The sequence below is a fragment of the Pipistrellus hanaki genome, assembly GCF_964339955.1.
Source record: "Pipistrellus hanaki genome assembly, chromosome: X".
NCBI lineage: Eukaryota > Metazoa > Chordata > Mammalia > Chiroptera > Vespertilionidae > Pipistrellus > Pipistrellus hanaki.
This window is the reverse complement of record NC_140524.1, coordinates 1,656,524-1,800,702: the sequence shown is the minus strand read 5'-3', so window position 1 is coordinate 1,800,702 and position 144,179 is coordinate 1,656,524. Positions and strand designations below refer to the sequence as shown.

The 144,179-nt window shown below is 45.0% G+C and overlaps 2 protein-coding genes across 5 annotated transcripts; both read left to right on the top strand.

The window, feature by feature from the left end:
* Positions 1-61,863: 61,863 nt before the first annotated feature.
* Positions 61,864-122,125, top strand: MED14 (mediator complex subunit 14). Of its 2 annotated transcripts, XM_084870105.1 has the most exons (31): positions 61,864-62,386; positions 66,967-66,993; positions 69,625-69,730; positions 75,038-75,211; positions 75,837-75,966; positions 76,395-76,523; positions 76,850-76,957; positions 77,489-77,621; positions 78,415-78,565; positions 79,037-79,148; positions 84,704-84,829; positions 86,657-86,735; positions 89,347-89,506; positions 90,836-91,030; positions 91,405-91,539; positions 94,165-94,241; positions 98,180-98,340; positions 98,427-98,573; positions 100,089-100,180; positions 101,302-101,454; positions 101,710-101,979; positions 103,655-103,792; positions 105,858-105,969; positions 108,701-108,832; positions 110,538-110,720; positions 111,642-111,877; positions 114,186-114,369; positions 114,462-114,565; positions 115,877-116,002; positions 116,573-116,765; positions 119,389-122,125. In XM_084870105.1, the coding sequence occupies exons 1-31, from the start codon at positions 62,172-62,174 to the stop codon at positions 119,460-119,462; spliced, it is 4,362 nt and encodes a 1,453-aa protein (XP_084726231.1). In that variant the 5' UTR covers positions 61,864-62,171; the 3' UTR covers positions 119,463-122,125. The 2 variants fall into 2 exon arrangements, with proteins under 2 accessions (XP_084726231.1, XP_084726232.1); XM_084870106.1 differs by lacking the exon at positions 108,701-108,832.
* Positions 122,126-123,760: 1,635 nt separating this feature from the next.
* Positions 123,761-136,933, top strand: LOC311614999 (uncharacterized protein CXorf38). Of its 3 annotated transcripts, none has more exons than XM_084870121.1 (7): positions 123,763-124,019; positions 124,181-124,315; positions 128,510-128,629; positions 129,866-130,015; positions 130,634-130,813; positions 134,844-135,006; positions 136,441-136,933. In XM_084870121.1, the coding sequence occupies exons 1-6, from the start codon at positions 123,810-123,812 to the stop codon at positions 135,003-135,005; spliced, it is 957 nt and encodes a 318-aa protein (XP_084726247.1). In that variant the 5' UTR covers positions 123,763-123,809; the 3' UTR covers position 135,006; positions 136,441-136,933. The 3 variants fall into 3 exon arrangements, with proteins under 3 accessions (XP_084726248.1, XP_084726247.1, XP_084726246.1); XM_084870120.1 differs by having other exon boundaries at positions 135,353-136,933; XM_084870122.1 differs by lacking the exon at positions 124,181-124,315 and having other exon boundaries at positions 123,761-124,019; positions 135,353-136,933.
* The last annotated feature ends 7,246 nt before the right edge of the window (positions 136,934-144,179 follow it).

The following is a 144,179-nucleotide window of genomic DNA, read 5'->3' as shown; positions in this document are numbered from 1 at the left end:
CCCTGATTGGTTTGGTTCAGTGGATAGAGCATTGGCCTGCGGACTGAAGGGTCCCAGGTTCGATTCCGGTCAAGGGCATGTACCTTGGTTGCGGACACATCCCCGGTGGGGGTGTGCAGGAGGCAGCTGACCGATGTTTCTCATCAATGTTTCTAGCTCTCTACCCCTCTCCCTTCCTCTCTATAAAAAAATCAATAAAATATATATTTTTTAAAATGCATGTTTATTATCACGGTTGTATGTATCAGTTAGGGTCCTAGCACACTCAACTTGAGTAATCTGAGAAGCATTTAATAAGGGACCATTTGTCAAAGTGGGCAGGGTACAGGGAAACCAGCAGAGATAGGGCCAGTGAAATGTGGGGCTGCGTTACCACTCGGAGGCCCCAAACAGCCTGGAGCCCGAGCTCCCAGGCAGAGCATCCTGAGGCAGCCGGACCTGTTGTGAAGACGCGTAGCCAGCCTGAAACGACCACACACTGCCAACGTCCTCCTCCTGCACCCTCCTCCCCACTGGGCCTCGCCACAGGCGAGCCACCTGGCAGCCTGAGGGCCCAGGACTGTGGGCAGAGCCCATCGGGGCCTGCCCCGGGCACCGAGCTGCTGGGGACAGGTAGGTGGATGTGCAAGGCCGAGAGAACACAGCTGTACATTCTGTGACTCGGGGTCACAGCTGAGCACATGCCTTGTTCTTTCCCTTCTTGACTAACTCGTATTAGCCGTGGAGTTAATAATTGGCTCTTTTTCTTAAAAACTGTGTTGGCTTCTTGTGCTTTCAGTGTGGTGTTTATGATTGCTGCTAATAAAGGCTGGTAATGGAAGAACGTGCCTCTATTTGCTTCTCTCCTGTTTCTTCTGGCGTTCCCCTTCCTCTCCCCACATAGCGTGCCTGGAGGAACAGCTCTCACTGTGTGCAGTGTAGGGAGGCGTTATCAGTTGATGGCTCAATTTGAAAAATAAAGACTTTTGCTCTTTCACCAATTTCCCTTCTCCTTGCTTACCACATACAGCCCCATGTTCCATTCCCCGAGCCTCCCAATACAGTATAGATATATCATAATTTGGCTAAACCAATATTGTATTACCATGATTATATAAATACCATAGGCCTGGTGCATGACATTTATGAACTGAGGGCAGGGGGGTCACTCAGCCCAGCTGGTGCCCTCTCCCAGTCCGGGGGATCAGGCCTAAGCCGGCAGTAAGACATCCCTCTCACAGTCTGGGGCTCTTGCGATAGGGGACCCCTTGCTCCTTCCCACCCACCTGCAGCTGAGGCGGGAGAGGCTCCAGCCACCACTACTGTGCTCGCCAGCCTTGAGCCTGGCTTCTGGCTGAGCATATACCGTGGTTGCAGGCATATCCCCAGTGGGAGGTGTGCAGGAGGCTCCCACAGGGGGAGCACACTGACCACCTGGGGGCAGCTCCTGCATTGAGTGCCGGCCACCTGGTGGTCAGTGCACATCATAGTGACCGGTCGTTCCACTGTTCGGCTGATTTGCATATTAGCCTTTTATTATATAGAATAATTCATCACTAAGTTTTACCCCATGATTACTTTTCCTTGCTCACTCAAGTTTTTCTTTTGCCTGGAATTAAATTTTAAATGAAAATTTCTTGGTTTTCTCATTTGTGTCATTTCCTATATACTTAATCCCCCAATCTTCCTTTATTGTCTGAATCTCCTTTCAATATGTTCCAATTCATCAAGGATCCCATCAATTTCACCTCCTGGAATAATCCCCTCCCGCAGATGTCTGACCTGTTCCGATCTCTATTCTCGCTGCTCCTGGTTCAGCTAATGTCTTGGGCTTTCCTTTCACTGCGTTAGTAATCCTGGGAGCTTCTGTCCCCTTTCTCTTGAGTGACATCCTCCATTTCTCGGTGTCCATGTCTTCCTCTTTCTTGATTCTATCCCTTGTTCTGATGCAACAGTTCCAGTAGCTTCTGAAAATTGGGTACATCAGAGATACATTTTTTGAGACTTTGCATATCTGAAAACGTGTTTATTTTTTATTCTTGTAAGTGCCCTGACCAAGGATCGAACCCACAACCTTGGTGTATGGGGATGATGCTATAACCAACGGAGCTACCTGGCCCGGGCAAAATGAATTGATGCTCACATTCATTGATTGTTTTGAAGGTACAGAATCCTTGGCATTTTGAATGCCCCATTGTCTTCTAGGTTCCAAATATTGCTGTTGAGAAGTTCGGACCCATTCTGATACATGACCCTCTGGAACTAATTTTTTTTTCTGTCTCCCCTCAGGATCATAAGATGGCTGCCACATTTCCAGGCATCGCACCCACACACTACAGTATGTAGTAGCAGAAGAGTTGTCTCTTTCTTTTGTGTCGTTTTAAAAGAAAACCTTTCCCAGAAATTCCTCACCGACTTCCTTTCCCACATCTTTGGCCAGAGCTGGGTCACAGCCTGCGTTTAACTCAATCACTGACAAAAGGGAACAGGGTCACTCTGATTGCCTGGTGCAATCATGCTCGAGATAAGGTCCCTTTTCCTGAGGAACAGATATCTGAACAGAAGTAGGATTCTGTTAGCAGGTGAGATGTGGGATGGCTGTTGGCTAGGCAACCAAAAATGTGTTATAGCATGGGGCATCTGACATATGGTAAGCATTTAATATATATTAGATACTGTTATTAATTATTTTAAAAAATATTTTTATTGATTTCAGAGAGGAAGAGAGAGGGAGAGAGAGGCGGAAATATCAATGATGGGAGAGAATCATGGATCAGCTGCCTCCTGCACGCCCTGTACTGGGGATGGAGCCTGCAACTTGGGCATGTGCCCTGACCAGGAATTGAACCATGACCTGCTGGTTCATAGGTCAACACTCAACCGCTGAGCCACACTGGCTGGGCTACTGTTATTAACTATTAATAGCTATGTGAACTTATTCAAGTCACATACCGTCTAGAGTTCCAATCTCCTCATTTTTAATATGTGGACAGGATTATCTGATTTGTTGGATGGTTATAAAATTAAAAGAGATGACAAATATAAATGATAGCCATTTATTATAGCTGATAGCGATTTATTATAGTTGCATTTAATTATTTCCAGAGCACTTGGGCAGCAAGTTGAGGTCTCTAACAAAGTTTCCTGAGGTTGGCCCCAGCCCGGGGTAACTCATTTTCTCCCTGCAGCTCACAGACACTTTCCTTTGTCCCTTGCATTCTAGAACTTCATAATTATGTGCCTTGTTCTATTTTTTTTTTTCTCCTCAGCTCATGCACAGTGAACCCTCTCAATCTGGAAACGTATCCTTCAAGGCAGAGACATCTTCTTGATCATTTCTTTGATGATTTCCCCCTTCCATTTTCTATATGCTCTTACTCTAAAACTCATTATTCACATGTTGGACTTCCTGACTGACCCGTGGTTTTATATCTTTTATCTCCCATTTTCTTTTTGCTCCATATTCTGGAAGATTTCCTCAATCTAGCTTCTACTCCTCTTACTGAGTTTTTCACGTTTGCTATCCTATTTGTAATTCTTTTCTATTCTCTAACTATTTTTAAAATTTGGTTGCAATGTCTTCTTATTCTCAGATAATTAAAATTCCAAAGATATCTCTTGGCATAGTTTCCTCCAAGATCTTTTTTCCCAATGTTTTAGCCTCTGTCTTGGACCTTAGTTTTCTATGATGGCTGGTAGTCCTAGGCTACTTGCTTACTTTTAATATTATAACCTGAAACCTGATTGGAAGAGAGCTTGGTGGGGGTTACTGATGGTAGATGTCACTGTACTATAGCTAGCCTTATCTTAAATAATAAGAGTCCAGCAACTGAATGGCGGAATGACCAGAATGACCAATCAACCAGTCGCTATGACACACACTGACCACAAGGGGGCAAATGCTCAATGCAGGAGCTGCCCCCTGGTGGTCAGTGTGCTCCCACAGTGGGAGAGCTGCTCGGCTGACCGGGATGAGCGGTGCTCCCCAGGGGCTGATTCCCGCAGGCCACACCGCCCACCAGTGCACGAATCCCGTGCACTGGGCCTCCAGTATTGCTGTAAGGGCTGTCAGATAATCAGATACCTTCCAACAACCTGCCTGGAGAATATACATCTGATTTGAAGTGGAGGTCATTTGGGAGAAGATGGCTGAGGTCTTGATGTTTAGCAAGCCTTCACTTAATCCCTATTTTCAGTATGGGATCCCCTCTCAACAGTGCTGAACGCCCGCAGTCCAGAGACATCCTGCCCCCCAGAGAACACACCCGGCACTCAGGTGCCCGGAGGGAGCAGCATTGCCTCCTGCGGTTGGAGAGCTGGGCTGCACAGCTTCTGAGACCAGTGCTGCCAGTGACTCTGCTATTGTCTCCCAGCTCTAGGCCCCCTCTTCTGCGCTCGGCTTTGCAACACTGTGGCTGGGATCCTGAAAAGCATCCTTTTGCCAGCTGTTCCCTGGCAGGCTCTGCCCATAGAGGGCAACAGAGGGAAACTGGCAGGGGGGGGGGGGACAAGAAGAGCAAGCTACTTCCTGTTTTCATCCCACTGCGGTGAGCAGCACCCGCCGAGGCGTCACTGCAGCAGCACGGCCTTTCTGCAGCAACAGCTGAGGTCCGTTTGCCGCGTTTCCAACACGCACAGCACTGGCCTGGCCACGGCCCCGTGCCGGCCACAGGAGCAGCCCCTTCTCAGAGGCCTGGGTCCCAGCCCACAGGCCCCTCCTCCAAGCTCCTGGGTTCTAATCATTTCCCTGCAGCCCTGGGGGCGATACCTCTCAGTCCTCTTTCTACCCTTTCCGTTACCCAGTTAACAACTTTATGCCTACTTAGCAATTCTGTATATTAAATTCCTTCTGTTGAAATGATTGCTGTGGTTTCTGTCTCCTGACAGATCCTGGCCCATACACCCACTTTCAATGAAACCTCTCATTTTTTCCAGCCCCATTCGTCCTCCCCTTTCAGAGGTGTGGGTCGCTTCCAAATCCCGAGTCTTCCTGGAGTTTCACACCAGAAAGTAGCTTGCTTCTCGGCCTCCTGCCCTCCTGAGAAACTTAAGACTCAGCCTCATCTGGTTGGCTGGGTAATTGCTTGTCCATCTGCTTTCTTGCTTCTAAAATTTTGTTGCTGTTTTCTCTGCCAACCTCTTTGTCCCTTTAGAGTTTTTTATTTTATTTTTTTTAAATCTTGTTTATTGTCATAATGTAATTTGGGGAGGAAACTCATTGCTTTAAAAAAATGAGCAAAAGCCCTAACCGGTTTGGCTCAGTGGATAGAGCGTCTGCCTGCGGACTGAAAGGTCCCAGGTTCGATTCTGGTCAAGGGCATGTACCTTGGTTGCAGGCACATCCCCAGTAGGGAGTGTGCAGGAGGCAGCTGATGGGTGTTTCTCTCTCATCGATGTTTCTGACTCTCTGTCCCTCTCCCTTCCTCTCTGTAAAAGATCAATAAGATATATTTTAAAATAATAAGAACGAGAGACTAACATTTAAAGGGAATGGCAACAAACGTGGAGGAAATATTGCCACGGGAAGTCGGTGGCCGTCTGTCCTGGGGAAGGAGTGCAATGGGGTTCCGGAGCGGGAGGCTGGGCGCTTCTTTTACTCTTTCTGAGTCCTACTTGCGAGTCTCAATCATCCTGCGCATGACCAATTTCCCAATTGTTGAGCAGGTAAACTGCAGCGTACACTCTTATCAGTTGCTGTATGTTCAGCTGCATAAAACTGAAACTTGACCACAGAGGTTCAACCAACAGGAGTGTAGTTTTCTCCCATAATACAGTTGAGGGGAAGGCAGAATTAGTACACTATCTCCTTAGTTGCCATGCGCATCTAGGCTCCTCTTAGCTTTGGGTAAGATCCCGCTTGGCTTTTGTCTTTATGCTTCACCTCCGAGTATCACATCCATATTCCAGGGAGATGGCAAAGGACAAAGGGCAAAAAGCCAGAGACAAGCTAATTGGTCGGCCCCTTTAAAAAGTGTTCCTTGTACACCTGAAACTAATATTATATGTTTACTAGAGGCCCGATGCATGAAATTTGTGCACCAGTAGGCCTTCCTTTCCCTGGCTGCCGGCACCACTTCCCTCCAACCCCAACTTTATCCTGAAGGACATCAGGTCTAGTTAGCATATTACGCTTTTATTATTATATATATGTCAATTAGAGGCCCAGTGCATGGAATTTGTGCACAGGTAGAGTCCCTAGGCCTGTCTGGCAATCAGATTTGATCAGGTTGACCTCCTCCCTGCCTCCTCCTTCCCTTGCTCCCTCAGCACCCCACTGCCATTGCTGGTCACCTGCCATGTTCTGTGTCACCCCCTGGTGGTCAGTGCACGTCATAGCACGCGATCGAACTCCCGGTCTCCCAGTCAAACTCCCGAGGGGACAATTTGCACATTAGCCTTTTATTATATAGGATTATATCTCAATTTAAAATAAATCAATAAGGAAATTAAAAACAAAAGTGAGCCCTGCTGACGTGGCTTAGTGGTTGAGCGTTGACCTATGAACCAGGAGGTCATGTGTGTGAGCAACTGTCTCACAAACAAACCATGCTTGGCCCCTTGCATACTGGCACTGCTATGACCAATATTAAGTCGCAATATTAAGCCAGAATTTGATCTCGCCTATTTATTGTCAGATTAAAAAATTATCTTATAAGTACTTGCAAAATTTGCATAAGTGAGTCTGCCTAAAGGTATGCCCATGACAATTGGGTAATAGAGTTGCAAGTGGTCCAATTTTTTCTTAGAAACCCAGATCTATGTAGGACATACCCTCTCTCTGAACATGACTAGGAGGCATATGCAAACGTCACATATTTTGTTGCTCTGATTTGTTTGTAATAATTTTTTTTAAAAAATGCTTCCCTGAGTGGCCCAAGCAGCAACTTGGCTTACTCCTCATTGTCCAAGACTGTCGCAGGTCACCCCAACAAAGCAGTGTGGGTGATACTTTCCCCTGGGCACCTTGTCACCCTGCACGAAAGCAGGGCGCCCCCCCCCCCCCTCGTGTGGGCAGGGGAAGAGAGAGGCAGAGCATGGCTATCTCCTCCCTGCCCACGCGAGGGAGGGAGCTGCGTCTGGGCAAATGGACAGTATGTAGCCAACTAACAGCATCTGCCACCGTTGCCATTAGGATTGAAATAGATATTTATAGAGCCCTTACCCAGTGTCTGGCACAGAATGACCACCCAATAAATCCAAACCTCTTTAAAATCTCCTCATCTGGCCACTACGGAGGGGAAAATGAACAAGAGGAGCAAACAGAGAGTTCCAGCAATCCTATATAATAAGAGGGGAATATGCTAATTATCTGTCATGCCTTGAGGCGTAACGACCAACCATGTAAAGACCACATCACGGGTCTGCAGGAGGGTGGGGCAGTAAACTACAAGGGGGCAGGGGAAAGCTACAGGAGGGGGCAGGGCAGCATGCTATGGGGGGAGGGCGGAGAGGAGTGGGGAACAGGACGAGGTATAGGAGGGCAGGGCAGGGCAGTGGGCAGACAGCTTCAGGAGGGTGGCAGAGAGCTACTGGCGCACGAATTCATGCACAGGGCTACTAGTCTTACATAGGAGAAACTGCTGAAACCACACTTAGTGCTGTGGTTTTTCCCTTAGTTTGTGGTTGCACATTGAAAGTATAATTTCTTCCATGAAGGAAGTCTAATGCATACGATGTACCTGCAACTTGGTAGGTGAGGGGAAACATGGCGCACGTGGCTTGTGGCCGCATACTTATAGCTCCATCTCCAAAAGGGAACTCCCTCCAACTTCCCATCCTTTTTTGGTCACCTGCTCACTTTCCTCAGAGCGGTGCCTCATCTGTCTCTTCCCGCACTGGAAGCCTGTGTTCTCTCCCACTGGTATTTGTTTGGCTGCATCACCTAATGAATGAGGATTCATAACGTTACAAAGAACAATGTGGCACTGAAATGTGTGTTGTGTTAGTGAGAATGCTTCTGGTTGCAAGGAGAGAATACTTGGCTAACACTGGCTTGAAAAGAATGGCATTGATTAACTCATGTACCATGTCTAGAGGCAGGTGGTTCCAGGGTTCTTCCTGTTCCACCATCTTTAGTATGGTGGGTGTTATCTTCACAGTTTTGCCTCCTGATCACAAGATGGCTGCAGCTTCAAGCATCACATCCTCACAAAAAAGCAATGTCTTGTGTTCCTTTCTAAGGTTGACCTCCTCCCTGCCTCCTCCTTACCGAGTGTCTGGCACAGAATGACCACCCAATAAATCCAAGAATTTATTGGGCAATGTCTTGAGTTCCTTTCTAAGACTGAGGAAAACTTTCCCAAATACTCTGCAGCGGGCTTCCCCTCAGATTTTTTTTCTGTATTCTTTTAAAAAATTGAATGTATTGAGGTGACATCCCATATAATAAAGATGTAATATGTAAATGGTCATTATGCCTTGACGCCTTGACTCATAATGACTGACCACGTAACAATTGGATCACAAATTAGTAGGAGGGTGGGGCAGCGAGCTACTAGCGGCCAGTGGAGAGCTACAGGAGGGGGCAGGGCAGCAAGCTTTGAGGGAGGGCGGGGGGAGCTACAGGAGGGCGGGGCAGTGGTCAGAGAGCTACTGGAGGGCAGCAGTGAGCTATTGGCCCACATATTCGTGCACAGGACTCCTAGTTGGCTAATACAATCATATAGGTTTCAGGGGTACAATTCTACTATATGTCATCTGTCTACTGCATTGTGTGTTCATCACCCCAGTCAGGTCTCCCTTCCATCACCATTTGTCCCCCCTTTACCCTCCTCTATCCCCCTACCCCCTTTCCCTCTGGTAATCACCACACTGCTGTCTGAGTCTGAGTTTTTTTCATTGCTTAATCCCTTTACTTTCTCACCAAGTTCCCCAAACCCTCTCCCCTCTGACAGCTGTCAGTCTTTTGTCTGTATCTATGGGCCTGTTTCTATTTTGTTGGTCAGTTTATGTCATTCATTAGATTCCACATATGAGTGAAATCATGTGGTGTTTGTCTTTCTCTGAGTGGCTTGTTTCACTTAGCACAATAATCCCCAGGTCCCTTCATGCTGTAGAAAAAGATTTCCTTCTTTCTTACAGCGGAGGAGTATTCCATTGTGCAAATGTGCCCTCATCCACTGAGGGCCCCTCAGATTTCAATGGCCAAGTTTGGACCCATGCCTACCACACCAGGAATTACCCTGATTGTCTGGGAGTGAGGGGAACACTTGCCCTGAGCACATAGCCATGGAGGCGTCTAGGAGGAGAGATGGTGTGGGTGGGTAACTAACGGGGGTCTGCTCTCCTTGGCGATTCCAAACCACAAAAACCAAACAGCTGCTGGAAATGCTTGAGAGGAGGTAAAGGTGGGGACGAACCCTGGGCTGGTTTTCCTGGTTCCTTCATGGAATAATTTCCAACTCCTGACACGGAAAACCTTATGTGCGCTTTTAAGTTCTTTCAACTTCCCTCCCTTACTCTGGAGCTACAACTTGGACTAGAGCCTACTTCTGCAGTTTGGGTTAGATTGTTCATTCCTAATACTGAACAGACTCAGCAGTGTGATGGCGGGACAGATTCTGCCTTGACTCGGTGAGGGGCATGTTTCAGCATCTCGCTCTGCCCAGGGTGCCCCCACAATCCTCACCAGCTATACAGAACCTCTCTGCAGTCCAGGTTCTCTCCCTTAGACCAGGGGGCTTCTCCAAAGGGGAAGAACCCAGTGCCCTCTGAAACCCTGTGCTATTTTGTCAGATTTCCACCAAGAATGAGATGCCATCCAAGTCCAGGGAGATGAAAGAAGCTAAGTAGCAGATTGCGACTCAAACCCAAGCCTGTCTCCTTCAAAGCTCACCTCCCTGACCAGCAGGTAGAAGTGTTTTTTCTCCTTCTGCGCTGCTACATCCTCACCTCGGCCTTCCCTTGATGGGAGGGAGAAGAATAAATCTGGGATCGGGACCCCTGGCCGGGGGTCTCAGTGTCCTCATGTAATCCACCTGTGTGACCTCATCAACTCTATTTGGTTTAGAGTGTGGTCATTTCCCCTCTCATCTTCCTGGTGTCTGGCTCCTTGCTATTCCGAACACCCAAGAATGGCCTGTGGCCCTGGCCGGTTTGGCTCAGTGAGTAGAGAGTTGGCCTGCAGACTCAAGGGTCCCGGGTTCAATTCCGGTCAAGGGCATGTACCTTGGTTGGGGGCACATCCCTGGTGGGGGGTGTGCAGGAGGCAGCTGGTCGATGTTTCTTTCTCATCGATGCTTCTTTCTCATCGATGTTTCTAACATTCTCCCTCTCCTTCCCTCTCTGTAAAAAATCAATTAAAAATATATTTTAAAAAGAATGACCTGTGTTTTAAACTCCTTGAGAACAGGAACCATGTCTTCCCTTTCTTCTGTATCCCTAGAGAGCATCTGATGCTCTGCGCATCCATAGGCACGGAGGTCACGGGCTGACAAATGTGCAATTCCATTTTCGAAAGAGAGCCTGCTTTTACGGCTCTGGTGACGCCCATAATGAGGAGTAAATTGGTGCATTAAAACTAACAACATGGTCTGTGTGCCTGTTCAGATACAGATGCTATACTGCACACCAGCTTTATTATGGAAAAATCCATTTCCATGCTTGTCACACAGCTGATCTTCTCTAAGGGAACAGAGCAAAGACTGCGCATTGTAGATTTATTGACTCACTATTTTATCCAAGGACATTGGGTAATTAGAAGCTTCGAACACAGACCCAAAGAATTCTCTTCATCTGGGAACATGTTTTATCACTTGCTACTGCCTTGTTCCTAATGCTTAGCATTTAAAGGTTATATTTTTTTAAAAAAGACTCCAGACATTATGTAGTCACTGTCTGGAACAGCATTATATTTCAACAGAGTATTATCACTCAGGCGGAGAAGTCATTTTTCCTGGGTAGGAAACTGTTCCGTTGTGCGGCAGGACTCTGGCAATTAGAAATCGCATTGTGTGGGAACGATGACACCTTCCGCCGGAGTTCATTATCATCACGGTTCGCGTTCGCCATGGGAGGCCGCAGAGAAAGGCTTTGGGATGGAAGCGGCCGCCCCAAGGACCGCAGGCAGCGGGCAGGGGAGCCTGGTGTCTCCTGGCCTCTCAGGAAATCCTTCCTTCTGGACTCCCCTTTCTCCCTTCACCCGCCACCACCCCGGCCTTGGATCCGCTGCCTGTCGCCCAGGAGAGCGGAGCGCGGGTCTGGGCTTCGTAGGGAGCTGAACTTAGGTGTGCGTCCCAGGCTGTTGGAACTCCGTGTTGGGATTCAGAACAGATTTCCCCAGTTCCTATGGACGCCTCTGGTTCCAAGCAGGCCCCAGGCCGTGTCCCCATACGAAGTGAGGCCGCAGTGTTCACGGTGATGGGGAAACCAGTTGCTGGGCGGGGTGCCGCTTCCCGGGAAAACCCGCTGAGTGCCAGCCTGTTGAAGGGACACCAGCTGCGGCGCCGCTCCTCTGCGGGCAGAAGTGGGCGCTGCTGCCTCGGGGCGCAGGAAAGGGGTGGGAGGCGGCCAGGGCCGAGCAGAGGCAGGGGCTTCCCGGCAGTGACAGCGGAGAGGGGAAAGCAGCCGGCGGCCGCAGTGACGCGGTGTGGGGGCGGGATATTTATAGCTTCGGCTCCGATCCTGAGGAAAGTCCCGGCTCAGCCCGCGGGACGCTGGTAACTTGGGTGATCATACCTGAGCGACTGCCCCAGTCAACGTACAAGCCAGTGGTTTGACTTAATAACTCAGCCCCTGGAAACATAACCTTTCTTTCTGCTTTAAAAAAATCATCCTGGGGTATTTCAGAGACACAAAGGGTACACAGAACCGTCCCCCATCTACCCCTTCTCACTCCTATTCTCTCTACTCTGAGACAACCACAAATTTATGTTATAACTTCCAACTTTAATATTTTCAGTACATACATGGCACATATGTACATATTATAAATCCTATAATTTAGGGATATATAGGCTGTCCCAAAACATGTATACATGTACTTTAAATAATTATAGAGGCGTTGTTTATTAAAATACATTTCATTTTCAAAATGGAGCTGTCTGCTGTTCAAGTATGTGTACATTTTTGGAACACCCTGTATATTTAAACTAAATGAGTTACACATTTTTGCATATCTTAACATTTTAGAAATTGTAGTACACTCTATGTATCCTTCGGCAACATGCTTTTTCCTTCCAACGTTATATTCTAAAAATTAGCCTTTGTTGATAATGTGGCTCTGGGTCAGCCACCTTACCTGCCGTATAGTATTCCATCTTACAAAGAGACACACCTCTCCTACCCGCCCGACTCAGGACCCACCCGTGCACGCACCCCCTGTCCTGCCTCACATGGGACATCAGAGTCTGAATTCACAGCCAGAGCAACACGCTAAGGGCCAACCGTCCGGGTTCCTCCTCTAAGTGCTCCCTCCTGGGCCGAAGGGCAGGCTGCCTGGTGAGTCTGCTCCAGAACACTGACCTTGAGAGAGAGTCTGTCCTTTCCACGGGCTGCGGACCGGAGACCTGCCTCCAGCCCCGGTGGCGGGATGACTCATGTACCTGGAATTACCTACCTCCTTCCTCGGGATGGAGGCCAACTCATGCAATCAGCATGTAATTAACTCACCCTTTAAAGGGGAAAGGACTCCTCAGGATTAAAAATAATAGATCACACAATGCAGGCGCTGGGAGGGTGACGTGTCCATGCCTCCTTCCCCAACACCTCGATAAGGACAAGACATATTTGGGCATAAGCCAGACCAGCCGTCTGAGGAAATTTCAAGGCAGCGATTGTCTGAGGTCTTTCTAGAAGGGGCAGAGGGGTGAACTTGACAAGAGAAGCAGCGGCGTGCTGGAATGGCTGAGCATCACCCTTGGTGATGAATCAGTAGCATTCAGAGTCGCCTCTCTCTCCGCTCAGCTCGATGGGTCAGAGGCCTCCTGGCAAAGGCGCCGTCCCGGGGTTCCTGGCACTCCTTTCCTGGCCCGGGTCAAGCATTCCTTGAGAATTGTCTGGCCAGCCCAATGCTGGCGCCGGCCACGCTGTTCTCAGCGGGCAGGACCTGCGAAGCAGGAAAAGGGCTTCTTCACGTTCTCACCCCGGCTTAGCCTGCGCGGAGGCTGCCATTCCACCCAGCTGGCTGCTCTCCCGTCCCCCGGGAGGCCCAGATAGGGCCTCAGAGGCATGGCTGAGAGGTTCGAGCAGACATGAACACTAGCGACGTTGAGCTCAACACCTGATTTACCAAGTTAGGTGTCAAATGCCTGGGTTGTGCCAGACTCCGTTCTGGGAATACAGTGATGACTGAAATCAGGCACAGCCTCTGGCTTCTGGATGATCACATTATAGTGGGTGAGTGGGCGGGGTGGCCAATGTTCATCAAGTGATCATCCATCCAAGTGTAACCTACGCCGTGCTATGAGCCAGGCTTAGGGAGAACTGCGAGGACTTCCTGGAGGAGGTGGTGCTTGGGCTGAGATGGAAACATGAGTAGATGTCAACAAGGCGAAGAAGGAGAGAGCGTCACAGGGAGAAGCAACAGCGGGGAATAGATGGTACATAGCAGAGGAGGCTGTGTGACTGCTGACAGCAAACAGAGATGGGGATGAAGCAGGAGTTCGGGGGCCATATCACACGGAGCCCTGGAACCCACGTTCAATGTTTGGTCTTTATCCTGAAAGCAAGGGGAAGCCATTGAAGGGCTTCGGCTGGGGCGTGGATGTGATGGAAAGTGAATTTCCAAAAACTGACCTTTGTGACCATTGTGTGGAGAACCAGCTGGAGAGGGACTAGCTGGGAGCTCACTCTGGGTGAGAGACATTGATGGCTTGGGCTAGGGTGCTGCTGGTGGTAAGAGAAGGGGACAGATGTGAGAGAGGTTTAGGGGGTTCAATCAACATGACTTGGCCATGGTTTGAACCCAGGGGCGACAGGGAGGGGAATTCACAGGTTTCCTCCATGGGCAGTGCTATTAAGTGCGATGGAACCATTGACAGAGGACCAGGTTTGTAACAGAGGATTGAGGGTTGAGTTTCAGGTACTTTTGCGCTATCCGAGAGGAAATATCTAGCCCTAGCTGGTTTGGCTCAGTGGATAGAGTGTCGGCCTGAGGACTAAAGAGTCCCAAGTTTGATTCCAGGCAAGGGCACGTGCCTCGGTTGCAGGTTCCTCTGCCGCCCAGGCCCTGGTCGGGATGAGTGCAGGAGGCAACCCATCGATGTGTTTCTCTCATATCGACATTTCTCTCTGCCTCTCCCTCTCCCTTCCACTCTCTCTAAAAATTAGTGGAAAAAATATCCCCAGGTGAGGGTCTATAATAATAAAAGCGTAATATGCTAATTAGACCAGATGTCCTTCTAGACGTCCTTCCAGATGGCCTTCTGGATGGAGCTGGGGCTGCGCGGGAAGCCTGGGTGCCGGAGGGAAGCCGGTGCCAGCAGCTGGGGGAGGGAAGGCCTGCTCTTGCACGAATTTCGTGCACCGGGCCTCCAGTAAGTAAGTAAGTGAGTAAGTAAGTAGGAAGAGATACCTAGCAGACCACTATCTATGGGTTTGGGGCTGAGGGCAGAGATCCGAGCTGGAGACCTATGTATCCTTGCATCATCTCCAAAAGAAAGCAGATGGTACCATCAAAGCAGTGTCATTCAGCACGGGGAGGATTAATGAAAGGACGATGCTAGGTTTCTGCTCAGTAACAAACAGCACCATACCTCAATGGCTTACAGAGCAAACATTTCATTCCTGGCTCACCGTTCTATGGTGGTTGCAGTTCAGCTCACTTAGACTGGGCTCAGCGAGCCAGGCCAACTCCACGCTTCCCGGCCCGTTCATGTCTGCTCCCCCAGCCGGACCTCAGGGTCCATGTCAAGCACTCAGGTGGCCTGTGCCGTTGGCTGTCAGGCCCACAGCGGTGGCTGGGGGAGGGAAGCCTGAGCTGTGGATGCTCTGCCTGAGGTCACCCGATCACAGGAGCACCGGGGAGCTGGTGGAAGAGGCTGACTGACACCCAGGGAGGAGCTCAGTCCACCTAATGAATGGAGCCTCGCTGCCGTGGCTGCCCTGGCGGACACGGACACGGACAGGAACACGTTCGTGTTCCAGGTTAGTCTCAGAGGTCCGCCCACATGTATTTTCCAACCTTGTTCTTTCCAAGGCCCCAACCGACTGAATAATCCCTTAGTCACTGCTACACGGCAGCGTGTTTCCGGCAGCCTGGCCATCACGGTCCCCGCAAAGTATTAACCACATTGGCTGCCTCCTCGGAGAGCTGTTCTTCGTCATCGTTTTCAGGGGCTGCTGAGTGGGCTGGTGCCGCACACCGTGCAGACCCCCAGGGCAGCAGGCTCTGTCCTCCTCTGTAACATCCTGGGGGAGGGAGGCCGGGAGGCCCGGGCACAGCGGAGTGAGAGGCAGAGCAGCAGTAAGCAGTAGGCGCCATGGGAATCCGAGCCACCTGCTTGTGCATTTTCTCTTGTTTTGCTGACAGGCGTGGCCTGGCTGCATATATTCCACTCCGGTTTCATGATGGGAAGTTGGTATGCATGTACATGTCCGGGTTCAGGTGTGGGAGAAGAGGCAACACGCAGCGCATGATAATGGCCAATTGTGAGGAGCTTCACAGAGGCTCCTGTGCTTTTCACCCTTCCCGCATCTTTCATCCTTCATTCATTTCATCATCCTCATCTCGGAAGCGATGGGCGGGCGGTGCCATTGTCGCCATTTTCCAGGCGGAAAAGAGAATTTCAGAGAAGTTGCGATAGCTTGCTCAGGTCACAGCCCTCAGAAGCAGCACAGAGGCAAGACTGCACACAGAGGTTTCTGCCCCCAGAATTCCTCTGAGGACAGACAGACAGACACACAGGTGGGTGGCACTCAGTGGTCGAGGGGGTTGCAGACTGAAACCAGAAACTCTCACATGGTCGTCCTGCCTCCCAGAGCACAGAGTCGCATGGAGAAGCCGGGGTCAGCCTGGCCAGGGAGCCTCTTGCGCCCCCACTGCTTAGAGGCGTTTCTAGAGGCAACAAACAAGACATGCTTCCCAAGTCCTTTGAATGAGAATTTTAAAATCCTCACCCAAGGATACACTTTTATTTATTTTAAGGAGAGAGGAAGAGAGAGAGAGAGAGAGAGAGAGAGAGAGAGAGAGAGAGAGAGAGAGAGAGAGAGAGAGAAGTGAGAAACAGTAATTGGGTGTCTCCCATATATGCCCCAACTGGAGATGGAACCCACAACCTAGGGAACTGAATCTGTTTGGTGTGTGGGATGATGCTCCAAGCAACTGAGCCACCAGCTGGATCCCTGGAGCAATGTTTAAAATCCAGAGTTGCATGTTGAATGATAAGAAGTTGAAACAGTAATATTTTGGATGTACAGTACCGGGTTAAAGAAAATATATTATTAAAATCTATTTCACCGCTTTTTAGTTTAAAAATGTGACTGCCAGAAAATCGAGAACTGCCTTGGTGGCTCAAACTATGCTTTATAGATAGAGCTGGGCCGAGAGCAGGCCCCCTGAGGTCCGTTCCGAAGGGACAGAAGCAGGGAGAGGGCACGGCAGGAGCTTTGCGGGGTGCCTTCTCTTCTCCTTCCTCCGGCCCGTCACCTCCTCAGAGCGGCAGGGGCAGTTTGTCCTGGGAGTTCAGAGAGCCCAAGAATAAGACAGCGGGATTGGGGCTGGGGCCGGATGCCTTCTGTCGCTTGCTTCTACTTCTTCCTTCTCTTTGCCTCTGCTCCGTTCTCATTCTCAGGCCAACTCTCCATCTCTGCTTCCAGTCCACGTGGCAGGAATGGCCCCCACCGAGGGTCCCATGCTGCCATTTCTTTAGCAGATAAAGGAGCCCCAGTGAGTTTCCAGATTAAGAGTTACAACTCCCAGAGTAGGATTGTGATTGGCTCAGCTTGCCTCTAGTCCCTTTCCTGGACTAGTCACCTGTGCCCAGGGCACTATGGGCACGTTGTACTGAGTCAGCAGTTCCGAGGGTAAGAACCCCATCACCGGAGCAGGAGGGCAGGGTGATTCCAGGAGAAGCAGAGAGGGGAGGGGGACAGGAACCCGCTAAGCGGACAGGCAGGGACTACTGGCATTCGCTCAGTGGGACTTCTGAAACCGGGCTGTGGAACACCGGTGCTCACACAGATGCTGGCCAGGACAGCAGCGCAGGTGGGCCCTTCTGGATGTTTGTTACAGAACGAGCTGTGCCATTCCTCATCCCCCCTTCCCAAATGCACGTGTTGAAGCCCTACCAGGGGTCTTCAAACTACGGCCCGCGGGCCACATGCGGCCCGCAGAGGAGTCTGATCCGGCCCGCCAGGTTTTTTGGGCAGTGAGCGCAGCCGAGGTGTTACAGTAGGAATTAGTAGTTCATATAGTCCGGCCCTCCAGCTCTCTGAGGGACCGTGATCTGGCCCCCACTTTAAAAAGTTTGAGGACCCCTGCACCTAACCCATCAAGTGGCTGTCACTGAACATAGGACGGTAATGAAGGTTCAACGAGGTCATTGGGCGGGACCTCGCCGATTGGACTGGTGTTCTTACAAGAAGAGGAAGAGACAGCAGAGAGCACCCTCTCCACACGCACAGGCCAAAGGCTGTGAAGAACACAGCAAGAAGAGGACTTCTCCAGCGAGGAGGAGATGGCTCACAGACATCAACAACGATGGCGCCTTGATCTCGGACTTGCAACCTCCCAAACTGCGAGAAAACAAATTCCCGTTGTCTAAGCACCCCGTCTGCGGTGTTCTGTTACGGCAGCTGAGCACACTCATAGAGCGTGCTTATTAAATTCTAATGCACTGCCTGCTGCCATTAAGCCCAGTGCGAGTTCTCTGAAATCAGTAAGAGGCTTTGTGAAGTGCACTTTTGGAAAAGAACATGGGGTAAGATCTTCGCGATCCAGGGCTAGGCAGAGTTCTTAGGTTTGACACCAAAAGCATGATCAATAAAAACAAATATTGGGCCTCATCAACATGAAAAACTTTTGTTCTTTGAAAATCTACATGAAGAGGATGAAAAGACAAGTTATAGCCAAGGAGAACGTATTTGCAAACCATGTATCTGACAAAGTACTACCATCTAGACTATTTTGTAAAAGTCTCAAACCCCAACAATAAGAAACAAGCAATCCAATTAGAAAATGGACAAAAGGCAGGAAGAGACCCTTCACTGAGGAGGCTGTACCGATGACGAGTAGGCACATGGGAAGATGCTGAACATTATTAGCCATCAGGGGACTCAAATTAAGGCCACAAGGACATAACACCACAAACACGCCCATCTGAATGGCTACAAATCAAGAAGAATGACCATTTCAAATGCTGAAGAAGACACAGAGAAACGGGCTTACTCCTATATTGCTGGTGGGACTGGAAAATGGTTTCTTTCTTTTAAAATTAAACATGTGACTACCATGAAGCTCAGCGATTGCCCTCCTGGGCATTTATCCCGGAGGCATGAAAACTATGTCCACGTGAAAATCTGTCCGTGAATGTTCACAGCAGATGAATGATTAAGCACTACGGCCTTCCATACCATGTAGTATGCCCACACCACGGAATACCACTTAGCAAGAAACAGAAATGAATTATTGACACACAAAACAACCTGAATGAAGCTCTAGAAAATTATGCTGAGTGAAAAAAAGCCAATCCCAAAAGGTTCCATGGTGTGTGATCCCATTTACATAACACTTTGAAATGAGGAAGTGTGGAAATGTGGAACAAATTAATGCTGCGCGTTCGGGGGAGAGTGGGAGGGAGCTGAGTGTGTCTAACAGGACAGCAGGAAGGCACGGTGGTGATGAGACTGTCCATGTCTTGGCTGTGGTGTGGATAGATGGGCCTCTACAGGTGATAATATCGTATAGGACTTCACATGCGTGCACACACACTCACACACACACACACACACACACACACGAGTACAAGTGAAACTAGGGGAATCTGAGTAATGTCAGTGGATTGTGTCTATATCAATATCTTAGTTGTGATATTATAATACAGTTCTCCAAAATATTACCATGGGTGGGAACTTGGAAAAGCATACACACAATCTATGTTATTTTTTATAACTGCATGTGAATCTACAATTATGTCAATGAAAATGTCAAGTACCAACATGTATTTCTTACCTGCAAAACAAAGCAAAGGGTTTGAAAGCTGCCACATGCTCTGGAAGGAACTCAGTTCCATTTCCCACACGGAATGCTGGTTTCCGCCTCTGAGCTCACACTGCAGTGGGCCATGCTGTTCTATAATGCCTGTCGCCTGCCCCCCCCCCCCCAATCTCCCTGACAAACGTGGGGCCGAAGCTTCCCCCTGGAGCCTCAGTGCCGCCTCGGAGTGCTTCGGTGGAACTCAGCTCCTCAGCTCCACACCGGGCTGTGCATAGGCTAATCTCCGGGACTCGGGTGGGCTGGAACTGGTTAGTGTAGCGAGTGGAACTCTGTGCTTTACTCTCAGCAGTGATGGGGAGGACTCCTAGTCCGAGCACTCAGCAGGCGGAGGGAGTGACAAAGGGCATTTCTGGGGAGCACCTAGGAGCTGACCATCCGTTTAACAAGAGCTCTTGGGGGCTGGGAGAATGAGGTAGGGCATTGGATTTCAGAAATGTTAAGACCTGAGGCCACTGTGTCCCTTTGACTCAGAATATAATGGCAATGGGGGGGGGGGGGGCAGTGACTTACACCCTGAAAACCTGCCTTTTTGTCCTGGGAAGCCTTCATTCGTTTCCCAAATTGGATACTGTATTGGGAAAAATAAACAGAAAGGAAGGAAGGAAGGGAGAAGGAGAGGGAGAGGGAGAGAGAGAGGGAGAGGGAGAGGGAGAGGGAGAGGGAGAGGGGAGGGGAGGAGAGGGGAGAGGAAGAAAGAGAGAGGGAGAGGGAGAGGGACAGGGACAGGGGAAAGGGGAGAGGGAGAGGGAGAGGGAGAGGGAGAGGGAGAGGGACAGAGACAGGGGAAAGGGGAGAGGGAGAGGGAGAGGGAGAGGGACAGGGACAGGGACAGGGACAGGGACAGGGACAAGGGAAGAGGGAGAGGGAGAGGAGAGGGGGGAGAGAGGAGAGGGGAGAAGGAGAGGAGACGGGGGAGAGGGGAGGGGGGAAGGGGAGAGGGGAGGGGGGAAGGGGAGAGGGAAAGGGAGAGGAAGAGGGAGAGGGGATAGGGGAGAGGGAGAGGGAAGAGAGGGAGAGGGGAAAGGGGAAAGGAAGAGGGGATAGGGGAGAGGGGGGGAGAAGTAGAGGGAGGGGAGAGGGAAAAGGGAGGGGAGAGGAGAGGGAGAGGTAAAGGGAGAGAAGGAAGGGGAGGGAAGGGGGGAGGGAAGGGAGAAGGAAGGGAAAGGGGGGAGAGAAGAGGGGATAGGGAGGGGGAGAGGTAGAGGGAAAGGTAGAGAGGGAGATAGAGGGGGAGATGGAAGGGGAGGAGAAGAGAGGGGGAGGGAGAGGAAAGGGGGAGAGGAGATGGGACAGGGGACGGGGAGGGGAGGGGAAGGAGAGGGGGAGGGGGAGGGGAAAGGAGGGGAAAGGGGGGAGAGGAGAGGGGACAGGTGAGAAGGGGCGGAGGGGGACAGGGAGAGGGAGAACCATTGGAGAAAGGAGCATGTCTGGAGTGAGCCACAGCATATGAACACCAAAAACCCGGAGTGTTTTCTCAGCTAATATTACCCACTGAAAGCGTAGGGTGGGAGATTATGCGTTCCTGCTGGCTGACGCTGCTGACAGCGCACTGTTTGGACCGAATCCCAGATGCTGCTGGCGGAGGCACCATTTCTCTTTAACTCTTTAACTGCTGGTGCCTGCATTCTCCTGGTCCCTCCAAGTTCAGGCCCCCGGAAGGACTCTGTGCAAGCCTTCTGGATAGTTCCCTCTAGTTGTGACTAAAATAAAATCACTTCCTTCTATGGGATGATTTGGTCGCTGTTCCCCAAAACAGTATCTGGCCCCTTCAAAAAAATTCCCCTCATTGGGCCAGGAACAGATGCTTGGGATTCCTCTTTGACAAAAGGAATTCTCCTTCCCAGCCTTCACTTTCAAATGCAAATCATCTCTGAGTGGGGATGCAATATAAATCAGTCTGTCAGAGATTAGCTATGAATTCTTGCTCACACAAATGCGGTACAAATTGAAAACAGTACGAATAAGACTGTATGCGGGACCATGGCCTGTAGATCCTGCCAGGGAACCATTTTCTTTGGACACTCATGTTCCGGCACTGGTGGGCCAAGAGTGAAGGGCAATAATTTGAAACTGAAGTTTAATTCAGCATAGACTGTTTCAGACATGGAAGTAGGTACTAGAGATACTTCCTGTCCTTGCGGACCTCAGGATGACGTGCAGGGAATAAAACACGTGAAGGGCAATTGTGATTTAAACACTAAGCAAACTAGCAGAACACGCCATTGTGGCATAAGAATAACTTAAATGAAAGGCAACTGAGCTGAAGCAAACACAAGAGCTCTCTGCCCTCCGCCATTTGCCTAAGAGCGGGACATACATCTGTACCTGAGTGTCCCCACCCCTCAGTCACTGGAGACAACTCTAGATCCTGATCAGCCCAGACACATGGCCAAGGAATCTACACAGCAAACTACACTGAGTGGCCAGATTATGATGGCCTCTGAACGCATAATAATCTGGCCACTCAGTGTGTGTGTGTGTGTGTGTGTGTGTGTGTGTGTGTGTGTGTGTTAGAAGCCCGGTGCATGAATTCGTGCATGGGTGGGGTCTGGCCAGCCTGGCCGACGGGAGAGGACATGGGCGGTCAGCCTGCCTGCTGGTCAAACTCCTGGTCAAGGGGACAATTGGATATTAGCCTTTTATTATATAGGACCATGGTCGGCAAACTGCATGCAGCTCTTGGCCCCTTGAGTGTGGCTCTTCCACAAAATACCACAGCCTGGGAGAGTCTATTTTGAAGACATGGCGTTTAGAAGAAGTTTAAAAAATTTGGCTCTCAAAAGAAATTTCAGCCGAAACCGGTTTGGCTCAATGGATAGAGCGTTGGCTTGGGGACTGAAAGGTCCCGGGTTCGATTCCGGTCAAGGGCATGTACCTTGGTTGCGGGCATATCCCCAGTAGGGGGTGTGCAAGAGGCAGCTGATCGATGACTCTTTCTCATTGATGTTTCTAACTCTCTATCTCTCTCCCTTCCTCTCTGTACAAAATCAATAAAATATATTTTTTAAAAAAAAGAAAGAAAGAAATTTCAGTCATTGTACTGTTGATATTTGGCTCTGTTGACTAATGAGTTTCCTGACCATTGATATAGGATATACACTGAGTGGCCAGATTATTATGCCTTTAGAGATCAATATCATCTGGCCACTCAGTGTATACTAACTAGATGTTCTCTTCCCATATAAGTTGCCCCCATATATTTGCCTTCCCACAATTTGCCACCCTAGAAACTCAAAGTCCTTTGCCTTCATTTCGTTGCTTCTCTTAAAACTGTACTGTTCTTTGTTAAGATGCTATACAAGCACAAGTTTTAACCACCCTTTTGAGTTACTTATCTGAGTGCTCCCATGTGTATGCGTAGTACAATGCTAACAAATGTCTGCTTGCTTTTTCTCTTCTTCATCTGTCTTTGGTTAATCTAATTTCCAGGGTTTCAGCCAATGAACCTAAGAAGGGTAGAGGGTAAGGAGATAGGTGGGAAAAGGTGAACCTTCACCTTTAGTTGCTATCATACACAAAAATTACCTTGAAACAGCTCAGAGACTTTAACATTAAAGCTTAAACTTCAGGAAAAAGAATTAGAGAAAATCTTCTCAATTTTAAGATAAACAAATATTTCTCAGCAAACAAAGAACACCAGCCACAATGGAAAATCGTTGAAAAAAATGGACATAATAAAAATTAAAACTTCTGCTTTTCAAAAGACAGTATTAAGAAAAAAAAGCCACAGACCAAGAGAAAATGCTCATAATATATCTGGGTAACAAAGGACATGCATGCTGGCCATACAGCTGACCTTCAAACAACATGGCGGTTAGGGGTACCAACTGCCTGCACAGCTGAAAATCCAAGTATAACTTTTAGTCAAAATACTCTTTTTGAAACTTACTTAGAACTAAAAGGCAGAGATTATCAGCTCTAGATCTATGTAAGAATTCCAAATGTGTGGTTAAAAAAATAAACTATAGATGCATACTACAGCATAGATGAATCTCAAAAATAGCCCATATGGAATAATTAAATTTATGTAAAACCTAAATAATGCAAACTAATCTATAGTTACAATAAGTAGAACTGGTTCCTTGGAGATTTGAGGGGTAGAGGTTGGAATTACAAATGTACTAGAGAAACTTTTTGGGGATGAAATCTTGTTATTTGTTATTGTGGTGATAGTTTCAAATATGTATTCAAATGCCAAAACTTCTACCCTTAAATTTCTACCCTTAAATATGTGAAGTTTATTGTATTTTAACTTTATCTAAACGAAACTGTTTTTTTAAAAAGTTACTTAGGTATGTGCTATTCTAGCAGTAGGATTCTTGATTCTGGAAGCTTCTTCAAGCAACTCGCATTCCTCCTCACATTCTTGATACCCATTTTATCCACATGCAAATGACCATAGCGGACTGGGTTTAACATCATGACCCCTTTTCTTCTAGAGTATGGGCATTTTTAAGGTCTTACTTTTATTTATTTATTTACGTTTATAAAATTTATTTCAAGTCATAGAACTAAATTTGCCTCTGTCAGGCTTGGTCTTATTTCATATTCCTAGAATTCAATTTTTCATGTTTACCAGAGGTGACATTTATAATAGCCATTTGCTCAATAAACCTAAACCAGATTCATTTTTAAAAAATGACAAATGTTTGTAAAAGACTGACCGGTGTGGCTTAGCAGTTGAGTGTCGACCTATGAACTCAGAGGTCATGGTTCAATTTTGGTTCGATTCCTGCTCAGGGCACAGGCCCAGGTTGTGGACTCTATCCCCAGTGAGGGGCGTGCAGGAGGCAGCCGATCAGTGATTCTCTCTCATCATGGATGTTTCTGTCTCTCCCTGTCTCTCTTCCTTTCTGAAGAAGATCCATGAGAATCTGGATCAGGCATATGGATTTGGCTGGTAGGACAACAAAGCCCAGATTGATCCATATGGTTTATTCCTCACACAGCCAGGAAAAGAAAGTCCATCCTGGTCTCAGCTCCCTGAGTCCCTCATCCTGTAGGACATTAAGACAAAAGAGGCCAAAAGACAGGCATCATGAGTCATGGAGCCATTTCTGGACTGCACCCAAGCAGTGTTATAGCCTGCAGCTCTGCCCTGAGGGGGAGGAGGCAAGGTGGAAGGAACCATACTACACTGGAGCCAGGGAGGCGATAAGAAACTGTCTCACTGGTAGCCTCCATCAAGATAGAGAGGCAGTGAGAGCTGGCCCTGGGCCAGCTCCTCCTAAGACTGCTTATCCTCCCATGTTCTGGAGGATCACAGGGCCTTCCACCAAGGCAGCTCCCCCTGCAGCTGAAGGAGTCTCTGGGACATCTTTATCACATGGCTGCCAGAGGAGAAGAGAATGAAAAATCCTATTTGAAAAAAACAAAATAAAATAAAATAAAAATAAATAAAATAAAAATAAAAAACCTATTTGAAGTAATAATGACAGAAAACTCCCCTAACTTGGTAAAGGGAATAGACATACAAGCCCAGGAAGCACAGAGTCTTAAACAAGGTGAACCCAAAGAGGCCCACACCAAGACACATCATAATTAAGATGCCAAAGTAAAGACAAAGAGAGAATGTGAAAAGCAGCAAGAGAAAAGCAGTTCGTTACTTAAAAGGCTGTTCTGATTTGACTTTCAGCTGATTTCTCAACAGAAACTTTGCAGGTAGAAGGAATTGGCACAAAATATTCAGAGATGGAAAGCAAGGACCTACAACCAAGATTACTCTACCCAGCAAGGCTATCATTTAGACTCATGACTCCATGACTCCAGCTCTGGCTGGTGTGGCTCAGTTGATTGAGAGTTGTCCCCATGCACTGAAAGGTCACCAGTTCAATTCCTGGTCAGGGTACATGCCCAGGTTGCAGTCAAGGTGCATGCAGGAGGCAGTCAATAAATGTTTCTCACATCGACGTTTCTCTCTCTCTCCCTCTCAAATCAATAAAAACATATTTAAAAAACAAACAAAAATTCTATGACTCCATGACTGCCAGTGAGTTGAGCCCAATAAGCTGCACTTGTCAAGAGTAAATGGTACATAAGAAAGCAGTACCTCAGTTTCATATGGAAAAGTGACAGCTATCCATGCCTTTGGGGGAACAATTTATCCCCCACTCTGTTGCCTGAAGCAAAGCCACTGGCTCCAGGGGACCCTTGATTGATAGAAGCTCCCTCATGGCTGGGCCTGCTTCACTGATGGTTCTCATGGAAGCCCAATGATGCCCATGCTATGCCGTAGCTCTTCAGCCTCACCACCAAAATGACATGACTCCCCTCAGTGGGCAGAGCTCCACGCCATCCTCATATCTCTGACCAATATGCCCGTGGACAGCCCTTGTTATTTTTCTTGACTGACTTATTGGCTATTGCCGATGGCCAAGCTGCTTCTCCTGCCGCTTGGAAAACTATAAGGGCGCCCTCCTGGGGGCCATGTGCTATGGAAACCAATGATGACTCCTGATCAGACTGTCTGGATTACTCATGCAAATGCTCATGGGAAGGCCAATTCTCTGAGGACAGCATCTGAAAATAAAGCTGCAGATCGAGCCTGTACTGCCCAGATTACCAACATTGCTGCGTGGATCAGACAGGCAGCACTTCTACCCTCACATACTAGGCACAAAACAAAGAACTTCATGTTTCTGACGTGGAGGCCACCGCTGCCTGCAGACTCGTGTCTCCCAGGGAGGGGACTTACATGACAAGGGCACTGGCTCCACCTGTTCCTGGAAGATGGACCATATTGGACCTTTGGGCCCCTTGTGGGCCCACCCCTGGGGCCTCACTGCTGTTGACATTTTTTCAGGTGACCGTCCTGCTGCTCCAGTCTGATCAGCTGAGTCCAAACAAATCAGTTTGGCCCTTGAAGCTAATCTGTCATGTGATCCGCTTCCCAGACCATTTGCAGACTGACAATAAGGCCTCTTTTGTGGCAAAAGCCACATACAATGGGCTTATTGTCAGGGTGTTCAATCAGTTTTTCCATTCACCTACCATCCACGGGCATCTAGTATTGTGGGGTTTGACCAGCCTCCTCAAAAATCGACTTTAAAAGACTCCTGACTCTATTTCCCTGTCCTCCTCCTGGTCCACACAACTTCATAAGGCAGTTTGGTCACTGAACGCAGTTGTCCCCGCAAAAGAATCCTCCCTCCTCAGCTACCTCCTGGGCGAGGTCAGGACAAAAGAGATGGGGTTACTACAGACCTATTTTGAAAATGCAGGACTCCACTCTGACCATTTCTAGGCATGACGCTTCTTTCTTCCCCTGATAGCAACTGCAAGGCAGTGGTCGGTACGGTGGGGGGGAGGGCGTTTAGTCCTAAAAGGGCCCAGGCAGGGGTCTTCAAACTACGGCCCGCGGGCCACATGTGGCCCGCAGAGGAGTCTGATCCGGCCCGCCAGGTTTTTTGGGCAGTGAGCGCAGCTGAGGTGTTACAGTAGGAATTAGTAGTTCATATAGTCCGGCCCTCCAGCTCTCTGAGGGACCGTGATCTGGCCCCCACTTTAAAAAGTTTGAGGACCCCTGGGCCCAGAGGATTGAAACTTCATTCTGGTTCAGCCCTCTGGATTCTCTTGTCGGACTGCCATGATCTGTAATGGTTCCAAGATTCTTTTCTTTTTTAAAATCTATATGAGATGACAGCCATTAACTTACTATGTCAATCACTTCACAATATATGACACATCATTATGCTACACACCTTAAACTTACACAGTGCTGTATGCCAACTGTATCTCGATGAAATGGAAATGAAAAGGAATTGACGAACTATGAAAGTAGGCATCTATTTAGTTTGCTTCCGGTCACTTCCACATGCCGGTACCTACAACCAAGTTCATTTTCTGGGCACAGTTCTCAGGCCTGCTTTATTCTCTCCTTCCTTATTGTTTCCATGCCCTTCCTCTCTTAATGGCAGCTAGCTTGTTGTCGTCTGAAACAACAGAGGGATGATTACCAGAATCTGATCTATGTCTCCGCGCCGGCTCTATTGTTCATCTTAATGTTCCATAAAGGATTGAATAAGAAATTTCTCTCTTGGGCCGAAACCAGTTTGGCTCAGTGGTAGAGCGTCGGTCTGCGGACTGAAAGGTCCCAGGTTTGATTCCGGTCAAGGGCATGTACATTGGGTTGCAAGAGGCAGCTGGTCGATGTTGCTCTCTCATCGACATTTCTAGCTCTCTATCTCTCTCCCTTCCTCTCTGTAAAATATCAATAAAATATATATTTTTTTAAAGAAATTTCTCTCTTGGGTCCAGAAGCAGTTGGATTTTCCAGCCCTGTAAGGCTGTTGTGGCTTTAAATATGATTCTATTTCCTTCCACCTCTGCTTGCACACTGGCTGCTTCTTGCTTGAGCTCATCTTTTTCTTATAATACCTGCTGCAGCAGCCAGGAGAAGCCACTGCACATTCGTTTTCTGGCTTTGGCCCTGTGCTGGGGGCTTGGTCGGCAGATGGTCTGCCTTCAAGTTAACACAGGTAACATTTGTACCAGCTGTTTCGGAGTCCTCAGATTTCTAGCTTGCACTATTTATTCTTCATCGTATGCTGCCTCGGCATTGAGCAAATGTTTAAAAAGTTAGATTTTTATCATAGCAGTACTCCACTTCTATGGCACCAGTTCCTGTATTAGTCAAGGACGGCCTAGATGCTAAAGTAAAGGGGCATCCTAGAATTCACAGGCTTAAAACACAGCCTTTGTTTCTATCATGTCACCTTCTGAACTGAGGGTCCTATGTCTCTACACAGATCTGCCATCTTTGATGGGAGATTTTATTTTCCTTAGCATATGTTTATTGCTTTCAGAGAGGAAGGGGGAGAGAGAGAGAGAGAGAAAGAGAACGAGAGAGACAGAGAGAGAGAGACAGAGAGAGAGAGACAGAGAGAGAGAGAGAGAGAGAGAGAGAGAGAGAGAGAGAGAGAAGGAGAGAGAGAGAGGAGAGAGAGAGAGGGGAAAAAAATCAATGATGAGAATCATAGATTGGCTGCCTCCTGCACGCCCCACACTGGAGGTCGAGCCTGCAACCCTGACTGGGAGTCAAACTGTGACCTCCTGGTTCATAAGTCTATGCTCAACCACTGAGCCACACTGGGTGGGCTGATAGGAGATTTTCAAGGTCGCTGTAGTCATATCCATTTCCACCAGGGGGACAGGAGAAAGAGGGATCATCCAGAGTCAGGAAATGTCTCTTAAGCAATAGCTTGTACTCATTTTTTTGCTCAAGTTGCAATGATCAGAGTTCAGTCATATGGTCACATTTGGTTTCAAGGGAAATTAGCTGGGTGTCCATATCTAGAACTCAGTATTGGTTTACTATGCTTTCAAGTCCACTTGTCTCCACCATAAGTGTGGCTGTTTGAGCCTCCGTGTCCATGACAAAGGGGATGCTGCTTTGCTGGAAGAAGGCAGCCAGCCATGCCAGGGTGCCACCATCCCACACGTGCTGCCTGATAAGCGCTGGGCAGTCCAGCCTGAGGGCCCGCTGGGGGCCGGCTGATAAGACACGTGAAGAAGCAGCCGGGACCAGGGGCGTTTCCACAGGAAATGCTGACAGTCCGGGGCCACTGGAGAGGTCTGGTTCGGGCGAGGCGGCTCTTCTCAAACCTAAAAACCCTCCGAAGCCCCTGGAGACGCCGCCCCTCCCCGGCCAGGTGGCTCTGGGTGGGCGGTGGCCTCAGACTTGCAGCGTCTCTGGAGGAAGAGCCTGGAGCAGCTCAGCCTGCCCACGGACACTGGTGAATCGGTTCCCTAGCAACCAAGCCAGCAGAGGGGACGTTGACTTTGGCTCTGGCAGCTGGGAGTCAGCGCCAGGTTGGCCACATCTTTCCAGAACGCCTCCTTGTATAAAAAAGTACATCTCATATTAAACTTGAACTTTACTCCATCTCCCCTTGCCTGAAACAATAGTGTTTCAGGCAAGGGGAGATGTTTGCAATATGATATTTTTTATTTGGCTTAGTAAGAGATATTATCCTGTATACTATTGGCTTGTGAAACTATTATAAATTCCCACAGTGAACCTGTGCTAAATAAATTGCTGGCAAATGCCCAGCCGGTATGGCTCAATGATTGAACATCGACCTATGAACCAGGAGGTCATGGTTCAATTCCCTGTCAAGGCACAGGCCAGGGTTGTGGGCTTGATCCCTAGGGTGGGGCATGCAGGAGGAAGCCAATCCATGGTTCTCTCTCATCATTGACATTTCTATCTCTCCCTCTTACTTCCTTCTGAAATCAATAAAAACATTTTTTAATTAAAATAAATTGCTGGCAAAGATAGACTCTGACTCTGAGTATAACTTTTGGTACCTCCCAAAACAAAACACTATTATCTCAGTTACAATAATAGAGAGAATGGATTTTGGTGAAAAACCAGCAATTTCCATCCAGAATATAATTCCCAACATATTTAAATTGACATTTTAAAATAAAATTTACATCATTTTTTTGAATGCATCCAATGGACTCTAAATTCTTTAGTGTTTTAATATCCACCATTGTCTTTTTCTAAACAAACCTGAACAGGTTCTGTAACAGCTGGATATACTGCAATGTTTCTGACTCCTAGATGCCACCATTCCATTTTACTCTCCCTGCAAAATGTTATACTAATGGAATCTATTTTAGGGTTAAAAAATCTTTTATTAATCATCCTACCATACTTAGCAGAAACAAATATATATATGTCAAAAAAGCTGGAAAAACTATATATATATATATATATATATATATATATATATATATATATATTGCACACCAATATACAAATATTTAAATGTTTCTGTGACCAAAAGGTTCTAGATATTAAATAAGTGTTCTAGATGAAATTATCCTTACAGTAAATAGTATCAACCGATCAAAATAACATAATTTATTATAGATTTTTAAATTAAACCTTTATTTAATATACATCACTTATTAAGTTGGATGGGCTTTTTCTTAACAGTCTATGTATCCATGGTTGACTAGTACTTATGCAAGAAATGAGAGCAGTTCAACAGCAATTACATTCCTATTTTTAAATTTTATAGATGTAGACATTGAGAAAATGTATTAATATGTAGAGTAATAATAGAAGAGTTCGTTATGGTAACATTCGTTAATTCTTTGAACTCCTTGTCTCACGGAGTATAGGGAAGAGGAGATTGTTCAGGAATCTTCAAGGTAGAAATCCCTCCTGCTATAATACTGGGGCCTGGGCTGCCCCTCCCTAGAGCAAACAGCTTACAGGGCAGACTTCACTGGTAATAATAAAAAAGCCAAGAAACAAAGACACTTACAGATGTGAACGCGCGTTCTCCGGGGAAGATGGAGACAGTCGCCTTGGGAGAGTCTGGAGAAGGGGAGTTGACAAGCAAAGCCAGCTCTCAGTTCGGTCAGGACTGACCCCGGCAGCTGGGTGCGGTACCATGCTCATGGCCCCAGGAGCAGCCCCAGTCACTGAGGGAAGGGAATTGGATTCTAAGTCCTCATGTGCACACCCACCTGTGCCATCTCCATCACCCCGGGAGACACGGCGGGTCCCTGGTGTGCCAGGAGCGGTGCCTTCCTTCGCCTCTAAGCCAGGAGTCTCCCATCTTCTGCCAGAATCGATGGATCTGTGGCAGGCTTACTTGTTAGTTTGCAAGGCCAAACCTCAGACCCTTCACAGTTCCTTTTTAAATATATCTTATTGATTTTTTACAGAGAGGAAGGGAGAGGGATAGAGAACCAGAAACGTCAATGAGAGAGAAACATCGACCAGCCGCCTCCTGCACTCCCCACTGGGGATGTGCCCGCAACCAAGGTACATGCCCTTGACCGGAATCGAACCTGGGACCCTTCAGTCCGCAGGCTGAAGCTCTATCCACTGAGCCAAACCGGTTTCGGCCCCTTCACAGTTCTTGACATTTATATCATAAAATACTATATAAGTACATAATCTCTATGCATATAAATCTTTTCTGGAATTTCTCCAATTAGGATTTCTTTTTAATATTTTAAATGAGTGAATGACCCTGTCCACTTCTTGAAAATAACACACTCTTCGTTGGTTTCCTCCCTTCTTGTCCCAGGACCCCAGTCTTCCACCGGTGCTTTCTATACTCACCTCCCAAATAAACAACGGGCAGGTAAACTCTGGACTCAAGGTCTTCTTAGCCAACACAACCGAAGACAGTATGTTCCATAGGTGTTTGCTCAGTCACCCTCCACACTCCAGTCTGAAAGAGGGGTAACACCCTTTCTATTAGGGTTAGTGGACTGGGGGGCAGAGCAGGGAGGGGAAGGGGGAAGCCTGAGGACTTTTATGGACTTCCTGCCGCTGAGAAAGAGCTGCTCCTCATAAGCCTCATCACTGAGCTCTTACCTCCTACCACCTACCCTTCCCTTTTCTTTCCATTGATTTAATTCCCAAATAACACCCTCACTTAATGACTGAAGTGGTTTACACCCCACGGAGAACGGAGTGCAATGATTGAGGTGGGACTGGTACGGTACGTTTTCCTGAACAATGAATTACAGTAATAAACATTCATCAACTACTGAATAGGAAACACCAAAAACTATTTAGTTTAAAAAAGCATTCCAGCAATAAGTGCAAATAAATAAAAGGCAGAGCCAAATTAAAATGCAAAATAGCAACTAGACAAATAACTCTGAAGAAAGGATAAACCAGAGGGGGCCCTAAAGATAGAGAGCATGGAATTTGATTTGAAATGTTTTTCTTTCATATGCATAATAAAACACGCTATTCATATTCAAGTATTCTGCAAAATGTAATGAGTAGAGCAAATCAAATTTGCAATAAGGATGCTTCTAAAAGGCAGTCGGACCTTTTTAAAAATACAAATTAAAATCAAAATCAACTACACTTTGGGGATGACCTTTTAAATTTTAAAGATCTTTTCCCTCCTACCTGCAAAGTCCTCTTTCCCCCTCAACCTCTGTCTATTCAAAACCTCTACAGCACTCCAAAAACCGACTTAAGTGCCCCTGTCCTCCAGAGGTGCCTCACAGCACTTATTATCTTTACTACTCATTTTGGCACTTAATAATAATAGCTACCATTTAGTGAGCATTTCTTATGTGCCGAGTCCTGAACTAAATCTTCTGGGGGAAATGATCTCACTAAACACAACAATTCTTAATGCAGCTACTCTCAAGATAGCTATTTACATGAAAGAAAACGGAGGTACTGAGTAACTTCTTCAAGAGCACAAAGTGAGCTGCAGAGTTAGGATTCAACCTGTTTGTTTTTCATCTCGGGACCCACTATAGTCATATACTAATGACAGGGACACATTCTGAGACATGTGTTGTTCTGTGATGCTGTCATTGTGCAAACATCATAGGGTGTGTATACACAAACCAAGACGGCAGAGCCTACAGCCACACTCGAGCTAAGTGGGAATGGAGGCGGTGGTGTCCAGTTAGATGCCAAGGCTGGAGGAACTGCAGTGCCTAACAGGTACTCCCATTCCATCAGTAGGAACTGCAGCTTTATAAAAATGAAACATTGTTCCCGCCCCCCCATTAGTATGTATTATTTTTTCAAAAGGCTAGTAAACTGTTAGGACACAAATACCTATTAAGTTGTTTGGATTCACCTACTTAATAGATGTTACTCGTAGGTATTTATTTTGGCCTACGAGCTCCATGGAAAATTACTGAGATGCTAAGGGGTCTATGAACTCTGGGAGCCAACAAAATTTGGGAAGTTCAAGCATTTCTTGGCCTCCAGCTAGTGTTGCTAACTGATGCAAGGAAGTGGGCAAACGGGGAAAGGAGGTTGGATGAGAGTATGTGTGGTCTACAACTGATCTTTTCAGGGAGTTTCTGGGCCATTCTTTCTCAGATCCAGTGAGACAGTGGAGAAAACTGTAAGGTGATAGATATGTTACTTAGCTTGATTATGGCAATTATTTCAAAATGTATACATATATCAAACCGAGTCATACACCTTACATAGATGTGAGTTTTATTTGTCAAGTACACCTCAATAAATATGGCAAACAGTTTTCCTGTGTAATATCAACAGAACCCTCCTTTGGAATTAAAAAAATATTTTATTAAAAATTAAATTGCTGGCCCTGGCTGGATAGCTCAGTTGATTAGAGCAGTGGTCAGCAAACTCATTAGTCAACAGAGCCAAATATTAACAGTACAACTATTGAAATCTCTTTTGAGAGCTGAAAACAGACTTCTGTACATGGGCCATGAAGTTTCAATCGCACTGTACGTACGCATCCGCATGTGGTATTTTGTGGAAGAGCCAAACTCAAGAGGCCAAAGAGCCAAATGTGGCTTGAGAGCCGCAGTTTGCCGACCACTGTATTAGAGCAACATCCTGATCCACCAAGATTGTGGGTTCAGTCCCCTTTCAGGGCACATACAAGAAGCAACCAAGAAATGCATAAAAAAGTGGAACAACAAATCAATGTTTCTCTCTCTCTCTCTCAACCAATAAATAAATAAATTTTTAAAAATAAAATTGCTTTTGAAATTATTTCTTGAATATTGAACTTCTTTGAAAACAGCACTATGTTAAGACTGGATCGTGGTATAGCTCAGGTTTATGTAGGTTATATATGCAACCATTATTTCTTTTCTGTTTAAAATATCTGTAGAGTCGGGACCGGTTTGGCTCAATGGATAGAGCGTCGGCTTGGGGACTGAAGGGTCCCAGGTTTGATTCCGGTCAAGGGCATGTACCTTGGTTGTGGGCATATCCCCAGTAGGGGGTGTGCAAGAGGCAGCTGATCGATGACTCTCATCGATGTTTCTAACTCTCTATCTCTCTCCTTCCTTTCTGTATAAAATCAATAAAATATATTTAAAAAAATATATCTGTAGATAACACTTTTTGTTGTTGTTGTTGTTAATCCTCACCTGGGGATATTTTCCAACAATTTTTAGGGACAGTGGAAGAGAGAGGGAAAGACAGAGAGAAACATCGATGTGAGAGAGACACATCAATTGGTTACTTCTTACACAAGACCAGGGCTTGGACAAGGGAGGAGCCTGCAACCAAGGTATGTGTCCTTGACCAGAATTGAACTTGGGACCCTTTGGTCAGCAGGCCGAACACTCTATCCACTGAGCCACACCGGCTAGGGCTGTGGATAACACTTTAATAGCAATAAGCACACCTAGTGCCCAGAACTTTGTAGAGATACATCCCACTAAAAAGAACCTGGGCTCCTGGGGACGTGCATGACTCTAATTCTAGGCTGGAGTAGGGAGAGTAAAATGAGGGTTTAGGATATTTTGCGCCAGAAAATATGGGCGTACTCAAAAATTGAGGGGATCATGTAAAAGAAATACAGAAGCCAGTTTGAGAGGGCGCCCATTTGCTAAATATGGGACAATTTGAGTATCAAAATGAATAATGATTGGAATACATTATAACACATTGAGTAAAAAGAAATTCAAACCAACACTAGTCTTAAAAATATAAAATCACCGAGTGAAAGACTGTTAGGGAAGAATATATTCACACATCTCAAAGTATCACTAATTACCAAGAATAAAAAAAAATGGTACCTTTGTAAGTGCAAAGGTCTGGTAGATGCCACTTGAACAAAATGATCAAACTTAATGTCACCATAATGATATCAGGTGCTCTCTGATATGATGTACTCAGGACACAAATCACACTGAAGTATTCCTGTGGGGGGAGAAAAGGTTCTAATCACAAGGAAATAATAAGACCAAAAATTCAGGAGCATTATGCAAAATAGTTGACCTGGACTCTTCAAAAATGTCAATGTCATGAAAGGTAAAAACAAGTTCAGGGATTCTCCTTAAAAGAAAGAAGAGACATTCCAGCTAAATACAATGTGTGATCTTTAATGGGATCGTAGGAAAACAGTATAAAGGACACTATTGTTATTGTACAATTGAAGAAATATGAATACGGACTGCATATTAAATAACGGTATTGTATCAGTGTTTCATTTACTGAGTGTGATCATTTTCCTGGCTGTGCTAAATGTATGATAGTTACATAAGAATCTCTTTTTCTTAAGAAAAACATGTTGAAATATCAAGATGCCTGAAACTTAGGTTTAAAGCTCTTGGATCTTTCACAAAAAGGTGTGTGTGTGTGTGTGTGTGTACGTGTGCATGCACGCACCTATTTCCACAAAAACATATTGAAATAGAAAACAAATTTGGCAAAATGTTAACAACTAGTGAACTTAGATAAAGGGTATTTGGGTGTCCGTTATACTATTTTTATAACTTTTCTGTAAGATGAAAAATGTTCAAATTAAACAAGTTTTTAAAATAACATGTAAAAATAAAATTAAAAATATGCTGAGCCAAAGATAAAAGGCTGGAGGCAGAGTTATGATGGGCAAGGTTAGGAATAGAGTGAGGACAGAAAGTCTGAACTATGACTCCTCTTGGCTCTATTGCTAGGCGTCCCCCTGCCACCTATGACTACCCTCTCATATACCACAGCTCCCTCACATTAGGATGGGAAGCTCTTGACCTTGTGCCACAAGGAAAAGATAGATGAGAAATTCAAACACTATCACTGAAACCCTTTCCTACAGACATGCTCTCCAGCCCTTCTTGTTCGAGGGGCTGGCTGAACTGGATTTTCCTTGGCTGTAGGTTCGTCATGGGGAAAACACAGTTCCCACGGCCTAAAAGGAGAGCTTGGTGCCAGCGAGTCCATCATTTTGAAATGCACTTTGGAAAGTTGAAGACCATGTCTTATCCAGTTTGCAAGGATTCCTTCCTCCAGTCTTTACAGAGATCTCTCCTGGACATATTGCATCTGACTCCTCTCTCATCCCTCGTGGGTTTCCCTTGTCCTGGGGACCTAGCAGAGCGCCACTGATGATTTTTTATGTGTCACCTGTGAGCATGACTGTGTCCTCCTTCCTCCTGCTTCTGTTCATTATTTATTCATCCATGATCATTACTTATTCATGAAGGTCACTTTATTTTCAATGATGGTTTTACAAATGTTTAAGCAGGTGAGCACTTGTATTCTAAAGGGCATGAGAGATGAACAACAGATACAAAATGGACCGCAGAGAGCTGGACTAACGGAAAGATGAACGCAGACCTGGCATCTCTCCTTGTGCCTCCATCACCTATCTGTTTCCATTGGCCTGATCTGTTTTCAATGGCTGTTTGCTACTTTAAATACCCTCCTGCTTGTTTTGGACTCTAATGCTTTGAAAGTGAAACAAGGTTTGCTTGCTGCTGCTGCTGCTGCTGCTGCTGCTTCTTCTTCTTCTTCTTCTTCTTTTTTTTTTTTTAAAATCAGGAACCACAATGGCCTCAGAACGTGGCTAGACTGACCAAATTGGAGACGGGAGTCAAAGAGTTATAAATCCAGTCTGAGCCAGGCCCCTGACTGGCCACTCAGTTTTTACTGAGCACCTGCTTTTGGTCAGGCACTGTGTTTGGAAGTGGAGGGAAACACCAACTGAGACACCATCCAAACAGTACCCATCAGGTTCACACTGGTCTCCTCTAAAGAAGAGTGACGGGAGAACATGGCTGCCACCACATGGATGTGAGCGCATCACTGAGGAATTGTGTTCGTCTGATAGCAGCGGGCACTCCATAAGGAATGGTCTAAAGAGACTGCCAGGTAATGTTCCTCTTTCGCAGGAAGAGGCAGGCAATTCAGTGGTGGCCTGACAAGCCCATGGAGTCACCCAAATCTCTGCTCCTAACCCTGCCCATCCAACTCTGCCTCCAGCGTTCTCTCTTTGGCTCTGCCATCTGGCTGCTTTGCCTTTCTTAGTACACAACTTCCACCCAAAGTTTTCTCCTGGTTACAACATGGCCAATGCAACTCTAGCCGCTGTGTCTGCATGCTAGTCTGGAGAAGAGGGAGAGAGAAAAGAGAAGGGGCAACAAAGGCACTTCCGGGTAAGTTAAGTCTCTCTTTAAAAAAAATATATTTTTATTGATGTCAGAGAGGAAGAGAGAAGGAGAGAGAGAGAAACATCAACAATGAGAATCATTGATCGGCTGCCTCCTGCATGCCCCACACTGGGGATGAAGCCCACAATCTGAGCATGTGCCCTGACCAGGAATCGAACCATGACCTGGCTCATAGGTTGACAATCAACCACTGAGCAACACCGGCTGGGCAAGTCCCTTTTTTTTTTTTTTTTTTTTTCGTGGCTTAGTTACTTTTTTCTTAAAATTAAATTCACTGGGGTGACATTGGTTAATAAGATTATATAGGCTTCAAGTGTGCATTTCCATAATACATAATGTGTATATTGAATTATGTGCCTACCACCCAAAGTCAGATCATCCTCCATCACCATAAATTTATCAGCCTTCTTTTAAAAGAGCTTCCCTAAAATCCCCACCAAAATTTCTGTTTCCGTCTCTTTAGCCAGAAGTTAGTAGTGAGACAAGGATTTCTTAGATATGACACTAAAAGTATGATCCATTAAAAAACACACACACAAAAGGACTTGTATTCAGGATATACACTGAGTGGCCAGATTATGATGATCTCTGAATGCATAATAATCTGGCCTCTCTCTCTCTCTCTCTCTCTCTCTCTCTCTCTCTCTCTCTCTCTCTCTCTCTCTCTCTCTCTCTCTCTCTCTCTCTCTCTCTCTCTCTCTATATATATATATATATATATATATATATATATATATATATATATATATATATATAAAAGAGGCCTGGTGCATGAATTTGTGCATGGTGGGGTCCAGCCAGCCTGGCCAGGGGGAGGGGACATGAGCGGTTGGCCGGCCTGCCTGCTGGTTGAACTCCTGGTCGAGGGGGCAATTTGTATATTAGCCTTTTATTCTATAGGATATACACTGAGTGGGCAGATTATTATGCATTCAGAGATCATAATAATCTGGCCACTCAGTGTATAAAGAACTCTCAAAACTAAACAATAAGAAAACAAACAGCCCATTTTTTAAGTGGGCAAAAACTTAAACTATAACCCAGTAATCACATTCCTGGATATTTATCAGAGAAATTAAAATTTGTACCCACACAAACCTGTACACAAATGATCATTCCAATGTTATTTGCATACAGCCAAAACGTTCCTCAATAGTTGAATGGTTAAACACAGTGTAGTATGTTTACACCACTCAGCAATATAAAGCATGAACTATGGACACATGCAACAACATGGCTGGATCATGAGAGCATTATTCTAAATGAAAGAAAAGCAATCTCTAACTGTCGCATACTATACACTGAGTGGCCAGGTTATGTGATTATTATGTTTGCCGCAAAGGGCCAACAGGATATGTTTTAGGTTTTGTGGGCCATATATGGTCTCTGCTGCATATTTTTCCTTATTTTTGTTTGTTGCTTTTGCTCTTTTCCCAACACTTTCAATAAGTAAAATCCATTTTTAGTTTCTGGGCGCTCAGAAAGCAGGCCATGGGTCAGATTTGTCTTGGGGGCAGGTTGCTGACCACTGCCATAATGAGATAGCACAAGGGAGTCCAGGTGGAGCATGTGATGTCATTGTTCTGGATCCTGTGGTGATGGTCGCACACATCTATAGACTTTAGAACTCACGGACACGTATGCACACAGAATGTCAATAATGCTGTATATTAAATTGACAAAAAACAGTAACTTATCTGACCAGTTCATCTCTGTCACAAAAGAGATCCAAGATTGATTTTTTCCTTCAGATATAGAGATCAAGAAATCGCTTAAAAAATATGGCTTCACCTAGCCCTCTTCCAAATTATTTACTGCAGTAATTCCCTCAATTAAAATGGCACCCTTGTGTGGATGAAATAAAGAATTCAGTTGTGACTTATGGCGTTATAACGATGACAACTATTTCTTTGAGAACAGGAAAGGCACGTGCTTTTCTCTGTTACCGCGAGATAAATGTATTTATTTATCACTTACAATAATGTTCCGTTTATTAGCAGAGCAATGAACATTCAAGCTCAGTGCAGTGTGTTTCAGTCTTTAAACAGCCATGTAAGCTGGATTGTTTTAGAATAAGGTGCTCTTGTGTCAGAAATTATGACTTGCGCTCTGGAGAGTATGGTCTTTCTTAAGTTTTCCCAAGGAGAGAAGAGAACCTTGCATTTACTTGACTGCTCTGGACAAGAGGGTCACTATCACCACATGGCCCGCTCCCCGGGCCCGTCACTGTTACAGGGAGCACTCGGCAGGCAGCAGTTGAAAGCGGAGAGCACTGACTTCTGTGGCGGGCCAAATGAATACATTTTTAATCTTCTCTAAAAATAGTCTTTAAGAGAATAAAAATATTTAATCTTTAGTAGTGATTCTCACATGGTGGGCGTGGGTACCTCAGGGGGGGGGGGGTGCTTTAGAGCAGTGGTTCTCAACCTCCCTAATGCAGCACCCTTTAATACAAGTTCCTCATGCTGTGGTGACCCCCAACCATAAAATTATTGTCATTGCTACTGCATCACTGTAATTTTGCTACTGCTATGAATCGTAATGTAAATATCTGTGTTTTCCGATGGGATTAGGCGACCACAGGTTGAGAACCACTGCTGTAAGCCTAAGACTGTCGGAAAACATAGATATTTACATTACAATTAATTAACAGTAGTAAAATTACAGTGATGCAGTAGCAACGAAAATAATGTTATGGTTGGGGGTCACCACAACATGAGGAACTGTATTAAAGGGTCGTGGCATTAGGAAGGTTGAGAACCACTGCTTTAGAAAATTACATGGCCTGATACCAGAATACCGTCATCCCTTGGAAAAATAGTATAGCCTGGCTAGTGTGGCTCAGCAGTTGAATGTTGACCCAGGAACCAAGAACTCACTGGTTTGGTTAATGGTCCTGGCACATTTCCAGGTTGTGAGCTTGATCCCTGGTAGTGGGCATGCAGGAAGCAGCCGATCAGTGATGTTCCTCTCTCATCTATGTTTCTCTATATATATTCTTTTCCCTTCCTCTCTCTAAAAATCAAAACATATTTAAAAAAAGAAAAATGGTATAAAACCTTTCATCTAGTCGAAACTGGTTTGGCTCAGTGGTAGAGCGTCGGTCTGCAGACTGAAAGGTCCCAGGTTCGATTCCGGTCAAGGGCATGTACATCGGTTGCGGGCACATCCCCAGTAGGGGGTGCGCAGGAGGCAGCTGGTCAATGTTTCTCATCGACGTTTCTAGCTCTCTGTCTCCCTTCCTCTCTGTAAGAAATCAATAAAATATATTAAAAAAATAAAAATAATGTAAATATTGGTGTTTCTTAAAAAAAAATAATAAAACCTTTCATCTAGATAGTCCTTCAAACTATATTCTCAGGTATATACGTTAGGTAATCATGTGACAAAGAACGGAAAGCTTTCCCTGAATTTTACTCTGGATACAAAAGGATTTAAAAACTAAGTGTAATACATGAAGCAAAAGCGGACAATGTATTTCTGTGTCCCCACAGGATAGTGTCATAGCTAATGATTGGCTTGCCATGTCTCTCTGCATCTCATTAGGCGCCATCTCTTCCCATCATCTCCAAGTGCTGCCCCACACTCCAAACCAAGTGCTTATGCTTATGCAACAGACTTTTTATTTCTTTATGGCCATAAAAAAGTGTTTATGCAGCAAAAATGTATTGAGTACCTATATGTTCCAGTAATAGTCCGTGCTTGGCATACATACATAAGCAAAAATAAGTCTCTGCCTTCATCCTAGCATTTCAGTGATGGGAGATAGAGCACAAACAATAAATATAAAAAATAAGTAAAATATAATTTACTTATTTTTTATATTTATTGTTTGGGGTTTGACCACCAGGGGCCCAGTGCATGGTTTCATGCACCGGTGGGGTCCCTCAGCCTTGTCTGTGCCTCTTGCAATCCGGGACCCCTCCAGGGATGTTAGAGAGCCAGTTTCGGCCCAATCCCTGCAGGCCAGGCCGAGGGACCTCACCAGTGCATGGATGGGACTCTAGTATGCATATAAGATCTTTAATCTCTTCCTGCCCTCCCTACTCCTCCCTTCCCTCTGAGATTCATCAGATTCATGTTTCTATGCTTGTGGTTTCCACTCCTGCGTTGAGCATCTGCCCCCTGGTGGTCAGTGTGTATCATAGCTACCGGTCTGTTGGCCAGTTGCTTAGGTTTTTAAAAATATATATATTTTATTATTATTTTTTTTAACAGAGAGGAAGGGAGAGGGATAGAGAGTCAGAAACACTGATGAGAGAGAAACATTGATCAGCTGCCTCCTGCACCCCTCCACTGGGGATGTGCCTGCAACCAAGGTACATGTCCTTGATTGGAATCGAACCTGGGACCCCTCAGTCTGCAGGCCAACGCTCTATCCACTGAGCCAAACAGGTTAGGCTAGGCCTTTATTTATATAGAGGCTCAATGCATGAAATTTGTGCAAGGGGCTCAACCCTCACAAGCGTGGCAGCTGCCTCGGCCCTTGTAGCCCTGGCTTTGTCCAGAAGGATGTCTAGAAGATTGTTTGGCTATCTGGTCTAATTAGCATATTATGCTTTTATTATTATAGACTGGAGGCCTGGTGAACAACATTCATGCACTGGCGGGAGGTCCCTCAGGCTGGCCTGTGCCCTCTCGCAGTCTAGGACCCCCTAGAGGGATGTCTGTCTGCTGGCTTAGGCTCACAGGAAGGGGGCCTAAGCTGGCAATCAGACATCCCCTGAGGGTTTCCCAGCGCTGCCACAGAGGCACGTGAGGCTCCCACAACCACTGCTGCACTTGCCAGCCGTGAGCCAGGCCCTCTAAGATGTGTTCTAGAAAGAGTGCAAGGCGCTGGCATAGGTCGATGGCAAGAGGGTTTGTGACTGTGGATCCCCCGGGGAGGCTGTCCTGATGGCTGAATCCTGGAGGACAGCTGCCTGAACATCCCTGATGGTGTCACTGACCTGGCATCACACATCAAGGACATTCACCGAGTGGCTTCGGGGTGCAAAGCTCTCTGCCAGGTTCCTCTAGGACACAGAATATGCCTTTACCCAAGCCATTACCCCGAAATATCAGCTCAGACTAATTTCCTCCTTCGGCAGCCGCTCAGAGGGTAGGCCCACAGCTGCTCAGGTGAACGGGATGTGCAGTGCTCCCACAGCAGGCCAGTCCCTGCAGGCCACACCCCCACCAATGCACGAACCCGTGCACTGGGCCTCTAGATTTGAAATCATTTTAGATGCACAGGAAGTTGCAGTGATAGTACAGAGAGCTCCCAGGTACTCCTCACTCATTCTCCCCGCCCCCCAGTTACGTCTTCCCTAACTATAGAACAACATCGAAACCAGTAAACTGACATTGGCACAACGTGTGTGTGTGGTTCTGACATTTTATCACGTGTGGATTAGTGTAACCACCACTACAATCAAGATACAGAACATTTCTTTTAGCATAAAGAACTCCCTTTACTACCTCTTTACTGACACACCCATCTCTTCTCCCCAGCCTACCCCCACAAACTCGAATCCCTGGCAACCACTAATTTGTTCTCCATCTCTATAATTTTGTCACTAGAGAATGTTATATGACTAGAAGCATGCGGTCCGTAAGCTTTTGAAATTGGCTCTGTTTTACTCAGTATAATGCCTTTAGAATTCACCCAAGCTGTTGCATATATCATTCGTCACCTCATTTTATTGCTGAGTAGCATTCCATGGCACGGATGCACCCACTTGTTTAGCCATTCACCTGTGAAAGACCTCTGAGCTGTTTCCAATTTTAGGTTATTACAAAGAAAACTGCCACGAACAATCATGTACAGGTTTTGGTGTGGACATCAGCTTTTATTTCTCTGGGATAAATGCCCAGGAGTGCAACTGCTGGGCCATATGGTAGGAATATGGTCTGTTTTTAAAGAACCGCAGAACTGTTTTCCACAGGAGCAGTGCCATTTTACATTCTACCAGCACTGCACAAGAGAGGCAGTTTCGCCACATCTTTGCTAGGTGTTGTCATTGTTTTTTCCAGTTTTGGTGAGATGAAATTGACATATAACACCGTATACATTTAAGATGTTTAACATAATCGTTTGATATATGTATATATTGCAACATGATTACCACAATGAGTTCAGTTAACATCCATCATTTATCCACTTGAGCAGGCCACAGAAGTCAGTTCTGTGTATACTGTATTCTATATACTGTATGATCCCACTTATATTTGGGATCTAAAAAAAACCAAACTAATATAAACAGAGATCAGATCTGTGGTTGCCAGAGGCAGGGGATGGAGGGTAGAATTGAGTAAAGGTGGTAAGAAGGTACAAACTCCCAGTTAGATGATAAATTCTGGGAATGCAATGTACAACATGATGACTACAGTTTATAACACTGTATTGTATATTTGAAAGTTGCTATGAAAATCCATCTTAAAAGTTCTCATCAGGAGAACAAACTGTAATTATAAGAGGTGACCTCATCTCTTCTTTCTCTTCCCTTCGCTCACTCTGCTCCAGCCACGCCGGCCTTGTAATTCACCTAACACATCAACTTCCTGTCTCAACTGCTCGGCAGTTGCTCTTCCCTTTGGAATGCTCTTTCCGCAGATAACCTGACTTCCTCTGGATATTACTTAATTTCATCTTCTTATTCATCTCCACACCACCACCATCACCTCTGCCCAAGTCATCTTATCTCCCCGCCTGGCTTCATTTTTCCCCTGTAGCACTGTCGATATATGGTAGCTCTTTTTATATCTACAGTAAATCTGTATCGGTACCTGTATCTATATCTATATCTTTACCTATGCTATCTTTAATGCTTTATTGATTTTAGAGAGAGGGGAAGGGAGGAGAGAGAAACACTGATGAAAGAAACACCAATCAGATGCCTCCTGCACGCCCCTACTGGGGATCAACCTGGGCGTGTGCCCTGAGCAGGAATCAAACTGGTGACCTCTTGGTGATGGGACCACGCTCAACCACCTGAGCCACGGTGGCCAAGGCTCATCCTATTTTTAAATCCTCACATGAAGATATGTTTATTGATTTTAGAGAGAGAGGAAGGGAGGGGGGAGAGAGAGAGACTGATCAGTTGCCTCCTGTATCTAACCCAAAAGCCAGGTATATGCCCTGACTAAGAATAGAATCTGCAACCTAACACACAACCTTTTGGCACAACCAACTGAGCCACCCAGCCAGGGCCATTCTTCATCCTATTTTTATGCTTTTCCCACCAGAATACAATCTTATAAAGTATGAATTTTTATCTGTTTCCTTTTCACTTTAGTCTCAGAACCATCCTGGTACACGGTAAGTGCTCAATAAGTATTTTAAGTGAATCATGATGCCTACTCTAATTAAGTACATTCCAACAGGGAGTAATTGGCTGAATATTATGCTTTACAAACTATAATACGCGTCATTGGACAAATGTTTTCTACAAGCTATTTCTTCCACATCCTTTATTTTGACTATATCAATAGTTATAGCTCTAAACAACAAAAGATAGTCCTGCCTATCAGGTCCTCACTCATTGTATTTATGAGTTGTGAATACAGACTTCTCCTTCAGACTGGCCAGGGTTTTGTGTGTGTGTGTGTGTGTGTGTGGCGCTTAGGGATGTTTGCGATTTCTTTCCTTCCTTGTGTCATTCATCTTCTCCCCCCACCGTCCCTGCTGGGGAGAGTGGTTTATAGTCAGGAAAAACTTTCACCTTTCACCTTAATATTTTTCAGTGTTATCTCAATTTTAAACAGTCTTAAATGAAAGCATTTCTTAGATGCAGATATTATTAGACACACAGTTGTATTCATCAAGCTCTGCTTACTATAAATGTCTCTCCACTGGCAACACATATCTGCTTAATGAGGCACTTGCCCGTTGATTTTAAGTTGGATTTTCAAATTATTTGGAAAGTATTATATTTCAAATTATAACCATCACTCTGCAATGCATTTTTAATTTTCCTGAGTAAAACCTTTAATTATTCTTTCTAAATTTTAAAAACAGCCAATTATTATGGCATTTAGTTGGAATATACTAGGCAATTTAAAAAATACTTGAAACTAGATTGATTTAAAAATTAAGATTTGGTACACAGCAGAGGGAAATAGTTAGTAATACAACTTGGTATAGAGACATGGTTACTAGACTTATCATGATCACACTGGAAGGTATAGAAATGTAGAATCACTATGTTGTACATCTGAAACTACTATAATATTGTATGTCAACTATACTTTAATAAAAATAAAATAAAAATTAAGATTTGCTTTCAAACGTTTGTTTATTAAAAAATATTTTGCTAGTATGTATATTTCCTTTGATGGCTCCAAATAAAGTATAATAACTAGAAAAGTATACCTTCTACTTTTTATTATAAAGGCTCAATATTCAAGATAATCATTACTGTTTTGATTTGTAATTTTTTAAAAGTTACTCTTGCCCAGCTGGTGTGGCTCAATGGTTGAGTGTGGGCCTATGAACCAGGGGGTCACAGTTCTATTCCCTGTCAAGGCACATGTCTGGGGTTGTAGGCTCAATCTCCTTTAGAGGGCATGCAGGAGGCAGCCAATCAATGATTCTCTCTTATCATTGATGTTTCTATCTCTCCCTCTCCCTTCCTCTCTGAAATCAAATATATATATATATATATATATATATATATATATATATATATATATATATTTTTTTTTTTTTTAAGATACCCCCAACTAATAAATAGAGCTATACTTCCTCACTTGGGCATCATTAAATTACTAAGTGTACTAGGGATATTTTTAAGGTTCAAAATGCATGATTTTAATTATTTGAGGAATTTAAGACAAAAATAAAAAGTTACTTGTGGATAACTTCTAAATGTTACGTAATGGCTGAAATAAAATTCTTAGGATAAGAATAGTGTATGTGGAGGTGTGTTTGAAATAGCCCAAAGACCAACATTTTACTTTTTAAAAATGGAAATGCCCTGTTTTAATAACTGAGAATTCTAATCATACAGCATGTCAGATTTTTAAATATTTATTTTTAAAATTGAATCTATATGTTTAACTTCTTATAAATCATTTTATTGTGCAATCGAAGTTATTTGGCTTAAAAGTACCCACCCAGAACCTCTAGAATTTTTTTTTTTACTAATTTCAAATTTGTTGGGCTTTAACTTTACTGTATTTAAGTCACTTGCCTTTAAATCCTGGTATTGCTTGTTTTGCTTGTCAAATGATAGCAGTCGGGAGTCAATCCACTCTGCAAGTCTTCCTTGAACAGAGCATATACTATATTAACAAGTCTCATTATCACACTGTGATGGAAACCTCAAACAGCTTCAGTGGAAGGATTCAAATTACATGTTGCAAAACCAAAGCGCCAGCTCATTAATCACCTTTCTTCTCCACTCGTAACTACCTGCATAAAATATCACTCCAGGCTCCCTAATGTAATTTAATTTTTCATTAAACATTTAAAAAGAAATCGCAGGCCCTGGTCCCAGGAATTGACATACTTCACTTTTGTTATTTGATACCCCACTTTCATGTTCAAGTTATTCAGCTGTTAGCTTTCTTTCTTTCTTTTTTAAGTCCTCACATGAGGATATTTTCCCCCCATTGCTTTTCAGAGACAGTGGAAGGGAGGAAAGGAGAGGAAGGGAGAGAGAAAAAGAGAAACATCTGTGTGAGAGACACATCGACTGGTTGCCTCCTGCACTTGCCCAGACCTGGGGCACGGAGTGAGCCCTCAACCTAGGCACATTTAACTAGGAGTAATTTGTGCAACAAAACTAGATAATAACTTACCCCCAACCCCCACAAAATATGAGCAAGTAGTTACTAAACTAGTGACAGTCACACCACGACGTCACCGACATGTAGAGTGGCGCAGGGATGTCACAGGCTCTCTCACTGACCTGAGAACAACAAAACCACCAACAGGCACTCAGTGGCAGCTCATAGGGCCCAATGAGGACAGGATCCAGAGCTGTCAGGGGCTTAATAGCCCAGTGGCAAGTGAGGCCCATGGCTCTGCAGTAAGGTCTAAAAGCGGAAGTAGCGTGGCTCAAACGTGAGCTCTTGGAACTAACCAGCCAGAGCATCCTTTGAGGAAGAAGACCACACTGAGGAAATCTGCTGATGAACAGAAATTGAACAGCACAGTGACGATTGAGACAGTAAGACGGGTACAGAAAAAGCAGGGGAGGGAAACAGGGGCTAGAGATCTCAGAAATGAAGCTGCCATAGTTTTGGAGACTTCAAAAAACAACAGGCGAGAGCGCTAGCCATAAAATTATAAAATCCATTATCTCCCTTCTAAAATTTGGGAAAAAATAAATTCACTTGAAAATGAACAACATAATCAAGTAAAGAAACTACCTGATCATCTCAATAGACACAGAGAAAAAAAGCTTTGACATTCATTATACAAACTCTCAGCAAAGCTAGAATAGAAGGGGAATTTCTCAACCTGACAAAGACATGGACAAAAGGCCTGCAGTTAACTCATACTGAGTGATGAGAGACTGGAAGTTTCCTCCTAAGACTGGAAACAAAGCAAGGTTGCCCACTCTTGCCACTTCACTGTTGCCACTTCAACATGCTGGCGGGTTCTGGCCAGTGCAATCAGGCAAGAAAAATAAAAGGCATCTGGGTTGCAAACAAAGAAGTAAACTATTTTTACTTGCAGATGACATGATCCTATATGTAGAAAACCCTAAGGAATTCACACACACATTTATTAACTAATAAATATGTTCAGCAAAATCACAGGATACAAAATCAGTATATACAAAAGCCAATCGTATTTGTATTTACAAGCAATGAACAATCAAAAAATTGCAACTAAGAAAATAATTTCAGCCCTAGGCAGTTTGGCTCGGTGGATAGAGCATCGGCCTGCAGACCAAAGGGTCCCAGGTTTGGTCCAGGGCAAGTACCTTGGTTGCAGGCTCCTCCCTGGCCCGGGCCCTGGTCAGGGCACGTGCAGGAGGCAAGAAATCCATGTGTTTCTCTCACATCGATATTTCTCTTTGTCTTTCCCTCTCTCTTCTGCTCTTTCTAAAAATTCAATGGAAAAATATCCTCAGGTGAGGATTAACAACAACAACAACAAAGGAAAATAATGTCATCCACAATAGCATTAAAAAGAATAAAAACACATAGGCATAAATTTAACAAAATAAGTACCAGACAAGTACACTGAAAGTTTAAAACCACTGATGAAGGAAATTAAAGAAGTCCTAAATAAATGGAGAGACATATCATGTTCATAGACTGGAAGACTCAATATTATTGATATGGAAATTCTCCCCAAATTGATCTATAGGTTAACAGAATCCCTACCAAAATGCCAACAGACATTTATTTATTTTTGCAAAACTTGACAAGCTGGTAGTTGGGAGACAATTTTCCATGAATATTTCACAGTTCTGCACAATCTAGGTCTTCTTAGCACAGAACGTGTTTGAACAACGAAGGCTGTGGAAGCTTGAGATTTAGAGATATGCCTCCCTTCGAGATATCTGCTGACATTCCAAGGCAATAAATCTCCAGGCCTTTCCCTCTTTTCCCCGGAGATTTGTTTATATTCCAGAGTAAATATGAACTCAGCATCTTTCTCTCCTTGAAGGGGAGAACGGGCAGATGTGCCAGAGAACCTTACAAAAGCTTGGAGTCTGTAATTTTGGGGGTCCCTCCCTGCAGTGAAACCCACTGCGCTGCAGGTAAACATCTGACTGCTGCTCGGACTCCTGTTGCCCCATGGGGAGCTGCCACGTGGGGAACTGATGCAAGACGCTACTCTGGATGATGCTTTCCCCATGAGTAATAAACCATTTGTGTCCCTAACGTTTTCTGTCAGTGTATGCATGTGAAACTGACAGACTCAGTTGGAAAGTAGGGGAAAATCTCAGACCCTTCACAGTTTCTGACTTGATACTGATCCTAAAATTAAATGGACTACACCTAGAGTACCCAAAATAATTTTGAAAATGAAAGACAAAATTGGAGGACTTCCACTTCTCAATTTTGGAACTTATTATAAACTGAAGCTATCATTACAAAGGGGTGTTGGCATAAAGGTAGCCATATAGATCAATGGAAGGGAATTGAGAATCTATAAGTAAACTTTATATTAATGGTCAGTTGATTTTTGACAAAGGTGCCAAGTGATTTCAATGGGGGAAAGGATAGTTTTTTCAACAAATGGTGCTGGGAAAATTGGATATCTACATGTACACCATTATAAAAAATTAACTTACAATGAATCAGAGACTTAAATGTAAAAGCTAACTCTATAAAATAGGTAACAAAAAACAAGAGAAAATCTTAAGGATCGTGATTAGGAAGATTTCTTAGCTATGACTCCCAAAAGCATGATTCATAAAAGAATAAATTAATAAATCCAGTATCATCAAAATTCAAAACTTTTGAACTTCAAAAAACATCACTAGTGAAAAGCCATAGTCTGGGAGAAAATATTTGCAAGTCACATATCCAGATAAAGGACTTATATATTCAAAATATATAAAGAACTTTTATAACTCAATAAGAAAACAACCAAACCAATTTTATACCTGGATAAAAAGCTGGATTTCCTCCCTATACCTAGACAGGACTGCCTGCTAAGAATGATTAAGTAGGATCCAGAGTCTCACAACATAATACCCAAAATATCCAGGATACTAATGAAGATGACTCATCATACCAAAAACCAGGTCAATTGCAACAGATGCCAACATTAAGATGATTCAGATGTTGGAACTATCTGACAAGGATTTTAAAGCATCGATCATAAAAATACTTCAATAAGTAATCATAAACACTCCAGAAACAAATGAAACAATAGAAATTCTCAGTAAAAACAAAAAAACAAAAAAGCAACCAACCAACAGAAGATACTTTAAAAGAAATCATAGAACTGGAAAAGACAATACTGAAATAAAAAAACTCACTGGATGGGTTTAATAGTAGATTGGAGAGGATGGAGGAAATAATCAGTGAACTCAAAGACAAATCAATAGAATTTACATAATCTGAACAACAGAGAGCTTTACATTTAGGTATTTGATAGATTTCGAGTTCATTTTTGTACAAAAAATGAGAACAGTCTAAATTCATTCTTTTACATGTAGATATCCAATTTCCCCAGCAGTAATTGTTGAAATGGCCAATTGATTTTTTTTTTTACAAAGGTATTATACAAAAACAATTCGATGAAGAAAAGATAGTCTTTTCCACAAACTGTCCTGGAACAATTGGACATCACAGAGAAAGAAAAGAAAAGAAAATGAGTCTTGACCTAAACATCAACACCATATACAAAAATTAATTCAAAATTAATCATGGACTTGAATGTAAAATGTAAAACTATGAAACTTTTAGAAGAAAACACAAGATAATTTTTAGGATCCAGGACTAAGTGAAGAGTTCTTAGAAATTAGAAGCACAATTCACAAAAGAAAAAAAATAAATTGGGCTTCAACAGAATTTTAAACTTTTGTGCTGTGAAATACTCTATTCAAAGGATGAAAAGACAAGCTACAGTATGGTTGAAAATATTTGCAAACCATGTATCTGTCCATCTGAAGCTTTCTTTACAGAATAAGTAACTGATCATTAAAAATCCAATTATAAAATGAGCAAAAGACATACATAGACATTTCACCAAGGAAGAGCTATGGATGGCAAATAAGTACATGCAAAGATGCTCCACATAATTAGTCATTATAAAAAGACAAATTTAAACACAGTGAGCTGTCTACACTTATTAGAACAGCTAAACCAGTGGTCGGCAAACTCATTAGTCCACAGAGCCAAATATCAACAGTACAATGATTGAAATTTCTTTTGAGAGCCAAATTTTTTAAACTTAAACTTCTTCTAATGCCACTTCTTCAACATAGACTCGCCCAGGTTGTGGTGTTTTGTGGAAGAGCCACACTCAAGGGGCCAAAGAGCCGCATGTGGCTCGAGAGCCGCAGTTTGCTGACCACGGACCTAAACTAAAATATAACAATGACACCAAATGCTGGGGAGGATGCAGAGAAACTGGATCTCCTATGCACTGGTGTGGGAATGTAAACTGCTAAAGGCTGCTCTAGAAAACAGTTTGGCGGTGTATTAGTTTCCTGGTGCTGCCATAGCAAATCACCACACACTTGTTAACAGAAGTTTATTTTCAGATTTGAAGGCTAGAACTCCAAAATCAAGGTGTTGGCAGGGCTATGCTCGCTGAAGACTGAAGAAAAGAATCCTTCTTTGCCTCTTCCTGGCTTCTGGAGACTCCTGGCAATTCTTGATGTTCCTCAGCTTACAATTGTATCACTCCAACCCCTGCCACCATTATCACACGGCCTTCTTCCCTCTAATCTCTCCCTCGCCATTACAAAAACAGCATGTGGGTGTGGCACCAGTCCATTCTGCGCTGACGCCCCACCACCAGTCTCGGTGCGCTTCCTTGTTTACTTCTCTAGCTGTAGGACTTCCATTCAGCCAGCTTTCAGCATTCTGAATGATGGTTGTTCTGTAATTTAGTTGTGATTTTGATGTGGTCATGGGGGCCGGTGGGCACAGGGGTTTACCTATGCCACCATCCTGGTTCTCTCTCCCCTCCTTTCTTTAGTTCATTAAATCCAGCCATTGTATGGTCCTTAAAATACTCTACCTCCAATTTCCCTTTCCAATGTTACATGTTATTGCCAATATTTGAACTCTACCTCGTTTTTAATAGTCAAATTAATCATTATTGTATCTTTGTTATTTTTTAATAATCAATGCCCAGTTAGATTCATCTGCATATTTACCAATTTCTTTCTTACTTCCTGCATCCTGCATCCTACATTGTCCTTTAGGATTAAAAATATTTCTTTCCAAAGTGAATCCTTCAGAGATTCTTAGGGTGACAAGACTATGTGACAAACTCCTTCTGTCTTTGTCTGGAAAATGTCTTTATTTCATCCTCTGAATACCAAATGTAATCACATGGTGTGGCAGCTATGACAATATGTCATTCAGATCCCTTGCTACGGGAGTGTAGCTGACAGATGGCCTCACTGCTGCACTCTCAATCTACCGCCACGTGAGCAGGGAGGCCACCGAGGCCACGCTTCACGCAGGCTGCTCTCAGTCAATGATTAAGCACGGCAAGGATACGAAGACAGGCCTATTGCTGCAAGTCACGTGACTCCTCTGGATGGCTGCTTTGTCTGGAGCACTCCTCATCAGCCTGGCAGAGCCTTTGGTAGAACTGCAGTGCAACCTTAAAATCTGCCTGTGCAACCCTTCCTCCATGCCCGGGTCAGGTCTGCACTGTGGTCTGAAGGCTTCTCATGCTCTGGGACTTACACTCCCAGGCATTTCCCCAATTCAATCTCTTGCATGTCGTCTCATCTTGGGTGCTCCTTTTCAGAGGACCTGGACTAACAGGCATGGTTTGGAAATCAAAACAATGTAAAACATATCTATAGTAATAAAAGCGTAATATGCTAATTAGACCGGACATCCTTCTGGGCTATGAGGGAAGCCCGGGTCCGATGCCAGAAGGAAGCTGGTGCCGGCAGCTGGGGTAGGAAGGCCTGCTCTTGCACGAATTTCACACATCGGGCCTCTAGTCTATAATAAAAGGGTAATATGCTAATTAGAGTGGTCATCCTTCTGGACGTCATTCCAGACATCCTTCCAGATGAAGCCGGGGCTGGAGCGAAACCACCTGGGTCCTGGGTGCCTGCCAGGGGCCAGTGAAGCCCGGGTCCCGGTGCCGGAGGAAGCCGGTGCCGGCAGCCAGGGGAAGCAGGACCTACTCTTGCATGAATTTTGAGCATCGGGCCTCTACATCGGTAATAAAAGTCTAAGTCCCACCTTTGCCCACATCTCCCATTTCACTCACCACAACCACACTCACACAGGTGTTCTACCTTTTATCAAATTGTCATGTGCCATGTATACTTTTGAGCTTTTAATGGAAATATTATAAAAGATGAAAAAAGTCATTTTCCTTTTTCTTACACAAAAGGTAGCATATTATACGCTGAGTCTTATACATTTTATCCTCCAGATCTCTTAAACTTCTTTAAATACTTTCAATCTCCATGTCACAGAATTCTGAAACATTTCCTTAAATCTATCCTACAGTTCATTTATTCTTTTTATTTGTGTCTGTTTTTAACTTATCCATTGAATTGCTTTAGAGTACCTGTATTTATTTTATTTTAAAAAATATATTTTTATTGATTTCAGAGAGGAAGAGGGATAGAGAGATAGAAACATCAATGATGAGAGAGAATCATTAATCAGCTGCCTCCTGCATGCCACAACCTGGGCATGTGACCTGACTGGAAATTGAATCATGACTTCCTGGTCCATAGGTCGATGCTCAACCACTGAGCCATGCTAGCTGGGCAGTGATTATGTTTTTTTAATCTTTATATTTCTATGGCAATTTTTCCTAATCTATCCATTCTTTTATCATAGTGTCTTGTTCTTTTGTTAGTGTTTTGATCCTTCTTTTAGGTTTCTAATTATCTAAAATATACTGATTTTATATTATCTTTCAAGTTTTATTATAATATCTCTTGCTTGGCAGGATCTAATCCTTCCACTTATGTCTGCTGATTTCTGCTTGTGATAAATTATTTCCTTATAAGGTCTAAAATTTTTTCATTTCTTTATTGATTAAGGTATCACATATTTGTCCTCATTCCCCCATTCCCATCCCAAACCCCTCCCCACGCATGCCCCCACCCCCTATAATTTTTTAATATAAGTTCAACATTGGTGGGTCATTTTATTTTTCTATGTGTATCCAATTCTTTGCACTTACTTTTGCCAGGTGTATCAATTAGGGTCCAGTCAGCAGACTGAAACCACACCAGTAATTTGAACATAATTAGTACACAGAGTTATTAAGGAGTTAAAGTTGCTTACTGAAACAATAAAAGAAAAATCTGAAGAACACAGGAGCAGAATCACGTGGAGCAGCTACCATCTGTAGAGTTGAGGGAGAAGATCCAAGGACACCGAAAAAACAAACAAAAATTGTCAGAGAGGGTGGGTTGCAGTCCATGGGATGGTGGACAAGTTTTCTAAGATGTGACAGGTCAGAGCCGTTCCACAAGTAGCAGGCCAAGACTGGCGATCAGGGAGTTGGGGCTAGTGAGCTAGGGCTGGAGAGCAGGGAGCAGCGTGTTTGGATACTAGGGAAGCTGAGAGAGAGAGAGAGAGAGAGAGAGAGAGAGAGAGAGAGAGAGAGGGACAGACACACACACACAGAGAGAGAGACTGAGAGTTAGGGGTGACAATGAGTCTCTTGTACGCTGCTGGCAATGATGCCTGCTAGGAATCTGGTGAAAATTGCTGGATGGCAGGCACCACTTGGTCTCCGGCACACCACTGACAGCTGAACCATAGATTCAGGGGGCAAACAAAATCGCCAGACCAGAAAGACGAGCTCCTGCCGCTGCGAGGCTTTGCACTGTTCCTTCAGCACCCTCACTTGGCAAAGCCTGACATTGCACCATCTGGCAAAGGAAAAATGTTTACCAGATCCAGGATCACAAAGCAGGGCCAAGAAAGGTGGATTTAGAGCTGAGAGGCAGCGAGGTGATAATTGGCACATCCAGTTCTCGAGGAGGTAAAATGGGACCAGGATCAATTTTTTAATGTTGATTTTAGAGTGTATGATAACTGAACTATGTGGGTAGTATAAATTTGGACTTCAAACCCAAAAGAGGCATATTCCTAAGATTTTGATTTTTCAGGGAGATTCTCCCCCTCAAAACCTCCCACACAGCATGCCTGCTCATAAAGGTGGCCCCACTCCTGTAGCAGTTATTCCCACACCCATAAAATGTCCATGCCGCCCTAGCGGTGTGGCTCAGTGGATAGAGTTTTAGCCGGTGGACTGAAGGGTCCTGGGTTCAATTCTGGTCAAGGGCACGTACCTTGGTTGCGGGCTAGATCCCTACCCCTGGTCAGGGCCCGGCCTTGGTCAGGGTGTGTGTGGGAGGCAACCAATTGATGTGTCTCTCTCACATCTATATTTCTCTTTCTCTGTCTCTCCCCCTCAATTCCATTCTCTCTAAAAATCAATGGAAACACATCCTTGGTGAGGATTAACAACAACAAAAATGTCCAATATATAAAATACTTATATATTTTACTACTAAAAGTGTTACATTACAGATTAATTCAGATAACTAAAACCTATCTAGAACTTCTTATTGCTCACAATGCCAGATTCATTACAGGAACAAAAATCTATAGACAGAATAAAATAACTCAAAGAAATATAAGCACAAAACCAAGAATAACCATAAAAAAGATTAGCAAACTACTCATATGGAATAAACAGTTAACACAGCAGGCCAAAGAAGACTTTAAAATTAAGTATAATATTCTCAGAGATAGTTCTAGATCACAAGTGTCAAACACAAGGCCCGCGGGCCAAATCCAGCCCGCCAGGCCTTGCAATGTGGCCCGCACCGCGCTGTCATCACTGCACTCCGCTGTCAGTTTATGACATTGTCAGTTTATGACTGTTCAGTAAACCATTCGGCCCGCGATTTAGGCTGGATTTTAGATTTTGGCCCCTTCTCTGATTGAGTTCGACACCCCTAGTCTAGAGGAAAGTGCATGAGGCAAAAGATAAAACTAGATCTTTTAGAAATGAAATATATCACTGAACTAAAATATTCAAGAGATGTGCTAAAAAAGAATAACAAAACACCCAGGGATGATATTAAAAATATTTACTGATGCCTTGGCTGGGGTGGCTCAGTTGGATGGAGCATCCTGGCACACTGAAGGGTCACCGTTCAATTCCCAGGCAGGGTATATAACCGAATTTCAGGTTCGATCCCCAGTCTGGGCACATATGGAAGGCAACTGATCCATGTTTCTCTCTCACATCATCAATCTCTCTCTCTCTCTCTCTTTGTCTCTCTGGGTCTCTCTCTTGGGAATCACTGAAAGGCATACCTTCAGGTGAAGATAAAAACAAATAAATGAATAAATAAATAAATGGTTGGGAACAACTCTTCCCCGCATAGGCCTCTTTAAAAATACACACACACCCTAACCGGTGTGGCTCAGTGGATAGAGCGCCCATCTGCGGACTGAAGAGTCCCAGGTTCTATGCCGGTCAAGGGCATGCACCTTGGTTGCAGGCACATCCCCAGTGGGGGGTGTGCAGGAGGCAGCTGATCTATGTTTCTCTCTCATTGATGTTTCTGACTCTCTATCCTTCTCCCTTCCTCTCTGTAAAAAATCAATATATTTTTTTAAAAAATTAAATACACACACACAGTATAGCACAAGTATCAAACAATCAGAATATACACCTAATCAGTGAGACTTGGAACAGTATGCCCTTAAAACTGTATGCTGGCTTAACTTCAGCCTTACACACAGATGAAAACTGAACCAGGGGATTTTTCCAGAATACAGTGCATAGGAACAAAGAAATGAAAAGTGTAAGAGACAGGGAAGCTGGATCCAGAAGTTTAAACGTCCACACGGTGGCACTTCTCCAAGGATGAAACAAGATAGTGGAAGGGAAGGAATGAAGAAGTAAACGTTATCAGAGCTCAGAAAGGACACACCTGCAGGCCCCTATGTCTCACCGCCTGCATGGAGGGTTTTACTTTCACAAAGTCCTTTACCTGCATACCTTATTGTGAAACTGTGATCTTATCATTTAGAGAGAATCCTAAATGCATTCAGAGAAAAAAATAAACTGAGTAGCTGCAAAGAAATAAGATCAAATCCATAACAATGGATACTATAAGACAGTCCCTTGAAAATTCTGAGGGAAATTTGTCTCGATCCTAGAATTTTATACCAAGCCTCTGTAGCATTCAGCCTTGAGGGCTAGATGAAACACTTTTGCTATGTACCGCTAAATTGTTTTTCCCAAACACCAACAACTGCAAACTTTCTGTGTCTAGATATGTAAACTATTTTTGAAAGAATTACTTGAAGATGTGATATGGCAAAATAATAAAAACGAGTCAAGAAGGTAGAGAGCCGAAACCGGTTTGGCTCCGTGGATAGAGCGTCAGGCTGAGGACTAAAAGATCCCGCATTCGATTCCGGTCAAGGGCATGTACCTTGGTTGCGGGCACATCTCCAGTAGGGGGTGTGCAGGAGGCAGCTGATAGATGATTCTCTCTCATCGATGTATCTAACTCTCTGTCCCTCTCTCTTCCTCTCTGTAAAAAATCAATAAAATATATTTTTTTAAAGGAAGAGAAAATAAAACAAATCTAAGTAAACATTGGTGGGGGAAAAAACCAACAACAGTCCTACTAATTGGCCAGGTGACCTCAACATGTAAGGGACACAGGTGAAAGAGAAAACTGAATGTATGTTAAGGCTCTTATTTTGTTGGCTAGGGTATGGAGTTAAGAGAAAAAGATAGAGATATTTGCTAGTTACATGTTTTTGAAATACAAAATCAAATAATATAACAGGTACAACTGTATGAAACAAACAGAATTACTCCGTAAATTATATGTAGCACTACATTTCCATTACCGCCAGTTAAGTGGACCCATCAGAAAATGGTCTCTCTCTACTTAGAATCTTTAATATCAATTTGAAAAGGGGCTATTGGAAATATTTACTCAATAGTTAACTGGGGGCCAAACTCTGTTAAGGATAGTTGATTTCCTCTTCTTCATCTTCCCAGAATTAAGAGACACGGAAGAGTGTTCCGTAGACAAGATGGGACGTGAAAACACAAGGCACAATATACAAAAACTGCTGGCAACCCAGGACACTGCAGAGCAGTGATTTTCAATTGGTGTGCTGCAAGAATTTTTAAAACATGCAATACCTGACCAGTTAGTCAGCGGCACTGAGCTAAATAGAAAATGAATTCCTATCTACTGTTAGCACACTACCTGTTCTTTTAAAAAATATAGTATATTTTATTGTTTTATAGAGAGGAAGGGAGAAGGACAGAAAGCTAGAAACATCCATTAGCTGCCTCCTGCACACTTCCCACTGGGGATGTGCCTGCAACCAATGTACGTGCCCTTGACCGGAATCGAACCTGGGACCTGTTTCAGTCTGCAGGCCGTCGCTCTATCCACTGAGTCAAACCGGTTTCAGCAACACACTGCCTGTTGTTGCAGTCCAAATCATTCCTAACTCACACAATGGGGGCTATTTGGCTTTGAGTTTTAAAAAATAGCACCAGCTTTTACTCAGGCAGAGTTCTTTTATCATTCTCAAGTCAGTGCCCAGTCCCACTGTGAAACCTAACCTGGTGTTTGGCTGAGGTCAGTCTAGAACTGGCAAAGTCTGGAAATGGGCTGTGACAACTACATACCAGAGACAGATGAGTTCAGTGTTCAATGCCACTCTTCATCAATATAGGTTTCTGCATGTTCTGTTGTCAAAGAGAAAAGGCTTTGACATAAATAATGGCCTATAATATCAGAGTAATTGAATGCAACATCCATAAAGAGGAAATAACGGACTGATATGGAAATCCAGCATGACATAACTGTTACTTTGCTGCCAAATATAAGGCAATGTAGTCTAAATTTGTTGCTGTGAGAGAAATGGTAATACAATGATTCCAGGAAATGATACAAGCTTTCCCTGATATCAGACTTCAGGGTAAAGATTTATCCACATGTATTTTTATATCCTGGTAGTCCTCAAAGTCAAATAGTTTGGATTCGCCTTGATTGGTTTGGCTCAGTGGATACAGCATTGGCCTGCGGACTGAGGGGGTCCCAGGTTCGATTCCAGTCAAGGGCATGTACCTTGGTTACGGGCACATCCCCAGTGGGGGGTGTACAAGAGGCAGCTGATCGATGTTTCTCTCTCATCAGTGTTTCTAACTCTCTATCTCTTTCCCTTCTTCTCTGTAAAAAAATCAATAAAACATGTTTAACAAAACAAAACAAAAAAAACACACAAAAAACCCCCAAATAGTTTGGATTTAATATAGTCTAGGTCTCAATACAACGAATACATTTCCAGTTTTGGTTTGGCAAAAAGATAAAACTCTGAAAATTTGGAAAATATATATGTAAATGAAATTACTGAGGAATTAAGCACCTCATAGTTTTTGGCAATCTTATTTCAGACCCTACCTATCCCTCAAGAGTATCTAATTCAACAATCTTTTGGTAACATTCACAGGAAAGAATTTTGGCGATGTTCACAAATAGAAAATAAAAATTATAATTCACATGTTCTTGAGCATTGTTTTCTCTCTCAACTTTGCTCTTAACGTAGCATTGGGAGTTTCCTTCCCTTTTTGGCTCACTGTATCTTATTGAAAAATCTCTAGAAATGATGGGCTGGAATTTTGAAGTAAAAACGAATTCTATACAAATCTCTCCACTGGTTTATAGGAGAGGGGGCCACCAGTCTCAAGGGTCCTTGCATGGCCTTGCTGTGTGTGCCTCTCTAGGACAGACACGCTGACATTTTCTTTCCTTCCTGCTCACTTTTTCTACCAGCACTGCCTATTTTTAAAAATATATATATTTATTGATTTTTTTACAGAGAGGAAGGGAGAGAAACAGAGAATTAGAAACACTAATGAGAGAGAAACATGGATCATCTGCCTCCTGCACACCTCCTACTGGGGATGTGCCCACAACCAAGGTACATGCCCTTGACTGGAAACGAACCTGGTACCCTTCAGTCCGCAGGCTGATGCTCTATCCACTGAGCCACACCGGTTAGGGTAACACTGCCTATTTTTTTTTGCCTTGTGGCTATCCTCTCAGCTGGAAGGTGGGCCATCACCTCTTTCGTGAGCTTTCATGTACACTACCTGCCTGACTTGCAATAATCCAAGAATACCAAGTTTCAGTCCTACTCCTGTACTTTCAACCTACTTTCCTTTATTTATTTATGTTAATCCTCACCCAGCGATATTCTTTCCCCATTGATTTTTAGAGAGGATGGGAGGGAGAGGAGAGAGAGAAACAACCATGTGAGAGAGACGTGAATTGGTTGCCCCCTCCCCTCGAGGTGCCCCTACTGGGGTTGGGGAAGGTGTCCCCCTCAGTGAGAGGGCCTGCGCTCTAACCACTGAGCACACTGGTCAGGGCCCTATTTTCCTTTAGAACGAGTTTTAAGAAATAACGAGTTTTCAATTTTTAAAGGTATCTATTCAAACTCACAGAAATTTCAATAAAATCTAATCTTATGGGTGTGACTCTTTTCTAAAACCCTATTAATTTTTCCTTTTATTTGCAAGGTCGTTGTATTCTCTGTAGATACTAGTAGAACCCTACTGCCAAACAGAAAGTGGTTAACATGTGCAATAAGGCAGAGTAAAAGTCCTAACAATATCACACAGAATCTGAGCGTTAGAAAAGACCTGAAGTTACAGGTTCAATTCCAATCAAGGGCACATGCCCGGGGCTGAGGGCTCTATCCCCAGTGTGGGGCATGCAGGAGGCGGCTGATCCATGATTTTCTCTCACCATGGATGTTTCTCTCCCTCTCCCTTCCTCTCTCTGACATCAATAAAAATATATTTTAAAAAAAGATCTCAAGGACCATGTTGTACAACCACCTCTCTTTTGTGTGTATGTGACCACCAGGGGTTTGAACTTAATACTTTTCAAAATAGGGTTCGGGGAAAAACTTCGATAAAACAAATCAAAACTACAAAATAAATGGTAATTGGAGCTAATTTGTTTTAAAAATGTGTTTGCTCGCTGAGCTCGCCTGCGTGGGGACGGGGGAGTCTGGCAGCGCACCGCGGCGAACTGTGTGGAAATGTTTGATCGCCAGAGGAGGGGCCGGCTGTTCCCCAGGAGGTCACACCTGCGGGAGCCCCGGAATGGCCCTGGAGGGACCGCCCGGGTGAAGAGGGCGAGGATTTAACCGCAGGGAACGGCGCGTTAGACCCGCATCTGCCAAAGGCTGTTGGAAACGGGTCGCAGCAACGGGCGCTTTGTAACCGAATTTCTGCACATCGCTGGGAATATTCTAGAATCCCGAACCCAGCCCTCACAATGAGACCCATTAAGTAGACTCTGTGGGGCTGGCAGAGTATTTTTTAAAACTCCTCCTCCCCGCCCCTTAGTCTCAGGTGCAGGCGAGGTTGAGATCCCGTTTTTAAGCAGGAAGCCAGAGGAAAGGCGGGTTTGGAGGGGGAGTGGCGGGTGTGGGGGCACAGATGAGCCGAAAGCCGTCGGGCAGGGCGGCTCCCGCAGGGCAGGGCCAGGAGCGGGTGAGGCCAGCGGGGAGGGCTGAGGGGCCGTTTTTTGTGCTAAAACTGCCTGGATTTGGGGGGTCGTAATAAGACCAGCAGCCATTCAACGCCATTAGAGTGACATTATCCCGTCAGCGGCCTGGCTTCTCCCTCCAATCATATTTTCTCGCACCTTTTCCCACAGTCATAAAAAAAAAAAAATAACGGCAACGCTTTCTATCCCACGGAAGGCGCATGAGCGGATCGTGGGAGGCGCAAAGGCCTGAGAAATCACCAGCCGGGGTCGCTTCCTGGCGATTCCAGAAGCACAACCCACGAAAACTGAGGAGGAGCGGGTGGCGGCCGCACCGGCGAACCGCCCGGGAGCGCGGAGAGTTACCTCAGGCAAACCGCAGCCTTTTAAAACCTGAGGGCCGCCAGGGCGAGGGCGGGGCGACCGCTGACGCTCACGGTGACGCGAGGCTCCGCCCACACAGCCGCTTCCGGTGGCGCGCGGCCGCGCTTCCGCTTTTCCCGCTCGCGCCTCGGCCCCGCCTATTCCCCGAACCCCGCCTCCCTCCGCCCTGCCTCCGCCCCGCCGCGAGCGTCCTGGCGCCCAACGGCCTGGAGAAAGGCCAGGAACTGTCGGAAGTCCCCCTGCAGGTTCCCCTTCCGGTCTGCTATCGACTTCCGCTTTGGGCCGTCAATATGGTTGCTGCGGCTGCCTGGCGAAGCGGACTCTGATCCGTGGCGGAGGCGCAGCTTCTCTGCGGCAGCCGTCCCGCTTCCCCGCCCTCCCCCCGCCCCTCGCTGCTGTCCCTGGGGCGGGCGGGCTCCTTGCTTCATGGGGGCGGGCCTCCGCGCCCGGCGCTCGGCTTCCTGTTCAGAAGCGCTCGGGCGGTAGGCGGCTGACTCTGCCCGCGCCCACCTCGGCGCGGCGACCGAGCCCCCCGGGAGGCTCCAGGGCCGCTGCGCCTCGCCCGACCCCGTGCCGCCATGCCCCCCGTGCAGCTGGAGAACCACCAGCTGGTCCCGCCCGGAGGCGGCGGCGGAGGCAGCAGCGGCCCCGCGTCAGCGCCGGCGCCTCCTCCCCCTGGAGCCGCCGTGGCGGCTGCTGCTGCGGCCGCGGCGAGCCCCGGCTACCGGCTGAGCACCCTCATCGAATTTCTGCTGCACCGGGCCTACTCGGAGCTCCTGGTGCTGACGGACCTGTAAGTGCCGCGATCCCATGCCCGCTCCGCAGTTCCCCTTCCCGCCCAAGCGGCGGAGGGGCCAGCACCGCTGTCTTCCCCTAGAGGCTGCTGTTTTCTCCTGTGCCGGCTGCTCGGAGCGCTGAGCTCCCGGGGCGTAGCGGAGGCGGAGGGAGGACAGAGGCTTGGCGTTTGGGGTCTTTCTGGAGAAGCAGCCACCAAGACTTGTTAATTATGCATGTTGCTAGGCTCGCATTGAGAACCTCACCTTGGGGATTCTTGCTCAGGTTGCCAGCAGAACTGGATTGATTTCTGGGCTGGAAGCGTTTTAGCCCGGAGCCCAACGTTAGGGTTGAGGAATACATAATCGAGCTTAAAAAAAAAAAATCTCAAAGATGCGAGATCTGTTTTACAGCATCTTGACGGTGCATTTGAGATGTGGGTTGTAATTGCTTCTGACTAAGCTTGAGCTCGGGAGCTGGAGTGTGTATCCAATAATACCATAATTTGGACCCCGGGTTTTTTTCTAGAACATTTGAAATCGTAACGCAGGTAGTGTAAGTAAAAGGTATTTTGTAACTGGTGTGCTGTTACAGTTTCTTGGTGTATGAAGAGAATTGATAAATCAAGTTACCCATGAATTGCCTTGGGACATGATTAGGATGTATGCCTTCGGAGGAGGGTCAGAGCACGGGAATGGTTTTCAGTGTGCTGAGAAAAGGCGCTATAAAATTCGGTGGCGTGTATACTGGACTATTTTGCATGTTTTATTCCAGGTTCAGGAAAAGTTGAGAATTACAAGTTTTTAATCTATATTAGTTTGTATCTTTTATCTGTTGCAGAACAGATCAGTGTTTTCAATGGAAACAATTAGTATATAGATATTAGGCTATAAATTGTCATAGTAACTTGTTAAAATATTTGTTTGCATATGACTAAAAGAATTTGAAAAGGTTCCTCATTCCTGTAAAACATCATTCTCACATTCTGTACTTTATTGAATGGGACAGAAAAAAGTCTACTCCTTTCTAATAAGAAACGTAAGACGTCATGATTAGGGATTATTGTAGTATTATACTTCTTTGTACCATTTATTGTTGGATTTCATAAAAATCCAAGCGTGTCCATGAGGAAATTTCATGTATGTGAAGGTTATGTGTCCTATGTTTAGCTCTGGCGAAGTGTTAAAAACTGCTGCTCTGAGTGGTTGTGTAATTTGTTTTCCCATAGGGATTTGTAGAAATTCTTTGAATTATTGTGGTGTTCTTGCTATTTTAGGACTTAGTTATGAAGAGACGAACATCTGTTTATTGCTGTAGAATAAGTATACCCTTTTAGTCCCATACACTTTACATGACTATGATTGCCGTACTTAGATCTCTAGCATAGATCTCCAGACTCTCCAGCCAGATGCCTACATGTAAATACTCACAGGCATTTAAGTGTCCAGGCCAGAACCAAACTCCTGCTTCCACTCAATCTTTCCAAACCTTTCCTGTCTCACGGAATAATATCTCGATTCCTCCTATTGTTGCTTCGGCCAAAAATACCGGGATAATTCCTGGCTCCTCTTTTTTCTAGCCCCACAGTACAGTTCAGCAGCAAGCCTGTCATCTTGGACTTCAGAATCTGACCGCTTGTCAGTATTTCCATCCAGGGCTAGTCCTTCGCCCACGTTACTTCAGTAGTCTGCTAACTGGTATCTTCACTGCTGCCTTTTCCCTCTTCAGGTTTTTCCTCCAAAAAATAGCCAGGATGATCCTTTGAGACCTGCTCACAACCCTCTCGTGGTTCCCCACCTCACTCAGAGTAAACGTTTTTATAGTCACCTATTTATAGGGTGACCATAAAATTGATGGTTGAAATCAGGACGCTTTTGGGCATGAAAGATGGTGCTGTTGGTAGTCATGTCAAAGCAGCAGGCATAAACTGGAACTATCTTGGGTAAACCAGGAATGTGGTCACCTTGGCTTTAAGGCCCTCTATCGGGGTGGGGGACCCTTTTTGCTGCCAAGGACCATTTGGATATTTATAACATCATTTGCAGGCCGTACAAAATTGTCAACTTAAACATTAGCCTGCTATTGTCAGATATTTAATTAACTCACCTCTAATGTCTTGGCAGGGCCAGACCAAATGATTTCGTGGGCCTGATACAGCCCTCCGGCCAGGTGTTCCCCACATTCATTCATTAATGTGCTAAATCGATGAGTAATCAGGTAACCCCTTGCATTGACCTGTGCCTGCACTCCCTCCCTCCCTCCCTCCCTCCCCCCCTCCCCCCTCCCCTCTAACTTCACCTGCCCTGCCTGCTCCCAGCAATCTGTGAGGTTTGCTTTCTCACCTCCTTCAGGCCTTGGTTCAGACTTTCTCTGACTGTCCTGGGAAGCTCTGTCTCCTCACTCTGTCCTCTGCTCACTGCTTTGTTTGGTTTCTCCCCGCCCTGGAAGCACAGTGAGGATGGATTTTGATTTGGTTGCTCCTTTCCCAGGGCCTAGGACAGTGCCTGACACAGTAGGGGATTACCTGATTATTCATTGATTTAACACATTAGTGAGTGGATTTTTAGAATGGTCATTGTAGATCATGGGGAATTTGATGGGAAGATTCGTTGTTGCTTTTGATAAGCTTTTTTCTCTCTTGATTTGTGGTTACCAAAATTAGTTTAGGGCAGTGGTCGGCAAACTCATTAGTCAACAGAACCAAATATCAACAGTACAACGATTGACATTTCTTTTGAGAGCCACATTTTTTAAACTTAAACTACATAGGTAGGTACATTGTTATTAACTTAATTAGGGTACTCCTCAGCTGGCCTTCGCTAAAAACTCAAGGGGAAAAAAGGCCGCATGTGGCTCGAGAGCCGCATTTTGCCGACCAGTGGTTTAGGGACTTACCTTGGAAGTTCCTAAGTCATGTATTTCTTCTTGTTCCAGGTAGGAACTGTCAGGGGTAATGTGTTAATAATGTAAGACCAGTGTTCTTATAAGAGTCTTATTTCTGCCACGTTTGATGCTTGTCTGTGAACTATGGAATGAAAAAGCAGCCTTAGCATTTAAGGTGATTTGGTTTAGGCCCCAGATTTCTGTTTTTTCCTTTGCTTGTCCACTTCCTCCTCCTGCCACACACTCCCACCCCCACCCCCCAATATACATGCCCCCATCTTAGAGTTTATACTCTGCCTTGACTCTTCCTATTTTTTTTAAACCTCTTTAAAATCAGAAAGTGCTAGCATTTCAGTTTTGTAAACTTAACCCACATTTAGGTTTAAATAAGTTTCTGTGACTTACCATTTCCAAAAGAGTAGCATTTTAAGGCTTTTGCCCCAAATGGTGGCTTTGTTATCTGGAAAGGAATTTAAAATAGGTTAGGAGGAATTTGGGGGGCGGGGATGTAGACAGCAAAGCCTGCCCTTTGTCCCTGACATGACACCGCCTGTGACATGGGATGATCCTTTCAGGGACAGGTGGAGAGCTGGAGCGATGACTGCTGTGCTTTCTACCCCAAAGGCTCTGTCTGTCTATCTCTCTGGCCCCCGTCGTTCTCAGTCTCTCCTTCCCTGAGGACAGGGGCCTGCTCTCAAGAGCTTCCACATGGAGAGGAACTCAGCAGCTGCTTTTACTCCTGTCTTCCAACAAAGCTGGACTTTCTGCTTCACCCTCTGGTCTGCCTGTTCTCCCAGCTCCTACCTGGTCTCCTTCAGTGCTGGGATATCTCAGCTCCCATCCCACTGTCTGCCATAGGGACTGTAGGTGACTGCCAGCCAGAGCTCCTTTTAATAGTTTTCCCTCGTGGTGGGCTTCGTCTGCCTGCACCTGTGGCATGTGGGTGGGAGAAGAGGGTCTAAGAAGGTCTCGGGGTATATTCTTCAAGAACGATGCACTGCTGGGGGAGGCTTCAGAGTTCAGGCTATTGAGTCTGGGACCCTGGAGTGACTCAGGAGGCAGGCAGCTCAGGGCCTTTCTCAAAGCATCTGTGGGTGGAGAGTGCTAGCGGCCAGGGGAAATGGTGACGGTGGTTGTGGCCGTCAGTCCTGGAGGACTAACTAGAAACAAAGAAATTAGGAAGACCCAAAACCTTACTGGAGCTGTTTGAAAGTAACAATTTACATCTGCTCACACGCAGCATCACAATTACTGCGAAGCCCTGGCGGACACTGGCTCTTTTGTGTGCTCAGCTGCCAGCTTTGCCCACAACAAAACCGGGAGGCGCCCTGCTTGGAGGCGAGCTTCCCCTGGATATGGGGGGACTGACACCTAAGTAGTGCTCTGCATCGGGGGCCACTTTGGCCTCAAAATAACGCTTTCTCTGACTCCGCTGTAGTGTGCTAATGTAAGGCTGGGGCTTCGTGAACGTGTGAGGTTCCTGCAATACTTCGGAAGCGTTTTGAATGGAGAGAAATGCTCCTTTGTTAGCTTCTCCCTGATAGCCGGATTGCTGGAAACTTATAAAAGAGTTGGTAGCCACACAGGCCTGTAGTGGCTGTTTATCTAGTTTTTCTGAAACCTAACGTGGTTAATAGGGCCAAAGTAAAAACTATTATCATGTTTTAATGAAGGTGTGCATATATTTAGTCATTTTCTTTTTTTTTTTCTTCTCAGACTGCCAAGGAAATCTGATGTGGAAAGGTGAGTATGAAAAAAACCTTCAATCTGTGTCTGTGTTGCTGTATCTATGAGTATGTGTGTGTATGTATGTGTGAGAGAGTGAGAGTGCGGCTGGACATGATGGCAGTGCTGCAGACCGGAAACCTAGGCCCAGAGAGCCGGCGTGATTTTTTCTCATCATTTCTTTGTAATTTCTTCATCCCCGACGATTCTTGGTGTGAGACCAGCTGTGGATCTTAGGTTTTAAAAACCTTTTCTAAGTCACTGGCCAGGTCAAGTCCCTGAGAAGTTGTAAAACAAAACGGAAGAAGCTAAGGAATAGACTGGCTTGAAAAGTTGGCTGCTCGTTTACCATTTGCTACAATGATGCAATTAGATATCTTTAGAGACTTGACATTTGCCTACTATTGTTGCTGTTTTAGAGTTGAGAGGATTTTGATTCAGTTGCAGTTTGAGGCTTAAGATACAACTAAACACTATTATGTTTCCATAGCGAAGGAGCAAGATAAATTACGTTTCAAAGAAAACTTGTGATGGAGATAGCATGGCTACAGCATAGGCTGTTTGGCTATTTTTTTTGGCACCTCTTATGCTCCTTAGTTTAACCTTTTAAATGCCAAGCCACTGGAGAGGATTTTAGCCTTTATTGATAATTACACTCTCCCCCTACCCTCAACTGACCTTTCTGATAGAATGAGACATAGATCAGAAAGAGGTGAAAGGAAAAGTGAAGCGTGCCTGCGTTACGGTTTGGCTGGCCAGTTCTACAGGAGGGACATGGAAATGAAAGTCAGGATGTGTGCTGTCCACTCGCGGGTGGGCAGGGCTCTGGAGAACCTCTCCCTGAGACGGCGTGGCGAGAAAGCACGGTGTAAAGACCCGCGGTACGGTGGGCCGAAGGGGGAAGCCAGATCACTGACGTACAAATAGGCTTGTCCTGGAAGAGGAGCCTTAGAGGGACAGTCAGTGCTGAGCCCCTGTGCTGAGGTGCTGCCAGATCATGATGCACCTTTAACATCCTGCCGTGTCCCTCTTGCCTGTGAGGCTTGCCCATTTTTTCTTTTAGGATCCTTCACTGGCAGAAGTCACAACTGTATTTGCCCCCTTGATTCTTCTCCTTATACTTCCAGTAATATTGCTGGCTGATCCTTAAGAAAGCCTGTCAGACCCTGGCCGATTTGGCTCAGTGGATAGAGCGTCAGCCTGTGGACTGAAGGGTCCTGGGTTTGATTCTGGTCAGGGGCATCTACCTTGGTTGCAGACACATCCTGAGGGGAGTGTACAGGAGGCAGCTGATCCATGTTTCTCTCCCATCGATGTTTCTAGCTCTCTATCCCTCTCCCTTTCACTCTGTAAAACATCAATAAAATATATTAGAAAAGAAAAGAAGAAAAAGAAAGCCTGTCAGGTTATTTGTGGGCTATGTGTGCCTTTAAAAAAAAACATTTTTATTGATTTCAGAGGGAAAGGGGGAGTGAGAGAGAGAAACATTGATGATGAGAGACAATCATGGATCAGCCTCCTGCACACCCCCTCACTGGGATCAAGCCCGCAACCTGGGCCTGTGCCCTGACTGGGAATTGAACCGTGATCCCCTGATTCATAGGGCAACGCTCAACCATTGAGCCACACTGTTCGGGCATATGTGTGCTCTCAATAGGAGCTCAACTCTCTAGTCTTCAGTCAGGATTATACTTCAGCAGACATTTTATTCTGGTACCTTGTACCATAGTATTGCTGTTGGCGAGATGCAGAGATGTGGATCGGATCTGCAGGTCATTGAACAGCTGTACTAAGATTGACAGGTCAGAACCCAATTGGAGAGAGCCTGGTGTGCTGTTTGGGTCCTGTCTTTGGTCCTGGCCCATCAAAGATGCTTTTCAGTGTCGTAGGTAAACCCTGAGAGGTCTGATTATCAGTTCTGTAGATGACATGAAGTTGAGAGGTCCAGCTAATACATCGATTGACAACATAAAGCCTTTAATTAAGCTTTAAAGACTTTATAAGGAGATGAATAAGCATTGAGAAAAAAAGGATTATAGTGGGCATAGAATAGAAATAGTATGGACAGACATAGTTTTTACTTTTAGTACTCAACTTACTTTCTTTGCTTGGCTAATTGAATATCTAAGTTTATCATTGAAATTCGTTTGGTACAGTTGCATGGCTAAATTCTTTTATTATTTAATTTTAAATTGTGCCCTTGCTTTTGTAGGAATAATACAGTTGTGAGCTCTATTTCAATTCTTTCCTCTTACCAAAAGGTTACTAATGCATAACTCATAATTTCAATTATAAAATTCCTAATTCCTAATTTGGTCCCCTCTGTGACCCAGTTGATGTCTATATAGTAACTTTATATCTATGAGTTTACTATATTTTAGCAAACAACTTTTATTGCAATATAAAATTAATTTTTAAATGTGATTTATTGCTAAAACATTCTTTTGAATTTATGACAGATAATAAAGCATATGCAGGTGGTATATAAAACATAATAATTTATATGTATTTAGATAAATATTTTTAAGTGGTTCATTTTGTTGTAATGGTTTTAAACAAAGATTGAGACATACTTTAGCTCAGATTAAATAAACTGTGAAGTTCTCGTTTAAATATGCTGATTTATTAAGAATTGTTTTATTTTTATAGGAAAATAGAAATAGTACAATTTGCTAGCCGGACACGTCAGCTCTTTGTTCGATTACTAGCTTTAGTAAAATGGGCCAATAATGCTGGCAAAGTGGAAAAATGTGCGGTGAGTTAAACTTTTTATTTTACTTTATATAAAAAAACTTTGTGGAATGTTAATTTACAATAGACAGAGATTCTAATTTTAGCTTTAACTGACATACACTGATTTGAGAAACATTACTTATGTGAAAAATATTTCTGATGATAATGTATAATATATTTCTGTAGAAGCTTAGTATTTGCTTATGGACAGAAAGAAAACTAGGCAATATCTGGAGACATCATTAACCAGAAGATATTAATTAAGAGGCTTTGACTAAATGGGGGAGTGGTTAACTTATATTTGTATGGTTCCTTAGTTTGCAAAGTACTCCCTTATATTTTGCCTGTTGATTCTTGACGCTGTGAGCTTGACAGTCAGTATCTCTTATTTTACAAACGAGGAAGCAATAAGTTTCCTGGAAGTTAAGTGGCTCCTTCAAGGTCACAGAGCTGATAACGGCATATATCTGTTTGTTTATTCATCTACTCCTTCTCCAAACATTTACTGAGCACAGGTTAAGATGTTCAGTGAAAAGTTAGGTGTTAGTAAAGTATATCAAATCGAAGTGTTCAGTTCAAAATGGTATTAAATCCCAAGTTATGGGTATTTAAGTTACCTGTTTGTTACTACTGAGGTGTGCTTCAATAACATATCAAACAAAAACCAAAACTCTTAGTTTTGATATCAAGCCATATTGCATTCATCTTTCACTGATTCATAGTATAGTGTTGTTATTTATTTTGAATTGGCTATTCAAATAAGTAATTCTGATAAAGTCTCATTGAATTTATGTTGTTTCCATTTTGTGGATGCAGATACAGATGTGTTTATGTCAAAGATAAAGTTCATCAGCTAGAGAATTAGAGGATTATTTGTGTTTTGACACTTCTGTTCTCAACCTAATGATTATTCAGTGTCTTTAGAGGTGCTTGAGATTAATAGATCATGATCTTTAGCCATGCCAGACATATTACATGTATAGCTGAGTGTATAAATATACAGTTTAGTCTGATTAATGTTTTATCTAAGAAAAAGAGAAATATCTCTTATTCTATTAGAGCTATTTAAAAAAACAAAACCCAGCTTTATTGAAATGTAGTTTACATACCATACCATCTACCCATTTAAAGTGCACAATTCGGTGGCTTTTAGTGTATTCACAGGAACATGCAACCATCACCGCGGTCAATTTTAGAACATTTTCATCACTTACTCTTTAGCTGCCATCCCCAGCTACCTGCCCGTAGCCCTCAGCAAGCAATAATCTGCTATCTCTATAGATTTGCCTCTCCTGAACACTTCATATAATTGAAATAATCATATGTGGGCTTTTGTGACTGTCCTTTACCAAGCATAATGGTTTCAGGGTTCACTCATATTATAGCATGTAGTGGCACTTCATTGTTTCCTGTAGCTGAATTGTATGGCTTTTGTTTATCCACTCACCAGTTAATGGCCACTTAGGTTATTTCCAGTTTCTGGCTATTACGAATAATGCTGCTATAAACATTCACGTACAGGTCTGTGTGGACATGTGTTTTCATTTCCCTCGGGTGTATAGCTAGGAGTGGACTTATAGGTCATATAGTAACTGTGTTAAATTATTTGAGGACCTGCCAACTGTTTCCAAAACGCTTGTCCGTTTGACATTCCTGCCAGCACGGTGGGAGGGGAGGGCTCCTCTCTCCCTGCGGACACTTGTTCTTGTGTGGCATTCTGATGCCAGCTGTCCTGGTCGGTGGCACGGAGCGGCTCATTGTGGGCTTCGTTTGCATTTCTAGGATGACTAATGGTTTTGAACATGTGCTCTTGGCTATTTGTATATTTTTCTTAGAGAAATATCTCTTTGGTGCTCAGTTAAATTTTAAAGGAAGATTATTAGCCATATTAGCAGCTGGTATGTGAGTACTTAAAAGAAAAAAATCGAACGTGCTGATCATTAGGGGCCTACATGGAGTCACTAATAAGTTACTCAGAACTAAAGTTTTCGTCTTTCTGCATTTGATTTCCAAGACAAAGGAGTGTAGCTGGAGTTAGTATATTTTGAGTTGAGTAAGGTGGTTTAGAGTGTTTCACTAATTGCCCATGTTTAGGGTAGAGGGACTTGGGCTGGATACACTGTGGCACCCCATTGGGGTTGATGCATGTCTTCCTGGAGGCAGGTCTTTGCTGTTCTTTGGCCTTGGCTTTGGCCTGATAAGCATTTTTAGTGTAAAGGGAGAATTGGGACCTAAATCTGAGTAAAAAACCAGTTCAGAAGTTGAGAGAAGATTAAAAATGGTTCTAAATATGTTAAAATCAGACACATTCCAGTCCTGCATTACGTTGGGATGGGAAAGCAGATCTTGCTTATTAGAGATTCATAAAGATTCATGAACAAAAGATTAAGGCCTTTTAGTTAACTCCGAGCTTGCTGTGTGCTAGCAATGGCTTCTAATAAAGTGTTGGTGGCATTAATAGAAATCCATTTTACTAGTGTGGGGGCGCAAAAAAATATTCCTCCCATCTTTCTAAGTTCTTCTGATTAGGCGAATAACCAAATTAACATGAGACATTAATAGGAGAAAATGTCCAAATGTATTAATCTGTACCTACGGAGGTTACATAAGACTGAGACTGGAGGACGCGCTGGGCAGGGAGGTTTATATGCTATTTTGGAAAGGAGAGGGAGGCAGGGGCCTGGTGTTTCAGAGAGAAAAAGCAGGCAATTTACAGGTAGCTGGGAAAGAGCAAGCGTGGTAAACATTCTTGCTGGGCCACCCAGAAACAATGGGGCGCAGAGGGGAGCCCAACAAACAGGCTCTGCCGGATTCCTCCCTGTCTGCCACATCTCATTTCCATTATGATGCTAAGGTGATGCTCCCTTTCCTTAAACAGGCTTTTCCATCCAAATTCCTTTAGACAGGCGAGGTTCTCTCCTTGTTTCTTAAAAATAACCAGCTTAAAATATCCCCCAAAGTATATGTTGGGATGGCAAAACTTGGGTCCCTTCCACTAGTCTCAGAAGGTAGCACTTGCACTGCTGGGCTTTGCTGGTCTAATAGAGTTGGAAGAAACGTTTGTAGATAGAGTCTCTGATTGACTGACTTTTTTTGAGCAAGTGTCTTAACCTAAGCCTCAGTTTTCTTATCTCTAAGCTGATGGTGATTGTATGGTTTTGTCTGTTTCCTGGACTTGTGACAATCAGATAATAAAATGTGTGGAAATGCTGAGAAAGTGTAGGGCATGATGTGGTATACATTCTGGATGCCGTATTTAAGTTGGCCACTGCCACACAAGCATCTGCAGGTAGTGGGACAAGGATGGGAGTCGGGAATTTGGAGATGTGAAGACTAATGGAAGTTACATGGAATGGTTAGCTTGAAAATAGGTTGGACGTCCCCGATTTGAAGGGCATGAGAGACTAAGTATTGTTCCAGAATAGAAGTAGGAGATAGACGTTTCAAGGAAATAGATTTCAGCTTTGTAACGAGCCTAGAGCTCCGATGCCCTTGTGAAAGGCAGCATTGGGCATAAAGTTGACCTAGATCTCATACTGAGCTATGTTTATTGCGTGTTTTATATGTTCTTGGCACTGCTCCAAAGGTTTCATATGCATTAACTCTTTTTGTTGTTGTGTTACTCCTCACCGGAGGATATTTTTCCATTGATCTTTAGAGAGTGGAAGGGAAGGGGAGAGACAGAGAGAGAAACATTGATGTGAGAGAGACCCATTGATTGGTTGCCCCCTGCACTTGCCATGAACAGGGCTGGGGATAAAGTCTGCAACTGAGGTGCGTGTCCTTGACTGGAACTGAACCCAGGACTGTTTAGCCTGTGGGCGATACTCTATCTGCTGAGCCAAACCAGCTAGGGCTGCATTAACTCTTAATCCTCAGAACAGTCTCATGAGGTTGGAAATCATCTCCATTTCACAGTTGAAAAAACTGAGGTGCAGAGGGATTGAGTAACTTCCCCAAGGTTATAGGGTCAGTTAAGTTACAGAGTTAGCATTGAGACCAAGGTCGTCTGGGTCCAGGAGTCCACACTTCAATGCCAACTGTTAAAAATTTTAACTGAAAGTCTTTTTGAAAGAGATGGTTTGCCATTTATTAGGCTATTGCTAGCAAATAAACAAACAAACAAACAAACAAACAAATAAATAAGACTGTCTGGGGCAGGGAGTCTAAACCACCAGCAGCATGTCTAGGTAGGAAAGACAGACATGTCTGTCCTGGAGTTTTGCCAGTGGTTGCATACAGCAAGTTGGGGGTGGGGAAGATGTAAGCCATTCTGAAAGGCTGTCCATTCGCTGTAGACAGAGGGGTGGGGGAAGGTGTAGCTAGGGCTAATTCCATGACTTAACAAGTGGAGGAGGTTCTTGGGGTTCAAGGTGCCTGGCTCTTCTCTCTTTTTAGATAATCTCTGAAACAGCCAGCTGGCAGTTTATCTAATAATCCCAACCTACACTAAGGAGTCTGCGCAGCCTTTAGTCGGTTTTGCACTGCACCTAACTGGTTGACCCCCCTTTCTGTCCCTTGCTTCCACCCTCTGGCCTTCTGGAAGTTAATTTAGGACATCTCAGCATCTTCTCCTTGTCGCCAACCAACTCCAGAAGTCTGTAAGAGTAGTAAAAAGGATTTTATTCTGTTTATGTTTTCTAATGTGATAGTGTGTATCTGGAATGTTAAGGATGAAGAAACGAATTAAATTAATAGAAGGTTCTTGCCGGAACCGGTTTGGCTCAGTGGATAGAGCGTCGGCCTGCGGACTGAAAGGTCCCGGGTTCGATTCCGGGCAAGGGCATGTACCTTGGTTGCGGGCACATCCCCAGTGGGGGGTGTGCAAGAGGCAGCTGATCGATGATTCTCTCTCATCGATGTTTCTAACTTTCTATCCCTCTCTCTTCATCTCTGTGAAAAATCAATAAAATATATTTTAAAAAAAATTAATAGAAGGTTCTTGCTTTCAAAAAGATACTGGGGGAAATTACTTTTTAATAATTTTTTTTTTATCCTCACCTAAGGATATATTTTGTTTTGTTTTTAATTGATTTGAAAGAGAGAGGAAGGGAAGAGAGAGAGATACATCGATGTGGGAGAGAACCGTCAGTCAGCTGCCTCCCACAGCATCCCGCGGCGCACCACCTTTTGGTGCCCTGGATGACGCTCTAACCAAGTGAGCCACACCAGCCAGGGCTGGAAATGTTTAGAAGAAATATTTTATAACAGCAAATACCTATATTAATTCCCCTTGAAGTTTACTCTGAAAGGAATCAATGATATTTGAAGTGAAAAGTTGCTGGTTTCCAAGGAAGCGTAATTAATGCATTTACCCTTTGCTTTAAAGATGATCTCGAGCTTTTTAGACCAACAAGCCATCTTGTTTGTGGACACTGCTGATCGCTTGGCCTCATTAGCTAGAGATGCCCTGGTCCATGCACGCCTACCTAGTTTTGCCATCCCGTATGCCATTGATGTATTGACTACTGGGTCTTACCCACGGCTGCCAACCTGCATTAGGGTAAGTACATTCTCTCCCACCAACCCCATTCCTAAAAGCTGAAGGCTTTGGCATTGGAACTACTACAATATCAAGTAGACCACCAAAAACCTTCATACTTTCACAACAAATATTTACTTGCTTTTTCCTGTATAACTAAAATTGCGTTTTGTTTAAGTAAATTGGGGTCAGAATGTGAGCAGCTATGAAAATGGGTGGATCACTTTTTTTCGCTGAGGGAGGGCAGATATGCAGGTGTAACTTACATCTATTTCCCATATGAAAATACTGCATGCTGCTTGCTTTTGGGAAGTGTTTTAAATGTACTGTGCTGGTTTTTGACTGCCTTAGTAGCATTGGATTTTATACTTCTAAGCAGCAGTGGACATCATCTCGTGGCAGTAAGGTGGTTTCATAAACAGAGCAGGAAGAAGATCGTGTTGCATGACCGTCTTAGCGGGGTGACTGGGGGAATCGCGAGGCACTCTAATGCATGAGAATAAAGGTCACTATTATTGGCTGTAGAAGGCAGGAATGAGTGTTAAGATTCTCTTGGGTAAAGTAAGAACATACTACGTTAAGAAGACACAGCTAAAAAGTATGCCCCTTTGTACATTATTTTAAAATCACTTAAATTTTTTTGAAGGACAAAATTATTCCTCCAGACCCGATTACCAAAACTGAGAAACAAGCCACCCTTCACCAGCTGAACCAGATCCTTAGACATCGGCTTGTAACCACCGATCTTCCGCCTCAATTAGCAAATCTTACCGTTGGTATGTACCTGAAGGCTCTCATTTTAAGAATTGTTGGAATTTTTTTTAAAGCTTTTGGGATTTTATTAAAAGAAATGTCATTACGAGGTTTTGCCCTACAATTCTGGTGGTGTTTGAACCTGTGGCTGGTCAGCCCTGCCGTTTATTTCTCTTTTATGACCTGGAAACAGGGCTGGTATTTGAAGCTGACAGGCGGTGAGATCACTGTTGCTCCTTGATGCTGGGAGAGTTGCCTTTGGTTGCTTAATGACCCAGAACCTGGCTATTGCTTATGCAGGGACCACTGAATTGTTCGAACATTTGTGAAAAAACATGCAATCTGTTTACAGTTTCTTAAACGCAAGACTGAAGGCTCCGGGTTAGCAAAGAGCTGCTTACTCTTTTTTCTTTTTTTTAGCAAAGTAGACTTACTCTTCTTCTTTTAAAAGCAAATGGCCGGGTGAAGTTCCGAGTTGAAGGAGAATTTGAAGCCACCTTGACTGTAATGGGAGATGATCCTGAGGTTCCATGGCGTCTTCTCAAGCTAGAGATTCTAGTAGAGGATAAGGAAACAGGAGGTAAATCGTAAATATGGATTGAAATCCTAAGTATTGATTTAAATGTTGGAGTTTTTATATCATTGAAACATTTTGGCTGAATAATAAATATGGTTAGCAATTTATCCTGTAATTTGAAGCAGATTTTATGGTAATCATAGTTACCTTTATCCACTAATATGGATAAAGCCATATCAGTGTTTAAGTATATGTTCTCTAGTTTCCATAGATAGTTTCAGTTCTTTTTTAAAAATTTATTATTAGTTAATATATTTTTCCATAATTGGTACTATGATGATCTGTACGCTTTTCTGATTAACCACTTTGTTTTCTCCTGTGAATGGAAGATGGACGAGCCTTGGTTCATAGCATGCAAATCAACTTTATCCATCAGCTGGTACAATCTAGGCTCTTTGCTGATGAGAAACCTCTTCAGGACATGTACAATTGCCTGCGTATCCTTCTGGAATGTGAGACACATGTTTAGAAGGAATTGTGTCTCCTTCTCACCTCCGCATTTCCATCTGCCCCTCATCTTAAACCGTAGCAGCCAAACTCTCCCCATCCACTGTTTTGGGTAGAAATGGGGCTGGGGAAACTATTCAATGTGAAGGATAGTAACCTGAAGTAAACCAAGTTGTAAATTTACTATTGACTTTGCGGGTAAAATAAAAAAATGATGAATTAGAAGTAGTGCTATTTGGAGAAAAAATAGTACTCTGGTCTACCCATATTCTCTAAACCATGATGAATTAAGGGGCAACTTAATGGTTCGTTTATATTGGATCAAAATTAAATACACATTTTTCTAAAACTATGCCACAAATGATGCCGCTTTTTAGGATAAAGCCATTGGCGAAATATAATTCCAGAAATTTCTTTCAGAACCAGTTCTTCGGAATAGAGCTTTTGTTAACTGAAGTTTGCTTGTACTTCGTTGGCTGTTGTAGTAATATGTATCGTATTTGCTTAACGAGATCCATCAGATTCTTTTTGCTTGTCACTTCAGTTAGAAGTGCTACATTCCCAAACTCTGATGTTAATCCGGGAGCGGTGGGGAGACCTTGTGCAGGTGGAAAGGTACCATCCTGGGAAGTGCCTCTCCCTCTCCGTCTGGAAGTAAGTAAAGCTGGCTCTGGCGGGTTCCAGCTCTGACTGTAAACACTCTTTGTTTCTCTTTCTCTCTCGTACATCTGATGCACTGTATGCTGACAGCTGTGTGCCTCCCACAATGTGCTTTTGTGTAGTAAGGCCCCATGGTATCATAGAAACTATAGAGGACATCTGTAAAGGACAGCTTTCTTAGAACGTGGTATGTTTTAAGTATGTAGACATCTATCTGTATTAAGACTTACTCTTAAAAAGTGAGATGATTCTGGGCTCATACCAGATTGCTAAGAGACTTAGATTATTGGATATTGTTTTAAAAACAAACCTGCTTGCTTATCACAGCTTTACATTTTGAATTGCTACTTTTAACATCTTTTTGGGGGAGGGTTTTGGGAAAAATTAGTATCGAGCTGCTTACAGTCCCAGTTTCCTATTCGAACTTTGCTTGATCCCCATTTTCTGGAAAGGAATCCGAGATGAAGAGATATCACTTAGAATACAGTTTGTTCTTTTTTGGGATTTTTTAATTTACTTGTATGCATGTGTTTTATTTTTAAATTCTGTGGGTGTGTTTTTTGGTTTGTGGGGTTTGTGGACTTTGTTGTTTTTTTTTGGATGCAGTAAATCAAATATTGTGTTTGATTACAGAATAGCTGTCTTCCCAATAGTAATGTAGTCCCTCCACAAACAGTGAGGGACTGCCATGTTCTGGCCTCTGGCTAAGGCACACAATGGATTGCCTCTACTTCATTCCACAAGTTAACAGGCGTTGTTGAAAAAATTGTATGTTTTCTCTCTTTAGTCAACAGGTTCTTGGGAGAAAAACAGGAACGGCATCTGTTCACAAAGTTACAATTAAAGTCGATGAGAATGATGGCTCCAAGCCTTTACAGATTTTTCATGATCCTCCTTTGCCAGTTTCTGATTCCAAATTAGTAGAAAGAGCCATGAAGGTAGAGATCTCAATATATTTTAATATTGGTTTAATTAAATGGATATAATGTAACATCATTTATACTTAAACTTTTAGTGTAAATTCTTTAAATTACCTAATTCTTCCTAATACCCTTTATGGAACTTGTTTTAAATGACTGTTACGCTTCTGCATTTGTTATTTTTTAAAATCTAATATTATAATTAAAAGATGTTCTTTCATATTTGATAATTTTGATCAGATCATCATTTTGTTTTTAAGGCCATTTAGTCTATGATAACTGATACATATAGTATCTTGATCTATACTCAACAGAATGTTACGTGTAGTCTTTAAGCGACCAGTACCACATGTTTATTTTTTTACTTTAAGTTTGTGCTTAATCATTGTGATTCTAAAAGGAAATATCTTGAAGCACAATAATCTGCTCAAGCTTTCAAGTAAAAATGTCTAAATTGCACGTGCGATTCTGTTGTTCTTATCTCTGCAGATTGACCACTTATCAATAGAAAAGCTCCTGATTGACAGCGTGCGTGCACGAGCGCATCAGAAGCTCCAGGAACTGAAGACCATTCTTAGAGGCTACAATGCCAATGAAAACTGTAGGTGCTTTTAAATGGGCGTCTTCGTCTTTCTTTTGTTTACATTAGTATTCCTTTTATTTTCTGAAGGGTCAGTCTTAACATGCCCTCTTTCCTGCTATATAGTGTTGTTGTGAAGGTGGGACATGCTTGCATTTTAACCTGTGATCTACCCAGCTTGTCCTAACTTTTCCCTTATTTTCTTTTGATTCAGCTTGGCCTTACTTTTGAAATGCATGCATATTGACCCTCCTTAAAACTCTTTTTTTCCCTATTGGAATGGAAGCTATTTTAACATTTTAATCTGAATTTTATTTCTTTTAGGTTTTCTCCTAAGGTTAAGGCAGCTTTGCAAATGTTTATAATGTAGTTATAAAACGTGCCTCTTTGAAGCAAAATGTATGCTTTGTCCTTTAAAACCTTTTTTGAATTGTTAACACATTAACAGGGTTCAAAATAAGAAATACAGAGAGACACTCAGTGAAAAATCGTCTTCCAGTTACCTAGTAGATTCAGAGCTTTGGAAGATAGTCATTTAGAAAGTAAGTACTTTTCGTTCTAGAAACACAGTTTCACGGTATCATTATGGGCATCTGTACTGTCCCCGCCCTAGTTGTTGGCTGTGACTACCTGTGCCCACAGCGAGCAGCCTTTCAGTGAGATGAGTTGAAGTCCCATATAAGTAAGAAGTCCTAATGGCGCTAGCAGCAAAAGTACTGCGTTTCATGATCACAGAGCCACCGCAACCCATTATCCTTCCAAAGGTCCAGACTAGTCCCACTGGAATGAACTGCTCTGATGAAGTAGAGAAACTGCCTGAAGAAAAGACAGGAAGTCGGGAAAATAAATTTGTGTTTAGAAAACATAATCTCCAAGGAAGGTGAAAAAGAGGATCTGAGACAAGCTAAAAGAGGAAGGGTAGCTTACCTTAAAACGCAAATGTGAGCCTTAAAGAAATAGAGGGTGTGGCAGGCTCTGGCAAATGGAGCTGTTCCATCTACTTTGAGGGGGCGTGTCCTTTAACCCCATCAAGTTTAGCATTAGATTTCTCAGGTTTTAAATTTAAATTTAATTATAAGATGTAGTGTAAATTGGCCCCCCTCCCATTTTAATCCCTCAAGCAATGTAACTAAATACAGACCTAAAATTTATGATTGGAAAGCATAATTAAAACTCTCATTGGACCCTCCTTTTTTTTTTTTTGCTTTATTGAGATACTAGTATGTGGGGAGTGTCCCTCAGCACCCTCTCCAATCTGGGATCTCTTAGGAGACATCCCTCTCTCAATCTGGGACTGTTGGCTCCTAACCGCTCACCTGCCTGCCTGCCTGATTGCCCCTAACCACTCTGCCTGCCGGCCTGCTCGCCCCAACTGCCTCTGCCTCTCCCTCGCCACCATGGCTTTGTTTGGAAGGATATCCAGAAGGTCTCCTGGTCTAATTAACGTATTACCCTTTTATTAGTATAGATAATTCACATATAATTCACTCATTCTGTGTGTTTTTTAATATATTCAAAGAGTTGTGCAACCATTACCACAATCTAATTTTAGAACAATTTATCATCCCCGAAGGAAATGATGTACTCATTAGCAGTCACTCCCCCATTCACCCCTCCCACCAGTTTCCTGGCAACCACTAATCTATTTCTGTCTATAGAATTGCCTTCCGGGACATTTCAGAGTAATATCACATATATGTTCCTATGAATGGAATGGCTGGGTCATATAGTGACTCTGAATGTTTTACCTTTTGACATGTTTAACACCTATTTTTTATTCCATTACTAGCACATGAGGATTCTAGTTTTTCTCACATCCTCACCAATACTTGTTATATTGTCTATCTTTGTTTCTAGCCACCCTGGTGGGTGTGAAGTGGTATCTCATAGTGGTTTAGATTTGCATTTTCCTAATGATTGTTGAGCATCTTTTCACTTACCTTTTTTGGAGAAATGTCTATCTAGATCTTTTGCCCATATTATACTTAGATTAATTATCTTTTTATAATAGTTCTTCATTTAAGTTCCTTTTCATGTATCATGATTTGCAAGAATTTTTTTTCATTCCATGAGTTGACTTTTCACTTTCTAAATGGTATTGTTTGTAACACAAGTTTTTAATTTGGACAATGTCCAATTTGGCTATTTTTTCTTTTTTTTGCTTGTGCTTTTGGTGTCAAACCTAAAGAATCCATTATTTAACCCAAGGTCATGAAGATGTACTCTTGAGTTTTCTTCTAAGAGTTTTATAGTTTTAGTTCTTACTTTTAGGTAGGGATCCAACTGAGTTTTTTGTTTGGGGATATGCAGTTGTCCTAGTAACTTGTCTAATTTTTCTTATATCTAATTTTTCAAAATAGAGAAATTCTAAAATTTCATTTGTTGGGATTGCAGAAAATAGGAGTTTGTGATCTTGTGATAGGCTCTGGTTAACTTTAGTATCGTCTGTAAACAAGGTTAGTAAGTAAAAACACTCAATATGATTGCCCAGGGGATATTTAAGTTACTTGGAAAAATAGACTGTACGCCTGTGTTTACATAGGAAGTGCTGTTTGAATAAGTCACGGAGGTTTTTCTGTAGCAGCATTTTGTAGCGATGTCACTACTTGAGTTAGCTGCCAGAAGACCTGAGCTCAGCTGCGTGTCCTGAATGACCACACTCTTTGGGCCCCGCTCTCCTCTCTTGTCATTAGAGGATGTGCAGGCTCTTCCGGGATCTCTAACTCTAGCGAAAGTGTGGTTTTCCAGCCGGGGTGCCTGTGGAGGCCTCAGTGTTGGAGAAAGGTGCTTAAGAAGGAGCTGTAGAGGGGAGGGAGGTGCTGGCGTGTGGGGCTGGAACTCTGTCCTCCTTTAGTCAGACAGTCCTGGAAATGAGAACCGCAACAGTAAAGGGCCTGCCGACCCACCGTCTTAGGACATATGCTTTACCTTGTGTTTGTTGTTGTGTTCCTGGACCCTTCCACCTGCAGGCCGACGCTCTATCCACTGAGCCACAGCGGCTAGGGCTTTACTTTGTTTTTTAAATTCATGTTCATGCGTTTATACTCCTCATGTAGTCTTCCTGGATCTCTTCTGTAAAGCCTGCTTTAGTCAGATCCCTGCCTGGGACCAGGGTTGTTCTTGGAATCCCTTCTGCAGCCCCCTTCAGCACCTGGCTTCTCCTCCAGCGCCTCGCTGGCATCATCTGAGGACACGAGCAGCTCAGAGAGTGGAGCATTCCAGGGCTTGGCTAGGAGAAGGCACAGACAGCAGGGCGTGTGTGGCCAGGTGGCAGTCTGTGGGTTCTTACCAGTGGGAAGTGGGGGCGGGCGGAGGCTCCGGGAAAGCAGGCAGGGCTTTGGAGAGAAAGTGAATGAAAGGCCCCATTCGCAGCGTTGCCTGACTTGAAAACTGGGGTGCTCTCCTTGGGTTGTGCTCTGTCAGCACTGGCATTGGGTGTCCCAGTCAGTTCCGAAGCTGTGAAGCACACAGCCGTTCCTAATTGGGCCCACTTGCTTGTCTTCAGTCTTCCCCCTTCATGTTGCTGTCTGCTGGTGCCTTCCTCATGCCGTCCTCAGTGAGGAGAGGGAGGAACAAGAAATCTGTACATACATCGCTGCTGCGGGCAGTAGTCCCTAGTCCTGCCATCTTGTGCAGCCTGTAATTCCCCTTCTATATTTTATTTGCAGGGTTCTTCATTTTTGGATAATTTAACAGCTGTTGCCTTTAAGTGCGTAGGGCCTTATCTATTTTATTTTATGGACATTGGTGGTCATAAAATATGTCCAGAGATAGACATCAAAGCATTTTCTATCTGTTGGACTGTGTTTTGTATTCTCCTTTGATCCTCTGTCTTTTCAAGAACGCTCCGTTTTCATAATCAGATTGAAGTCATAATGGTTATCCCAGTTGTCAGAACTAGTTTTACTCCATTGCTACACTTCAAAAATGTTTTTGCTTTAAGGAATATATCTCTGCCTCATTAGGAATTAGAGCAGTACAGATAAGTTTTAAAGTCAGCAACCCTGCTTCAAGTCTGTAAGTACTTTTTATTTTACTAACAGTCATTTCAGCAGAACGTGAACTAATTTGGAACACGGTTCTGGATTATAAAATGTGGTAAATTCCTGTGGGTGCCTTTTTGTTCTGTTTTTCATCTGTTTTTAGGTGAGAGTTCTGTTGGGTCTGCTGTTAAACATTTGTGTACAGAGATGGACCACATATACTTGAAAGCAGCTTGTTTTCATCTGACTGTCTTTCCTTTTTTTGCTTTATTAATTTGTTCGACAGTTTGTATAGATAGTACCAAGGGTAACTTGCCTCATTTTAATTATTGCAAATTCACAATGAGATGTTTTGGTTTGTCTCTTTGACTCATAAAGGTAATGTACCTTGTTAAGCACGTTGCTTTTTAAGCCACCTTTACAAACTGGTCACTTTTTCCTCCTAAGGACCCCTGGCATGGACAGCAAGATGTTATTGTCCTTGTTTAACACAATAGCACAGAGAAGCCACACCTGAGGGAGGGCTGGGCCTCCATGTCCTCTCCGCCCTCTGCCTTTCTCCGTGCTAGCCTTAGGAATGGGCCGCCAGAGAGCTCATCCTCTCCGTCCCATCAGCTGGGTGCTCTGAGCCCTTTGCTCTTTCTTGCTCTGTCCTGCCAGCTTGTGGGGTGAAGGGGAAGGGTCATTAGGCCTGCTGGAAATGCTGAGAATTTCGAGAACAGGTGCATTGGCAGCTTTGGGAGTTTGTGTATAGAAGTTGCCTATGTCCTTATTTTATCTGTGACTTGAAAATGAGGCACATAAATAATGAAAAACATTTTTCTGTATAATTAGTAATGCTTAATAATTCTCACGTGTGGTTTGTTTTCTAAACACATGGGCCCTAATTGCCAGAAAACCTTTCTTTATGAAGAGTGGCATTGAGAATATTTATGCCGCCCTGACCGGTGTGGCTCAGTGGATAGAGAGTCAGCCTGCGGATTGAGGGGTCCTGGGTTCGATTCCCGTCAAGGGCATGTACCTTGGTTGCGGGCACATCCCCGGGTGTGTGTGTGTGTGTGTGTGTGTGTGTGTGTGTGCATGTAGGAGGCAGCTGATCAATGTTTCTCTCTCATCGATGATGTTTCTCTCTATCCTTCTCCCTCTCTGTAAAAAATCAATAAAATATATTTTAAAGAAGAGAAACTATGCCGTAGATGAAACTTCTTTGATTTACCAAACAACTGATTTGCTTTGCACTATATAAAAGAAAATCCTTAAAAATTAACTTATTGGTCATTCATAGTGAAAGTAAAACTAGGACCCAGCTCACTGATGGGGTTAAATTCCCCCTGGCTATTTTAATGCTTTTTAAGGCCCTCTGGGACTTCTTTGCTATAATATTTGAGTTGGGCATATTTGTTTTATTCCACATTGAAGATCACATTCTTCCTTTTGAGCGCCTAATTGCCTTCATGCACCCCAATTTTGCAAAAATCATGTTTTTCTTCTGTCAGGATTGTTTAATAGTTGACTTGTTTCTAGTCTCTGAGATATATACATATATTTTAAAATGCTCAGATAGAAATATAATTTTTAATTCTAACTGTTCAGCTTCCATAGAGACTGCACTTCCAGCTCTTGTTGTTCCCATCTTGGAGCCCTGTGGTAATTCGGAGTGTCTACACATTTTTGTGGATTTGCATTCTGGAATGTTCCAATTGATGCTTTATGGACTTGGTAAGTTAGTAAATGATGTAGTCATTCAATGTAAGGGAAACTACTTTTTAACAAAAGCAGAATCAAAAATTTCTGCCACTAGATATTGAGAAGAGCGGATGAGCAGTGTAGAGAGGAGTAGATATGGAAAGAATAACTGGCTGACATCTGTTCCTTGGAGCCCATTTTAGCGCCACTTTGGATTTTCTTGTACCGGAAGTTAAACTTCCCAATATGAACTACATTCACGTTGCTTCTCTTACATAAAAGTCATAATGTTGATGGCTGTTGTGGTTCAGATGTAACGATTTTACCACTAATAGTTGGGAGACATGAAGATGGCCACGAGGGATTCTCGTGTCATTCATGGCTGTAAACATCTAAGATAACTTGAGGTACAGGATCCTGGAGGAAAGGTTTTTTTCTGGCTTAAATACAGTAGAAATTAAAGTTTGATTTCTTACATGTTCTGTTACTGAGCTGGCGTTCTAAAATGGTAAACTACTAGGAACTTAGTGCTTTTGTATTGCCAATGGAACATTGCTCTTGACTCAAGAGTCTTGAGCATATTAGCCCTTTTCCAATTTGCAATGAACATTAAGCTATACAGATTGCTGAAAATAAAAGCTTTTCTAGTTCTGTTGTATGGCTATAAAGGTAGCTTTTTCTACCAGCTGCTGGTGGAGTACTGGCCGCATTACTTTGAATCACATCACATGTGTGATGGCTAAATGACAAGTGACACATTTATGAATTACCTTGCAACTGTGGCTCCAAACCAACCAGGCAATTGTTGTTTGCTCTTAAAAACTTTACTGAACTGTTTTGTTGATTATTAACACAGTAATACTCATCAGTAAAAACCTAAACGTGTAAAAATGAGAGAAGTAAACAATAGCTTCTCTTGGCAGTCATTGTTATTTTAGTGCATCTGCTTATCTTACTCCTCTCAGGCTGCCATAACAAAGAGCAGAGCGAGCGGCTTGCACACACAATGCGTTTCCTCCCGGTGCTGGAGGTCAGAAGTCTGAGAGCAGGTGGCCAGCACGGCTGAGTTATGGTCAGGGCTCTCTTCCTGGCCTGCAGGCTCCGGCCTTCTCACTTGTCCTCACGTGGCAGGAAGAGGGAGAGAGCAAGCTCTCTGGCCTTTCTTATAAGGGCACTAACCCCACCAGGAAGCCCCCAACCTTATCTGAGCCTAGTTTTTTCCTGAAGGCCCTGCCTCTGCTATCACCGGCAGGTAGGGGAATACAGTTCAGTCCATAGCAGTGTTTTTTTCTTTTTTCTGTATTTTTTTTCTTTAGTTGAAATCATTTTATATTTAGCTTTTTGCTCAACATTCTATTATTAGCATTATCTAGTGCCGTTAAAAATTCTAAGTGACATTTAGTATGCTAATCTTCAGCCAGCAGCTCTTGTTTATGCCAGAGACCATTTGTGTTTAATAAGTATTATAATGGAATTTTATAGTTTTTATAAATTTTAAGGTTCTTCGTCTAATAATATTAAGAGCTTTCAATATAGGTAAGTTAAAAATATCAATTGACTTAAGAATTTTGGGAATTAAAATATAGGCAAAGAATTAATTCATGTATTTGTTACTTATTCTTATTGCAAGTATACATTTGCTATTAATTAGTTGTCTTAACTATAACTCTCCCTAAATGTAAAAGAGGAAAAACAGATTAGGTTAATTTATGCCTAATGATGCATTTAGTTTAGATTTTTTTCTAACTCCAAAGTAACACTCCTTTCTGCCTAAAACAATGATTTCATTTAAGTTTTGGGCTATCTAGATATTTTGTGTCTTGTACAAGTAATTAATTAATTAAATGCTTTATTTTGTAGATCAGGCCACTTTGGATGACATGGAGAAGTCTGTGAATGATGATATGAAACGGATTGTTCCTTGGGTTCAACAACTTAAGTAAGCTTAATTATTTAGCTCAATACTAAAAATGGAAACTTTTTTTTTTTTTAATATATTTTTATTGATTTTTACAGAGAGGAAGGGAGAGAGATAGAGAGCTAGAAACATCGATGAGAGAGAGTCATCGATCAGCTGCCTCTTGCACACCCCCTACCGGGGATATGCCCGCAACCAAGGTACATGCCCTTGACCGGAATTGAACCCGGGACCTCTCAGTCCCCAAGCCAATGCTCTATCCATTGAGCCAAACCGGTTTCGGCTAAAAATGGAAACTTTTAAAAAATATATTTTTATTGATTTCAAAGAGGAAAGAAGAGAGAAGGAGAGAGAGAAATATCAGTGATGAGAGAGAATCATGGATCGTCTGCCTCCTGCACGCCCTACACTGAGGATCAAACCCAAGACCTGGGCACGTGCCCTTGTCTGAAATCAAACCCTGGACCCTTCATTCCACAGGCTGATGCTACCCACTGAGCCAAACTGGCTAGGGCAAAATGGATACATTTTCTCCATCATTGCTTTTTTTAAAAATATATTTTTAACCCTGATCGGTGGATAGAGTGTCGGCCTGCGGACTGAGGGGTCGCGGGTTCGATTCCAGTCAAGGGCATGTACCTTGGTTGTGGGCACATCTCCAGGGGGGAGTGTGCAGGAGTTTAGCTGATCGATGTTTCTCATTGATGTTTTTAACTCTCTATCCCTTTCCATTTCTCTCTAAAAAATCAATAAAATATATAAAAAATATTTTTATTGATTTCAGAGAAGAAGGGAGAGGTAAAGAGGGATAAAAACACCAATGATAAGTGTGAATCATGGATCAGTTGCCTCCTGCGCACCCCTCCACTCCATATGAAGCCTGCAGTCCAGGCCTGTGCCCTGACCAGAAATCTAACCGTGACCTCCTGGTTCTTAGGTGGACGCTCAACCACTGAGCATGCCGGCCGGGCTCCATTATTGCTCTTGGTCAGTCCTTAATGTTTATGACATGAAGCTTGAACACCTTTTAGTACTTAATGGTCACATCTAAATTCTCTTGGAATAGGTCCAGGATGGCAGTGCTTCGTATTAAATTCCCCTCTAGAGCAAACGGAGGTATGAAGGGCATGGCGTTCAACTTGCGTTCTTGCCACTTTTTCTCTTGCACAAGCACGCAGCACAGGGAATTTTATTGGAGCTCGTGTTCTCTGCAATAGTGCCTTATTTGTTCTTACCCAGGGTATGCATCTACCAGCTGACACTTCCAAAATAATCATTCCTGCTTCTCTGATACTATCGTTCAATTTGTCTCAAAATCCTTTGAATGCTTCATGCTGTGAAACTAAATGAAATGGAAAACGGAGCTAGAGATAATCCTTGAAGGTTTCATTACCACTCTAGTCCACACAGGTATCATTATAGCAACTCTAACAAACTCTCTTAAAATTAATAAATCAACAAAAATTCCAAGAGAGAAATATAAATTTTAGAGATCAAGGCTAGAGCTGGCAAATGGAGAAGGGGCGGATCTATTGCTTTTGTGATCTTCCTAGCCTTCCTCTTCCCCTTTGGAAGTTTTAGGTGGTAAAAATTCAAACATTTTGCTATCAAGTCATTTTTCTCATTAACGGGACATGATTTTAAATGCCAGTAGAGAGATAATATTACATGAACCTTTTTTTTTTTTACATGAGCCTTTTGAACGGCTGTTTAGTTTGTATGTGAAAAATGATAGTCATTACTCTAGATAACAATTTCTAAACTTTTTGTGGTTTAGCATCATTTTTTGTACATTTTAGCTAAACAAGCAAGGTTTAAATACTTAAATGCTTCATAATTCACATTTTGCATAACTTAAGGTTATCTGGCAGCTCCAGCCTGCAGAAATATAACTAAAACCAGATAGCTAAATCCCAAAAGCCTTAAACTCACATATGTGATTATAGGAAAGGTCCCCTGGTCCGGCCAGGTGCCTTGGCTGGTTGGAGCATCATCCTGGTCACCAAAAGATGGCAGGTTTGATTCCAGGTTAGGCACATACCTAGGTTGTGGGTTCGAACCCTGATTGGGGTGCATACGGGAGGCAGCTGATCTATGTCTCTTTTCCTACCTTCCCCTCTCTTCCTTCTTCCCTTCCTCTGGCTAAAATCAATAAAAACAGGCTCAGATGACGATTTAAAAAAAAAAATAAATCCTCTGGTTGTCAGTTATACCGTTTCTCAAATGATCTTTGATGAATAACCAGTTCGTCACTAATTTATCATGGAACATTAATTTTTTGAAATAACCATTGAAGTATAATTTGCTTATCATAAAATCCACCCTTTTTAAGTGTGCAATTCAATGACTTGTAGTAAATTTACTGAGTTTACAACCATAGCCACAATCCAGTTTTAGAATATTTTTTATCACCTCCAAAAGGTGCTCCTTCACAGTTCATTCCCATTCCCAGCCTCGGCCTCAGGCAAGTCTGAGCCTACTTTTCATTTCTGCAGATTGTCCTCTTCTGGACATTTCAAACAAATGCAGTCATAAAGTATGTGATGGTTTCTGACTGGCTTCTTTCACTCAGCATAACGTTAATCAGAAAATTGTATGATTTTATGATGTGGATTACCTTTTTTAAATTAAGGTTTTGGCTTGGACAACAGCGTTGCAAACAATCTATAAAGCATCTGCCTACAATAAGCACTGAAACATTGCAGCTGTCCAATTACTCAACTCATCCTATTGGAAAACTTTCTAAAAATAAGCTGTTCATTAAACTCACTCGCCTTCCGCAGTACTACATTGTAAGTATGCAAAGGGGGTTTTGGGTGGTGCAGTTCAGTGGTTCTGTCAGTGTCTTCAATGATATATTGTTTAAGTTCATTTGCAAATGTATTTTATTGGGTAACTGACTTTTGTATAGTGATTCTAAACCCAGGAGGGAGGAAGAAGGGTAGGGTTGGGAGAGAGAGGAAAATTCTAAGAAATTTTATAATGTGCAGGCAGGCTAGGGGAATATAAGATATATCCCCATTTCTCACCCATTCTGATATGGGATGGTATCTTACTGCAGTCTTAATTTGCGCTGCCCTCATGACTGATGATGTTCAATATCTTTTCATATGCTTATTTGCCATCTGTAGATCTTCCTTGGTGAAGTGTCCATTTTACTTTTAATTCTTCCATTTCCTCGGGAGTATCAGTGTTGATGCTTAGGTGTTGGCCAATTTCCTGAAGAGAGTATCTGGGGAGGCGAGGGGAGAGGTAGGTGAGGGATAAGAAAGTGTTGGTCAAGAGCTTTGCCTAAGGGCATTTCTTTCTCTCACTAAAGTATTGAGGAGACTTTGCTTAAATTCTGGTAGACCTTGAAAATGGTAAGTACTGAGGGTAAGAACAAGTGGTCTCTAGAGCCAAACTTCTGGGATCAGAGTGTGAATCCATCGCTTCATAGCTCTGAGACCTTGGGCAAGTAACCTAACTCTAGTGCCTCAGTTTCCTTATCAGGAAAAGGAAGATAATTTTATTTCCCAGAGTTATTAGGAGGTTTAAATATGTTAGCATTTGTCAAGTAGTTAGGACAGTGCATGGCGCATAGCAAGCTCCCTGTCATCTTGGTGATACTGTTATCATTATCCTCACAGTGGCTACATTTTGCTGTTGAAAAGACGGGGTTCATTTTTATATGCTTCCAAGTATGAGAGAGTTGTCCTTTTTTTCTGCCATAATAGTGGAATTCTTAGGATGTTTTAATGGTGAAGGGAAACAGCAGGGCAAATTGAAATAGGTAACATTGTAGAAAATCTAGCAGAGCTGCTGATCTTAAGCATAACTTTTCCCCCCCAATTTATAAGCTAAGGCAGGAATATCAAGAACATCTAATGAAAATAGTCTGCATGCCCCATTTGCTATAGTTTAAGGTTTTTACTATTGTTGTTCTTTAGTCTGATCAATTTTTTAGAAAATTATCAATTTACTGGGTAGGAATGCTTTTTTGGACATTGCAATTAATTTGTCTTGTTTAGAGAAAAAATACATCATTAGATTTATAATTCTAAGCCCTACTTGATATCGGGAGGAACATATCCAACCCCTGTTATTTTTCTGAGTTTCATTTCTTATGTGGGCCCTTTTAGGTTGTAGAGATGCTGGAGGTTCCCAATAAACCCACGCAGCTGTCGTACAAGTACTACTTCCTGTCCGTGAGCGCAGGGGAGCGTGAGGACGGCCCTGTCATGGCCCTCCTGCTGCAGCAGTTCAAGGACAACATCCAGGAATTGATTTTCCGGACAAAACCCGGGAAACCGCCCAGAACCGGCACCAAGCGCAAGGTATGCTCACATGTGCAGATAAGCACAGCGTTTGTGGGCATTAACTTCATTGTAGTCTTAGCATGTTTTTAGTATGGGAAGGAATTAGATCATTTTTAAAAGATGAGGCAGCAATAAGATTTAAGTCATTGTTGTCTACATTTTCTTGGAAATGCTTCTCTTTTAATTAATAATTAACTATACACCATTTTCCACAAGAGAACTGGTTAAATATACAATATTTACTGCTACATTTCGCGTGTTTAGGCCAGTATTTGTCCAATAAATATTTGCTGAATGAGTAAGATTTGTACTTAACCTTGAGCTTTATCATACTTTTAACTGCCTTAACTGTGTCACACACACTTTTTTTCTGTTTCTTACTTATATTCTAGCTGTCTGATGACACGTGTCCACTAGAACCTAAGAAAACCAAACGTTCAGGAGAAATGTGTGCCTTCAATAAAATCCTAGCTCACTTTGTCGCTGTGTGTGATACAAACATGCCATTTGTAGGACTTCGGTTGGAGGTAATTTTGTAACAGTTTTGGATACTCTGAATGAAGTGATTTTTCAGATGCTTTGCTAAAGCCACGTGGATTCCTTTAGGAGAATCAGAACGATTGTCAGTCTTGTTCGTCTCAGGAGGAGTGGGATTGAAAACATCCACGTAAAACAACTCACATTATTTCATCTCTCTCATCCGAAACTGTGTGCCCTCTGCTCTTTGTGGAAGTGGAAAGCAAATTCTTGTCAGTTTTAAAACAAAAGGACAGCTTTTGAGAGCTAACATCTCGTCTACCTCTCCGTGGCAGCTTTATTTAACTCTGTTAGACATGGCCAGTGGATAAAGGGGTGGCTTATTTTTGAGTGGATGAAACTATACAGATTGCTTACACAGTAACAAAATGGGTTCCTTTCTGAGAAGCAGGTCAGAAAGAATCTTAAACTGAATTTACTTTTGTCACATGGAAGAGGCGTAGACTTGCGCAATATTCGTGTTTTTCAAGAATGCACAGTTGTATCATCCAGCATAACCCCCAAATGTGAAAGTAAAAGGGAGGGAGCAGACAGAATCTGCTTTCCATCAAGGGCTTTAGACAAGGACAGCACCCCTTAAATCCTCGATTATTCTCTCTAGTTGAAGTTTTGTGTTGTTTTTTTTGTAAGACTCCTTACCTCTGGGAATTACTGTGAAGGAAGGAAGAGATCTGGAAATGCGGAAGTGGAGTGTTTCCGGTGCCCTGATGATGACAGTCTCAGGAAGACTTTCAGAAAACACTCTCGTGCTTTAGAGCAGGGGTTGGCAAGCTTCTTTTGGAAAGGGCCAGATAGTTAATAGTTAGGCGTGTGGGTCAGATGGTCCCCTACCACAGCTTCTCAATCTGTTGTGAAGTGTCAACCAGCCATGTTGGTACTTTAACAAATGAGCACGCTGTCGTCAAGTAACATTTATAAGAACAGGCAGTGGGCTGCCTTTGGCCCCGAGCTGTTCTGGCTGACCCCGCCTTATAGAGCCGTGGGATCTCAAGGTGGGCATCAGCTGTGGCATCGTGAAGAGCATCAGAAGCCCTGAGAAATGCCAGCCCAGAACAGGCACCTACAATAGATCCTCCTGTCCTCAGTGTCGCAGCTGCTAGAGCTGAGAGCTTGAGGGACATTCTCTGGGCTCTGGCCACAGCTCCCAGACTGTACAGAGCACGCCCAGGCCTCCCGTCTGCTTGGCTGTGCTCTGGGCCTTCCTCACTGCTATGAGGCTGAGTGTGTGAGCCAGGCAGGGCTGCCTTTGCAGGGGGAGGGAGGGTGCATGGTGTCCAGGGGCAGAGGATTGCAATTGTTTCCTCTTTTCCTGTCTGGTACCCCCCCCCCCCCCCCGAAATCACAGAAATGTGTCTTTGTAGTGCCCACATGGACTAGCACTGATAGACCCATGTCCTCTCTGTCCCCTTCTCTGCACTCCCATACGTGTTACACACATGAGACATGTGAGCTCTTGTCATCTCAATCGACCTCTTAAAACCTTGCCTACTTTCCTTCTCTCAACGAAAAGACACGTTAAAGACAAGCAAGCACATTTTCTGCTTAAAGCAATTTGTGCCGAGATGTGAATAACGAAACCTAATCTTACCTGGGCTCTTTGTTTATGGGATCCATGGAATAAAGGCAACATTTTTTGAGCTCTTCACCCTACGATTCCTTTTGAATCTACACCCCTACTGCCTGTTTGGCCAGGGCTGCTTTTTCTAAACCTTGCCCTTCCCCGGCCGGAAGCCCGGGGTTCAGTCAGATCCTTAAAGCCTTTCTGGACCAAGGTCCACGGAAATAGAAGTCTGGGCCCTCTGCCAAAGGCAGGCCTTCCTTTGGTGGGTCAGGTGACGTTCCGGCACACCTACGTAAGCTGGAGTGCCATGGAGAGTCTCAGGCACCCCCGCATCATCTTTATACCGCCCTCTCCCAGCCCTCCCACTGGGAGCTCTCCTTCCCAGGCTCTACAGGAAATGGTTAAAAATCAAAATGTGACCTGACCGCTTTGGCTCAGTGGATAGAGCATCGGCCTGTGGACTGAAAGGTCCCAGGTTCGATTCCGGTCAAGGGCATGTACCTTGGTTGCGGGCACATCCCCAGTAGGAGGTGTGCAGGAGGCAGCTGATCAGTGTTTCTCTCTCATCAATGTTTCTAACTCTCTATCCCTCTCCCTTCCTCTCTGTAAAAAAGCAATAAAATGTATTAAAAAAAAATTAAAATGTATTCCAGAAAGGTTCTGAACTAAAAAAATAATTGTCTGTGATTAGAAGTGAGATCTGACTATCATTGAAACAGTGTTTCAAATGAATATAATTGAATTACATTGGTAAACCAATCTTATTTTACAATTGAATCATTTGGAGCCACCAGAACAGGTTATGGGTTGCTTCTGGTTCCCACGAAAATGGGATCAGTCTCCCAAATTTTGAAGGTTTATCACCCAGGGAGGTGTTTTTTAACCAGAAGCTCTGGGTCACCTTTGAGTTTCTCTGGACTTTATTCCCAGAAAACCAAACGCTGCGGACAGTGCTCTGCCTCATATGGCGCAGCTTTGAGAAAGCGCCGCCCTAGGAGAGGATTTGGAGAAGGTCCAGCCGGTGGGCTGATCTAACTGTGCTTTTCTCCTCTAGCTGTCCAATCTGGAGATTCCCCACCAAGGAGTGCAGATGGAAGGCGATGGCTTCAGCCATGCGATCCGCTTATTGAAGTAAGTCCCTGTCGTGTGTGTCGCTGGGTGCCACCCGTGGCAGCCCCCGGCCGGAGCCACTCCTGTCCCCTCGGGGCTCAGCACAAAGCAGTCAGAAGTGTGGGTGCCACGGAGTTCTGCAGAGAATTGCTAAGACCTGGGGGAGGATTCTCTTTCCCCTGCCGAGTGGCAGTCTATTGGCATTTTAGGTTTTCTTTCCTCTGCTTTGCTTTGCTTCATTCAGCGGATGCTTCCTGAGTGACTCTGTCAGGCTTGCTTTCTGATGGAGCCTTCAGGATGCTGGATGGGGGCGGGGGTCACACAGCAGGAAAACCGGCTGTGCTCTGACCCAGGGAGAGGTGAGAATTAGAGGAAGGGGAGCAAGGGGAGAGAAGGGCGGTCCTCGCCAGAAGGGGTGACTGCTTTTGTGAAGGCTTGGAGGCAAGAGAGCTCAGCACGCTGGCACGGGGAGAGCATGGCAGGAGTGGGAGAGGTCAGCAGGGCGGGTGCAGGTCCGTGGGGTTTTGAAAGTGTCCTTAAGGAATTCAGACTTGATCCTACTGGCAGTAAGAAGCCACCAAATGATTTGAAACAGAAACTGACGTCATTAAATAAGTGTTTGACTGATGGGTGCGTGTGGTGTGTGACTGATGGGTGGGTGTGGTGTTTGGATGATGGGTGGGTGTGGTGTTTGACTGATGGGTGAACGTGGTGTTTGGATGATGGGGAGTGTGGTGTTTGGGTGATGGGGAGTGTGGTGTTTGGGTGATGGGGAGTGTGGTGTTTTCTGAGATGAGGGGCACTGGAGGTGTGCGTTTGAGGGGCTTTCCTAGGTCTGAGGGGCCTGGACAGCCCTTTGGGCAGGTAGGGATGTCTCAGGCTCAGAAGACAGGTCTGGGCAGCACAGGCAGATGAGTCAGGAGCTCCAGTGGTGCAATCGGTTAGCGCCGTGCTTCTCAGTCATCACCAAGGTGACAGTAATTGAGCTGAGATCGTAGATTAGATCGCCAGGAGAGAGGGTGCAGAGGGACATGGGCAGGGGGCTTGGCTTACTTCTAAACAGAGGGCAAGGGGCCAAAGGAAGCTTAAAAGGAAAGCTAATGTATTGTTTGTGCTCCAGAAGGCGACCAGGATGGACTTCCAAAGGTAGCATGCCATTTAAGAGAGAGAGAGACACTTCTATTGACTTTTGTTTTAGAGAGAGGAAGGGAGAGAGAGAGAAAAAAACTGACTATTTGCCTCCCTTACATAAACCGATGGGAGATCAAACCCACAACCTGGGCATGTGCCCTGACTGGGAATGAACCGGAGACCCTTCGGTGCATGGGACCACACTCAACCAACTGAGCAACACTGGCCAGGGCAAGGGATCAACCTTTTTCGTGCAGAAAACATTTTCTTTTTTTGGCATTTGTATTGTTAAGATGTTTAATAATATAAATCACATAAGCAGTTTTACTGATTGAGCTCCTGTCTGCGAAGACCTGGCAGCTCTGCGGCCTGAGCTAGCAGGGCTTTCGGTGTGGGACTTGGGAGTCAGTCTTACAGCCGGAGAAGGGAAGGGTAGCAGGCGGCACGCACACCACCTGCGTGTCCCGGTGTCTGCTCCAGAGAAAGCATGAAGAACTGGCAGAGCTTCCCCTCCTGGCTATCACAATGCCATCTCTAAGAAAGTGGTTTTCCGGAGCGGGAGAGCTAGCCTTACAATGGCCATCAATGGGAAATGTGGTACTCTTCATTTAATTACATTCGGTTTGGAATTACTTCGGCTTCAGATGCAGGGTATTTCTTTCTTTTCACTCTTCTTGGCAACTGCAGATGAGTAGGTGATGTTAACTTTTGTGTTCTACTTTCTTAGTTACTTACGTTTTCGTATTTTGCAAGAGTTTTAAAATATCTTATGCTCAGCATTTTTATGAAAGCAATTTCAGTCCCCTTTTGAGAATTTATAATCCTCCTGCCTAAGAAGGTAGTTTACTTTTATTCTCTCTGCTACATTTATAACCTTAAAAGCAAGTAAATATTGTCCAAGTTGCTTAGGGTAACCCAATTATATTTATGTCACAGATGAAGAACGTGACATGCAATATGTTTTCAAGGTTGTATTGGTTCTGAGACTGTAAATTGGAAGGAGTCTTAGTCTAACTTAGTTCTTATTGAAAATGCGCTGGCTCCTGTGTGTTCATCTCCTAACCAGATCGGTTTCATGAAATAACCTATTTTATCTGATTGGTTGCTTTATAACTCTTATGGGTAGGGGCAGGCATATGTGTGCCCGGCTGGAGTGGCTCAGTTGGTTGAGCATCATCCTGTGCACCGAAAGGTTGCGGGTTTGATTCTCAGTCCAGGCATACACCTGGGTTGCAGGTTTCATCCCCAGTTGGGGCGCCTACAGAAGGCAGCTAATTGATGTTCTTCCCTCCCTCTTTCCCTCCCTCCTTCCTTATAAGCATGTCCTTGGGTGAGGATTAAAGAAAACATACATGCAGTGTATGTGATTCCTATAATAACTACCCCAAATAAAATCTTCCTGGTAGTAATAAAAGGTCTCTAGTATGAAAGATTCACTTTTGAAAGACTTAAAAAGCTGTACATTTAAGAAGCGTTGTAATGAATTTTTAATTGAGAAAATTTCAGTACTATGTTAATTTTATGCAACCTTATAGATTTCTTCCCCCTACAGAGTTTATTTTTTACCATATGCAATTTCCGTCTCTTGTTTGCTCTCTGAAGTTGTTTATTCTAGGGCCAGTGGTCTCAGCCCCAGGGTACTCTGCCCTCTAGATATTTGGCAATGTTTGGAGATATTTTTGGTTATCATTAACTTAAAAGAGGGGATAGGGTGCTCCTGGCGTCTGGTAGGGAGAGACCAGGGCTGCATTGGACAGCCCTTCACAGCAGAGTCCAGCCCAACATGTCAGTATTACCAACACTGAAAATCCCTGTTCTAGGAGTTACATTCTGAACAAGATTCCGTTTCCAGTTATAGTTGTTGGTTTCCTTAGTTATTGATAATCATACCAAGCCTGAGAATTGATCCACCTCCCTATGAGTTACAGGATAATGTAGGCAGGGTTAAAGAATATATTATCTCATTGTTTCATCTATTACTGAAAACAGCTAAACTGTTGTACCTCTCAGTGTATTATGACAAATAAGAGAGTCATACAATTGCAAGAAAATGGATAGGTAGGTGTGGTAAGACAACTAAATTAATACATTCCTCTTGTATATGTGATACATGTGAGTGATAATATGTGTGCTAACTGAATTCATACATTTAAAGCTCATCAGAGTGCATGTCACTCTACAGAGGAGGCAAAAGGGACGATAATGAACCTGGAATTCTGTCATGGCGGACAGTGACGAAGATTTGTTTGACTGCAAGGGGGGTTAACCTCTATGAATACCTGCTGTATCAGCCACCATAGCACTTTATATGTCTTAAAAATCACTGACCATGAGGGAGTCATTTGTCTCCATTTTGTAGTTGGAAACTGAAATCCAAGGGTTTAAATGCGACTGAGTCAGAATTCAAATGCAGTCCCTGATCCCGTCGCCCCGTACTTCCCACTGTGTCATCCTGCCTTCCAAAGTGACTTCACCAGCATTTTGTTCCCCTTAGTTTTTCCTTGAGGATGGTCTAATAGATTTTGTAGAAAGTCAATACCCTTGATTTTTCATTCTCAGGAATTGTGGTCTTTTCTAATAACAAGATTAAGGATGAAAGCAAACAGCATTTTGTTAAGATGAGAGTCCTAACCTGTGTTGAAATGAATGGAAATGAGTTAAATGCTATTAATTGCCTAGAATTGCTATGAGTTGCCTCCTTCCTTTACAGAAGGTGCCAAGTAGGGGCTTTGAACTGAAGCTCCAATGTAAATGCTCTCCTGTCATTGTAGCGATTGTGCTTTTGTCTTTCTGTGCGGGAAGCGCTTCATGTGCTGTCTCCTCCCCAGAATCCCCCCCTGTAAGGGTGTAAGTGAGGAAACTCAGAAGGCGCTGGACCGCTGTCTCCTCGATTGCACTTTCCGATTGCAAGGAAGAAATAACCGCACGTGGGTGGCCGAGTTAGTGTTTGCAAATTGTCCGCTTAATGGCACTTCTACCAGGGAACAAGGTGAGATGCTTTACACACTTTGTCTTTGGATATTTCTGGGCCTTTTTTCATACTGATTGCTATTAATTTCTCTCTTCATCCTATAGGACCATCCCGGCATGTTTATCTAACATATGAAAACCTGTTGTCTGAACCCGTTGGTGGTAGGAAAGTGGTGGAAATGTTCCTTAATGACTGGAATAGCATTGCACGATTATATGAGTGTGTGTTGGAATTTGCACGTTCTCTACCAGGTACGTGTGATAATCTTTTTTTTTTTTTTAACTAAAGAAAACATGCACTACTGAAAAAAAAAAATGCAAAGGTATATCTAATGAGAAATAAGTTTCCCTTTTAACTTAGGCTTCAGTTTCTTTCCCTCAGAGACAACCACTGTTAATTATGTCTCCAGAAATTTTTGCACATGGGTATACCTGTATACTAGAGGCCCGGTGCACACGGGTGGGAGGGATCCCTCAGGCCAGCCTGCACCCTCTTCAATCCAGGACACCTCCGGGGATGTCTAACTGCTAGTTTAGGCCTGATTGCACAGTCAGACAACCCTCTCACAATGTTGGGCTGCTGGCTTTTAACCGCTCGCCTGCCTGCCTGCCTGCCTGCTCGCCACTAACCACTCTACCTGCCAGCCTGACCGCCCCTAACCTCTCTGCCTCCCTAATCACCCCTAACCCCTCTGCCTGCCTGGTGCCCTTAACCCCTGTGCCTGCTGGCCTGATTGCCCCTAACTGCTTTCTCCTGCCAGCCTGATCACCTCCAACCATTCTGCCTGCCTGCCTGATCACCCCTAATCCCTCTGCCTGCCTGCCTGATCACCCCTAACCGCTCTTCCCTGCTGGCCTGATTGCCCCTAACTGCTGGCCTGATCGTCCCTAACCATTCTCCCCTGCCAGCCTGATCACCCCTAACCACTCTCTCCTGCTGGCCTGGTCACCCCTAACTGCCTCTGCCTCAGCCCCCGCCAACTGTGGCTTTGTCTGGAAGGGTGTCCGAAAGACGTCTGGTCTATCTGGTCTAATTAGCATATTACCCTTCTATTAGTATAGGTTATAATAATAGTTAATACTTAGAGAGTTTACTATGTGTTGTACAACGTAATAAACAGTTTGCTTGTATTAATTCCTCATAATCACTCTATGAGGTGGGTAAGTTATTCATTTTTACAATTGAAGAAAACAAATCACAGAGACTTAAGAAACTTGTTGATGGTCACCTACTAGTAAATGGCAGAGCTGGAATTAAAGACTCTGACCACTATGCTATTGCTTCAGTATATCTCCACCCCTGCCCAGGCCCCCTGGTGTAGAAATGGAAATGGAAGGACACCTACTTTCTATTTATGCTGTTGCTTTCTTTTTCTTTTTTTCTTCTTTTTTTAACTAAATTACACATTTTAGCCGAAACCGGTTTGGCTCAATGGATAGAGCGTCGGCTTGGGGACTGAAGGGACCCGGGTTCGATTCCGGTCAAGGGCATGTACCTTGGTTGCGGGCATATCCCCAATAGGGGGTGTGCAAGAGGCAGCTGATCGATGACTCTCTCTCATCGATGTTTCTAACTCTCTGTCTCTCTCCCTTCCTCTCTGTACAAAAATCAATAAATATATTTTAAAAAAATAATAAATAAATTACACATTTTAGAGACCTTTTGATCAAGGAATATAACAGTGCCAAAATACCCTCCTTTTCAAATATATATTTTTCATTTTGCATGTGTAATCTTAATCTCCTTTTTGTTTCCTTTCTATTTAGACATACCTGCTCATCTAAATATTTTCTCAGAAGTTCGTGTTTATAATTATCGAAAACTTATCTTGTGTTACGGAACCACCAAAGGAAGCTCAGTAAGTGTATGAATTAATTAAAACTGAAGTTCCTCTCATCAATCTTGTAAAAAGCAAGAATTCAAAAATTATGAAAACTGCCTTGAAATAATTGGGGGCTCAAGTAAAAATTAGGGATAAATGGTAAAATTTAAATATTTTGTTGATATAAATATTATGTACTATAATGTTTAACTCTTTTAAATTGAAAACAAAAATTATGCCCTCTTTGATGGGTATATAATCTTGAGTTTTTGACACGATAATGTACTTTTAGTTTTTGCATTTTGTTCTTGATTTCAAATTTGCTTAGCAATGTGATTACTGTGATGAAGTTCACATAGGAGTTGGAACAATATGGTATGTCTACTTTTGGTCATGTGATAATGAACATTGTTTGATCTTATCTTGCTTTTTAAGGTATTCCCCATAATTCATACTTTTTGCTATGGTTTTTTTTTTCCCTACTTCACATGTAAAGCCCTAGAAATTTAATATGAAAATTCAGCCAGCTGGCTACTTTCTGCACTCTCCACATCAAGTAATATCAGAAATTAGTTGAGTGTTTAAAAATCTGTTAACGAAGCCATCTGTGTTGGGGGTGGCTTCCTTTGCGTTATGATTGTTTGCACCTACAGGGTGACTCTCCTTCAGCTAAAGGAAAAGTGAACATTAGAAACACCACTGTTAATTTTTAAGTAACAAAATTTTTTTTTAGCGCCCTCTGTTTCATTTAGAAGTGGGCTCTCTAACGCACGCTCAGCAAATGCACTAGACTAAGGGTGTCGAATTCAATCAGAGAAGGGGCCAAAATCTAAAATCCAGCCTAAATCGCGGGCCGAATGGTTTACTGAACAGTCAGAAACTGACAATGTCATAAACTGACAGCGGAGTGCAGTGATGACAGCGCAGTGCGGGCCACATTGCAAGGCCTAAATTTGGCCCGCGGGCCTTGTGTTTGACACATGTGCACTAGACCTTAGTACCAGCACATCTGGGATTTAGAGAGTCCGGTCTTAGGAGTTGCTTTCAGGAAAGAGCTAATTCAGATCTTTGGAATTTTGCCTTACTGTTGAAACATTTTTTCGACTACTTGAATCTTTTACTCTCTGTGTCTGAAATCTGTATTCTCTTTGCTTTAGATTAGTATCCAGTGGAATTCGATACATCAGAAATTCCACATTTCTTTGGGAACTGTTGGTCCAAACTCAGGTTGCAGTAACTGTCACAATACCATTCTCCATCAGCTTCAAGAAATGTTCAACAAAACACCAAATGTGGTTCAGTTACTACAGGTAATTGAGTTTATTTTCTCTCTAAAAATAAGATTCGGTTAGTACTAGTGACGAGGGTGGTCGTCTGTGTCTTTCTCATCTTGCACTTTTCTTGGAGAATTTTCTTTGATTCAAAGTGGACAGAGTGATCTAGGAAAAGTTTTCTGCAATGTGTCAGGAGGACATTGTCTCATTTATGATGGTTCCACATTGAAAATTCTGAGGTTCTGTCATTGTCCAGAAGCCGGCTGCTCTCACTGTGTTTGCTCCTCGTAGGTACTGTTTGATACTCAGGCTCCGTTAAACGCCATCAACAAACTCCCCACTGTGCCCATGTTGGGCTTGACCCAGAGAACCAACACTGCCTACCAGTGCTTCTCCATCCTGCCGCAGTCGTCCACCCACATCAGACTGGCCTTCAGGAACATGTACTGCATTGACATCTACTGCCGGAGCCGGGGCGTGGTGGCCATACGGGATGGTGCCTATAGTCTCTTTGACAATAGCAAGTTAGTTGAAGGATTTTATCCTGCACCAGGACTAAAGGTAACGGACTAAGTGATACAGAATGAATAAACATAAACGTGATCTCAGACAATTCATTCGAGGGGGAGATCATGGGGAAAAGCAACAAATTCCTGTCTAAATTTAATAAGCAGCCGTGTTAATACATTATTTCTGCCACTTGACTCGGAAAGAGCTAGAAGTTCTCCTAAAGGGTTGTGCCTGTGTATGAGGTGAGAAAATGTCTTTCCCTTTGTTTCCCTACTCTGCTGAGCAAGGTGGAAGATACTGAAGAGAGTTCTGTTTGCTACTTAAGAGTGGTCTTCCTCCTGCCTATTGAGTAGATTTGCTATGCCGATAGAACTATGGTGCTTTTTTAAAATGTTGGGCCCTGGGCCCTGGGCCCTAATCCGTGGAGATCCTGATGTAACAGCTCAATTGCTTATCATGTAGAGTCGAGTAGTTCCAAATGACTTGTTTTGAAAATTAGTTCCCTGCAACCCTCTCTTGCCATTTTCCCGTTATGCTTTCAACTCTTATATAGTTGATTCTCTTGGTATTTATAGTTTATCTCTAACTAGGTGCTTACATTGCTGTTTGTTGACTGCTTAGTTGAGGGCATTATCCGATTGTCACAATGAAAGATGAGGATTTAATTCTTTTTTAATGCTTTCTATGTGCTCCTTCCTCGCTCCAGGCTGCTGCGCACAAACACCTTCTTCCTTTCCTCCTATGCTTACACTGTGGCCAGATAGCAGTTTTGATTGGGTGACTTTTTCCCTTCATCCTCATTTGCAGAGATATCTGGTGCTGCCAGTTCCTCCATGTGTTGCGGATCTAGATGGAAATAGCTTCGCCTCTTGGCTTCCCCCACTGCTTGCTTCCATACAGCTCCCTCTCATTGTGGTTACCACTCAGCCATCTGCTCTGCAGCCTCAGAGTTTATTGCTATTTTTTTTTCCCTTTCTTTTTTTGTTGTGAGTTATTGTTTTAAAAAAAAATGTTTATAAGCGTTTCATATGCATTATTGGGAGAAGATGAAATGTGTTGTGAATTGTCATCTTTAATTAGGAATTAGACTATGTACTTTCAAATGCTTTTGAGTGATTCTGGTAATCTCATGACTTATATTTTTAAAGACTGGGAAGATGAAGAGTATTACAAGAAAGAAAAGCTATGCTTGACACAAATTCTGGTAGCCTTTGGTGACACATCTTATAAACAAGGCTGTCCCATTCTTGATGATTCAAGATTAAGTCACTAGATAAGAAAGAGAAAAGATGGCTTAGTTTCTTTATTCAGTTTTCCTCTCATTTTCTAGCTTAAGTGAAAACTCTCACTAAGTAGGAAATTTTCCAACATATAACTTGTGATCCTCTCCCTCCCCCATTTTTGCTTCAGAAATTAATAAGAAAATATTTTGGCCTATTGTTAAGAAGTGCCGGGGTGTAATTCTTTGTTCGACTCTTTGCACTGTGCTTCTTAAACCTTGATGTTGATTTTGTGGCGGCCATTAACAGTTTTCCTCAGTATCCCTCCTTCAAGATTACGTATCAATATGTCCTTCAGGTTGTCCTAGTGATAGTGATCATGTGTTACATTTCTATTTCAGAAATAGATATGGTATGTTTATTTCTGCTAAAATATTAGAAATACTCTAAAATACCATACTAAAGTTAGGGAAAATAATGTAAGTTTTACCTGTTTCTATCCATAGACCTTCCTGAATATGTTTGTTGACAGCAATCAGGATGCGCGGAGAAGATCTGTAAATGAGGACGATAATCCGCCTTCTCCCATAGGAGGAGACATGATGGATTCTCTAATCTCCCAACTGCCGCCACCTCAGCAACAGGTAAGGTGTAGCTGAAATCCCACATGGCATCACATTCGTTTAATTTAACAGGTTCTACAGGTGCCTGGGCTTCTTTTAAGATTTTTTACTTATTTTTAGAGAGGGAAAGGCAAAGGGGGAGAGAAAGAGAGAACGTCTGTATAAGAGGGAAAAGTTGATCAGCTGCCTCCTGCACTTCCCCCACTGGGGATTGAGCCCGAAACCTGGGGGTGTGCCCTGACTGGGATTGAACTGGCAGCCTTTCAGTGCACCGGACGAAGCCCAACTCACTGAGCCACACTGGCTCACTTGTCTTTCTTCTTGAAAGACAAGGAGATGGTTCCCAGATGCCCAGGAAGTGCATATGGAAAAATAGTGACAGTGACGAGGAGGAGGAGGCTTCCAGCGATGGGAAGGGAATGGTACCAGAAGCGGCATTAACCGCAGGCTTGTGCACTCAGTGATGGCAGGTGATGACCCGTGTAATCACCACAGAGTTCGTCCAAATGGCTAGTAAGCACAGGACAGGTATTCAACGCCATGTGGCATCACAGAAATACAAATCAGAAGCGCAGTGAGGTAATGCTCCATGGCCACAATAGAGGCTTTAGAAGGAGAATGATAATCCTTGCCAGCATTTGGTGTTAGGAGCAACTGAAACTCACTTATTCCTGGAGGCCGTGAGAAAGGTACAACTAGCTTGCCGTGGGGTTTAGCAGTATTCCAGAGAGCTAAAGCTGAACATTGTGTAACATATGGCTTAACGATTCTACTCTTAGGTGCATATGCAACAGAAATGCATCAAAAAGCCCTAACCCGTTTGGCTCAGTGGATAGAGCGTCAGCCTGCGGACTTAAGCGTCCTAGGTTTGATTCTGATCAAGGGCGTGTACCTTGGTTGTGGACACATACCCAGTAGGGGGTATTCAGGAGGCAGAAGATCAATGTGTAAGAGGGAAAAGTTGATCAGCCGCTTCCTGCACTTCCCCCACTGGGAGCTGAGCCCGAAACCTGGGAATGTGCCTGACTGGGAATCGAACTGGCAGCCTTTCAGAAGCCCAGCTAACTGAGCCACATTGTTATGTTTCTAACTCTATCCCTCTCCCTTCCTCTTTGTAAAAAAATCAAAACATTCTTAAAAAATGCATCAAGAAAACACAAGAACATTTATAGTAACATTATCCAAAAAATTGTAAACAACTCAAATATCTAGCAGCAGTAGCATGAGTAGATAAATTGGGGTATATTTATACAATGGAACACTTTATAGAAATGAGAAAGCAAATTATTGTTTCATGCAGCTACATGATGCATTTCACTGACAGAGTTGAACAAAAGCAGCCAGATGCCATGTATAGAATGAGTACATTCAGTATGTATATGAAATGCAAAACCAAACTGGAGTAATAGAAGTCGAAATAGTGCTTACCTTGGGAGGTGATAAAGACAAGGTGTACAAGGGAGGCCTCGGGTTCTGGTCCTCTCTTCAGTATCGGGATCTGTGTGGTAGCACGCTTGTAAAAATCCGTCCAACTTAGGGGGGTAGGGATTGGAATGGGGGGTTGAGGACAAATATGTGATACCTTAATCAATAAAGAAATTTAAAAAAATAATAGATTGTAGACATTGAAAAAAAATCCATCCAACTGTACTTTTAAGATTTGTGCACTTTACTATATGTGATTTGTTCCTCAATTTTTACAAAAACAGAGCAGAAAGGATTGCATTGTTTTCATTACTGGAGATGAAGGCAAAGGTAAGTAGAGGTCAGGCTGAACTACCATATTTCATTGACTCCAAACTCCACCAAAGGAAAGAAGCGTTATTTTTTTCTGTACTGCCAGTTAAACTAGGACAGAGAAAAGGAGAGAAAACAATCTGGAGGAATTTAAGCAATGGCATCGCAAGATCAGGAATGCAGATGCTGCTTTTTTGGAAGTCAGGCGGTTTTTGAAAACCTGTGTTATTGATGTGCATTTTGTACATTTTCTTGAAGTGTGAAATGGTATTACCGGCACTATTGGGGAAAGCCACACACTCATGCTATGGTTGGCCATTTGACAAACATTTCAATTTCTTCTTTTCAGCCATTTCCCAAGCAGCCAGGATCATCAGGCGCTTATCCTCTTACTTCACCTCCTACATCTTACCATAGCACAGTTAGTCCGTCTCCCTCTATGATGCACACACAGTCTCCAGGTAAGGCAGTACTTCCTTTCTTGTCCTGTCACCTTTAAATCGAAAGTACGCGCGCTCTTGCACACACAGAGGCACTGCGCATGTAGCCTCGGACTTCAGAGAGAGCTCCCTTTCTAGTCTGTGGCTACGTGTCTGCCATTCATTCATGGCGGCAGGGTTGTGAAATCCTTTTCATGATTCAAAGCACTGTAAAATGCTTGAAATGAATGTTGGTGTTATCACCCGGAGCCAGGCTCATGGCACAACTCCAAGAAGTGCTAATCTAATCGCATGATCTATGTCAGAATTCTGTTAGCAAACCAGCCTGTGGGCCAGGTCCTGCCCTCCACCTGTGCTGTGGGTAGTTTCGCTGGAATGCAGCCACACCGTTCCTGTGGTGTCCCAGGCCGCTTTCCCACCACGGCGAGCAGCGGCCCTCCCGGAAGGTTTGCCAAGCCCTGGGACTGTGGATGGTCCCCACCCCTCGGAGGTAGGCAGTGCCCAGCCTGCTTGTCCAAGCAAAGTGGCTCTGCGGGCACCCCCAGGAAGGATGCGGTGAAATCACTTGAGGAGGCCAAAGTTTGACTGGTGACCTAACAGTTCATTGGTGTCCCTGGAGCTCTGTGCCAAATGCCACATGGTGCTGAGGACTGACGGGGGGCCAGGGACCAGTCATGCTCGGGAGCTTACCACCGTGCAAGGAAGACAGGCGTCAGACTTCTGGGGCACGTGATCGCCTGCCCGTCCATCCGAGCTGTCTGGGCCGCAGATGAAGACTTGGAAGTGGTTGTCATGTCACTGAAGCCCAAGTGTGTGGGTGAGCTTAGCCTGAGAAGGAGCAGCCAAGAGAACAAGAAGGAAGACAGGCGACACGGCATGGAACCCAAGGAGGGTTTTTAAAAAATATCTGTTTATTGGTTTCAGAGAGGACTGGAGAGAGAGAGAGAGAATCATTGACAGGCTGTCTCCTATACGCCCTCTAATGGAGATTGAGCCCACTACCCAGGCATATGCCCTTGGCCAGAATCGAACCTGGGTCCCTTCAGTCCGCACGCAAACACTCTATCCACTGAGCAAACCCGGCTAGGGCAGGAGAGTGTTTTTCTAGGATAGAGTTGAGACTGGTTTTGCATATAAGGTAGGAGAAATGATTATTTTGAAATAACGATAATAGCAGACAGGAATAGATAGTACTTAGTCTGTGCCAAGCCCCATTCTAAGCACCGTACCCTGGAATCACTGTCCAGGTCACACAGCTAAATAAGTAAAATAACAGAGGTTAAGCAAGTTGATCAACGTGTCTGTTGAAAGTAAGGCATTGCACCAGGTATTATAGGACATGGACATGTGAGATTCTCTTACACAGACATAGAGAATTTGAAACTTGATGATATTGAGGATAGTTATGTAAAGTAGCAGGTATTTTAGTGTTGCATTTATTCATAGTTTTGGTGGCCATAGTCCCCCTTTGGTAATTCTAAGTTAAAACTAGTCCTGTAGCTAAATACCATCCTTAAGCTCGTGTCTCCCGTTTTCTCGTATCTCCTATCTAGGCTCACCCTGGAATTCAAGTCCTGTATTTCCAGCTGTCTATTCAACATTTCCATTTAGCTGTCTAGTCAACATCTGAAACTCACCAGCCACCCCTCCTACCCACCCCAAATTGCTCCTCCCACAAGCTCCCCTCTCAGGAAATGACAGTCCCTTCCTTCCTGCTGCTTGGACCAGAGCTGTCAGAGCCAGGTTGGAGTCCTCTTTCTCTCACCCCCACATTCAGCCGGTTACCGAATGCAGCCAGCTCTGTCTTTAGGATTCACCCAGAATCCAACCACTTCTCACCATGGCAGCCTGTGCCCTCGCCCAGGTCAGTAGCCACCTCTCATCTGGAGGACCGCACTGACCGGTTGCGCTGGCCTTGGCCCTGCCCTATAGTCTGTTTTTCACACGGCAGCCAGATGGATCCTTCTGGAACAGAAGTTAGTTCATGACTCCTGAGCTGCAGGCTGCAGTGGCTTCCAGTTCATTCAGGGTACACCCTGAGTCCTTTGAGTGGCCTACAAGTTCCAGCGTGATTTAGGACACCCCTGCCTCTCTGACTTCATATCCCATCCCCCCCGCCCCCCACGCTGTTCCAGCACACTGGCCTCTTCCCTGTCATTTATAACTGGCTGCCTTTAGGTCCTTTGCACCAGATGTTTGCTGGAATATCTCAAGCCCTGTACACCTCATGCCTTTCCTTCACTTCCGTTGTTCTCGGCTCACAGTCTTCTCTGGTGGCTTACGTAAAGACAGCACCCACCTCACCACTGCTCAGTACCGCCCCTCCCCTCGCCCTGTGTTTCTCCATAGCTCTCACCACTCCCTGCCTGACCTATATCTGTAGTCTTTCACATTCTACTAGCATATAAGTTTCATGACAACAGGAATTTTTATATCTTGCTAACTGCTAATCCCCAATGCGTACCACGCACAGTGCTAGGCATGAAATTGACGTTCAGGCCTGGTTGGTGAATGAGTGGATGGTGAATAAAGAGTACATTGGATTTTTTTTTTTTAATATTAGCCGATGTAAGAGCTGGAATTTGGGCCTCTCTCTTTTTTTCCCCCCATAATGAAAGTTCTAGTTTTCCTGTGCGCTACTTCAGGGACTTTACTACTTACTTCTTTAGTCTATAGAGTCTTAACTTGGGGTCCTTGGGCAGGACATCCTATGTGTCCTGCAAGATCATCTATAATTATTTCCGTTTATTAGGAAATCTGCATGCTGCCAGCTCCCCCAGTGGGGCTTTGAGAGCCCCGTCACCAGCGTCATTTGTTCCAATTCCTCCCCCCTCCTCGCATGGACTCTCTATAGGACCAGGGGCCAGCTTTGCTAGTCCACATGGTGAGTCCGTACCTGGAAACCGCCGGAGCACGAGAGTTTGCCGTGGAAGTAGTTTTTGTTCCATAAATTATTTTCTTTTTGCAAAACGAGCGCTTGTTTATGGGGGAAATAGCAAAAGAAAATAAATTTTTCCTAGCCACACCATGCAGAGACCTACCAGTTTTGTCTGCTTTGGACTCTCTCCCTCTCCCGGTCACACACCCCTGCTTGCCTGTCTGCTCGAGTCTCTTGCTTGCTCTCTACCCATCCATCTTCTTGTCTCCCGCCTCAAACCTATCCCCCACATACACCCCAAAATTGGGACCCTCCACTTTATGTTATGCTGAGACAACTTTTTTCACTAATTAATTCAGAAGTCCTATTTCAGATTGGTTCAAATCCATAAAGAATAGAAGAAGTAGCCAGTGAGTGTTTCCTTTGTTCCACGAGCCACCTAGTTCCTCCTCCCACGGGCATTTAGCTGGTGTCATTCATTTCCTCTTGTTCTCGCAGAGATGTTTTATGCATACACAAGCAAATGCGGGTTTTACGCACATGGCAGGCAGCACAGTTCCTTACTTTTTTCACTTAAATATGTCATGACTACCATTCCTCAGATTTGACAGCTGTGTAGCACTGGAGATTTTTTTACTCTTTACTATTAATATTTGCGGCAACATTTCTGGCAGTAAGAACTCTACATTGTCATACTAAATGGCTTCATAGTATTCCCTTACCTGGGCATACCATATTTAACTGCTCTCCTACTATGATATGTTTAGAATGTTTCCATTTTCTCACAAGTAAAAGTGGTGTCGTGTCTGCTCGCATGATTATTTCCTTAGGTAAGTTCCTAGAAGTGGAATTGCTGCCTCAAAGGGTTTGAGAAATTCTAAAGCTTTTAAAACATATTACCAATTTCCTCTAGTATCATACTAGAATGTCTGTTTTCCTGCATCATTGCCAACACAGGGTATTACGATTTTTTAAAACCTTGGTTATTTAGATAGGTAAAAAATGGTACCTTATTGCTTAATGTGTGCTGCTTATTTTGTGTGTGCCTGCTTATATGCTTTTCCTGTGTTCTTATGTTAGTATTTATCACTCCGTAAGACTTCTAAGTGGGGACCATTTGTTCTCTGATAGTTGGTAGAAGTGTTTTTTCAGTTTGTCATTTGGTTCCAAAGTGGTGTAACCCTGCAGGGTGAATTGAAATACCAAATTGTCCAGGAAGTCGCTGCTTTCAAAACATTCTTTGGTTCATTTCTTAGTCCACGTCACCTTTACTAAATAAAGAAAATGGAAAATTTCCCTCTCCTCAGCCTCCTCTGAGTAGAATGAAAACATAATCTGTCAGGGTTAGTTTGAAAATGTAAAATTTCTTTCCTTAAGGGAGCTTTGAGATTTTTTTGCTTAATATTTTCAAACCTATCGAAGATTGTTCTGTGCTATAAATTGTTATATATTCTACATCTTGAAGTTCACATGAAGGTAAATTTTATTCTTGCTCCGTCTTTTTATCTAATTTTTGTATCATTAAAAAGTACATGAACCACACAAAATATTCAGATGTGCCGTGTTAAGAAGCATCATGCTTCAGTGAAACACTACCCTGAAAGAGAAAATAAAATGATCACCATGTAAAGCGCAAGCACCTAAATGCTGTCCAGTGCTTTTCGGATGTTAAAATGCAGACTTTGCAAACCATTTATTTACTTGTCTCCAGGAGCCCTGGACCCCAGTTCTCCGTACACTATGGTGTCACCAAGTGGGCGAGCAGGGAACTGGCCAGGCTCTCCTCAAGTGTCTGGCCCCTCACCAGCAACACGGTTACCTGGGATATCACCAGCCAACCCATCACTACACTCTCCAGTTCCAGACGCTTCTCATTCCCCTCGAGCTGGGACAAGTGAGTGCAATCAACACGGTTACGTCTGCTTTCAGTGTAACCAACCAGTGGCCTGTTTTATTCCACCCTCACATTTGAAGATCATGACCTGCTTGTTGAAGGGGTTACTTAATAGCTTCAGCCTTTGTCCATTTAGTAAACCGGTGGCAATACTAGTTCATTGCCCAAGTCAGACATAATGCAAGAAAGGGAACTGTCTCTTCAGAAGTTTTTTGAATTGAGACCCCAGTGCCTCTGTTATGACTGCTACGCTAGCTACAATACTAGACCTTAAAAAGATCCTAAAGGCATCTGACAAGATTATGCAGTTTAACACAGAAGAGAAGAATTGTGCAAAATGCTAGCTAGCTTTTGCTACTTGACTTTGAATGACTGAAAACAGCAGTCCTCTTTGCTCCCCGTTCTGCAGTGTGGCAGTCCGGCTGAGGCCAGCTGGGTAGTTCTCCCAGGCTCTGCTGGGCTCACTCCTGCCTCTGTAGTCAGCTCCTGGGTCGGCTGGGCTTAGCTGATTTAAGGTGACCCCAGCGACACGGCTTCTCTCTGCTCCAGATGGTCTCATACTTGACCATACTTGACCTGGTGGCTGGACAGGGTGCTCCAAGAGTGAATGAAAGCCTAGGCTTGCAAGCAGCACTGCCTCACTGGCCACAGCACGTCACAGAGCCAACCCAGAATCCAGGTGGAGCCACGCACTCCACTTCTTGATGCGGTTGCTGCAAAGTCTCATGGCAGGGACTACCTGGCCACAGGAAGAACTGTGGCCATTTTTGCTAACAGGAAGCTCGTATATGATTGCTACACTACAAGGAGTGATTCACCAGTTCCGATTGCTATAGAATAGCAAAGACCCCTACCAAGAACAAAGCAGGGAGCAATGAGATAATGTGCCTTTATAAGTGAAATCCTTTTTCCTTCCAAAAGGTTCCCAAACGATGCCAACCAACATGCCCCCACCTCGCAAACTACCTCAGCGCTCCTGGGCAGCCTCCATACCCACCATCCTCACTCACAGTGCCTTGAACATTTTACTGCTGCCCTCCCCGACACCAGGCCTCGTGCCTGGCCTGGCTGGTAGTTACCTGTGTTCTCCGCTTGAAAGATTCCTGGGATCGGTCATCATGAGAAGGCACCTTCAAAGAATCATCCAGCAGGAAACGGTATGGCCACCTAGAGGACTAACTCCTAAGTGGGGATTGTCCAAGGCAGGTGCCCGTTCCCCTCAGAATAGGATCGGAACTAAAGTGACATCCCCTCCCTCCTTTAACCGGCTGGTTAGAGTTCCGCTTTGCACTGTTTCCTTTTCCCTTCTAACACACTCCTTCCTTTTACAACTTGCCCTGCTGTGGCTCCCATGGACCTGGAGGCAGGTCTGCTCAGTGCCGTAGGACACGTGTGCTCGGATCTGGCTTTGCAGAGAGCAGCCTAAGAGTGGCTCTTGTCCTCGAATGCTTTGCGGGCAGGCTCCTTTGAACCGGAGTCCATTGAAAAAACTGACTTAAGATGACAGGGACGAAAGCTATTTTTCAAATACACGAGCCATTGAATGGATGTAAAGCCCTGACCCAAAAGACCGCCTGACCTGTCCTGTGGCCATGCCCTCAGGAGACGGCGCAGAGCTGAGAGCACCCGTTTGCAGTCCAGCTGCCTGGGTTTGTGGCCAGGCCAAGCCACCTGCTGGCAGGAGCGTGGCTAGTTCCTCACCTTTCTGGTGATAGTAGGTAATGGTATCTGCCTAACGCAGAACAGTGTGGGAATCGGAGATATTTCATAAAAAGCTCATAGCATAATGTCTTGGTATTCAGTACACATTAGTTACTTGTAATTATTGTTAATGAGGTGGTCGTCAGAATGGTGAATGTTGAAAATATCCGCTCAAGGGGTGATACCACGCTATTTTGCAGCCTTTATATTCAGATTTGAAAAAGATAAAGGTCTTAACATAAGCTGAATAAATTAGCATTTAAAATGGTAATCATCAGACCTGTGATCGAGGCTCACCTCTGCCACTTAAAAGCCATGTAAGTGTTCAGCTCTTTAAAACTCGTGCTCGTTTGTGAAATCAACATATTAGTCTAGAGCAGAGGTCAGTCAGCTATGGGCCTGCAGGCAAGTCCTGCCCACCACCTTTTTTTTGCAAATAAAAGTTTGTGGGAACACAGCCACGCCCACTCAATATATACCATCTACGTCTGCTTTCAGCTGCAGTGGCGTCATTGAGTGGTGGTAACAGACCATATACCCTAAAATATTTACTCACCCCTGGGCTGTCAGAGGCCCCAATCTGAATCTATCCCCCCCACACACACACCAAAAAAGTAGAGAGAGTTGGATAATGAACCTGTCTTTTCTCATCACCCGCCTTCAACAGTGAACTCATAGCAATATTGTTTCACTTACTGATACCCCAGATTGTATGATAGCAAACTGCAGACATCATTTCATCCAAACAGTTTTTTTATTATCAAATATGGTTGGTGTCCAGATTTATTTCCCAAGTTATCACTCCTTTTGCAGTTTGAATCTGAACCCAAACTAGTTTTGATGGTTTTAATATGTTGTTTATTTTTTTTCAGAGAGAGAGGCAGGGAAAGGGCGAGATAGAAACATTAATGAGAGAGAGAAAAACATCGATCAGCTGCCTCCAGCACACCCCCTACTGGGGGTTGAGCCCACAACGTGAGCATGTGCCCTGACTGGGAATCAAACCGGCAACTTCTTGGTGCATGGGATAATGCTCAACCAACTGAGCCACACCGGCTGGGTCCCAAACTCCTTTTTTTTTTTTTTTAAATATATTTTTATTGATTTTGTACAGAGAGGAAGGGAGAGAGAGAGTTAGAAACATCGATGAGAGAGAGTCATCGATCAGCTGCCTCTTGCACACCCCCTACTGGGGATATGCCCGCAACCAAGGTACATGCCCTTGACCGGAATCGAACCCGGGACCCTTCAGTTCCCAAGCCAATGCTCTATCCATTGAGCCAAACCTGTCTCGGCCCAAACTACTTTTTCAGTCCCTTTCAAACTATAGGTTCCCCTTCCATTTCTCCTTACATAACTTATTTGTTGAAGAAACCATATCATTGTCCTATAGAGTTTCTCAGTCTGGATTTTGCTGATTGCATCATTTTAGAATCATTTAACATGTTCTTTTGACCCCTATAGATCTATGATATGTATCAACCCTGTAGATCTAACTGCTGAATTCAGCCTCAAGTTGGTTCTTGTTTTGCAAGAATATTTCATAGGTGGTATTACGCTCTTCCATTGAGACACATGATGTTTGACTGCCTCTCTGGGGTGGAGATCGTCTGTTTTGGAATAGGTGTCAACTGAGTTGTTTTCCTTTTGAAACAGGAAACAGTTCCCTGGGCAGCATTTCATTTTCTCTTTGTCTTACATGCTGTCTTTTTTTCCCTTTACATATTGTCTTGCATGCTAATTTGACGCACCCTTGTTTTGCAGCTACAGCTGATAAATTCCAACGAACCTGGGGTGATCATGTTTAAGACGGACGCGCTGAAATGCAGAGTAGCCCTTAGTCCCCAAACCAACCAAACGCTTCAGCTGAAAGTGACCCCCGAGAACGCAGGACAGTGGAAGCCGGACGAACTTCAAGTTTTAGAGAAATTCTTTGAAACAAGAGTAGGTGTTTATGAATGCATTGTTTTAGTGTAATCAGTGAACAGAAGAGTCAGGGTGAAATGAAGAGTGACCTGCTGTATCTATCCCTGCAGGTAGCCGGGCCGCCGTTCAAAGCCAATACATTAATAGCCTTCACCAAGCTGTTAGGCGCTCCTACGCACATCCTCAGAGACTGTGTGCATATCATGAAACTGGAGCTGGTAAGTCACAGAAACACCACCTTTCTCAGCCGGCTGTTTGGCGCGGTTGCATTTGGTGGGAGCAGGGTTATTGGTTTTTACCGGTTTAGGCAGGCACTTTTATTTTCCTTATATTCTTCTTCATTTCTCACTTACATTTTATGTTTTGAATAGGCAACACAGTCCTCCTCTTGCATCTTTTGAATTTAGAACAAGGCGATTCAGGGACCATTTCCCATCCATCCCTGTCCAGCCGTCTAGACCTCCTTCCCTCAGGCAACCCAAGTTACCGGTGGCTTCTCTCTTATAAAAGCAAATATATTTAATACCTGTTCCTACTCCTGGATAATGAAATAACCCTCCCATGGTTTCTTCTCATACTGTTTGGACCAGTTTTTTAAATTACTCATTTAAATTTTGGGTCCATTTTAAATATGTCTTTGTGTCAGGTGTGAGGTATGGATCTCTGTTCTTCAGATGCCCCTAATTGCCCTAATACCATTTATCAAAAAGTCTGTCTTCCCTGGGAGATTTTTTAATTCCTCTTCCTTTCTATGAAACATCAGTGGCATCCAGGTGGCAGCCGATGACATTTTTCCAACCTTACAGTAGTCCTTTCATTTTAACGTTTCTAGAATTGCTTTGGGTGATTCCAAACACCTCACTTTTTTCCTTTGATATTTTAATATTGGGACAGCATGGCTTCTGCTCTGATGGGCTGTAGTTGACATTATTTATGCCAACAAGATATCCATCTGAGTTTTTAAAGGAGTAAATCTTTCTGTGGCTACAAAAGCATCTGTGGATATAATTGAAAGTTATTAACACAGTGTGTCTAGTTTAAGTCTGGGTTGGCACCAGTTAAGAAGGGCCTTGGATGCCAGCTGCTGATCCTTGGAGGGGGTAGGAGACAGCATGTGTCACTGCCTGTCACTGAGCATTGTGAGCTAGAATAGAACCACCCTCCAGAACACTTGGCAGTGCAGCACAGGTGGACGGGGAGGGGCGGCCCCCGGATGGGACCATTAGGGGACCACAGGGAAGTGCCAAAGCCCTGGGCTGGCATCAGTGAGAACAGAGAAGGGGGCAGTGCCAGAGACCCCGAGGAAGCAGGACCCGTGGGAATTGATGTAGCGACTGGGGAGGAGAGGAACATACCACTGGATCCTTTGTGGCCTTTTCCATTAGTAACTTGCCGTATATCTATCTTTTTTTTAAACATGCAGGTTATCAGCTTGGTTTTGTTGAGTATAAAACAACCTTCTGCCTTAGCTTTCTAGACTCCTAATGTTCATAGGACTTTGTCTTGATTTTTGATTTTTCCCCGAACAGTTTCCTGACCAGGCAACGCAGCTAAAGTGGAACGTTCAGTTTTGCCTGACGATCCCTCCCAGCGCCCCTCCCATCGCACCTCCTGGGACGCCTGCTGTGGTGCTGAAATCCAAAATGCTCTTTTTTGTGAGTACCCGCCGGGTGTGTGCGCAGCCTCTGGAGGAAGCCGTGTGGGATGGGGCCGCAGCTTGTGGCTAAGTGCACACATGATCCGTCGCTGCCAAATATAGGTCCAGATTCCTCGTCAGCTTAGACTCGTGTGGCCCTGGTTCCTTTAGTGCCATGGTCGGCAAACCGTGGCTCGCGAGCCACATGCGGCTCTTTGGCCCCTTGAGTGTGGCTCTTTCACAAAATACCACGGCCTGGGCGAGTCCATGTTGAAGAAGTGGCGTAAGGAGAAGTTTAAGTGTAAAATATTTGGCTCTCAAAAGAAATGTCAATCGTCGTACTATTGATACTTGGCTCTGTGGACTAAGGAGTTTGCCGACCACTGCTTTAGTGATAACAAGGTTATTGAACTCGATCGTTGTGGGACAGTTGCATGTTAATCATACCTGTTTGTCCTTGTCATATTTAATTTTCTTTGCTTCACGTATCTTAATCTGACAGTAAATGATAGTACCTTTGATAAATCTTAGTCAGACGTTTTCCTTACTTACTGTGTTTTCCTTCTCTGCGTGTGTTTTGTGTCCGCAGCTTCAACTAACCCAGAAGACGTCGGTCCCTCCCCAAGAACCTGTTAGTATAATAGTTCCCATCATTTATGACATGGCTTCAGGTACCACCCAGCAGGCAGACATTCCCAGGCAGCAGAACTCTTCTGTTGCTGCGCCCATGATGGTCAGCAACATTCTGAAGAGGTTTGCAGAGATGAACCCACCGCGACAAGGTACATGACCCGTAGCTCTTTTGTTGCCTATGTGTCGTAAGAGTTCTTTCCAGAGACCCCCTTCTCCCGCTGCTTCCCCCTCCCCCGCCTCCGCCAGCCCTAGTCCTAGAGCTCCGGTGCTGTGGCCTCTCGGTGTCTGCTGTCGCTTTCCTCTGTTCTCACTGGTTCTTTGTTGTCGTCCATGTCTCTGCTGCCTGGACTTCATTTCCGCTAGTGATTTACTGTTGGGACCGACCCAGTTGCTAATGCCAGAAGCTTGTATTTATGGCGCACAGTGCCACAGTGCCCCAGGTTAGGCTGCTAGAACTTTCCATGGATGTGAATCCCTGCCCTGCCATCGATACCCGCCACTCTGTACATCACCGAGTTGAAATGCATGTTGCTTTCTCATATTTAATGGTTCAGTCATGAAGAGAATACTATCATTCAAAGCTCTGTATCTTCTCAATGTTTTGTGAAGAATAAAGGCTGATACAAATGGCATCGCTGCTTTTTGGGCTCCTTATGTAAGTTCAGGCGGGTGTAAGTGCACCTTTTCACCAAATGCACAATGAAGCTCTCAAGGTGAGCACTGTCAAGGAAACCAGAATGTTCTGGCAAGATAAACAAGGTCTGGTCAGTACCGTTGCAGCCTATGCTAACACACGACTCCTGGCAGTGCGAAAGCCTGGGTGACAAAGCCAAGCTCAGACCTTTCTTCCCTTTCGCTTATTTCTAACGTGAAGGGAGTCCGCCATCTTTCTGCTGAGAATAGTATGACAAAGGAATTAGGCTTTTAAATGAGGGAAAGTTGTTCTCTGAAACATTTTTATGTACCGCAGTGTGAACATTTTACTAGTAACAGGAATCCTGGGAGAAATGATTGATTTTCAGCTGTTTGTTTCCCCATATTGTGTACAAGGCCAAGTTCTCACTCAAGTACAGCTGCTGAGAAATGCACTGGGCAGTAGAGAGGGTATGCTTCTTTTGTTGTCAAACTTCTTCCACTTCTTATAATTTTCTGCTTTCGTCCTTTGACTTCTTTCTTCTTTCAGCTAAAGAGTAGGTCCTTAAGAATCAAAGCTTACAGCTACCAATTTTCCAAGTAGTAGTCCAGGAGAACTCTGATAATAAACACCTTTCTCTCATAAGCAGAGGGCTATCATTATGTCTTGTGGAATTTAAAGTTGAAAGGAGAGAATGTTTTGATCCTATTGCCATCAAGCAAGTTTTTCTGCCTGTCATTAATGAAAATGTGTTTTTAGAAAAAGAAAGATGTAACCTCTTTGAATTAATAAATGGTTGGGCTATTTTGAAATTGTTTTTCTTTCATGTCTACCTTAGACAGCTTATACCTTTGCAGTTCATTTTCTTTCTGTACCTGCATTTGCCGGCGGTAGGTGAGAGGGTGCGGTGACTTGCACAGGGTCGCTGCGCTCTGCCCTCTGCTGGAAGGCCATTACTCAGTTGAGGTCTTCAGTTCTCAATTCAGCCACTGTAGCGTTAGGCTGTGCTAGTTTACAATATTAACGGCTGGCCTTGGGTTATTATATTGACATATTTGTAATATTTACAAGAAGGAAGAGGCAGGGTGTTTGGTTTCTTCGAGCAAAGGGGACAGTGAGAGGATGAATCGTCAGCCCCCCCGCACGTGTCTTGCTTTGGGATGCTGCTGGGCCACAGCCAGCCTTCCTCCCGCCTGCCAAGCCATCACTTCCTCCCCGTGGTGGCAGAAGTGCTTTTAAGAAAAACCACTTTATTTTTGTCTTAATTGATTTTAATGCTGAACTCAAGAAGTTGATCATTTCCTTCAAATTTGAGAGAAAACTCTAAAAGATGTCATAGAACTGTACTGTCCAATTTAACTGTCACTGCTGCATGTGGCTATTTAATTTTAATTCAATTTAAATTTAATTTAAAATTCCGTCCCTCAGTCACCCTAACTACATTACAGGTGCTGCTTGGTAGCCACAGTGCACGGATAGAATATGTCCATCTTCACAGAAAGTTCTATTGGACGGTGCTGTCACAGATATTTTACCTGACCTTTTTATAAAAATACATTTTTATTGATTTGAGAGAGGAAGGAACAGGGAGAGAGAGAGAGAGAAACATCAGTGATGAGAGGAAATCATGGCTCAGCTGTCTCCTGCACGCCCTTCACTGGGGATCAAGCCCACAACCTGGGCATATGCCCTGACCATGAATTGAACCGTGACCTCCTGGTTCATAGGTGAATGCTCAACCCCTGAGCCATTCAGGCCGGGGTGTAGATCTTTTCATTACATTCAGAATGCACAAGCCAGTTGTCAGCAGCCTTGAAGCCCAACTTCAGAGGTTTAGCCAGTGCTCCTTCTCCGGTGTTCCTGTAAACTCTAGGCATCTTCTTAAACTCAAACCTAAATTTTGAGTTTGGCTTGCCCAAAATTTCCTCATAAGAAAAAACAAAATCCAAATGAAATCACTATCTGATACTCAACACCACAGTTTAATCCCCTGTAACCTGTGCAGTTAAAATTTATTCTTTTATTTTGATCCTTAAAGTTCTTGCTAATTTTAGATTTAACTGCCCCTACCCCACCGGTGTGTTGACATCATCTTTCCTGTATTGCGAATAGCTAATGACCATTTTTCTCTGTTGCAGGTGAATGCACAATATTTGCAGCTGTTCGTGATTTAATGGCTAATCTTACACTGCCCCCTGGTGGGCGTCCATAGACACTATTGTTTTTAAACCAGGAAGGCTGACAAATGAGACAAAACAACACAAAAAAAGTCTGAATTCAGCCTTCAGTTTAAAAAAGGAAAAGGACTTTTTTTTTTTTACTTTGAGCTAAATATTCTAAACTTGCAAAAATTTTCAGGGTGCACTTCATCAAACCATCAATCTTTTGTATAGTGAACTTGTAAAGTGTGTTTAAATGGGACACGTTTCAAACTAGGTAAATACATCAGTGTCTCGCTTGCCAATCTTAGATTTAATATTCTGTTTTATACTATAAAGTTACGGAAATGCCAAACTTGTTTATTTAATTGTTTTCCTATGTTTTGGGTGTAATAGTCCTTTTTTGGTTTTTGTTTTGTTTTTTTAAGGCAGGTCTGTCGTTTTGAATACTGTAAAACTGTGATAAACTTTATATGAAGCTGTATTTTAATATGACCACTTTGAATCCTTACATGAATATGTTCTGGGAGCTGTTATTAAAAAAAAAAAAAAAACATCCCAAAGAAGCAATATTTAATAAAACTAGAGGTTTAAAAAAAAACAAAAAACAGTGACACTCACTTGTGTGTATATATCAGTCCTAAAGACCTCTCAGGCCTCCTTCATCTTCAGCCTGGTGGCCAGTAACTAATCTCTAATAATACGTGATGAAAATGTGACCAAAAACATCGACTTCTTTGTTTCAAGTTTATTTTCTTCAAGCATTCCTACATTGACCGTGGCCAACACTTAGCCCCTTGGTTGTCTTTCAGTGTAGGATTTTGGCAAAAGCAAGATCCCGGTCTTTGAGAAGAGACAGTGAGCACTTCACGTTAACCAAGGCTCTCGAATGCTGCAGTGTTCCGGTCTGTTGAGGATGCGGGAACTTTCCCGTTAGGCAAATTTAGTTTCCAGGAGCCTCTGCGCACAGCATTCAGTAGGAAACAGAAGTTGAATGCTCTGCCTTTGCATGAAATTTCTGCGGGGGATCCTTATCTTGCTTAAGCTCCCCACCAAAGTTGGGGTTATTCAAACAATCCCTGTTTGATTCATTGCCTACAAAACGGTAAAATGATTTGCTTGGAAGAAACCTGGTCCAGTCCCCTCCCTTTGAAGAACCTAAGGTCACTTCTCAGCAGCGTTTCCTTTGGGGGCACTGCGCTGTGTCTGCCAATCAGTCAGGGACTTTGATAAGCTTGAAAGAAGGCCGTCGGAAGCAAAGGTCTTCTGGTGACTTGATGCTATTTGGGGAAGTTTTATGAATGACTTCATGCCAAGTAATCTTGTCACTGTAATGTTGGTTCTCCATGAAATTGCAGATGCTTTGTCTAATTCCCTTTTAGATTATTTAATTGTGCTTCTGTAACTGTCTACTACCAAACTCTAATTTCAAGCATCTCACCGCAGCTGTAGCCTGTCTGTTCTCAACTTTGCTTGGTTCTGTCTTTCTTTCTGGTCAGCGCTGAGGCCTTCTTTGCCTTTCTTCTGTCTTCTGCCTTCATCCCCTGCCTCCTGCCCAACTCTGCCACTACTCAGGAGCAGGTGACTAAACTTCTACCCTTCCTTTAACTTACCTTTGTCCTTCCATTTCCAGTTCTCCTCGCGGTGGTAATCACATCTGTCTGTCAGTCTAACGTATCTTTATCAAGGGCCAGTCCTTTTCTGTTTGGAGCGGAATCCTTTCTTTCATGTAGAAGCCTACATGTATATACAACAAATGTATTTTTATCTACAGGATAATACTGCCTCAAATAATTCTATGAACCAAGTTGACTTTCTAGGTGTGTGCCCTCTGAAGTATGATTGGTTTTGAACTGTTAATTGCATTTTAAACATGATGCATTCAGTGGACACTTCTTTCCTAATTATGACTCCTCTCTGAATGCATTGTGCAAATGAAAAGGAAAATAGGACTCAGTGAACAAAACTTGTATTTTGATGCTTATTTAAGAGTACATTGGTGAATTTGAATTTTCATATCATACTTGATACTTGGAATTGGAATATACTTTATTAAAGCTTGGAAACACTAGTATTTGAATTTTAGGCTTCATCACAAACCATGTCTTTTGCCTCTTTTGTTACCTAGTTTCCACCAAAGGGATTGGATGTCCATAGAGATTTTTTCTACTAGAGGGTTTGGGTCTTAACTTTAAGACATTTTCAATGTGGGTTTAGTAATAAATAAAATTTACACAAGTTTCAGAGAACTACCAACTCTCAGTAGTTAATTTTCATGGAGATTTAGTGTTAGTTTAACCTTGCAAGAAGAAATTGGCTCTGATTTGCCACCTTTTTTGTATCTACTGAAATGCCATTTCAGAATGTATAGAAGTACTTTCAGAATTAGGAAAAAAGTGAAAACTTCAACAGAACATATCAAGTTAATGGGCTGAAATTAACTTTCTGAGTGAGTTTTGTATAGGTGTAAACTAAAATATATATGATTGTGAATTTGAATACCACTAATAACTTTACTTTGTTGCAGTTCACACTGTAACCTGTCCACAGGATACTAATAGTTTGTTAGTCATTCTTTGGACTGTGATTAATTTTATAACTTCAAGAAGCATAATTTTGTTACTCTAAATTCAGATCCAATTTCATCATAAAAAGTTGTTTCCTTAATGATTTCCCCCCAAAGAAATATCTATTACATTTTGCTTTAATATTATTACCTAAGTGTGTGTTTGTTGTTGTGTTTTTTTTTGGGGGGGGGAGGGGTTGGTTGTTTTTTGAGAGAGAGAGGAGGGGAAAAGAGAAAGAGATAGAAATATTAATGAGAGGGAAACATCAATTGGCTATCTCCTGCTTGTCCGGGGTTGGAGACTGAGCCCCAAGCCTGGTCTGGCGTCCTGTCCAGGAATGGGACTGGTGACCTCAGTGCATGACCACGCTCAGCCACGGAGCCGCACCAGCTGGGCTGCCCAAGTGTTATCACAGTACAAAATCACTGTACCAAAATCTTAAGAAAACTTACAGGGACAAAAAGAGAAAATAATGTGTATTTCATTGTTTCTTGGGGAATTTTCTTTTTCATTTGGTTTGATGGGAATGGACAGTGTGTCTTAGGGGAATGATTTGAAATTTACTTGGATAGCTTTGAGGTCAATAAAAAATGAGCAGAGGCCAACCAGCATTGTGCTACACAACTCCAGGAAGCCATGATCTGACAGTTTTCTGTAAATGGCCTCCGCTTCCAAGTGGCTGCGATTTGTTAATACCTTGCCCAGGGATATGATTGATTGATGAAAGGGCACATTTGGGTTAATATAAAACAATAGCTAATATTTACTGAGAGCTTACTATTGCCAGACACCATTCTAAGTATGTCAGTGTGTATTTAACCCTCACAACAATACAAATGGGGTAGGCGTTAATATCTTCCTTTTACAGATGAATAAACTGAGGTCTAGAGAAATGTAACTGATGAGATCAAATTTACAACTGCTTAAGATCAAACAGCTAAGTGGAGGCAATTTGAGTCCAGATCTATTTCTCTGAAATAGGGAGTCAAGGACAGGCTCCAATGTTTAGACTCTCCCCTCGGAGCCTTTTGGCGATACACAGTTTTAACTTGCTTCTCAAGCTCAAGAAGTGCACGAAACCTAACTACAACTAAGATCACCTCTTGTCATTCAGAGCTGACAATTCATTTGCCTTCTAACCCTCTGGCACGCTTATCTGGAACTTAGACTCCCTTATGGAGGAGCACTAGTTATCATATAATCTGGAGTACACAATAATCATCCAAGCTCAAAGCTTCCGCGCCAAAGAAGAAACCCTTATCCGGCTCGGAGTGTGCGGCCTTCCAGAATCCACCCTCCAAAACCCAGGTGATGTGCTGTCCACTTTGCCTCTCCTTGGTGGCCCAAAGGTGTCACCTTGGCACAAGGCAAACCGGTGATAGGTGCGTGGTGCAGGCTACCGCCTTCACATTTCGCTAGTTCCCGGATTTGCTACACCCAATCTGTGGGTTTAGGAACCAGGTAAGGCAGCTTAGTTGTATAACGCTAGGAACATTCAAGAAGTGTGCCTCCAGCGCCTTCTGCACCCCTACAAGAAGACAGGAAGGGGCTCGGACATCGGAGGGGAAGGAGAATTCGGGGCTGGCGGGGTCTCAGTTTGGGGGAACAGTTTCAGGTAGACACGCTGGGTAAAGTGCGGGTCCTTTAAGACGGGTGCGGCCGACTTTCCTGGGAGCCGGAACGCCCCGCCCACAGGCCCGCGCGCCGTGCTGACGCGCCCTGCACGTGGGGCGGGGCCACGCCCACCTCGCGCGCCGCTTCCGGCTCTGTCTAGGATTCCGCGCCTGCGCACTGCCGCCCGCCCCGCCCCTGTGGCCGCGGCAGGAGCGGGAGATGGTGCTGTCGGAGTTGGCGGTTCGCCTCAACTGCGCCGAGTATAAGAACTGGGTGAAGGCGGGCCACTGCCTGCTGCTGCTGCGCCGCTGCCTGCAGGGCTTCGTGGGCCGGGAGATGCTGGCCTTCCACCGCGGCCTGCTCGCTTGCGCCCCGGGCCTGGGCCCTGGCGCCACCTGCGGCTCCAGGTGCTGCCCGCGCGGCCGCCAGGTGAGCATCCGGGGCCTTGACCATTGAGTCCTCCCCCGCCCCATCCCCCTGCCTGTCCCGCCGCCGCCCCCCCCCCCCCCCCCGTTTCGAGCTCAGTGTCCCGGGCCCTCCGTGGTGCGGGGCTCAGATGCCCAAATGCCTCTCCGTGCCGCGCCCTGCAGTTCCAGCCTCAGTGCCCGCTGTGCGCGGAGTGGAAACGGGAGATCCTGAGACATCACACCAACAGGAACGGGGACGTGCACTGGGGCAACTGCCGGCCGGGCCGCTGGCCCGCGGACGCCTGGGAGGTGGCCAAGGTGAGCACCTGCGGCCTGTGGGCCGGGCGGGGCGGCGCCGGGGCGGGAGTCACCGGAGCCCGCACCTCACCCACAGCCCCGAGGAGCGGAGCCCCAGGGCTGGCGTCGGGGCGGCTCCGGGAGGCTTGCTGCTGCCTGTCCGCGGCCTGGGGGCATGGGAGTTGCTGCTCCTGCTTGCAAAGCCGGGGCCGATCTGCGGGGGAGACGCGGGGACAGGACGGAGCGGGGGTCCCGGGCACAGGCCCCGGGGGGCCGCATGAAGTGCGGTGTGGAGGGGAAGCCGCTCCGCTCCTCAGCCCGGTTCTCATGTCCCACGAGGACGGCGAAGTGAGCCAAGGCGGAACGGGCTCCAGCACGGAGGCCCCACGCCGTCTAAGGAGGGAAGCCGGAGCCGGGCTAGGCGGCCAGATGGAAGGGTTCCAGGAGACTTGTTTTCAGGTTTTGGCAGTTTGACTGACTAGCCGGGCCAAGTGGGAATTTCTGTTGTTGTTGCCTCTCTGATGTTTGCCAGAAGCCGTGGAGGGGGTGGGCGGCGCAGGCCGCCTCCTGCCAGTGAGCAGCGGGCACAGGCTCCGTGCCTGGGAAGCAGCGATCAGTCCCAGCTCAACCGCCGTGAGTGCCGCGGGGCCAGCCCGTTCCCTCCCCTCCAAACTGAAGCTGAACTGTCTCAGCACCCAGACTGGTGGCTGTCAGGGTCCCGTAAACCCACACACCTGCACCCGCGGCCCCTTTTTCTAAGCCAACTCCTCTCACCTAGACAAGAAAACACCCTAAACCCCGTCCTCTCCAGTGACGTTTGGTCTCTGTTGCTGCTATTATACCCTTGGGATTCTCTGGAAGCACAGGCCACCTGCTCATGCCACTTGGTGTTGCTGCCACCTGCAGACCTTCTAGTTCTGATTCCCCCCCCCCCCCCTTCTCCCTTCTCTGAACTGCCTGATGGCGCCATCGCTGCTGCTGCTGAGAGGAAGGCTCTCACAGGGAAGCTGACTGGTTTCACTTTCCAGTTTTCTTTTCTTTTGTTCATGAGCACCTTTACTGGTTTATTTGTTTTTCCCCCCGCTTCCCCCCCCCCCCCGCCCTTTTGGCAACCATCAGCTTGTTCTCTATCTCTATGGGTATGTTTCTATTTCGTTTTGTTTATTCATTTGTTTTTCTAGATGCCACATATAAGTGAGATCACATGGTATTTGTCTTTCTCTGATTTATTTCGCTTAGCATAATGCCCTCCAGGTCCATCCATGTTCACAAATGGCAAGAAGGAAACAGAAACACTAATTCAAAAATATTGTACACTCCTAGGCTCATTCCAGCATTACTCCCCTGTTTCCCCAAAAATAAGACAGTGTTTTATATTAATTTTTTTCTCCCAAAGTTGCGCTAGGTCTTATTTTCGGAGGATGTCTTATTTCCGGGGACACACGGGTAGTACAAGCTAGATGAATGGATAAAGAAGATGGTGTGTGTGTGTGTGTGTGTGTGTGTGTGTGTGTTGTACACACGGAATCTTATTTGGCAGTTAGAAAAATGAAATCTTGCCGGGCCAGGGTGGTTCAGTGGTTGAGCATCAACTCATGAACCAAGAGATCACCAGTTTTAGAGAAGAGGGAAGGGAGAGAGAGGAACATCAATATCAGGTAAAGCATTGATTGGTTGCCTTCTGCACGCGCCCTGACCACAGGTTGAGCCCCCAACCTTTCATTATATGGTGCTCCAACCAACTGAGCCACACCGGCCAGGGCTCCAAGCATGCTTGCTTCATCTCTCCGGACTCTCACTACCCTCTTTGTGCCTGCACGGTAGCTAGGAAATCCTCCTTCTCGCCCTCTCTGCGTCACACACTTGCCCTCCTTTTTATTCCCTCTCTTTACTCCCTCACCTAAAGCCCTTGGGGGGCTTTCTGATGCCCTTAGAATAGATCCCAGCCCCCTTTCCAGAGCCTTGTTTATTTCTCCACCCTCTCCTCCTCCCTCTCCATTTCCTCCTCCTCCTCCTCCTCCTCCTCCTCCTCCTCCTCCTCCTCCTCCTCCTTCTTCTTCTCAATGTGGACACATGCGGGAGGCTGCATGTCACACGTGGAGCACACGGTATGCGACATGGCTTTAAGGAACAGCTTTCCGAGGCAGTAGGCCCTTCCTGTTGGCTTCCGTTTCTGGAGAAAGGGAACGATGGCTAGAATAAAATGCCATTGCGCGAGAGACAGGTTCACCGTGGCGAGAAAATGCCAGAGCGTGCCTTGTAGTGGCAGGGAAAACCAGACCTGGTCTGAGGCCACTGAGGCGCCTCTAACCGTTTTCCTCTCAGCAACAGCCGGAGTAATGAGCAGAGTTTCTCTTTCCTTTTCTTGGAATTCATTATTGATGCTCTAGCTCAGTGGTCGGCAAACCGCGGCTCATGAGCCACATGTGGCTCTTTGGCCCCTTGAGTCTTCATATATATATAGTTGATTTTTTACAGAGAGGAAGGGAGAGGGATAGAGTTAGAAACATTGATGAGAAACATCGATTAGCTGCCTCTTGCATACCTCCTACTGGGGATGTGCCCGCAACCAAGGTACATGCCCTTGACCGGAATCAAACCTGGGACCCTTCAGTCTGCAGGCCAACGTTCTATCCACTGAGCCAAACCGGTCAGGAGGCCCCTTGAATTTTTAGCAAAGGCCAGCTGAGGAGCACCCTAATTAAGATAATAACAATGTACCTACCTATATAGTTTAAGTTTTAAAAGTGTGGCTCTCTAAAGAAATTTTAATCGTTGTACTTTTGATATTTGGCTCTGTGGACTAAGGAGTTTGCCGACCACTGCACTAGCTATTTCTCTGCTAGCCTTTGTAGCATCCATAACAGGCTTCTTTCAGAGGGTGGCATATGGTGGCTGTCAGATTTAGAAAGACGGGGCTGGTACTGGCCACGGACCTTCTGATAGGGACCATTTCTGAATGACATGAGGCTCAGGTGTAGGGTCCCCCACCATCAGGAACACGGTCCTGACCCCCCCCCCCCTTCCCGGTGCATTGGCGTCTCAAGCAGCCCTGTAGGAGGCAGTTCTGTCGCTTGCCTACTGAAATGTGTTTGTTTTCAAGGGAACGCTGTATTTTATTTCGAGTCCTCATTGCACGCAGTTTCTCATATGTCATCTTTTCCAGTCCCTTGGCAGGCACGCTCTCCTGAGCTGCTGAGCTCGGTGAAGTTGTTGCCTTCAGATGTAAATTTGGCAACGTTTCAGGAAAGAAATGTGCCCCAGCCTTGCTACAGCGCCATTTGGGGGCTTGTGCCAGAAAATGCTGTAAAAGGCAAGATCGTGCTGGAACAGGCCCTCTGCTGTCATCTAGGGCCGTGGTCGGCAAACCACGCCTCGAGAGCCACATGCGGCTCTTTGGCCCCTTGAGTGTGGCTCTCCCACAAAACACCACGGCCTGGGCAAGTCTATGTTGAAGAAGTCGCGTTAGAAGAAGTTTAAGTTTAAAAAATGTGGTTCTCCAAAGAAATTTCCATCGTTGTGCTGTTGCTATTTGGCTCTGCGGGCTCATGAGTTTGCCAACCACTGGCCTAGGGCCTCCAGCCCCGGAGCTCCATCTGGAACTCCGCAGGCCCTGTCACCCGCACCACCAGCAAGGTGACAGCCAGCGTTTCGGGCCTGTTCATTCACATCAACTTCCTTAATCTGCACAACACACTTCGAGGTTCATGAGAACGTTACCCCGTTTCCTGATGAGGTCTCTGAGGGCGAGGACCTTGGCCAAGGTCACACAGCTGTCCCCCACACTCCCAAGCCCACAGCCTTGCCTTTATACTACTGTACTGAGTTTCCTCAAGTCCTACTATCTAACTATTGTTTAAAATTTTAAATCTCCTTCTTTAACAACTCAGCCACTGACGCTTCAGTAAGGACAAGAAAGAGGTGCTTTCTACCCGTGTTTCCTGCTGACATGCTATTAAGAAAGTGCAGGAAACCAGCTGTGTGACATGTTAAGTGTCTCTCTGAGCAGAGGGACTGATAGAACAGCCCTTCCATTACTGCCCTGCCCGCTGAGCTGCGCCCTGCTTCCCGGCTGGTGCTTTGGACTCACGAGGCTCTCACTTGAAGCTTCACTGAGAGAAGGGCAGTCAGCTCTTGGGAAGCAGACACGTGGCACGGGCCCCTGTAGCTCACGGGCTTGGCGGAAACTCAGGTGCCCTCGTCTCCCTCCCACAGGCCTTCATGCCCCGCGGACTGGCAGACAAAGCAGGACCCGAGGAATGTGACGCAGTGGCTCTTCTAAACCTCATCAACGCCTGCGATCACTTCCTGGTGGATCGGAAGAAAGTCACAGAGGTAAGAGCCGTCTGATTTCAGCCCACACAGCAGGAGTCAGTCCCGTCTGCCCTGTGGAGCCAGCTGGGAAGCACCCAGTGATGCTGAAGCCGCGCGCAGCCGCAGCACACAGCCCCTCCCCAAAACACCCATGTGCAAAGAAACCTAGACTTTGCTGCCGAGCCGGCACTGCTCAGCGGGATGTGGGGCTCACATGCCGTCCCCTGTGATGGCCAAGATCTGCGCAAGCATGGTCAGGAGCCTGGCCTGTTTTTCGTTGGCTAGCCCGGCCAGTGTGCTCAGTGGTTGAGTGTCGACCTATGACGCAGGAGGTCACGGTTTGATTCCCGGTCAGGGCACCGGCCCGGTTGCAGGCTCCATCCCCAGTGTGGGGCGTGCAGGAGGCAGCCAATCCATGATTCTCTCATCATAGATGTTTCTCTCCCACTCTCCCTTCCTCTTTGAAATCACTAAAAGTCTTTTTAAAAAACTTTTTTTTTTAATTTAATTGACAAGACCAAGCTACATAGAACTGGAGAAAACAGGAACACTAGTGAATAAAGGCCAGAATAGATCACTATGTCAGATTCCTTGGAGATTTAGACAGACGTCTCTCTCACAGAGAACAGCTCTGCGCAGTTATTACTCTGAGGGCACTGAGAGGGTGCGTGTGAATGGAGTGTTTATAACGGAGAGAAGATGCATGGACATTCTGCTGGGTCGCCAGCGGCTAGAAGGACTGAGAAGCCTGTGTGACATCAGCAGAGACAAAAATGATCGCAGTGCGGAATTGACCCCTGTGCTCGCTCCTCACAAAGATCGGAAGGCTTTCCGTGCATTAATGAACACATCGGCAGCACCGTCTGTCTTAAAGCACACGCTCCTCTTTCATCATGGTTTCTTTCCCTGATGAATTGATTATTCGAGTGGCAGGGGATTGAACATAGCAAAAAGCCTTTCTGCAACTTTTCTTTTAAAAATAAAAATGGTTTGTTCTTTTTATGGATTTCAGGAAGAGGGAGAGGGAGAGAGAGAACCATGGACCGGCTGCCTCCTGCATGCCACACACTAGGGATCGAACCCACAACCTGGGCATGTGCCCTGATAGAAATGGAACCACGATCACCTGGTTCATAGGTCGGACGCTCAACCACTGAGCAAGCCGGCTGGGCTGCAGCTTTGTTTGGAACTACAAAAATGTCAGTTTACCCCGCTGTTTGACTTTGAAGGCTTTTACCGTTTTTCGTCTTTCTGCAGGTGATTAAGTGTCGTAACGATATCATGCACTCTTCAGAGATGAAGGTATCTTCTGTGTGGCTTCGGGATTTCCAGATGAAGATCCAGAATTTTCTGAATGAATTCCATAATATCCCAGAGATTGTGGAGGCGTACTCCAGAATAGAAGAGGTAAAAATTAGGTTGAACACTTCTGGCATTAAGAACTAAGGGGAACTCTAGCCCGTTTGGCTCAGTGGACGGAGCATTGGCCTGTGGACTGAAGGGTCCCGGGTTCGATTCCAGTCAAGGGCACATGCCCGGGTTGTGGGCTCCATCCCCAGTGTGGGGTGTACAGGAGGCAGCTGATTCATGATTCTCTCTCATCATTAATGTTTCTCTCTCTCTCTCAATAAAATATATATATATATATATATATATATATATATATATACACACACACACATACATACACACACACACACACACACACACACACACATATATATATATATATATATATTTTTTTTTATTTTTTTTTTTTAAAGAGCTAAGGGGGGAAAGTAGCCACAGTCACTCATTTAGAATTGGAAGTTTATTAGGTTTAAATGAAATTTTAGCATGTAAACGGTAAAACATGTTGATATGAAATCTAGAACTGTACTGTGTTAGGAAGCTTTTCTGTGGTCACAGGATGCTATTAAAATGGGTCCAGTCAGTGACCATTCGTTGTGAATGAATTCTTGGAGTCATCCGGTGGAACATCTTTTCCATTCATTCAGTTCCCCTCTCTGTCCGCTGTTCCAACAGCTGCTGACATCGGACTGGGCCGTCCTCATCCCCGAGGAAGATCACCGAGATGGCTGTGACTGTGACTCCGGCGTTTACCTGAGTGAGAGCCAAGTCCATGAAATCGAAATGGAATTTCTCAAGGAAAAGCTTCACGAGCTTTATCTTCAAGCAGAAGAACAAGAGGTGTTGCCAGAAGAGGTAAAAAAATGAAAGTACTATCTCCTCTGTGTGAGTAAACAAACAGACGCCAGGGAGGAAGAGGAGCTAATTTTAGCCCATTACCAGCCATGTTTCTGATTTATACTGCAAATCCCTTCCAGAAACGAGTACCCCTTTGGCGCGGATGAACAGTATCTTTAAACCGTTCTTTTCCCTTGGCCAGCACAGTTCAGTGCCTGATGCCTGCCACAGGGTGGAGCCACACGGCGAGGCTGCCACAGCTCCGAACGGCGGGGCCGGAGTCTGCGTGGGGCGGGGGTGGGAAAGGCTTCCTGGGAAGGTGCCGTGGAGCTGGGACTAACAGAATCGGCTCCGTGTGACAAATAGGCATTTTTGGCAGAAGGAACACCACCTGTCAAGGCATGAAAACAGCTTGGGCCCAGCCTGTGTGGCTCAGTTGTTGTGTCGACATATGAACAAGGAGGTCACAGTTCAGTTGCCAGTCAGGGCATGTGCCCACGTTGTGGGCTTGATCCCCAGTAGGGGCACGCAGGTGGCAGCCGATCCATCATTCTCTCTCATCATGGATGTTTCTCTCTCTCTCTCTCTCTCTCTGTCTGTCTGTCTCTCCCTCTCCCTCCCTCCCCCCCCACCCCCTCTCTCTTCCTCTCCCTCTTTTCCCCTTCCTCTTTCTGAAATCAATATTTCTCAAAAAGCCAGAATAGGTTGGGCCTGGACAGTGACAGGGTGAGCTTGGGAGGAGGCGTGATGAGATGTGAGGTCAGGTAGGTTGAAGCCATATTTGGAAAGGTTTTCTGTGCTTCACCCAGGGGCTGGACCTTATTTCCGAAAGTGGTAGAGGGCGACAGTCTGGTTTTTTAATCCTCGGCTGAGGGTGCGTTCATTGGTTTAGGGAGAGAGTGAGTGGTGCTCCCTGGCACACCAGGGTCATGTTAAATGATGAATGAGACTGAGTTCTGCTTTCCAAGTCCCTGGGCGTCGTCTTGCTTTGGTTTAAAATGCGCGGAGCCAGCCCCACTTCTCTTCCCGCTGCTGCTTCCAGAAGCAGGTTGTGTAAGAGGAGGCAGCCGGGGGCTCCAGATCTCAACCGCAGCGGTGTCTGGGGTCCCCTCTTCCCTCTTGAGGGAGCTGCGGTTCTTTCCTGTGTGTGTAACAAAGAGCAAAGCACACCGGCAGCAGCACACTCCCGCCAGCAGTCTGAGCCGCGAGCTGCGAGGGAGCCTGGCCATCACTGATCACAGTCCGTGCAGGACCCGCGAGGCGGCAGCCCTGGAGCAGGCAGCCCTGGAGCAGGCAGCCCTGGAGCAGGCAGCCCTGGAGCAGGCAGCCCTGGAGCAGGCAGCCCTGGAGCAGGCAGCCCTGGAGCAGGCAGCCCTGGAGCAGGCTCTGGCGGGTGTGAGGCTGCCCCGCGCCTGGGGCTGGCCGTGGGTGCCCGCGCTCCGGGCTGTGCCTCATGCCTCACTGCCTCTGTGTCACCGAGGAGCTGGCGACCGTACATTTCAAACCCTCATTATCTCTGTTTTCCAGGAACAAATTGGGGTTAATGGGCTTGTTCTCCGGGTCCCAAGCCTCCAGATAGGTTGATAAGTTCTCATTTCACATGCTTTTGTTCAGTGGACCATGGCATTGCTCTTGCTGTTTCCATTGATCAGAATGTAAATGCGGATGGATTGGCATGTTATCTCTAAGAAGTTGAAGGTTGGCTTTCCATGATGTGAGGAACTTGACCTTGTTGAGGAAGTTCAGTCCCGATATGGTTATCCATGCTCGCCAGGGTCAGGCTCCAAAGGCAGATGATTCGATAGACCACCTTTCAGTGGCTCTAAGATGCCACCGTTTGTAAGACACAGCATTGATTCCACTGCTTCTGAGACAGAAAAAAAAATGCTGCCCATTTGTTATAAGATATTCAGTGGTAAGATGCACTCTCATTTGAAATGTTAAAATAGGAAGAAACAGCACGTGCATCCAGGAATGCGGAAATCCGGTGATTATATTATGAGCACAGGACTTCTCCTGTGAGTGTTTAATAAGACCTGCTTCTGGTGTTCGGTAAAGCAGTGGGAGTCGGGGTGGAAAGCCGCGTTGAGGAAGAATGGCTCATGGTGGTAATTTAGTGTGACGGTTCCCAGAATGCCTCATGGAGCTCATGGCAGAGAGAGCTCATCATGTCAATTCTTTTCTGCTCGATGATGAGCCGTAATGATATACACTGAGTGGCCAGATTATGATGATCTCTGAACACATAATAATCTGGTGCGCGCGTGTGTGTGTATTAGAGGCCCGGTGCATGAATTCGTGCATGGGTGGGGTCCAGCCAGCCTGGCCAGAGGGAGGGGACATGGGCAGTTGGCCAGCCTGCCTGCAGGTGGAACTCCTGGTCGGGGAACAATTTGCATATTAGCCTTTTGTTCTATAGGATACACCCAGAGTGGCCAGATGATTATGCGTTCAGAGATCATCCTCATCTGGCCACTCAATGTATAACGTTATCAAAGGGGCTCCCCTGGAATACACTGTGCGTGTGTAACTTGCGCTCTGCTTCAGATCCGCGGGGAGCAGCAGCCGGCCAGCTCCCCGGGGACATGTGTGGCGTGTGGCCGCCAAGGGCCATCTGCCACAGAGCTCGGCTGCCACCCAAGCGCCCTTCGCACGGCCCTGCTGGCCACCATGCTCTGCTTGGCCCTGGCAGTTGAAAATTCAGCAGAGTAAGCGGCTAAAAACAGGGGAAGAGCTGGCGCCTTCTTGCAATGCATTCCTGCTCTCAGAAGCCCCGTGAGGCCCGCGCCTCAGAGCGTGTGTGGCGCCCAGACCCGCCAGTGTGGCCCGGGCTCTGCGGGGAGGCCCTGGGGGTGCTTCCCGAGTGCTCCCCGGTGCGGTGCCCGCGGCGTGCTGTGTGCCGGGGGTGCTGAGCTGGGTGATCTGCATTTTCCGTGTTTATGGGTTCCAGATTTCTCCTGTAAAGCCCAGGTGTCCTCCAGGAGCCGTGGGCTTGTTTCCAGCCGCGCCATAAACAGCTCCGCTGAACGGCGGCCATGTGCTTCCTCACCGCCGCCGCCCCTCCTGCTCCCCGTTCCCCGGAGCGACAGCCACGGCCCACTTCCCGTCCCCTATCCCTGGCAGGCATCACCCCGCACCGCTGGCTCTTTCCTGCTCACATCACAGTCCCCTGTGTGCTTGCTGAGTGCCCCCTAGACCTGCATCAGAATGTGCACGCTGAAATTTAAGGGCCACCTTCCTGCTAGGGGTAGGGCACTCCACCACTCTCCTTCATTAGATTTAGATCCCCCTGGCTAGCTTTTAAATGAGGCCAGAGTTTCCCATTTAAAAACTTCATCAGCCCTAGCCGGTGTGGCTCAGTGGATAGAGCATTGTCCTGCTGGCCAAAGGGTCCCAGGTTCAATTCCTATCAAGAGCACCTCGGTTGCAGGCTCCTCCCCAGCCCGGGCCCTGATCAGGGCTCATGCAGGAGGCAACCAATCGGTGTGTGTCTCTCACATCGATGTTTCTCTCTGTCTCTCCCTCTCTCTCCCACGCTCCCTAAAAATCAATGGGAAATATCCTCCGGTGAGGATTAACAACAACAAATAAGCCCTTGGTGCGCTTCCGGGCTGCTGTTCTGCGAGTGCTTGTGTTAGGTTAAGTCCTGGAAGTCAATGTTGCTAGTGGGAGTTTAAATTGCTACCTCACCCTAACCAGTGTGGCTCAGTGGACAGAGCGTTGGCCTGCACACTCAAGGGTTCCAGGTTCGATTCCGGTCAAGAGCATGTACCTTGGTTTTGGGCACATCCCCAATGGGGAGTGTGCAGGAGGCAGCTGATCGATGTTTCTAGCTCTCTGTCCCTCTCCCTTCCTCTCTGTAAAAAATCAATAAAATATATATTTTAAATTGGTACAACCTCAGTAGATGGAAGATTTGGCCCAATCTAGCCACGGTTTCTGTCTCTTGGTGGACACGTGAGCAGGAGCCTGACTTGGAGCTGGGAGTTTTCCCTTGCATCCCGGGCCCATCAGAGTCTCTGACTGCACTTGTGTGGTTTCTCTGCAGATCCTGACGCGGCTGGAGGCGGTGAGAGAGTTTCTGAGCAGCAATGAGGATCTCAGGAACGGCCTTTCAGAGGACCTGCAGAAGCTGGACGGCCTGTGTCTGCAGCATCCAACTCTGCATTCAGAGGAGCCTGCGGGGCAGGCAGCCGCAGGGGAGGCCTGAGGTGAGTAAGAATAGAACAGCCTCGCCCCTTGATGCCGGTCTCTGTCGGGTCACAGGGGACGGACACACAGTGTCACCCAAGGCTTCCCTGTCCCGCAGAGAGAAGGGCCCCGGCCTTGGTGCGGGTTCTCGCGCCAGCTTTGTGCAGCCGCAGGTGCCGGAAGCTGCTGGTCTGGTCTTAGTGAGTCAGTGTCAGACCGTAACCGGAAGGCAGGGCAGCCCTCAGGGTGCCCACGGTGCCCAGCTCTCAGCTGTGTTCACAGCAACCTGTTACTCCATAGGAAGATCTCATTAAAATGAATAACTTCTTCCCCCTCAGATAAAATTAACGTCTCCTTTGATTTCAGGTTGCCCTTGGGCCAAGCCAGACCTGTCCTCTGAAAGTCAGCACGACTCCTCCCTCAGCGCCCTCCTCTGTGCAAAAGGGAGACCTCCCGGAGCACTGCCCCCAGAGGATGCCGTCTGTCCCCGAGCGCCCCTTTCCGCCTTTGGGCGTATTGCTCTAGCCCAGCGGTCGGCAAACTCATCCGTCCACAGAGCCAAATAGCAGCAGTACGATGGAGAGCCCCATTTTTTAAACTTAAACCTCTTCTAACGCCACTTCTTCAACATAGACTCACCCAGGCCGTGGTGTTTTGTGGAAGAGCCACACTCAAGGGGCCACCGAGCCGCATGTGGTTCCCGAGCCACAGTTTGCTGACCACGACTCTATACTCATAAGCAGAGTGTTGTGCGAGCTATACTGCCCAAAAGATGTTAGATACGGTACTTTTAAGCCAAAACTGTCCTCCGGGGTTTTTGGAGTTTGCTTTTGTTTTGTTTTGTTACATTTAAAAGGTGCCGTTCTTTTCTGGTCCTAAACTGGCTGCTGAGCACAGGCAAGGCTGGGCCCCCTGCAGACCCTTCCTGCCACGCCCCTCCTTCCTGAAGTGTGGCTGTGCTGTCTCTTAATTTATGAGGAGGCCCAAGGCGCGAGCTGGGTGTCAGAGCCGAGACAGAAATCCTTTCTGGAAGAAGGCGAGAAAAAAATGTCCCCAAAGGCCATTTCCTAGCCATTTCCAATTAGTCATGGAACTGGTGGCCTGAGGCAGTAGGACAAGAGGGTGGGTCCATGCTGGTCAGGGTGGGGCTAGAGAACAGTGCCTGACTGACCAAAGGGGCGGGGGGGGGGGGGGGGGGGCGCAGCTCAGCGTCACAAGCGCATGTTGGGAAAAGGTGCCCAGGTGCTGGCACTTAGGGAAGGAACTGCCTTGGCAGCCACAGCTTCCGCTCACTTAGCTCCCATGCTGAGCACCAGCCTGGCCTCTGTTCGGCTGAATAGGAGGGTCACATGAAGATTACATGTCAGTTACGCTGTCATCTAAGCCTTTCTCCTCCCTCTTTAGGAGATTTAAGAATTACTACATTCTTAGGGAATTCATTTTCTTTTCAACAGGTTCACAAACTCATTCATACTTCCTCCATTCCTACCCAAGACTTCCACTCTGACTGTGTCCTGTGTGTTCCTGAGCTGTGACACGGCTGTCCGGTTCCAGCTGTGGTGCTTAGCTGGCCATGTTGCCTCTGAACCTTCAGGGACAGAATTGCCACGGTCCCCGCTGCCCAGGGCCTGGCCGCCTGGAGGAGTGGCCAAGTGTAGCTGAGCTCTTGCTTCCTCGGCTGCCCATCAAGGATGTGATCTGGCCCGGCCAGTGTGGGTCAGTGAATAGAGCATCAGCCTGCAGACCAACGGGTCCCAGATTCGATTCTGGTCAAGGGCAGGTACCTTGATTGCAGGCTTCTCCCTGGCCCAGGCCCAGGCCCAGGCCCAGGCCCTGGCCCTGGCCCAGGCCCTGGCCCTGGTCAGGACTTGAGCAGGAGGCAACCAATCGATGTGTTTCTCTCACCTCGACGTTGTTCTCTCTCCCTTTCTCTTCTACCCGCCCCCCCCCCCCCAAAAAAAAAAAAAATCAATGGAAAAATAACCTCGGCTGAGGATTAACAAACAAAACAAAATTTTTTTTAAAAGAAAAAAATTTAAAAATGGTTATGATCTGTAGAGAAGCGGCAAGGATAGGGCGGGTGTTCAATGTAAATATTTTTACATTAAAAGGCACTAATGTAATTTTATAAAACTAAGATATATGCAGATGTGCCTGTAACTTCCCTCTTGGATCTTTCTTGTTACTCTGTATTTTTTTTTGGGGGGGGGGGTTATGTTGTGTTGGGTTGGGTTGGGTTTTTTTGTGTGTGTTTTTGGTGCTGAAACGGGTACAAACCATGCTCTTTGGTCTTTAATCTTACATTTTCTCTCTCCCTTCATTTTATGGAGTTCCTTGAGAGGACTTCAGTAGTAAACAAAAATTTTCATCCATCTTAAACTCCCCCCAAACGAAGAAACCCTGCAGTATTTTCTAGCTTCGAGACATAAGATACAAAACTTGGCATCAAATTAAGTCTTGATTCACTAACCAATTTTAGACCTCATTTCCAACTTTAGGGACTTTGGGGCTATGGACACCTGATTTTCATATCTCTCACGTGCAGTTAGCTTTTCCTTATCTACTCAAACATTTATCAATGTCAGCCACGTGCCAGGCATGAACAAATGCAGATGTGAGGATTTTAAAGGCACAGCCGATGGCCTCTGAGATTTCACCTCCTGGATTTAATGTCCGCTCTGGCAAACTACGATACTGCTCAGAAAACTATCCTGGCACATTGGATCACACTGAAATGGAAACAAAGGGAGACATTCCCAGAGAAGGCTTACAGCAAAGTGGCGGACACAGGGACATGGCCTGTGGGCCTCCTACAAGCCTGTGCGTGTGGGAACAGTGCGCACCGAAGGGTAGTCCCAGAATTGGCAGCGGGGGGGGGGGGGGGGGGCAGTTAAGTGACGGCACAGCCATGCTGCGGTGTATCATGCAATGGGAAAAGAGGATGAGCAAGTGCAGTCCTCTGGAGTGCTCTCTGAGCCATGAATGAGAGAATCAGACTGTGAAAAGCAGACTGTGAGCAATGTGTAGCATGCTATAAAACTTTTGAAATAACAGGTCTGGAAAGGGGTGTTTTCCCCAAGCATTTTGGCTGTTGCCTCTGAAAGGAATTGGGGTCGAGGGGTGGTTCGAAGAACCTGGGCCTTTCTACTCTGTATACTCCCATGTGAAACTTTTTTTACAACAAACATACACTTGCGTCCTTTGTCATTGTTTTTAAAATTTTATATTTCATAATAAAGAGACATGAACAATATGAATCCAAACAGAGTCATGTGTCACATTTCCTGTAATCTGTCCCAGCCTCCTTTTTTGTGGGGGTCAACTCCACCTTAGCTGTCAAAGTCAGAAGCAGCCCTGGAAGTGGCTGCTCCCCCCTCGCCCAAAGCTTTGTTTGATCTCGCAATGCCTTGTTTTCATCCAGCAATACTGTGCTCTCAGCCTCTCCCTGGGACACGATACGGTGGTTCATGGTTGTGAAAGAATTAGAGGAGCCCGGCCGGTGTGGCTTAGTGGTTGGGCATCGGCCTATGAACCAGGAGGTTATGGTTCCATTCCCGGTCAGGGCACATGCCATGGTTGGGGGCTCCATCCCCAGTATGGGGCGTGCAAGAGATAGCCGATCCATGATTCTCTCATAATGGATGCTTCTCTCTCCCCCTCTCTGAAATCAATAAAAAATATATATGTATATATGTATATATATATAAAAGAATTAGAGGAGAAAAATGGTTTTAGTATTATATACTAAGTGGCCAGATGATGATGATCTCTGAATGCATAATAATCTGGCCACTCAGTATATATCCTATATAATAAAAGGCTAATTGTCCCCTCAACCAGGAGTTCCACCAGCTGGCAGGCCGGCCAACCACCCATGTCCCCTCCCCCTGGCCAACCTGGCCAGACCCCACCCATGCACCAGGCCTCTAATACACACACACACACAAAGTGGCCAGATTATTATGCGTTCAGAGATCATAATAATATGGCCACTCATTGTAGTTGGAGAGAGATGGCAGTTCTTTGGATTTTAGCCTGCGCTTTGCCAGGAAGCTCAGAGGACCTCAGGAAGAACTCGGGACTTCTTAAACTCAGTGTAAAACACAAAATCTGGGAAATAACAAGCATGTGTCAGTAACAGAAACTTTGGGAAAAATAACTGCCAATTCGGAAAGCGTTATTAACCTCATAAAGTCCTGGTAGGCATCTGCAGACAGTTTCAGTTAAATTGCCAAGGCCAGGAAGGATTATGTTTGAGAGTTTGGGGACATTATGAAATTATTTTACCCCAATGATTTTAAAGGTTCGTTTTTATTAAAGTATTAATCATTTGTATGACTTTCAGCATGAATATCCCAGGCGACAGACGGCTACATCTCTTAGCTGGGTGCGCGTACTGCGAATTGGATGCTGTGAGTGGAGGCTGCGTTGGAGTAGAGGTGTCATCTTCCGGTGTTTTTCTAATGGCTCTGCCCACTGGATTATAAACGCGGAGTGCGGAAGTTCTCAGCAGGCAGTCCCCCCTTTTCTCTTGCCAGGTTAATTAGAAACCTACCTGCTCTGAACTGTGTTCAATAGACAGTGGCCTTTTATTGAAATCTAATACTCAACTTACAAAATACATTCTGTAAGACAAATCTAAAAATATTAATTTCTGCTCATAGTGTAGCGAAGGGGAAAATCCTTCCAAGTTTTAATAAAAATCTTGATACAAGGTTATGATTCATTTCAGAAGTGTAAGAACAGCTTTTTATTACTGCATGGGAGTTTTGGCCCCCCCCGTGATGGCCACCTCCTGGTATTCCCACCCCTGTATTGTCCTCTCCCGGGGTACCATGTGGCCAATAGAGCCCAGGGGAGGCATGGTACTTCACCCCCCAGGTTAAGTACGTGGGCGCAGCCCTGTGGCCCTCTGGGCACGGAACTGAAGCCTCCTGCAAACTGACTTTGGAAGTGGGGTTCTCTAGCCACAGGCAAGTCTCCAGACACCGCAGTCCCAGTGGATAGCTAAGAGACCCTGAGCCAGCGCAAGCACCCAGCTAAGCCAGAAACTGTGAGATAATAAATATTTAATTTAAAAAAAATTTTTTTACTGATTTTTCACAGAGAGGAAGGGAGAGGGAGAGAGAGTTAGAAACATCAATGAGCCGAAACCGGTTTGGCTCAATGGATAGAGCGTCAGCTTGGGAACTGAAAGGTCCCGGGTTCGATTCCGGTCAAGGACATGTACCTTGGTTGTGGGCACATCCCCAGTGGGAGGAGTATTTTCCAGAATTCCACTAATGTGCCTGTCTTGTCCGAAACCTGACAATTTCAGAAACTTAAAGATGTGTTTTTTTGTTTTGTGTTTTTTTAAAATATATTTTTTATTGATTTTGTACAGAGAGGAAGGGAGAGAGAGAGCTAGAAACATCGATGAGAGAGTGTCATTGATCAGCTGCCTCTTGCACACCCCCTACTGGGGATGTGCCCACAACCAAGGTACATGCCCTTGACCAGAATCGAACCCAGGACCTTTCAGTCCCCAAGCCGATGCTCTATCCATTGAGCCAAACCGGTTTCGGCTAAAGATGTGCTTTTTAATGGATTTGCACTGATTGGTTTTAGAGAGAAAGAAACATCAACTTGCTGTTCCACTTATCATTGGTTGATGCTTTTATAAAAATTTTTATTGGTTCCAGAGAGACAGGGGGAGGGGGAGAGAGAAACATCCATGATGAGAGAGAATCATTTATTGGCTGCTGCCTGCACTCCCCCTACTGAGGATGGAGTCCGAAACCTGGGCATGTGTCCTGACTGAGGAATGAACTGTGACCTCCTGCTTCATAGGCCGATGCTCAGCCCCTGAGCCACGGCGCCGGGCCACTGGTTGATTCTTGTATGTGCCCTGACTTGGGATGGAACCGGAAACCCTGGTACATGGAGTTAACACTAACCAACTGAGCTGCCAGGCCCAGGCTCAGAGAGTCGTTTCCAGTTGCTCTGCATTTGAAATATTGAATAGAAGCAGGGTTTCAGCCATCTTAAACACACGCATTGGGGTTTCCCAGTAGACCACTCTGGAACTCCCTGCATCCTGCACAGACAGGGAGAGATTTGGGGTCAAATCCTAAAGGGTAGCCTGTGCTGTGGCCTCACCCCCACAGCCCCCCACTCTCTCTCCCCCTTCTCCCCTGCTCCCTGGTTTAGAAATCTGTAACACCCATGAGGTCCCCAGGGGTATAATCTGGGCTAATACTGTGGGCCACAGACCCTCACCGCCAGTATAGCTAGTGTTCAACACAGGGTGATAGGTTAACCCAGTGGTCGGCAAACTGCGGCTCTGCTGACTAATGAGTTTGCTGACCACTGTGTAAGGCACATGTGTCAAACACAAGGCCCGCGGGCCAAATCCAGCCCGCCAGGCCTTGCAATGTGGCCCGCACCGCGCTGTCATCACTGCACTCCGCTGTCAGTTTATGACATTGTCAGTTTATGACTGTTCAGTAAACCATTCGGCCCGCGATTTAGGCTGGATTTTAGATTTTGGCCCCTTCTCTGATTGAGTTCGACACCCCTAGTGTAAGGCATTAATTACCCTTACCCAGAAGTTTTGGCTTCGGGTTAAAAACATTAGTACATTATTAAAATGTTTTTCCCTAAGGCAGTGGTTGGCAAACTCATTAGTCAACAGAGCGGTAAACCGAGGCTCCCAAGCTGCATGTGGCTTGAGAGCCGCAGTTTGCCGACCACTAGGTTAACCAGTTTTACAAACTGCATTCCCCCATTTTTAGGTATGAGGGGAAGAGGAAAGGATTATGGTTTTGTCACTTTTATTTTCTAGTTTAGGTACCTAGACTCCAGCGTTGATAACAATTGACCTGAGTTGTTTATCCTGTTTCCATGGAAGATTCTAGAATTTCTGTCACCAAGAGATTCTAGAGTCTTTTAGTAAGTACTCCTTAAAAGTCTAAACTGGATTTCACTGAGTTCATATAAACTCACTTCCAAGTATTTCCATCAGTAGAAATAGCCCCACACTTTTTTGGTTTTAAGAGATTTGTGGCTCTACCAAGGTTTTAAAAAGCCATGTGTGTTAAGCATCCTTATTTGGCCCCTGGACACCCCAAGCAAATAACAAAAACATATTCCCAAGAGAGCTTTAAGAAAATAAAAGAAGCAATGAGTTAACCCTGGCTGGTGTGGCTCAGTGGATAGAGCCACGGCCTGTGGACTGAGGGTTTGATTCCCGGTCAGGACACAGGCCCGGGTTGCAGGCTCCATTCCCAGTATGGGGTGTGCAGGAGGCAGTTGATCCAAGATTCTCTCTCATCACCGATGTTTCTCTCTCTCCTCCTTTCCTCTCTGACATCAATAAACATCTTCTTTAAAAAGAGAGAAAGCGGCAATGACTTAGGCACATAGACATGCCTCAGTCTTCCTTCCGCATACAAACTGACCTTCGAGTTGCGGGTCCCATGGAAACAGCCAGCCCACCTTCTACAAACACTGTGTCCACATCAGGGAAGAGGCGAGCTCGGTGTCAGGCCTGTGCCAGTTTTCATTCCCAAACTGCAGATTCCGGTGAGATCTGCACTGTGTGAGCCAAACCGAGCCTTCCTTCATCTCCGGGAGGAGGAAGAGTTCAGCTGCCAAGATCCGATGACTTTCATTCCGGGCCCCTAGTCACAGGTGACACGAGTGCAGCCCTGGGGGTGCTGGTGGCGGCCTCGGTGCGGTGCCGGCGTCAGCAGCGGGGGGTGAGCAGGCGGCTGCCCTGCACGCTCTGCGCCATCGCGTTGGCGCCATGACACGCCGTGAACAGGCGGGTGCGAGGCTGCACGCGGCGGGCGAAGCGCATGAAGGCAGCAAGTAGAAGATGGGCGCCGTGCTCTGCGGCCGCTGATGATCTCCGGTGTCGCCCTCACGTCCCGAAAGGCGGCCAGCGGCAGGCCCACTTGGCCAGGGGACCCCAGAAGTGTGTGCTGGTCACACAGTCGCGAACTCCTTAGTCTTCACGTGGTCCAACGCCTTGCGCCGCCATCGCCGCCGCGGGGGAGAGGGGTGTCACGGAGCAGTGGGAGCGCCCACAGACGCCCAGCCCGCTCACAAACACGTGGCCATGGAGACCGCTGCCATGGCCTCGCGCCTCGGCCGGGCTGCCGTAAAGTGCAACACACAGCAAAGCCGTTGTGTGTGCGCCTTTGGGGCGGGATCATGGCCTCGCTTTCGCACCTCCAGCGACTGCCGTAAAGCGAGGCAGACAGCACGTGCGGCCGTACGGGCGTCAGTGCCGGGCAGGAGCGCAGCTTCCCCTTCTGCCTGAGAGCGGCTGCCGTAAAGCACGTCGGGTGCTGTGCTGTGTGCGCTGTGGCAACCCGAGCAGGCCCTCGTGGTGCCCGCCTTCACGTGACCACCTGAGTGTGCAGAATGCGCATGTCTGCGTGTGCGCGTCTGCGTGTGCCCCGCTGGCAAAGGGGGAAGCAGAGCCCCGTCGCTGGCACCACCGTGGTGTGGCCGCCATAAAACTCTCCGGGCTGCACTCAGCCCCGGGAAGGCGACCATTGGGCCGCCCGTGTCCCCTCAGCTGTGCAGACGGCACCTGGGCTCGGTCAGCGTGTGGACAGCGTCGATGGCAGCTGACACGAAATTCCTTACCCAGGTAAACGCTGCAGTCCTTCCAGTCTGCCGCAGTGTTACTTGCAGCCAGTTACAGGTCACCCCGAAATATTCCAGATCTGGCTCCTAACAAGGACATTCTCCTAATTTAGTAACTTAATCGCAATACAGTAATCCCGTCAGATACTTAACGTTTAGTAGAGTACTTTCTCCACTGTGCAGCGCACATTTAACTTTCAATTTTATGGCTGTGTTTAAAGTTTATTTATTTGTAATGTTTTTATTGATTTCAGAGAGGAAGGGTGAGGGAGAGAGAGAGAATCATGGATGGGCTGTCTCCTGTTTGCCCCCTACTGGGGATGGAGCCCGCAACCAGGCACATGTCCTTGACTGGAATGGAACTGTGTCAATCAAGATTCACATTTAGTTATTAGATTAATCTTTTAGATTCACCTCCTTAATCTAGAATCGTTCTACAGTGTTCTTTGTCTTCAGTAACACTGGCATTTTATTTTATTGGTTTGAGAGACAGACAGACAGACAGACAAGCATCAGTTTGTTGTTCCACTTATTTGTGTGTTCATTGGTTGATTCT

Coding starts and splice junctions, on each gene's coding strand:
- MED14 (XM_084870105.1), top strand. CDS start 62,172: ATGCCCCCCGTGCAGCTGGAGAACCACCAGCTGGTCCCGCCCGGAGGC. Junction 66,994..69,624: donor AGGAAATCTGATGTGGAAAG/GTGAGTATGAAA, acceptor TTATTTTTATAG/GAAAATAGAAATAGTACAAT. Junction 100,181..101,301: donor GAACCACCAAAGGAAGCTCA/GTAAGTGTATGA, acceptor TCTTTGCTTTAG/ATTAGTATCCAGTGGAATTC.
- LOC311614999 (XM_084870121.1), top strand. CDS start 123,810: ATGGTGCTGTCGGAGTTGGCGGTTCGCCTCAACTGCGCCGAGTATAAG. Junction 124,316..128,509: donor ACGCCTGGGAGGTGGCCAAG/GTGAGCACCTGC, acceptor TCCCTCCCACAG/GCCTTCATGCCCCGCGGACT. Junction 130,016..130,633: donor CGTACTCCAGAATAGAAGAG/GTAAAAATTAGG, acceptor CTGTTCCAACAG/CTGCTGACATCGGACTGGGC.